Source organism: Somniosus microcephalus, chromosome 10 (assembly GCF_052327205.1).
Source record: "Somniosus microcephalus isolate GS21.2 chromosome 10, FLI_Smic_1.0, whole genome shotgun sequence".
NCBI lineage: Eukaryota > Metazoa > Chordata > Chondrichthyes > Squaliformes > Somniosidae > Somniosus > Somniosus microcephalus.
The window spans coordinates 51,049,193-51,193,371 of record NC_140996.1 but is presented as its reverse complement, the minus strand read 5'-3'; the positions used below and the strand labels follow the sequence as shown (position 1 = coordinate 51,193,371).

Below are 144,179 nucleotides of genomic sequence, written 5' to 3'. Positions count from 1 at the left end.
CCCCCCTCCACAACACAAACACCCCCATAAAAACAAAAAATGCCTTCATCTTCGGCCTTACCAAAATAAGCCCCCCCCAGAACACAAACACCCCCATATAAAAAAAACCGCTATCACCACACTCTACTGGGTGTGCCGAGAGGGCGAGTCCTTATGCAGGCTTCTCCGGCCCCTGCCCGACCTGCTGCTCCGCCTCAACCTGGGCCCTGTGGGTGTGGCAAGGCTGGGGGAAGGCTCATGAGGGCCACAATGCGTGACGGCAGATGCCCTTGGGGGTCGGCCTAGACGAGGCCCGGCCCGGGAGGGGCCGGCTGCTGACTGCTGCAGCTGTGGCTGGCCAGCATCAGTCTCAGCAGCAGCTCGTCGCACCTTGGCTGGGGGAGTGGCAGTGTCGGCTGCACCAATGGGGGCAAGCTGGCTGATGCCAGGCGCGCGCTGTTCGCCAGAGACACTGGCACTCGGCTGGGCTGGCAGTGCAGCAAGCGCAGCAATCTGGTGGAGGCCAGACCGCTGTGCTGCAGCAGGGCGGCGGGTGCCCTGGCGATGCTTCCACGCTACAGCGAGTGTGGCAGAAGTGAGTGCCCGAACTGCCCTGGTATGTGCCCGCATCAGATCTGCCAGTGTCTGGATGGCACCACTCATGGACTCGCGACTCGCGTCCTGCGCTGCCGCGAGTTGCTGGACACCCCTGTCCTGCGCTGCCGCGAGTTGCTGGACACCCCTGTCCTGCGCTGCCACGAGTTGCTGGACACCCCTGTCGTGTGCTGCCGCGAGTTGCTCGACCCCCCTGGCCTGTGATTCCCCGAAAGCGACCACACTATGAGCCAGGGACTCAGTGGCCTGAGGCAACTGTCCCACAACCCCCATGAACTCCTTGTGGCGCCGCTCCGACGCTGCGGACATCTCATCAAGGAGGCGCACCTCCTGGGCGAGGACCGTCTCCGAACTGGAGGGCGGACTCTCCCTCTGGGGAGAAGGCCGCCGAGCTGCCCGACCCTTCCCGCGTGCCTCGACCCCACAGGGCCCAGGAACTGCCCTCCCCTGCAACACTTCCCCCCTCTGGGGAGAAGGCCGCCGTGCTGCCCGACCCTTCCCGCGTGCCTCGACCCCACTGGGCCCAGGAGCTACACCCCCCTGCAACACTTCCCCCTGCCTCTCCTCCAGGCCAGACGTCTCCCCTCCATTGCCATCCCCTGGCGTGGATGAGGGTTCCCCCGATGTGCCACCTTCCTCCTGGTCCTCGTCGTCCTCCTCCTCCAAGGGCCTGGCACTCTGAGCTTCAGGGACCACCTCCTCCTCACCAGCTGAAAGCAGGAAGGCACAAGAGTAGCTTTAGAGTGAGGACAGGGCGTCAGCGAGGGAGGCATGAGTGGTGGCATTATGCGCATTGGTCGGACAGTGGGAAAGGATGTAGATCTGAAGCGCAAGGGCAACGAGAGAGGTCCAACCTGTCATGTCCTTACCAGTGGGTCCCAGTACAGGGTCCGCATCTCCAATGGCAACAGGGCCAGTCACCCGGCCACGCATGAGTCGAGCCACGCTCTCCTCCAGCTCACTGAGCGCCTGGTACTGGGGACGGCCTCCCCCGGTGGCAGACTGGCTCCTCAAATTCTGCGCCAGCTTGGCCTGCAAGAGAAAGGACGGCCTCTAAGTACAGTGTGGTGCCCTGTTGCTGTGTGCACTGCCTCCCATGGTCGAATAGCTTGGCCAGTGTGGTGCCCTGTTGCTGTGTGCACTGCCTCCCATGGTCGAATAGCTTGGCCAGTGTGGTGCCCTGTTGCTGTGTGCACTGCCTCCCATGGTCGAATAACTTGGCCAGTGTGGTGCCCTGTTGCTGTGTGCACTGCCTCCCATGGTCGAATAGCTTGGCCAGTGTGTTAAGTGCAGAAAGTGCTATTGATGATCATGCCAGTGCCATAGCTGCGGGAGGAGGGCTGCCCATTAGGCCTTTGAGGTCCCTTTGCCCATAATATGAGGTGCACATGCAAGGATGAGGAGGACACTGGAAAGGGTACTCACCTTCACCATCCGAGTGATGTCGTTGTACTTCTTGCGGCATTGGTCCGCACTCCTGGGGACATCGCTGGTGGATGACACCCTGTGGGCGATTTTCTTCCAGGCTCTCCTGTACTGCCTCCTGGGAGCCTTCTTGCCACTGTCCGGGCACAAGATCTCTCTTTTCTTTTCCACACCATTAACCAGCACCCTCAAAGCATGCTCTGAGAAGCGCTGCGCTCGTTCACGGGCCTTCTCCATGGCTTCAGGCGCTATTTGGGTCCACCAGCAGTGTTGAGGCCTAGCTGCAGGGCTCCACTATGCAGGGCGTGGCAGCAGTCAAAGTCGACCCTTCCCCCTTTAAGAGCTGGCCGGCGTCAGGGTGTCTGCTGTCAATCAAAACATGACCGCACCTGCGCTGCGCCCGGCCTCAGCGTTATCAGTCCGCATCGCCGGCTTAGCGCCTGAAGATAGCCGTGCAACGCCAGTTTCAGCGCTCGCCCAAACTCTTGGCCAAATCTACTGAATTTCGGCGAAGTGGCCTACACTTTCCGGCGGGCGCTAACTTTAGCGACCGCCCGACTTTAGCGCCCCAAAAGTGGCCAGACTGAATTTCTAGGCCCCATTCTTTTACATATCTTGCATTTGCACTAACTTTATTATGGAAGTTTTCAGTAGGAGGTATTTTATGCTCCGATGCCTAAGAAAATCTTCCATATTAATGTCAGGAACAGAAGATTTCTCAGCATTCTGTATCAATCCCATGCAGCTGAATGGAGTACACGCAATGAAGCTTTACGCACCACTTCTATATCTTGGGTAATGGCTGCACTTGTAATTCTGCTCTTGTATGTAGAATGTAACTCTTATGCTTGCCAAGGTGGGAGATTTTAGTGTCAGAAAATAGAACATCTTTTCATTTTGGCCATTAGTTTCAGAATAAGTTACTCCCACACCTGATGTAGCCTAGTTAGGGGGTAAAATAATTATGGTGGCAAAGTACGGCTTCTATACTCTGCCCCAATGCGTTATCTCTGACCTCATAAGAGGTCAACAATCGGGGCAACAATTCCATCTCCAGCAGCAATGGTTCTGTGGCCTCTCTGAATGAAATTTTCAAATTAATGCAGTCGGCCTATGCCCATGAGGATCTGGATTCAGATTGTCGAAATTTATTTCACATGTGGGTCCTTGCCAGTCAACAGACAATGAAAATGTTTATTCCATTAGACTGGGCTGGATTTGAACATTTCCCAGTAATGAATAGTGAGTGTACAATCTATCGTGCCAGGTAGTTCCGTATAGTTTGTGCTGCCCTGAATTCTCCCTTAATTTAATCTCTTTCCTAAAAGAAGCACATTCATAGGTATATTTATGTTAAGAAGCAATTTATATTCTTATCTTCCAAGATGATAAAATAGAGAAATTTCTTCCTAACACCAAAAACAATTAAATGAAAACCCCAAGATATAAATGTAACATTATTAAACACCAGGATGTTGTATTCCACACATAATATTCATATTGCCAAACTGGAGTGCCACTATACTACTTTATTGAATGTTTGCTCATTTCTGCCGACACATATCTTCCTCTATGCTTATATATGTATTCATGATGATCTGCAAATACTTTCACAAACAGACATTTATTCAGCTCCATTTTGTAGGAGTTAATCAACAAGCATTAACTATTATTAGTGGAATCTATACCACATTTCCTCCACTTCAGGAACAAAAATGTCTCCTAATCTTTGGTCTTGCTTCAGCCTTGCCAATTTTATCCTCGTATCCTATAGTCCTGTGATGATATGAGTTGTCTCCAGCTACATATTGTTATTACACTATGTAAAAAAGAAGGCAAATAGTAAATAAAAAGAATATACTCGAGCATTTCAAAGCTCCAAGCTATACCTTTCTGTGCAAGTAACTGTCCTTGCTCCAATTTTCTACCATCTGTGCTGTTATTATATGCTTATCTTCCTCACAACGGTTTAGCAATAATTCTGTTTGCAGTGGCTATCCAGAGAATGTGAGGCGATTAGCCTTTAGTCCCTGGCGATGTTGTCAGCTGTTCTCTGATACTGCTTCTAATGACTACCTCTCTGGTAATGGGAATCTGCTTCCCTGTGAAGACAAATGGAAGTCAACATTTTGTCTCTTATACTGGCACACTCAATTGAGTAGATTGTTTGGTCTAGTTGCACGCTGTCACAATAAACCCATTAGACATATTGGTGAATGTCAAAGGGACCTTGCTATAAAAGGTTAAAAAAAATAGCAGCAACTGGCAACTGCTACCAATCAGCTCTGTCAAGAAGCTTTCATATCAAATTATCTATTACAGTTCATAAATTTGTATCTGGATAAAACCTACTGTCAAATAGGTTTTGTTTGAGGAAGACAAATAAATATGACAAGTATCTTTTCAGAGCTTTAAGCAGCTACTGTGTAAATTTATGTTATCACATTTCCGTTTCCAGCCTTCAGATGTTTCATTCCCTTAAACAATAGATTTTCACCCTTATTCTATTCTGCGACTGTTAGACACCCACTGCATTAATTACCCTTAATTACTCGTGACCATATGCTGTTTTAAGCATAGTACTACATCACTGTCAGGTTGTATACAATCTGTTTAACAAATGAATATGGGTCACCATTTCTCTGCATTCCTGAAAGATGAAGTACATAAAAGAGGACATTATATTTCCAGACCTGCAAGGTTTGTACCATCAAACGTAATTCCATGTTTCTTTTCCTTTTTTGGCCATAAAATATTATTTATAGGGGAGCAACTTTCCATCCACCAGAAACATTTATTTCATCAAATAACCTGCCAATGCTATGGCCTGTAAGGTTTTCAAAATTTACAATAACATTTAATGTTCTGTCTTTTAAATGGCTGATTAAAGAAAAAAAATATCTTGAACTCATTTGAGAAATATTTTTACTAGAATAGAAATGTTAGCATTTTAGAATTAGTCAGTAATGTGGATCAGCCCCTGGCAAATAATGCATAAAAATAAATTGCAAAGTTTTTGTTTTTACTAGTTAGTTCTTCCATATAATTTCCTAACTTCCTTTAATAACTAACTGGGCCTTAATATCCTGTTATTTAATATAAATTGGATATTGGAATGAGTGATAAAATGTGGCACATATATTCTGATATACAATCTGTAATATTTTCTTTTAAAATACAGAGTACGTTTGAAAATCTAATATTCTGTGCCATGGAATGGTAGGGCCTGACCTTGTACACAGTGCATTTTCACTCTCAGCTATGCCATCACCCAGAGAGGAGTCCAGGGTCCTTTCTATCAGGAAGGAGGGAATATCGGAGGGCCAGTCATTCTTATGCATCTCCCAGTAGTTAGAGTGGGAGGTTTGGATTCTGGATAAATTGTCCCTACAGCACTCCTGGCACAGATCTTCCAGTGATACAATTGATGGATGTGCATCAGGAATGTGGGTGGATGATCTTCCTACTCATTTTCCATCCATTAATTAATTTCAAATCAGCATTTACTCCCAGGTCTCTAGCTTACTTCCTTAGCCAGGAATATACATTGTAAATGGAGAGATTTCAAGGGAAGATGTGAGAATATATGCTAATGTTTGATGTTTTGTGTAATTACTGTTAAGAACTCTCAGATGATCAAAGCTCTATTGAAAGTGTCAAACTTTAACTCATATCTATAACAAAATATAACAGTTTTGATCTTTCATCTTAATAGAATGAAAAGAGCGAGATCATTTCTGCATGTGTTCATCTGTAAGTTCTGCAGTGGCCTATCAATTCCTTGAAAATATTTAGGCCCTGAAATTATGCTGTGTGTTACTAGTATATGAATACTTAGTGGAGACCTTGATCCTTTTATTTTAAATATTGCTATGTAGCAGAGAGAAATCTCAGACAAATGCTTTAAGTGTCTGTATATCACAGAAATCACAGAAACCACACAGTGCAGATAGAGGCCATTTCGGCCCATCGAGCCTGCACCGACACATATCCCACCCGATCCCCGTAATCCCTACACCACCACATATCCCACCCTATCCCCGTAACCCCACGTATTTAATCCCCTTAACACTAAGGGTCAATTTATCATAGCCAATCAACCTAACCCGCACATCTTTGGACTGTGGGAGGAAACCGGAGCACCCAGAGTAAACCCACGCAAACACGGGGAGAATGTGCAAACTCCACACAGACAGTCACCCGAGGCTGGATTCGAACCCGGGTCCCTGGCGCTGTGAGGCAACAGTGCTAACCACTATGCCACCGTGCTGCCCTATATACTAATATCTCATAGCATAATTTCAAGGCAGTAAAAAACTGTCCTTTATTTGATGGCTTTTACTTACTCTGGTGTCAGCCTTGGCTTAGTTGTCGTACTTCTGCCTCTGAGTGAGAAGGACATGGGTTCAAGGTTCAGTTCAAGACTTGAGTACAGAATCTAGGCTGACACTTCGGCCGTGACTTTGCTGGTGCTCAGAGGGCGGGTTCGGAGGCGGGGCCGATGTCAAAATCAAAAGGATTGACAGTGGATTGACCCGCCTCCATGTAAATTTCCAAAGTGTCGGGTCTGCGATTTCAGAACAGACCCAACACCAAGCGGCGGGCGAGGCATTTAAGATATGCTTGTTAAACACTTGTTAACTACTATTTTGCCAGCCTATTTCTACTTTACCTCTTTTTTTAAAAGGTTCACGCCATTCAGCGATCACATCAGGTAAGTAAGTCAGGTTCTCTGTCTCCCCTTTGCTGTGAATAGGTGACAGTTGCAAAAGTGGTATGAGATCCACCATTTCACAGCTGTTCAGTTTCCAATGTCAGAAGCTTGAGCCTTCATGACTTGGAAAACACTTCTGAGCTGTATGTAGTTTGGAAGTGTTTGGAGTAAACTCTCTATCCACTGTCACCTCCTTGGAGCAGGCTCTCTCAATATTGACAGATCGCTTCTGTCATCTCAACTTCAGCTGCCATCTATCCGGGGAGACGGCCCCCGATCTTCCCTACCCACCTTGCGTTGCTGCAGCCCACTGGGTCCTGGAGCTGGTTCCACCTCAGAGCCATCCCCCCTGATCCCCTCCAGGGAAGTACTATCCCCAGTCTGCAGATGGGCTGGCTCGCCTGAGGGTGGAATGGATGGTCCATCTTCCTCCTGCTCATCGCCTCCGGAGTCAGTGGCAGTGGCAGCTTGAGGGCCCAGCTCCCGAGCTGGTGATGCAGCATCTGAAAGCAGGGAGGTTGAAGAGTGGCTTTAGCGAAAGGACAGGGTGGCAGCAAGGGCATGAGTGCTGCAATGCTCTGACATGGGTCCAGAGTGAAAAAGCATGCTGGTGGGGGGAACAAGTGGAAGGAGAGAGTTCAAAAAGGTGATGACCTTACCATTGCTGTGCACAATGGGGTCGGCAGCTCCAGTTGTGACAGGACCACTCATCCAGCCTCCAACAATCTGGTGGACTCGTTCCTCCAGGTCCGTCAGTGTCTGCAGCTCAGGAGGGCCTCCTCCGGTACGAAGCTGCTCCCTCCGGTTCCTGGCCAGCTTGGCCTGCAGGAGAAAGGACGGGAAGTGATGAAACATGCTGGCCTGAGCTGACATCACATGCCCCCCATGGTAGAATAGCCCTTACATTATGCATTGAGCTGACATCACATGCCCCCCATGGTAGAATAGCCCTTACATTATGCATTGAGCTGAATGTACGTGTGTGTTTCCAGAAAGGGTCATGGGTGCTGGCTGACAGATGGCCACTGGGGCTTCGCGCACCCTCTGGCCATAATGGGGGGCATGTGATGTCAGCTCATAATGCAGATGGAGGGATGAAGAAGATTGCGAAAAAGGCACGCACCCTAATGACCCGAGTGAGGTCGTTGAACTTCTTTCTGCATTGCACAGGAGTCTTGGGCACCATGCTGCTTGAGGTGACTCTTTGACAAACTTCCCTCCAAGCCCTGCGGTACTCGCTCTGATGAGGCCTCCTGCCATTGTCGGGGTACAGCACAGCTCGCCGGCGCTCCACTTCGCCAACCAAAGCATCCAATGCCCCATCGGTAAAACGCTCCGCTCTCTGCCTCACCCTCTCCATATGTTCAAAGTTTGGAACGCCACATAAAGCACAGCTCCGATTTTGAGGCATACAAGGCGCAGAGTGTGGCTGCTGATCCTAATTGACCCGCCCCTTTAAGAGCTGGCCAGCGCCAGTATGTCTCGGGGTAACCGATTATTGACAGCACCTGCGCTGCGCCCGGCCGCCGACATATTGAGTAGCGCAGCCGGTTTAGCGCCTTAAGACCCCCGTGCAGCACCTGAATCAACACCACAATCACCTTTAGGGGCGCAGCAACCCAATATCGCTCGAGGTGGCGATAAGTTGCACCTGGCGATAAAATTTGCGCAGCGCCAATTCTAGCACCCCAAGCGGGGCTATACCCAATTTCTCCCCCATGGTCCCTTTAAGCAAATCGGCTGATGATGCGTCATCAAATGATGTCATCTGACCTGCTTCCTATTAAATGGCCGCGAACCTTGCAGGGCAGGCTTAACAAGCCCCATCAACAGAAAATCACTTGGAGAGTGCGGGATCCAGTCGGCAGCAGGCTGGGATCGCGACAACGACCCCGGTGCCCCGGACACACCTCGGTTGGAGAATTCGCGGCCTTCATTGCAATAATGAGGGAATGACAGATTGCTGGAGGTGTTTGATTTCAGATGAGATGTTAAATCAAGGCCTGCTCTCTCAGCTGGACATAAAAGAAACCATGACATTATTTGAAGAAGAGCAGAGGATTTCTCCCAACCTATGTTTACCCCTGAACATCAGCTCCAAAAAACAGGTTAACTGGTCATTCTTCTCATTGCTGTTTGTGGGTCCTTGCCATCTGCAAATTTGCTGGTTCATTCGCCTACAAAACAAGGGCGACTACAATACACAAGTAATTCATTAGCTGTAAAGCACTTTCAGATGTCAAGAAAGGCCTGATATAAATGTGTTTCTCCTTACAATATCTTCAGTTGTTTGTAATCCAGCTATACAGGCAGTATAAATTTAACCCACAATTTATTTTTTTCTGACAGTCCTTCGCACTCTCTTACTCTCTCACTTGTAACATAGACATTACATTTGTTTATACTGCCAGATACATATCACAACATGTAGAATCTTACAGCCTTAGCTAAGTTTAAAATGCATGACGCAAGAATAAATACTTTTGGAATTTGGAAAATCATAATGCAGTCAAGCAGAGTCAGCATGAAAGGGAAATCATTTTTAACAAAATTGCTGGAGTTCTTTGAGGTGGAAACGAGCAGGGTGGACAAAGGTGAACCAGTGGATGTGGTGTATTTAGATTTCCAGAAGGCATTGGATAAGGTGCCACATAAAAGGTTACTGCATAAGATAAGAGCTCACTTAATTGAGGGTAATATATTAGCATGGATAGAGAATTGGCTAACTAACAGAAAGCAGAGAGACAGGATAAATGGGTCATTTTCTGGTTGACAAATGGTAACTGGTGGGGTGCCACAGGGATTGGTGCTGGGGCCTCAACTATTTACAATCTATATTAATGACTTGGATGATGGGACCGAGTGTAATGTAGCCAAGTTTGCAGATGATACAAAGATGGGTGGGAAAGCAAGCTGTGCAGAGGACTCAAAGAACCTGCAAAGGGATATTGACAGGTTAAGTGAGTGGGCAAACATTTGGCAGATGGAGTATAATGTGGGAAAGTGCGAGGTTATATACTTTGGCAGGAAAAATAAAAAAGCAAATTATTATTTAAATGGCGAGAGATTACAAAATGCTACAGTTCAGAGGGACCTGGGGGTCCTTGTGCACGAAACACAAAAAGTTAGCATGCAAGTACAGCAAGTAATCAAAAAGGCAAATGGAATGTTAGCCTTTATTTCAAAGGGATTGGGGTATAGAAGCAGGGAAGTCCTGCTACAACTGTACAGGTTATTGGTGAGACCACTCCTTGAGTACTGCGTACAGTTTTGGTCTCCTTATTTAAGGAATGATATATTTGCATTGGAGGCAGTTCAGAGACGATTCACTAGGTTAATTCCAGAGATGAGGAGGTTGACTTATGAGGAAAGGTTGAGCAGGCTGGGCCTATACTCATTGGAATTTAGAAGAATGAGAGGTGATCTTATTGAAACATATAAGATACTGAGGGGACTCGACAGGGTAGATGTAGAGAGGATGTTTCTACTCATGGGGAATCTAGAACTTGGGGGCTCAGTTTTAGAATAAAGGGTTGCCCTTTCAGAACTGAGATGAGGAGGAATTTCTTCTCTCAGAGGGTCGTAAATCTGTGGTATTCTCTGCCCCAGAGAGCTGTGGAGGCCGGGTCATTAAATACATTTAAGGTGGAGATAGACAAATTTTTGCAAGATAAGGGAGTGAAGGGTTACGGGGAGCTGGCAGAGAAGTGGCTTTGAGCCCAAGATCATCCATGATCTTATTGAATGGCGGAGCAGGCTTGAGGGGCAAAGTGGCCTATTCCTGCTCCTATTTCTTATGTTCTTAGATTGCCTCTTCTCACAAAATGCATTGCCTTGTGTTGTGCTAAAAGGCAGTTCATGTCTTCACATGGTTGGACTTGCACAAGCAGATAGTTTGTTCAACAAAAATGTCTCTTCTCTTTGATATGATCTGGTCTTGGCTTCTATGATGAATCTCAATCCCTCAGCTCTGCTCTTTTTGGTCTTCATTGCTCAGTACTAATCTTCTGTGCTCAATCTCTCAGTTTCTTAGCCTTAACTTATATTTCATCACTAATTTACATCACTCAGCCACATTTCATCATTTCTGTTTTGTTATCGATATTATTTAACTCACTTAATAAATCAAATAGCCGACCCCAACCTGCCTCCAACCTGTCTACTTTCACCTTTTACTCAGGCGGGACTGGGGGCGGGCAGCCACCCTGCTGCCAGGAGGCAGGTTGACATTTTAAACATGATAATGAGAACTGGAGCCTCTGCTTTAAACTGCTGTGCAGGTTTTACTTCAGGCGGCCGGGGTTCCCGGGGCGCAGGATTCCTGGTAGCTGTAGCTGTTGTGTATGTACCTTTAAGAGAATAACTGGTCTCAGCCTGCAGTACCGGCAGTGACCACCCCTGTATAAAAGGCGCTAGTGAGCCTCTGTTGTTTTCAGTTTCACTATTGACTTCCACCAGTAAAGACTTGTTTTGTTCAACTCCTGCTGTCCGTGTTTCAATCATTCACGGACGTAATACTGGCGACGAGCAGATACGAACCTACCTACAGTCTGCACCACCTCCTGGGTTCCATTCCTACAGCGAAGTGAGCAGAGGTCGAGGCCAGAAAGAAAAGAAAGTAAGAGGCAGTAGAAACGGGCATCGACCGTGGGCATCCGCCCCTGTGTTTGCGGAGTTGAAGATTGCTGGAGAAGCTGTCGGAAGCGGGGCCTGGTTCCTGTCGACGGTGCTTCAGCTAATCGGGCTGGTGGCAGGTAGTGCACTGATCCTTCCTGGGCTGCGGCGGTCGCGAACTCGAGCGGATGGTTTGCAACGGGGCCGAGCAGCGTTGTCGGGAAGAAGAGAGAGAGAGGGTGGAGCACACAGGGCGTGGCCGGTGCTGCGAAGCCGGACTGCGTATAGACCCGCGAAGAAGGAGGCAAGAGTCCCACAGGGTTGTTCCACGACGGGAAAATAATAATTAAAAAAAATATATTAAACGCGCAAGAAACCGCGAGGAGCTGCAGGTTGCAACGGGAACCGCGGAAAGCAATGCTAACAAAAGCGGGGAAGAAGGCAAAGCGCGGGAGGCGCCATCTTAATCAGCGGGGAAGAAGGCAAAGCGCGGGAGGTGCCATTTTGTTAAATCGGGGAAGAAGGCAAAGTGCGGGAGGCGCCATTTTAGATTTGCAAGGTGCCGAAGACTGGCTGTATCACTGCTTTTGATAATACAATAGAGGACTGGACCACGTATGTGGAAAGAGTCGAAGTATATTTCGAGGCAAACAAAATAGCGGAGGAGAAAAAGGCATCGATATTGCTAAACTTAATGGGTGCTTGAACGTACGGCCTATTGCGGGACCTGATTACTCCAGCCAAACAGAAGGCAAAAAGTTTTAACGAAATTGTTGCTGTCCTACAGGAACACCTAAGCCCTGCACCGCTGTTGATAGCAGAAAGATTTAAATTCCACAGGAGAACTCAGCATAAAGATGAGAGCAATGCTGAGTATCTTATGGAACTACGCAAGCTATCAAAGCACTGCCAGTTCGGAGCAGGACTGGCAGATTCCCTACGGGACAAATTTGTCTGTGGACTCCTGAGTGAAGGAACACAGAACAAGTTACTCTCAGAGAAAGAGCTGACGCTAGATAAGGCTTTCAGCATGGCAGTATCGTATGAAGCAGCAGCCAGGGGAGCTGCAGAAATTCAACAAAAACCACAGGAATACGACACCCACGAAATGACACGGGGATTTGCAAAATGTTATCGCTGCGGCAGAACTAACCATGACCAGAAGGACTGCTGGTCCAAAGACAAAATATGCAGGCAATGCGGGAAGATGGGACACATTGCACGAGTTTGCAGGTCTGGGAAGAAGACCAGCGACAACAAAAAGGCTACTAAGGAACCGTACAAGAAAGTACAAAAGATGACGGACAGTAGTTCCGAAGACCAGATGAGCGATAGTGAATCCGGGAACAGGAGACTAAGCTGTCTCAAACTTCACAATGTAATCGCAAAAGAGGATCACCGAACCATTTGGGTCACCCTCACGATAGCAGGGTCCCAAGTTAAAATGGAATTGGATACAGGATCAGCGCTAACCGTCATGAATCGACAAGACTACGAGCGGCTATTTTCACACATACCCTTGAGAGAGACATCCATCGTCTTGACGACGTATACGGGGCAAAAAGTATACCCCAGAGGAAAAATAAGGGTGCCTGTCGAAAACAATGGCAAGAAAATACGGAAATTGTATCTCTACATACTGCCAAATGGTGGACCACCGTTATTGGGACGGGAATGGATCAGGAAGATAAACTTAGATTGCACTCCATTCATGCAATGATGGTGGAAGGTAAAAAAGATGAAGACGTCACTCCTGGCCGATTGTCAACAATCTTAGCTAACGCCAAAGAGGTATTTCAACAAGAACTGGGCACGCTTAAAGGCGTAACCGCCTCGATAAAAATAGAAGAGAATGCAGTTCCCAAGTTTTTCAAAGCAAGACCGGTACCATATGCAATTCGCCCAGCCGTCGAGGCAGAGCTGGAGAATCTGGAGAAGGCAGGCATGTTGTCTAAGGTCGACTGGAGCGAGTGGGCGACACCCATCATTCCTGTCATGAAGAAAACGTTAAGCAATAAGTCCGGGGAGCCAAGGAAGATTCGCATCATTGGGGATTTCAAGGTGACGGTGAACCCAATCCTTCACACAGTACAATATCCTCTTCCAAGGATAGAAGACATCTTTGCCTCACTGTCTGGAGGGAAGCGTTTTACAAAAATTGACCTAGCACAAGCATATTTGCAGATGGAGGTTGAAGAGTCCTCTAGGAAGTATCTCATGATAAACACTCACAAAGGTCTTTACCAGTATCATCGATTGGTATTCGGTGTAGCATCGGCTCCGGCGATATGGCAAAGAGCGATGGAACAAGTCCTGCAAGGGATTCCGGGGACTCAATGTTACTTGGACGACATCCTTGTGACAGGTGAAGATGACAGTGAACACCTTAACAACCTAGAACAGGTGCTCACTAGACTATGGGAACATGGGCTGCGAGCCAACCGCCCCAAGTGCAAATTTTTTAAGAAAGAGATATCGTATTGTGGCCACGTGATTGATGAAGAGGGGTTACATAAGTCCCCTGACAAAATTGAAGCAGTTGTTAAGGCCCCAGCGCCTGAAAATGTGTCGCAACTGAGGTCATTCCTCGGATTGGTGAATTACTACCATAAGTTTTTGCTGAATTTGTCGAAAATTCTGCACCCACTGAACGCCCTGCTACGAACGGGGGTAGCATGGAAATGGAGCGATGATTGTAAGCGGGCCTTTCAGAAGAGTAAGGACTTAATCACTTCAAGGGAAGTATTGGCTCACTATAACCCAGCACTGCCGATCAGACTGGCGTGTGATGCGTCTCCCTATGGCATTGGGGCGGCACTGTCACATAAATTCCTTGATGGTTTAGAGAGGCCGATAGCTTTTGCATCACGCTCGTTAACTTCTGCCGAGCGTAACTACGCCCAGATTGACAGAGAGGCCCTCAGCCTAGTGTGGGGGGTGAAGAAGTTCAATCACTGCCTGCACGGTCAAAAATTTACTCTACTAACCGATCATCAACCTCTTGTCTCCATTTTCAACCCTCAGAAGGGCGTACCGATAATGACAGCACAACAGCTGCAGAGGTGGTCCCTTTTCCTAGGGGCACACCCATATGACATCGAGTACAAAGGAACTAAACAACATGGAAATGCTGATGGATTGTCACGCCTACCATTGCCGACGGTGGAAGAAGAAGACCTTGCAATGGATCCAATGGAGTTATTCCACTCGACCATAGTCAAATGTCTCCCTGTGACGAATGCAAACATAGAAAAGGAAACACGGAATGACCCGACACTATCACGGGTCTATGATTTAACGGTGAAGGGATGGCCAGCACATGGCGAACCACTGCTGCCAGCATTCTCGCCGAGAAGAGAACAGCTGTCAGTGTGCAGAGGAACCTTGATGTGTGGATCCAGAGTGGTAATTCCACCTAAGTTGATGGATAGAGTGCTCAATGAGCTTCATGAGGGTCATCTGGGTGGGGAAAAATGAAGAACTTAGCCAGAACGTTTGTGTGGTGGCCGGGAATCGATAGAGAAATCGAAGAGATGACCAAGAGCTGTGCAGGATGCCAGAAGGACCAAAACGCCCCACCACAAGCTCGTCTGCATCCATGGGAGTGGCCCTCATCTCCATGGCAAAGGGTGCACATTGATTTTGCTGGTCCCTTCATGGACTCGATGTTTTTAATTGCAGTGGATGCACATTCAAAGTGGCCAGAGGTAATAAAAATGTCCTCAACCACCACGGGAAAAACTGTCACAGTTTTACGAACCATATTCGCCAGGAATGGGCTGCCTGAACAGATTTGCTCTGACAATGGACCACAGTTTGTGTATGAAGAGTTCCGGAGGTTCTTAAAGAACAATGGTGTTAAGCATTACACGTCTGCCCCATATCATCCAGCCACTAATGGATTGGCCGAGAGGTTTGTCCAAACATTCAAGAAGGTTATCAAGGCAATGTGTAATGAAGATATACCCCTACAACACAAGATGGACAACTTCTTGTTTGCCTACCGGAATGCGACACATGCGGTTACCAACCAAACTCCAGCCATGATGTTCTTCAATCGAAGACTACGATGCTGCTTGGATTTGGTTAAGCCAAACGTCAGAGGAGATGTGGAGAACAGGCAGTTTCAGAATATGAATGAAAGTGTAAGATTCGAAATTTTCAGCAATAATCATGCAAGAAAACAGGATAAAATGAGACAGTTTATTGACCAAAGTAAGCTTGCACAGAAAAACCTTTGATAAAAGGGCATACAAAATGGCCGCCGGGCCTCGTGATCAGTTTTCTGGACCATTTGATTTCTGTTACTGCAAGCCAGACAGGCTTGTGGATTGAAGACAGTAAGCCCGCGAAAGCCAGTATCGGGAAACCAAAACTCAGGGAAACAGCATACATATTCAATGGATTCTAAGTACAGGATGGGGCCCATCAAGATATGGGCGGACAATGCATGAACACTTATACCCATTTAATGTACAAAGGAGAAACCGTTTAACAGCCATCAAGGGAAATCTCCAGACCGATCAATATGCGAACCGAGTCACGGTGACAATGTAAAAGACATTAAAAGACATTATCGGCCAGGAAGGCCAGTTAAGTTATCACCGGCTCCCGTTACAAGACAAAGCGCCCCTGCAGGGATTTCTGCCTGCCAAAATTAATACAAAGACAGGACTATGATTTGGCGGGAGATAAGACTGTCCCAAAAGGGTATAACTATGGATTTTGAAAAGTCCATCAGCGCCTCTTCTACCTCGGTAGCTTCGGAATCGATCAAGACGCTTCTTCTTTTTAAAGACGCTTCGGATGGACAATTTCGGTGAAAAGCCAACGTGGTCGGTGTTCAGCCAGACAAGGCTCGGCCACGACGGGAAGACGACGAGGGTGGCCCGGGTGCTGTTGTCGGGAGATCATCGACGACCCAGGCCGAAGGAGAAGACACCCTCAGGAAAACCGACGATCCAGGCTGGAGAGAAAGGACATTCCGGGCCTGACACTTCCGTGCCTCAACATCCCATCGGGTTGTTGTTCTGTTCCATGAACCCAAATCGACAACAGACCTAGTGGATCTCAACCTTGACGAGCGCTCATCGAGGCTGTGTCTACCCCGCCGCCTCGAGAGAGAGAGAGAGAATATCGACTGCGACAGAAGTTTCCAGATCCACGTGACGACGGAAAGCTGAGCCAAAAAGGCTGCGAACCCCTTTTTTTCGCGATTTTGAGAGTGGTGAGCATGATCCCGAGTTCCTCAGGTCGAAACTTAGTTTAGGTGTAGGGGAGGGAGTTAAGGGTAATCGTAATGTTTTTTCCCTTTTACGATGTGCCGTGTGTTCCCCATTTCCATAGAGTCAAGTTCATAAATTTGTGCATGATTGTAGTTACTTTAATCTGTGCCTATGACATGTATTTTGTAATGCTTCAAACTTTTTAAAAATAAAAGCATCCATTTCGTGCTATTCAACCTGGTCTATTGAGTCCTTTCTCTGCACTACAGTTCTCTGCATCTAAGTCCAAGGTCTAGAACCGTAGGGGAGAGTGGGTCGAACCACTCAAGGGTAATTATTGCACAACGCCTGGCAGGAGACCAGAACGAGCAAGAGAAACCACCTACAGAAGGCCGACCAGGAGTTTTAAGATAGGTCAACCAGTTTTGGCCCGGGACCGCACTGAGAAATGGCAGCCAGGAACGATTTGTACACGGCAAGGACCTCTCATGTATACCGTGGACATTGGGGAGAGCATTGTAAGACGCCATGCTGACCAGATTCTAGAGTCACTGGAAAACGTCAACTCCACACCACGATCTGATACACCTGGTAATGAAATCGACGTTCCAATTGCAGCTACCGCAGAACCGGTAATATTGGAAGCAGATGAACCAAACAACGACATTGATCCCGACTCAACATTGCCAGAAGAGCCTGATACCTCAAAGACTGAACTTATAATTGCTTAAACTTAACCAATGTATCTAGCAACCGTAATTGTGATTGTAATTAGTTATCATTTGGTTGTTAAATTAATGTTATGTACTGTTTATCTAAAAGGGGAGGAATTTTTGTGTATGTACCTTTAAGACAATAACTGGTCTCAGACTGCAGTACCGGTAGTGACCACCCCTGTATAAAAGGCGCTAGTGAGCCTCTGTTGTTTCCAGTTTCACTATTGACTTCCACCAGTAAAGACTTGTTTTGTTCAACTCCTGCTGTTCGTGTTTCAATCATTCATGGACGTAATAGTAGCGAGGCGGGAACAGCCTCACGGAGCACTTCTTGTTGACCGAAGGAGCAGGAGTGCTTCCTCCCTGCCCCCCAAGCTCACCCACCAGCAGCCCACCCCACACCCCTCCAGGGTCGGACCCCCCTCCCGGGGATCGATCTCAGCCCCCACCCGAGGTCAGAAATCAGCCCGCCCCCGCCGCCCCCCCAGGAATAGCAACTCAGCCCTGAGGTCGGGGATCAGAACCTCCCACCAAGGATCGCGACTATGGGTGGGTGGGAAACGGGAAAATCCCGGCCAATTAATCTTACAGCATAGAAAGAGGCCATTCGGTCCATTGTATCTGTGCCGGCTATTTCAAAGAGTTATCCAATTAGTCCCACTCTCCTGCTCTTTCCCCATAGCCCTGCTTTCAATTATATAGCCAATTCCCTTTTGAAAGTTACGATTGAATTTGCTTCCACCAGCCTTTCAGGCAGTGCCTTCCAGATCATAACAACTCGCTTTGTAAAAAAGTTGATCTTCATCTCTCCTGTGGTTTCTAATCCTTAAACCTGTGGCCTTTGGTTAATGACCCACCCACCAGTGGAAACAGCTTTTCCTTATTCACTCTATCAAAATCCCTCATCATTTTGAACACCTCCATTAAATCTCCCCTCTGCTCTAAGGTGAACAATCCCAGGTTCTCTATCGCTTCACATAACTGGTCCGTTTCTCCTCCCTCCACGAGCCAGCACAATCCTTCAACACTAGGGTTATATATTAAACCTTACCCAACTCACTTGGAATTTTCGGACTATTCAAAAAAACATTGCCCAATATGGCAATTGGGCCATACTATGTATTTTTTGCACTTGTACAGACCTCTAACATAGATTGCAGTTTATTTTTTATTAAAAGGTACTGTTTAACTTAAGTTATCTTCCTGCCCACCTTTCCTGTGCACTGCCAAAAACTAAAGCAGCCTTAAAAATGACAACTTTGCAATTATCGATAAATAAATCGCCCGGAATTTAATAGAACATTTTGGCATTACTACAGTGTAACAGCGGTATTACATTATTCTTTCCCGAGGAAGCTTGCGTGTAATTGAATCACTTCGCTTTTAGGTTGAAACACCACTGCGTGTAAATTTCCTCGATCATTTGCAAGATATGTCCATGGAAGTCCTCAATTACATAGCTCCACCCCCAGCGCAAATGACCAGCTCACGTGGGTTTCCTGCATTTATGCCCATTCCAGGTGCGGGCCTAGATTTAGGGCCAAAAATGTAGGCACAGCCTAGCTCAAAGTGCCCTGATATCGGTGTAACTGAGATTTCTGGATTTTGGTAGCGATTTTCTTTCTGCTTCTTTTTTGATGTTTTCTTACTGAGACCTGCACTCTACTTGGTGCACAATTTTTTTTTCCGACCCCTGTCCTTACCCCTACATGTTCAGAAGGACTAAAGACCTATACCTTCCAAGTGGGCATACCACAGTTGTGCATAATAATGGGAGAGGTAGAGGGGCCATGATAGGAGACAGCAGCCCACTTGCTATTACCTTTATTCGTGGCACTATTTTTGCAATTGTTTTACACTGGCTTTTAAGTTCCAGCCTAGGCAAACAAGCTCCATTGGAAATTTGTGGCTAACTGTCTATTTTATAATTAGATTATGATTCAGATGGCTTATACTGAAAAAAAAACAAAAATCCATTCTATGCATACTCCATATTCAGGCTGGATTTTTTGCATTTGCCAAGGGAAGACTGTTTTGAGTTTGCAGTGGTGGACAGTTGTCCTACGCATACCAAATTGTGTGCATAGTTTGCATATACATGTGCTATCAAGGAACCCTGCTATAGTTATGTTCACATGCTACATATTGTTCATTCTCCACATCATTTAGTAAAGTAATGTAAGCTTGGCAATGACTGTGAGCAATAAGATCATATGAGTGCTTAATGCTTAGGCCGCAATTTTCTCAGTGGAGGTGGGTTGGAGGCGACTTTGACGTTCGGTGGGTTCTGGTCCCGCTGCCGCTTTCAGGCGCCCAGGAATTAAGACTTTCCCTTAAGTGACCTGATTAATGTCTCCGTGCGCGATACCCGGCCCAATTAGTGGGTTCGGGTCTGCAGCTGGTTTCTGCTGACATCTATCAGCCAGCTGTATTTAAGGGGCCCATGCAGTATTGTTTCTCATCCATCCTTTCCTGCTGCTTCTCATTATACCACTTGTGAAAATGACTGCTACAAGAGCCAAGGCCTCTCACCGATTTGATGATGACCCCCTCCATGCTCTTGTGGATGGAGTGCGAGGGCACCAAGAGGTTCTGTGCCCCTCAACCGGACGGAGGAAGCCTCCACAGCAAAGCAAAGCAGCCTGGCTGCAAATTGTTGAGGAGGTGAGCTCCAGGTCTTTGTGTGGTCGCACCTGGGTTCCGTGCAGGAAAACGTTTAATGACCTGCTACACTCAGTAAAAGTGAGTATAACATCACACGTACCTTCAATCTGCTCCCCATCTCCTCTCATCACCAGCACTCTGCATTGTCAACCTACTCCTGCACGTCCCACTTTACCCTTACATCCCTTGCACCCTTAACCATCCCTCTCTCTCTATGTACAGAATCTCTTCACTATTCTACTATGCACCCCTCACACTCGCTATCACTGTTATGCAATGACAACAACTAACAATGCACAGGAAGGGCCCTTGGTATTGGCACCTCACTGCATCTTTGTCTCCCTCTAAGCATCTATGCTATGGATTCTCTGCACTCACTCCAACATTCTCACTCAAACTCCACTTGTGTCCCTCATTTTAGGAAAAGAGAGCCCACAATAAGAGGGAGAGGGCCAGTACAGGAGGAGGGCCACCTTCCATTGCCCAGTTGACCACCGCTGTGGAAGCTGATCTGGATATCATAGGAGGTGCTGAGGATCTGGAAGTGGGGGATGGTCAGGTGGGTGCAGTAGAGCAAGCTGGTGACAGAATAGATTTGCAGCCCTCTCATTTACATTGCATGTGTGACTGATATGGCATCTGATGTTCATACAGTTTGAGTTATGATCATCTGTACAAATCGACGTGCCTGCTACGTTAATATCACATGTCTAACTCATCCCTTTACTCCCCCCAGGACCATCGAGAGCCCTCCCCACCACTGTCCAGGAGGAAGAGCCGGAAGACTCCTCTGAGGAAGCAACAACCTCTGAGGGTGCAGTGTCAGCAGAATTGAGTGCACCCAGCACCAGCGCAGACACTCACACCTCGGCGGGACATTCGGGACATAGAGTAGTGTTGTCACCTGGTGTATCACAGTGCACAAGTAAGCATCAGCAAATGGTGAAGACAGGGACAGCAGTGTAGAGTCCTCATCGGAGGCCGCAGGGCGCTCCTAGCTCTGCTCAGCTGCATGTGGACCCTGTGCCTCTGGGGCCGTCCAGGAAGAGAGCGGTGCTGGAACTCCAGGAACAAGTGCAGGAGTCTCTGGCAGATTTTGCATCCAGGGTAACTGCGAGTGTGGAGAGAATGGAGGAGTCCATCTCTAACATGAACTCTGCCTTTGTGGAGGCAGTGGCGCATGAACGTTCCGCCATGGAGAGGGTGGCATCCGCCATGGAGGACATAATTCGGCAGACTAACGAAAACATGGTCACTCTTCAAAATAGATTGTCTGCTCTGGAGGAGAGATGGACATCTATTTGAGGAGAGACACCAAAGGTTCATGGACGTCCTTGTTATGAGGACTGTCAGTACAGAGACAGGTCCTCATGGCCCCCCTGACGTGCAACAAGGTGCTCTCCAGCTACTTGCTAGCACTGAAGTGCGGTTGACCCATGAGAGGGATATTGGTGGCAGGCAATAAGGAACTGTGGGCTCGTCTCCAAGCGCTTACACTCCCATGCCACTGCGGAGTGCTTGGTCAGAGCCCCACCAGATTCCTCACCCAAATGAGATGGCCGTCTCAGTCCCTGCACAGCCACAGGAGGAGCAGACTGTTGCCGAGCCCTCCCAGGCTCGCAAACCCAGAGGACACCCGCCAAAGGTGTCGAAGCAGGAGCAGCATGAAAGTGATCAAGGTGCCTCCACATCTGCTGCAGCCATAGGGGAAGCACCACATAGAAGCATGCGTAAGAGAAAGTTAACACACAAATAGTCACAAGGGAAGTCACTTGGGTGTTTTGATGTAATACTTGTTTAAGATAATGATCGGCATTTCAATTGTAATAAACAAATGCGATGGCAAACATTCAAAGAGTTGGCCTATGTGTGCCCAGAAATGGAAGTGTCACAAGTGAGGTGTCAGGGCGCCTTTCATCTGTATTGATGTTGATGAGAGTGAAAGGAACACACAGTTTATTGTACATTGTGTGTGGTGTGTTCATGTGTTTGCTTCATCAACTTAAGCGAATCTGGCACGGATTAGTGAATCCCTTGCATCACGGGCAGCAATGTGCTCGCGTGCTGGTGGGACTGGCACATCTGCCTCCGCAAGGTCTTCCTCCTCCTCTCCTCTGAGGAGGAGGGGGCTGTGCGCTGAGCCATTTGTTCCTCAGGCTGCTGTGTGATGTTGTGCAGTACACAGCAGACCACGATAATTCTGGAGACCCTGTCTGCTGAGTACTGTAGGGCTCCACCTGATCTGTCGAGACATCTGAATCGCATTTTGAGCAAGCAGATGGTTTGCTCGATGATGGCTCTGGTGGAAATGTGGCTCTCATTGCAGTGCTCCTCAGCTTTGTTTGATGGCCCCCTTAATGGCGTCATTAGCCATGTCTTCAGGGGATAGCCCTTGTCTCCAAGTAGCCATCGGAAAGTTGGGTTGGCGGATTTAAGAGCTGAGGCACAGTAGACCGACACAGGATGAAGAAGTCATAGCAACTGCCAGGGAGCTTGGTGCAAACATGCATAATATTCTTCCTGTGGTTACACACCAGCCGAACGTTAAGGGACTGGAAGTCCTTGCAGTTGACAAATACAGCTGGGTTGTGATGGGGTGCCCTAATGGCAACATGTGTGCAGTCTACGACGCCCTGCACACTTGGTAACCCTGCCATATTTGCAAAGCCAAACACACGCACGGTTACACTTGCTTGATCCATGGAGAAGTGGATGTAATTGTGCACCTTTGCAAAGAGGGCATCGGTAACCTGCATGATGCAAGTGTGTGCGGCCGACTGGGAGATGCCGCTGATGTGTGCAGATGATCCCTGGAAGGAAGCTGTGAGGAGGATGTCGTGAAACTCCAGTACGATTTGGAAAGGTTGGGTGATTGGGCAGAAACATGGCAAATGCACTATAATGTGGATAAATGTGTGGCAAAAACAGGAAGGCAGATTATTATTTGAATGGCAATAGATTGGGAGAAGGGGAAGTGCAAAGATACCTGGGTGCCCTTATGCACCAGTCGCTGAAAGTAAGCATGCAGGTGCAGCAGGCGGTTAAGAAGGCTAGTGGTATGTTGGCCTTCGTAGCAAGAGGGTTCGAGTACAGGAACAAGGATGTCTTGCTACAGTTGTACAGGGCCTTGGTGAGACCACACCTTGAGTATTGTGTGCAGTTTTGGTCACCTTACCTGAGGAAGGACTTTCTTGCCATGGAGGGAGTGCAGCGAAGATTCACCAGGCTGATACCTGGGATGGCAGGAATGATGTATGAGGAGAGATTGTGTCATTTGGGCTAATACTCACTGGAGTTTAGAAGATTGAGAGGGGATCTCATCGAAACCTATAAAATTCTGTCAGGTCTGGACAGACTAGATGCAGGAAGGATGTTTCTGATGGCCGGGGAGTCCAGAACCAGGGGTCATAGTCTAAGGATAAGGGGTAAGCCATTTAGGACTGAAATGAGGAGGAATTTCTTCACCCAGAGAGTGGTGAACCTGTGGAATTCTCTGCCACAGAGGGCGGTGGAGGCCAGTTCATTAAATATATTCAAGAAAGAGTTGGCTATATTTCTTGAGGCTAAAGGGATCAAGGGATATGGGGAGAAGGCAGGGACAGGGTACTGAATTTGGATGATCAGCCATGATCTCATTGAATGGCGGAGCAGGCTCAAAGGGCCGAATGGCCTACTCCTGCTCCTATCTTCTATGTTTCTATGTTTCTATGACCCTGAAGCAAAGAAATTGAGGCAGTGGTGAATTTGACAGCCACTGGTAAAGGGTGTCCAAACATTCCTCAGGGCTCCAGGTGTTACTGCAGCATTGCGCAGATGTCAGCGACTACCTCTCGTGAAAGTCTCACTTGGCACTGCTGCTCAGTCATGTTGAGGAAGCGCATCCTCGGCCTGTAAACCCTGTGTTGGGGGTATCTCCTGCGGCGAGGTGCAGCCCTACGCTGATGCCCTCTGCCCTGTCCAGCATCAGGTGGGTGAGGAGGAGGTTGGCAGTCCTCTTGTTGCTGCTGCTGTTGTGCCTGGTCCTGCTGCTGCCGCGGCTGCTCTTCCTCCAAATCTGAGGACCAGGATGAGAGGGTATAAATGGTTCCCATGCTGCTGGTATATATCTCAGTTGAGGACTAGAAATTAAAAGTGCTCAGGCAATGTGGGGAGAGGGTTTTCCAAGGAGGTCACAGTGCATATAAATCTCAGCCTCACCACTTATAAGCTCAGTAGACCTGCAAAAAGTGTTCCAACACCTGAAAAAACAAAGTTCTGTCATCTGTAAGTCAGCCATGTTAGAGCTCCGCTTTTATGCTGGAGCTGCAGCTGTCAAGAAGTCTGGCACTTGCTGAACCCGGCACAATCAGCTGGCGTGTTTTGCGAACAGCGTGGAACATGCTGAACATGTAATAAAATGGCAAGATCCTGCAAAAATCGGATTATCTAGGCAGTTAACAAGCTGTTAACTTCCTTAAGTGCTTCTCCCGCTGCTTGATATTTGATCGGGACTCCCAGAGCTGGCACTTGGCAAAGTTGCATGGAGGCGGAATGATGGCGGGGTCGGAACCCACCGTCAATCAAAAAGATTTTAACCTCTGACCCGCCTCCAAACCCGCCCTCTGGGCGCCGGCAAAATCGCGGTCGTAGTATCAAAGTCTCTTCTGTGCTATTTTAACAGAGATTTTAACCCATTGAATAACATTACAAAAATACAATAAATAATTGACATAAAATAACATTTCTTAGTCATTTTCAGGCTATCTTTTCTGTCATGCAGAGATTTTTTAAAAATAGTAATTTTTTAAAATGTGAATATATGGTGCAATTTTGCTGTAAAAGTATTTATATAATTGATATACCTATCAATTCGTCCAATGAAAAGCGACGAGTTAAGAAAGTAACTATAGGTTTTTATTGACTAAATAACAGAGCCCACCCTTGTGGGTGATCGGATCCAAGAAGGAGGAATACCAGCCAGTCGACCACCTTTATACCCGGGCAGGTAGGTGGAGCCATGGGCGGAGTCGGCAGTGGTCAGCCCAGGTATAGCAGCGTGACAAGAGGCGACCTCGTACAGTGATACAACAATGTGAACAGTGATAACTATAGGGAAACGATCTAACAGTGATAACTATAGTGTAACGATAGTAAACGGTAAAAGTGGTTTACCACATTCACCCCTTGTTTAGATTTGAGTCCGGCGGGGTGAAGTGTACTACCAGTTCTGGTATGTCAGTCTGTCCGGAGGCCTCGTAAGCCTGTCTGATCGTCGCAGCGGCGGTGTTGCGTTCTCCGGTGTTAATGCTGGCGTCTGCGAGGTAGGCGAAGGCTCTTGGGGTTCCGGCGTACCATCTACCTGGGCTGGAATTGGGGGGGTGGTGGGGGGGGTAGCGGTGGTGTCTCCGGAGTGCCCGAGGGTGCGAGGTCTCGTAAGGAGACTGTGTCCTCCCGCCCGTCTGGGTATGCCACGTAGGCGTACTGGGGGTTGGCGTGCAGGAGGTTCACCCTCTCGACCAGGGGTTCCGTTTTATGGGCCCTCACGTGCTTTCGCAGCAAGACAGGCCCCGGAGAGGTCAGCCAGGTTGGTAGCGTGGTTCCCGTAGTCGACTTCCTGGGGAAAACAAACATTCGTTCATGGGGGGTGGCGTTAATGGCAGTGCAAAGTAGTGACCGGGTGGAATGCAGCGCCGCCGGGAGGACCTCCTGCCAGCGAGAGGTTGGGAGGCCCTTAGACTTTAAGGCTAAGAGGACGGCCTTCCATACCGTCGCGTTCTCTCTTTCCACCTGGCCGTTCCCTCGGGGGTTGTAGCTGGTGGTCTGCTTGCAGCAATACCTCTCGCTAGTAGGAACTGACGGAGTTCCTCGCTCATGAAGGAGGAGCCCCGGTCACTATGTATATAGTTTGGGAACCCGAACAAGGCAAAGAGGTCGTTCAGGCATTTAACGACCGTGGTGCTGGTCATGTCTGGGCAGGGGAAGGCAAAGGGGAAACGGGAGTACTCATCAACAATGTTGAGGAAGTACACATTACGGTCAGAGGACGGGAGGGGCCCCTTAAAATCGATGCTCAAGCGCTCGAAGGGGCGGGTGGCCTTGATCAGGCTTTCTCTGTCCTGCCTAAAGAAGTGCGGTTTGCACTCGGCACAGGTCTGGCAGTTCCTGGTCATGGTCCTGACCTCCTCGATGGAGTAGGTCAGGTTGCGGGCCTTAATGAAGTGGTAAAGCCTGGTGACCCCGGGGTGGCAGAGGTCGTTGTGGAGGGTCTGAAGTCTATCAATTTGCGCGTTGGCGCATGTAATTCGCGATAGAGCGTCAGGGGGTTCGTTCAGCTTACCAGGCCGGTACAAGATATCATAATCGTAGGTGGATAGCTCGATTCTCCACCTCAAGATCTTGTCGTTCTTGATTTTACCCCTCAGCTTGTTATTAAACATAAAAGCGACCGAACGCTGGTCGGTGAGGAGGGTAAATCGCTTGCCTGCGAGGTAATGCCTCCAGCGGCGTACCGCCTCCACAATCGCCTGGGCCTCCTTCTCGACCGAAGAGTGTCGGATCTCAGGGCCCTGGAGGGTCCTTGAGAAGAAGGCCACCGGTCTCCCCTCCTGGTTGAGGGTAGCGGCTAGGGCGAAGTCGGATGCATCGCTCTCCACTTGGAAGGGGATGGACTCATCCACTGCGTGCATAGTGGCCTTAGCAATGTCTCCCCTGATGAGGGAGAAGGCCGCGCGCGCTTCTTCCGTAAGGGGGAAGAAGGTGGACTTCATGAGGGGTCTGGCTTTGTCCGCATAATTCGGCACCCATTGGGCATAGTAGGCGAAGAGCCCCAGGGTTCTCTTCAGCGCCTTTGGACAGTGGGGAAGGGGTAGCTCCATGAGGGGACGCATTCTTTCGGGATCGGGGCCGATGATTCCGTTCTCTACTACGCAGCCGAGGATGGCAAGGCGCGAGGTGTTAAACACACATTTCTCCTTATTGTAGGTGAGGTTCAGCCGTTGGGCCGTACGGAGGAATCTTTCCAGGTTAGCGTCATGGTCTTGCCGGTCGCGGCCGCAGATGGTGACGTTATCTAGATAGGGGAACGTGGCTTGCAGCCCGTTCTGGTCAACCATCCGGTCCATCTCCCTTTGGAAGACCGAAACCCCGTTGGTGACGCCGAAGGGGACCCTAAGGAAGTGGTAGAGGCGGCCATTCGCCTCGAAGGCGGTATACTGGCGGTTCTCGGGGCGGATAGGGAGTTGGTGGTAGGCCGACTTAAGGTCGATGGTAGAGAATACCCGGTATTGAGCAATCTGATTGACCATATCAGATATGCGGGGAAGGGGGTATGCGTCCAGCTGGGTGTACCGGTTTATGGTTTGGCTGTAGTCGATGACCAGGCAGTTTTTATTGCCGGTCTTAACGACTACAACCTGGGCACGCCAGGGGCTGCTGCTCCCCTCGATGATGCCCTCCTTCAGGAGACGCTGCACCTCAGAGCTAATGAAAGCTCTGTCCCCGGCGCTGTACCGCCTGCTCTTGGTAGCGACGGGTTTGCAGTCGGGGGTGAGGTTAGCGAACAGGGAAGGTGGCGGGACCTTGAGGGTGGATAGGCCGCAGGTGTTACGCGGTGGGCGATTTAAAGGCTGCTGGTTGTCGACTGTGAGCGGGGGGAGGGGTCCACCGTATGCTAGAGTGACGCTTTGGAGGTGGGATTGAAAATCCAGCCCGAGTAGGACGGCAGCGCATAGCTGTGGCAGGACGAGGAGTTTAAAGTTTTTATACTCCGTGCCCTTAACCGACAGGGTCACAACACAGTAGCCACTGATGTCTGTGGCGTGGGACCTCGATGCCATCGAGATCCGGTTGCACGTTGGCTGGACAGTGAGGGAGTAGTGGCTCACCGTGTCTGGATGTATGAAGCTCTCCGTGCTTCCGCTGTCGAACAGGCAGGTCGTGGCGTGGCCGTCTACTTTGATGTCCATCATTGACTTGGACAGCTGATGCGGGCGAGCTTGGTCCAGTGTGACGGAGGCTAGTGTGTGGCTGAGCGGGTCGCTGTAGTCTGTAGGTGAAGCGGTCGTCAGGTCTGGAGGTAAGGTGGCGGTCGAGCGTGGTGGGTAAAATGGAGGCGCCCACGAGGTGGGGCAAAATGGCGGAGAAGATGGCTGCCCCCACAACCCACATGAGGCACTGCTGGCGTCGGTTGCCTGGATCAAAGATGGCCGCCCCCATTGCTCATCTGTGGCCTTGATAGAAGATGGCCGCCCCCACAGTTCGCATGAGGCACTGCTGGCCTCTGCTGCTCTCCCTCTGCAGGCCTTCGCGAAGTGGCCTTTCTTCAGGCAGCTGGAGCATGTCGCGTTTTTGGCTGGGCAGCGCGACCTCGGGTGTTTCGCCTGCCCACAGAAGAAGCAGCCGGCGGCCCGGTCGCGGGGGTCCGAAGTCGCAGCCGGTACCGGGGGAGGCGGTCCCGATCGGGTCCGGGACACCGACGCTGAGGTAGGTCCCGGGGGCGGCGCTACGAGGGGTATTGCGGTCGGGGTCGGGCCCGAGTCCCAGAGTCGCGAACTGTACCTGGAATACACCTCGAGGTCCCGCTGGGTCACTTCTAGGGAGTAGGCCAAGGCTGCAGCTGTGTTCAGGTCGAGGTCCTTTGATTCCAGCAGTCTCTGCCGTGAGTAGTCGGACCGAAGGCCTTTCACGAAGGCATCGCGGATGTTATCTTCAGTGTTTTCTGCAGCCGATACTGCTTTAAAGTCACAGTCCCTGCCGAGTGTTCGTAGCGCCCGTAAAAATTCAGCTACAGACTCTCCTGGCTGTTGCGGGCGGGATCTTAGGAGGTGTCTGGCATACATGGAATTTACCGGGCTCCGGTACTGTTGTTTCAGTAGGTTGATAGCGGCCTCGTAAGTAGCAATGTCCTGGATGAGTGCGTATACTTTAGGGCTCGCTTGGGCGGTCAGAACTCTTAGTTTGGATCTCTGAGGGACGCCGGATTCTTCCAGGTAGGATTCGAAGCAGCACAGCCAGTGTTTGAAGTCGAGGGCTGCGTTTGTTACTTATGGGTTTAGATCCAGGTACGGTGGTTTGAGGGCTCGCAGCCAAGCCGGCTGCTGTGGCTGTTGTAGCTGGGCGTCTGGCTGGTCGTTTGGCTGCTCCGTTGACTGGTTGTTTGGCTGCTCAAGTGACGACATTTTAAAATTTAGTCAATAAAATTGATATACCTATCAATTCGTCCAATGAAAAGCGACGAGTTAAGAAAGTAACTGTAGGTTTTTATTGACTAAATAACAGAGCCCACCCTCGTGGGTGATCGGATCCAAGAAGGAGGAATACCAGCCAGTCGACCACCTTTATACCCGAGCAGGTAGGTGGAGCCATGGGCGGAGTCGACAGTGGTCAGCCCAGGTATAGCAGCGTGACAAGAGGCGACCTCGTACAGTGATACAACAATGTGAACAGTGATAAATATAGGGAAACGATCTAACAGTGATAACTATAGTGTAACGATAGTAAACGGTAAAAGTGTTTACCACAATAATAAGCTAAGGATTTTTGACATTTGAAAATTTGGATTTGATTTAGATTTAATTCCCTTGCTTCAACTGTTGATCTGAATTGTGGAGGTTAGTAGCTGACATTGTAAAATCAATTCTCATCAATTCTTCAGTGAGCCCACACTAAGGTTATGTGAAAAAATCTGTTAAAAGAGTCATATGAGGAGTATATAGGCTGGACAAATACATATTTATGTTCTTACCAGTTTAAAACATAAAAATGACAGGCTAGGAGAGGGAATGCAAAACACCTTTTTTCCCCAATTACATATGGCATTTCCTTTTTTTATCAATTCATTTAAGTCTTTTATGTGATTACCTTTGAGGCCCTAAAGTTCTGGCATTTGCAAAGCTGAAGACTATTCTTGACAACTACAAAGCATTGCACAGTTCTCTCTAGATTGCTACAATACATGAACAAATCTACTCCCTGTACTCCCACTACTGCACTGCAGGCCCTCTATCCCTGATCTCCGGTACCAGAGAACACAGACAAAAAGCCACAATTAATCTGTCGGAGAATCAGATTATGCAACAGCATGGAGTAAATACCTGCTGCTCGATCACCAGGTAGGAATGATTTAAGATATATATTATACATTTTGAGATATCATTCAACTTCCACTGCCGTTTACTGAACAGTATTGAATGCAAGATACAGAACTTGCTGGCTTGCCTGCACAAATTGAGCTCTGAGCTCGTGCCTGTTTGTGCAATTCCAGTTAAAACAATGGTTTAAAGGAAATGAGCTGCTGCCGATCCTAGCTCAGATCCAAATAGCCAATTAAACTCACTAGTATTACTCAGAACACTTGGGAGTTTGTCATTTGGTTTGCCAGTCAGCACTGGTTATCAAACAACTTTTGGAACAAATTGAGATTCACTTCAGAAGAAATATTTATTTTTAAATTTTACCCTGTGCAAATTTCATTCCCGATCACTTTATCATCACAATCTTCATACTTGGCTTCAATGTACTCTGCAGAATTACTGTCGCAAATCTTACCACTGCCGATTTTCACACAATCATGCTAGTTATCAGACATGCACTCAGTGGAAATATTAATACTTGTTGTTGAAGTGAGAAAACATTATGGATTTTAAAGGGTTAAAATTTGATCGGTTACCCTGACAAATACTAATCACTGCAGACTTATCGTCTGCTTTTTAGATTTGATTTTCAAAAATATTGATATTGCCACACAAAGTGCTCTATTATGCAAATACTGGTGTGCTACAAATATGTGATTTGTCTATCAGGACTAGAACTGAATGCTTCAAACAGTTACATACATTTTTAAATGCTATGGTGTAAGCATGCAGGTCTATAAATCTCGATCGATCTTTAAGTGGTATGATGTTGGCTTGCCAAAATAAAAGCCCATAAAGCAACAGTTATTAATCTCTACCCCATAAAATGACAATGATGAATAATCAGAGAATTTTAAGGTAATTGCAAATGGTGAAACAGTGAATAGATTTCTGATGTGAAATGCCTGGCATTATAAAACTCATAGTAATAATAAAATGAATGCAGAATATAAAAGGTCAATTTAAATTTGTATTAACTTTAAAACTTATTCTATTATAAAAATGAAAGGAGGATAGGGACATGATGAAGAATCACTTGAATTAATAAACACATTGGCTACTTTGGAAAAGCAAAGATCTTGATGTCATTCTAATGTTACTGGCTTATTTAAGGGCAATAAATGTTAATTTAATGTTTAACAAGAGATAACATCTTGAAAATTAACAAGGGAGGCCAACATTTATAGCATTTTATTAAGGAAAGCAATGGTGGAAGGAAGGACAGATGCAACTTTTATTTTTACCAGATATTTATCAGAAAGATGTGTAAAATGGTACCAAATCAGCAGACATGCACTGCCCCTGAGTCAAACCAATAGTAATAGATTCTGCGTGAGAATGTGCAAAAGCATTTTTCAATTGAATGTTATCCTGCAGATAATGAGAGGAGTGCAGTGCAATTTCCTGTTTTAGTTTCTGAGATACCTTTCTGGCATGTATAAACAATCTCTGATTCAGTAAAAATCAGCAGTGAGATGGACAAATACTGACTTGTCCTTTCCTAGGCCAGATACGAAATCTGTTCATTTTCTCTAATCAGAACATCACAACATCTATGTATTTTAATATTATTTTTAACAAGACTATCTAACTCCAAAAGTAAAAGTATTGTGGAGACAGATTCGCATATAGGGCTGTTAGCTTAAGAAAAATTACATCTGTGAACTAAAGAGCAGTAAAGGGTAGAAATACGGGTGCAAACATTTTTGGGCATTCCATTCCCTACGCCTGAAGAGTGAGGCTGGAGTTGCCCCCGATATTGGGCGACAGGCTTCATTTTCATCAAGCTGTCAAAGAGTCAATGAAGATCAGGCTGCTGCTAGTGTCACAGAGGCCCTCAGTTAAATGTAGCTGTGGGAAAGCAATGGAGGTGGGGAGTGGGCGGAGGAGAAAGAGTGGGAGAGGGATACCGATAGTCGGGTCAGGGGTAATGGAGGCCGGTGGTGGGGGGGTTAACAGAGGTCTGTGAGGGAGATTGGAAGTCAGGTCAGGGGGAGCGGCAGCGATCCGGGGCAGGGGTTGGAGGAGTGCGGTGGGTGAGGGGAGCATTCTTTAAATGTGGGGCCAGGAGTAGCACTCCAGACCACATACAGGTCAGTATATTTGAAGAACTCACCTTGTTGGTAACGGGCAGTCTGAAAGAATGGTTTTCCTGAGTGCAGCCGGCACTGGCATCAGCTGCCTCAGGGAAAGCCAATCTTACAGTGGTGGGCCTCAAACATGCATTAGGCTCCTTATTTGCAATGGATAAAAGTCTGTTTCAGGTGCAGGCACGGCACAACCATTTTTGTCCTTTATGCCCAATATGTTGGTCGGTGCACCTCCAATCAGAAATGTGCACAGGCTCGCTGCCCGCCATGTTGGGGGCTTAGTAGCGCCTGCAAAATGGACAATGCATGGGCAAATTTATAGGCCTTAATTTTTATTCATCCATAAAGTTTCCTACAATGCATATGGTGCTATTCAAGCATGATCAGGCGAGGGCAACTATTCAAGAGATGTTGATAAATGTATTGAATCAAGCCTGAATTTAGGCTTTCCTCCTATTTATACCCCATGTTGGCCTATTTTATCAAATAGAAGCATGATATTTGTAATGTATGTAGCTTTAAGAGAGGAACTATCTTTTACAGCCCCTGTATACTGCAGTACCAGTAGTGACCACACCTGTATATAACACCGTGTAGTAATTTGTACAGTTAGTTCCAGCATACCCTCTGTTCAGTAAAAAGCTGTTATTACCGTTCTCCTGCAGTCCGTGTGTTATTTATACATGGACACTACAGTGGCGACGAGCAGGTTCAAACTCACCTGCAGTACTGCATCACCTCACGGGGATCCATCCCTGAAAAGAAGCTTCTTGGAGGCCGAAGCCAGAGCAACGGGCGTCGACCGCGGGCAACTGCCCAGTGATCCATCAGAGTTCAGAGAATCGCAGGGGAGGTTGTGGAGAGCTGGGCTTGGTTCTCCAGTCAAAGTGTTCCAGCAAATCAGGCTGGTAGCAGGTAGTGCGCTGACCCTTCCCGGACTGCGGCAGGCTAGAGCTCGATCGAGCGGCTCTGTAAGGGGGCCGAGCAGCGTCGTCGGGAAGAAAAAGAGAGAGGGTGGAGCGCACAGGGCGCGGCCGGTGCTCAAGAGCCGGGCAGCGTGAAAGAAAATAAAAAAGGGGGAAGGAAAAGAGATGCGCAGTGGACAGCGTCGAAGAAGAATAAAACTAAGAAAATTAATTAACAAAAGAGAGACGCGCAGAAAGCCGCCGGGCGCCGCCATTACTATTTAGAATGCTAGGAGCAGCATTGGCAGCAGCGGGGGAAGAAGGAAAAGCGCGGGAGGCGCCATTTTAATCCATTGGAGAAGAAGGAAAAGCGCGGGAGGCACCATTTTAATCCATTGGGGAAGAAGGAAAAGCGCGGGAGGTGCCATTTTAAACCACCCAAGATGCCGAAGAGTGGCAGCATCACTGCTTTCGACAACGAAATAGAAGACTGCACCACGTATGTGGAAAGAATTGAAGTGTACTGCAAGGCAAATGAGGTGGCCGATGAAAAGAAGGCGTCGGTATTACTGAATTTGATGGGCGCGAGAACGTACGGCCTGTTGCGGAATTTAATTACCCCAGCTAAACCAATGGAGAAAAGCTTTGAAGAGATTGTCAATATCTTACAGGAACACCTAAACCCTACACCGCAGCTGATAGCAGAAAGATTCAAGTTCCATAAAAGAAACCAGCACAAAGACGAAAGTAATGCTGACTATCTTACGGAACTACGCAAGTTATCGAAACACTGCCAGTTCGGAGTAGGACTGGCAGATACCTTAAGGGATAAGTTTCTCTGTGGGCTCCAGAGTGAAGGAACCCAGAAATGACTACTTTCGGTAAAGGACCTTACGCTAGAAAAGGCTTTCAGTGTTGCAGTATCCTACGAAGCAGCAGCACGGGGAGCTGCGGAAATACAACAGAAACTGCAAGAATATCGCACCAATGAAATGGCATATGGAGCAGAAAAGTGCTATCGCTGCGGCAGAACAACCCATGACCAGAAGGATTGCTGGTTTAAGGACAAAGTATGCAGGCAATGTGGAAAAGTGGGACAAATAGCACGAGTCTGCAGGTCGGGAAAGAAAACCAACACTAAAAGAACTACTAAGGAAAAGTACAAGAAAGTACAAAAGATGACGGACAGTAGTTCAGAAGATCAGAAGTGATAATGACTCCGGGAGCAGGAGACTAAGTTGTCTAAAGTTACACAACGTGATCGCAAAGGAGGGTCATTGAACCATTTGAGTCACCCTCATGATAGCAGGGTCCCAAGTAAAGATGGAATTGGACACAGGATCAGCCCTAACAGTCATGAATCGACAAGACTACGAGCGGCTATTCTCACACATACCCTTGAAGGACACGTCCATTGTCTTGAAGACATATACGGGGCAAAAAAACTACCCCAGAGGAAAAATAAGGGTGCCCGTTAAATACAACGGCAAGGAAAAACAGAAACTGTATCTATATATACTACAAGATGGAGGACCACGATTATTGGGACGTGAATGGATCCAAAAAATACAATTGGATTGGCATTCCATTCAGGCGCTAACTGTGGCTGACAAAAAGGATGACGACGTCACACCTGGTCGACTGTCAAAAATTCTAACTGACGCGAAAGAGGTGTTCCAGCAACGATTTGGGACTCTAAAAGGAGTAACGGCAATGATATAAATTGAAGATAACACAAACCCAAAATTTTTTAAGGCCAGACCTGTACCGTATTTGATCCGCCCAGCCATCGAAGCAGAGCTGGAGAGTCTGGAGCGTTCGGTTGTGCTGTCCAAGGTGGACTGGAGCGAGTGGGCCACACCCATCGTTCCTGTAATGAAGAAATCATTGAGCAGCATGCCTGGGGAGCCGAAGAAGGTTCGCATCTGTGGGGACTTCAAGGTAACTGTGAACCCAGTCCTGCACACAGTACACTATCCACTTCCGCAGATAGAAGATATTTTCGCCTCACTATCTGGAGGGAAATGCTTCACGAAGATTGATCTGGCCCAAGCGTATCTACAAATGGAGGTAGAAGAAGCATCTAGAAAATACCTCACGATAAACACTCACAAAGGTCTTTACCAGTACAACCGACAGGTATTCGGGGTAGCATCAGCTCTGGCTATTTGGCAGAGGGCGATGGAACAAGTCCTGCAAGGGATCCCGGGGACCCAGTGTTATCTGGACGACATCCTGGTTACGGGCGAAAATGACAGTGAACACCTTGCCAACCTGGAGCAGGTGCTCACTAGATTACAAGAATATGGGCTACGAGCCAACCGCCCCAAATGCGAGTTTTTCAGGAAACAAATCTCGTATTGTGGCCACGTGATTGATGAAGAGGGGTTACATAAGTCCCCAGACAAGATTGAGGCAGTAGTCAAGGCTCCAGCACCAGAAAATGTGTCGCAACTGAGGTCGTTCCTCGGGTTGGTGAACTACTACCATAAGTTCTTGCCAAATTTGTGTCCAATTCTGCACCCACTGAACGCCCTGCTGCAAACTGGAGTAGCATGGAAATGGAGTGATGAGTGTAAGCGTGCCTTTCAGAAATGTAAATGCCTAATCACTTCAAAAGAAGTATTGGCCCACTACAATCCAACACTACCGAATCGGTTGGCATGTGATGCCTCTCCCTATGGCATTGGAGCGGTGCTGTCACACAAATTCCTTGACGGTTCAGAGAGGCCAATAGCCTTTGCGTCACGCTCGTTAACCTCAGCCGAACGTAACTACGCCCAGTTTGACAGGGAGGCCCTCCGCCTGGTGTGGGGGGTGAAGAAGTTCAATCCCTATCTGCATGGGCAGAAATTCACCTTACTGACTGATCACCAGCCTCTTGTCTCCATTTTTAACCCAAAGATGGGCGTTCCGGTGATGACGGCGCAACGGCTGCAAAGATGGTCCCTTTTTCTAGGGGCACATCAATACGAAATAGAGTATAAGGGCACGAAAAAGCATGGAAATTCTGATGGGCTGTCGCGCCTGCCGCTGCCTATGGTGGAGGAAGCACCTGCAGTGGACCCTGTTGAGATATTCCATTCGACCACAGTCGAATGTCTACCTGTTACAAACTCAAGTATAGAGAAGGAAACCCGAAATGACCCGACACTCTCTCTGGCCTATGATTTGATGGTGAAGGGATGGCCAGCACATGGCGACTCACTGTTGCCAGCATTCTCGCCAAGGAGAGAACAGCTGTCAGTGTGCCGGGGGACCTTGATGTGTGGATCTCGAGTGGTAATTCCACCCAAGTTGAGAGATAGAGTGCTCAATGAGCTTCATGAGGGTCATCTGGGAGGGGTAAAAATGAAAAGCCTAGCCATGGCGTTTGTGTGGTGCCCGGGAATCGATAAAGAAATCGAGGAAATGACCAAGAGCTGCACAGGATGCCAGAAAGTCCAAAACGCTCCACCACAGGCCCCGCTACACCCATGGCAGTGGCCCTCATCTCCATGGCAACGGGTACACATTGAGCTTGCTGGTCCATTTATGGACTCAATGTTTTTATTTGCCATGGATGCACATTCAAAATGGCCAGAGGTCATCAAAATGTCCTCCACCACCACGGAGAAAACTATTGCAGTCCTACGGACCATCTTCGCCAGGAATGGCTTGCCAGAACAGATTTGCTCTGACAATGGACCACAGTTTGTGTCCGAGGATTTCCGGAGGTTTTTGAGGAATAATGGGATAAAGCATTACACATCCGCCCCATATCATCCAGCCACAAATGGATTGGCTGAGAGGTTTGTTCAAACCTTTAAAAAAGCAATAAAAGCGATGTATAACGACAACATACCACTGCAACACAAGATGGATAATTTCTTGTTTGCTTACATGCAGTCACCAACCAAGCTCCAGGCATGATGTTCTTTAACCGAAGGTTACGATGTCGCCTGGATTTGCTCAAACCAAACATAAGACGAGATGTTGAGAATAAGCAATTCCAGCACATCAATGAGAAGCCAACCAGGAGCTTCAAGATAGGGCAACCAGTCTTGGCCCGCGACTATCGAACAGAAAAATGGCAGCCAGGAATGTTATGCACACGGCAGGGACCACTAATGTACACAGTGGACGTTGGAGAGAGCATCGTGAGACGCCATGCTGACCAGATTCTAGAGTCACAGGAACAAGTCAAACCCATGACACGATCATACGCACCTGGTGATGAACCCAAAGTACAGATTGCGTCTACCTCAGAATCAGTGGTATTGGAAGCTGACGAACCAACCAATGACAATGAGCCAGAATCGACTCCGCCGCAAGAACAGGATACTCGAGAAAGGCGCTATCCAGACAGGATCAGGAAGCCTCCTCAAAGACTGAATTTTTAAATGATTACTTTCAGCTGATGTATATAGTACAAAGAAAATTGTAATTGTAATTAGTTATTATTTAATTGTTAAATGAATGTTATGTACTGTTTATCTAAAAGGGGAGGAATTGTAATGTATGTACCTTTAACAGAGGAACTATCTTTTACAGCCCCTGTATACTGCAGTACCAGTAGTGACCACACCTGTATATAACACCTTGTAGTAATTTGTACAGTTAGTTCCAGCATACCCTCTGTTCAGTAAACACCTGTTATTAGCGTTCTCCTGCAGTCCATGTGTTATTTATACACAGACACTACAATATTAACATTAGAATGCATGTATGTAATTTCTTCACCCAGAGAGTGGTGAACCTGTGGAATTCTCTACCACAGAGGACGGTGGAGGCCAGTTCATTAAATATATTCAAGGAGGAGTTGGATATATTTCTTGAGGCTAAAGGGATCAAGGGATATGGGGAGAAGGCAGGGACAGGGTACTGAATTTGAATGATCAGCCATGATCTCATTGAATGGTGGAGCAGGCTCGAAGGGCCGAATGGCCTACTCCTGCTCCTATCTTCTATGTTTCTATGTTTCAAACAAAGTGTGGTGAATAAGGTTGGTGAGCTACAAGCACAATTAGCCATATGGCAATATAATGTTGTGACAATAACGGAAACATGGCTTCAAAGCAGTGAGGACTGGACACTTAATGTTCAAGGGTATATGGGGTTCAGAAAAGATAGGGAAGGAAAAAAGGGAGGTGGGGTGGCTGTGCTGATTAAGGAAGACATTGTAATGTTGGAAATGGAGGAAGTTCTTGAGGGGACAAGGACAGAATCCATTTGATTATAGTTGAGGAGCAAAAAGGTATGATCATGCTATTTGGGGTATTCTACAGGCCTCCAAATAGTGAGAGGGAGGTAGAGGAGCAAATCTGCAGGGAAATCACAGAGATATGCAAGAGCTATAAAGTGGTGATATTAGGGGACTTCAATTACTAAAACATTGATTGGGATATGTAGGGGGCCATCTTTTACCTGGTTTACGGTAATTTACCTCCCTTTACCTGGTTTACGGTAATTTACCTGGTCAGGCAGCCTTTTTGTTTCACAGACTGTGACCAATACCAATCAGCGGTTTCGAATCGCTAAACCCACCCTTCCAGTTCTGACTGGAACTTATAATTAATGATATATTAAAAACGGACAAGTGATCTGGATGTAAGAAAGTCAAACTTTATTAACTAAATAAACTACACCACACGATCAATGTAATTACGGTAAAATTACTTAGATAGGGGAGGAAACACGGGCATAACGAGGGAAAATGACTAAAATCACAATTTTAATGAAATCCCCACTTTACTCCCACCCCTTAAGCCTATCCTGAGGGCCAGAAAAATATATGCTCATCACTTGCAATGCTGGCTCCGTGCCCTACGAGATCTTCACTGTCCCGAAGTAAAGGAAACACCCCAGTGTTTTAAAAGTAAACTGCTGGTGTTTTTACTTCTTCAGACAGGCTTCCACGCTGTAGAGAGAGGCACACAGAGGCAAGCCAGAGAGAGAGAGATGCTTCTCAGAAGCTATCTTTATATATCCCAATTTTGTGGCCGAGATGTTCTCGCCCAAATCCAAGTTCATCTGGCTAAAACAAAAGGGATCCAACTGCCCTATTGTCTGGGATGGGTTTTGAATAAAGCTTGGAGTGGTTTGAATGTGTCTTCATTCTGGGGTCGAAATGTTCCCGCCCATATCCGGAGTTTTCTGGGCTAACAAAAGGGATACAACTGCCCCATTGTCGAGTAATGGGTGATTCAAACACTTTCATTCTTAAACTGTTCCTTTTCTTAGTCTAAGTGACTTTTTCAAAAGTCTGTGCTGAGCCTTCGAACCACCTCCATTCACCCTGATGGGTTTTGAATGGAGTTGTATCACTATGTAAACAGAAACCCATTGTGGTCACTGAAACAGCAGTCTCAAGTGGTTTAATCCCTTATGTCAACAAGGTAGCAGTTTCCTGTAAACAAACATCGATTGTCTCTGGAGGGAGGGGAAACTCCCTTTTGATTGACAGAATTTGACTGTCATGGCTTCACAGACACAGAAAGCAGATTCCAGTCCCTTTCTCCTTGGCCATCCTTTGTGACGGCCATTTTATCCCTGGGCAAATTGCCAAACTCAAGAGTGCATTTTTTAAATAAAATGTACTGTCTTAAGGTGTGCGATTTTTTTACAAAGTTCTTTGATTCCGGTGTTGTCCAAGTGCTGCCTAGCTTGATGCAGCCCTTTTTTTCTCTTGGTTCTGGGTATGTTTAAAAACATTGTCCAACCCAGAGACAATTTAAATCACACAAAGTCTTCGCCCACGATGTGGATTAATATTTCCTGATCTTCGGGGGCTGAGGGGATTTGCGAACCCCTACATTCCATCCTTTGGATACTTCCAACTTGCTTGTAGTATCCACTTGTAGAAAGTGAGCAAAATTTTCTGACCCCTACAAACAACCATCCCCTGTATTTACCTATAGCTACCTGTCACTGATCCCCCGACCCGTCTATTCCCCTCAAATCCGAGAAAGACCGTGGCACAGTAGGCATCTACAGATACATCAATTACACAATGTTACAACAAGGGGTCTCATACCCCTGCACCACTTGTTACATTATAACATATTACAAAATGTTGCAATCTTGGTTACACAATGTAATCAAAATGGTCCCAAGCTCGGAGAGGGTCCTACGCCTCTGCACCACTTGGAACTGTAAAACAAAATACAAAATCTCCACTAAACATTTGAAACAAAATGCTGAAATAAACCCCGATCATCACGTGCCAATGATGGGTTGCGAAATTCGAGTGGGTATTGCTCCTCCCACCCGGGCAGTAAATGTTCGTGGTCTTAAACTTTTAAAACATAGAGAATGGACCTTTACAGAACAGTCTGATCCACCCGCCCCAAGCCGTTCCTTTGTCCCTTTGTGGAGGTGGGGTGCCCCTCATGTTTCACAGACCGAGACCGGAGAGTATGGGATCGCGACTCCCAGTCCCTCCCCCCTCCCATCTACCCTCGACTGGCTGGAGAAAATGATGGGTGCCTGTGCGGCGGCTCTCACTGGCCCCACACTCAAACTTGGATCCCAGATCCGGCCACCCACACATCCTCCCCAGCCACACTTACACTCTAACCTTGCCCGTGGGCCCCCGGGTGAGTTCCTCCCTTCCACGAACGCACCCACGTGACTCTTGGGTCTCCTCCCTCCCCTTTACAATCTTTCCCGAGCCATCACCACTCACTCCCGGGGAACGCATCCCTATCTGACAAGGTGCCCGCGCTTCCCCACCATGACTCCTCAATAGCGAGGTCTCCTGCAAGTGAAATTCCGTCAGGATAGTGCTGGGTTGGGGTCGTGTTCCACCCAGCTGGGGCCATCTCTTCCGCGTAGGATGAGTAGGCAGGTTCCTCCAGACCCTGTCTGGATTCTCCCGAAGGTCGCTGCGGGGTCTCCTCCTGGATTTGTCCAGTGGTGAGGTGATCACCAACATTCTGTATCCATATCTTCATTCGATGCCCAGCTCGGGCTGGGCGAACATGGCTGCTCCTTTGTCCACTCTCCTGCAAAAAACTTAAAAGGACATGCAGCCTGGTCTCTCACTGACCGGCTGCCTTAGGTGGAGACATGGTCGGGTCCCTCGACCTCGGACCAAAATACAAGCATTTGGATCACTTATAAACTTAAACTTTAAACTTCTAGTTACATTCTAAACTTACAATTTAAACACCCTAACAGTAAGCTGTACAATGTAACTTAACACAAAGCTATAATACAAATGCCGCCCGTCTCCGGGCAGCCAGGCTAATCTCTGGTGTCACTGTCGCAGATTACTGCTGCCTGCAGCGAAGCTGGACTGATTCCAGCTTCTGGTCCCTCGCAGCTTATGCTGCTGATTGGGGACCTCTGCCCTTTGGCTTCTCCCTGTTTGGGGAGACCGCCCTACTCCACTGTAAAGTGGGTGACCATGCTTTCTTGGGCTGGGGCACCCAAAGAAACCTTCTGAGGGGCGTCTCTGTGGAGGGGAACGTTGGCTGATGGACCCTGAGCCTGGGTCACAGCACTAGCTGGCTGGGAAGCTTCTCCCCCTGATGCAAACAGCCCGCACTGTATAATATGCCTGGCAGCCTGCCGGTACTCTGGGTTTGTCTCCTTTTCCCTACCCACTCCTGTACTGGGGGCAGGTATTCCCTCACCACCCGCTGCTGGTAGCTGAAAATCTTCCTCACCAGGTCCAAAACCTGGTACCAGCTCCTTCCCTATGTCCCGTGCAACAGGGATTGCTATCCCTGCCTCCCCAGGGTCCCAGACCATAGGGGGAACCACTCTAGAAGTGGGCTCGGAAGCTTGTCCCTTTAAACAGGCGACTGCGCCTGCGTGAACCCCCTCCCCGGAGTCCCACGGCAGAGGCTGTGAAACCTCTGTATTCAAACAGGCGACTGCGTCTGCGCAGGAAAACTGAAGAGGAGCCGCTGTGGTCCCGCAGGGAACTGCGCCTGCGCATTCAATTTTGCTGAAAAGGGTAGGAAGAACCGCTGGGTCTTCCAAGCAGGCTACTGTGCCTGCGCATATTGACTGTGAAGCATGGACCTTTAAACGGCCGACTGCGCCTGCACCCGTGGCCTCATAGAGAAAAGGAGTTTCTGGGGGTTCCAAGTCCGTGACTGCACCTGCGCAAACCCGGTGTTGGGAAACCTCTCTCCTCAGGCACGTGACTGCGCCTGCGCGGGAAAACCAAAGAAGAGCCGCCGTTGTCCCGCAGGCAACTGCGCCTCTGCGAACAATCTCTTCAAAGGGCTGGGGCATGGGCTGGGGAACTGCACCTGTGTGAACAGGCCATTCAAAAGACTAGGGAATTCCTGTCTCCAGACCAGCGACTACGCAAACGCGGGCAGTCTCTTCTGTGAATGAAATGGCAGCAGCCTGCAGATTTCTACTCTCAGGCTGCTGTTTCTCTGCTTCTGAGCCAAATAACTGGTTCAAATTTAAACTTTGGCCAAAACTTAGGTCCCACTGGGGCGGGGAAGTGTCCCAATTGGTGGGTCGGACAACTTTTCCCTTGCTACAAGCCACAGCGCCTGTCTTTACAGCCTGTGAACTTGAACTTATATGGTCAGATTTATACAATTTACATTGGTTGGCGTGGAACCACTTTGTGCACCGGGGTAGTTTTACTGCATAGACCATGGGGTTGGCCCTATCAACTATACTATAGGGTCCCATGTAGAGTGGCTCTAAACTTCCCACCCAGGCAAAATTTCTTACCATCACTAGGTCTCCTATCTCCCACTGGTGGCTCCTGCTAGGCTCGAGCAGCAGCCGGTTATTCCGATGCTGCTTCCCCATGCTGTCTACTGCCTGCCCATAAATTCATTTGAGGTGTTCTAGGAGGGTTCGGGTGAACTTATCCCGGTTTATTTCCAGCAGTTGTCCTTCAGTGAGGACTGGGGCAAGGACATGAGTGGGGGTCCTCATAACTCTGCCGGTCATGAGCTCATGTGGTGAATGCCCTGTACTCTTGGGCTTGCTGGCCTGGATCCCCATGAGGATCAGAGGTAGGGTCTCCGCCCATTTTTGGGGCAACCCCATGACCTCTTTCCAGAGTCTTTCTTTAAGGGTATGGTTCATACGCACCACAATCCCTGTGGGCCGTGGGTTGTAAGCTACGTGCCACTTCCCTTGAATACCAAGCAGCCTGAGGGTGTTCTGCATGACTTGGCCAGTGAAGTGGCTTCCCTGGTTGGACTCCACGAACTGGGGCAGTCCCCACTGTGAGAACACGTCCTTCACCAAGATCTTTGCAGTCCCCATTGCTGTGGCCATCCTGCAGGGGAAGGCTTCCACCCACTTGGAAAACACATCCACCAGGACGAGGCAGTATTTGTAGCCTCCCTGGGTGGTGGGCAAGGGCCCTATGTAGTCGATCTGGATCAACTGACATGGTCCCTCCACCCTCCTAATGTGTCCCATGGGCACCTTCCTTTTGTGGGGATTGGGATTATTTGCTGCACACACAAGATAGCTAGCACAGAACTCGCGAACATCATCCCGGAGTCCTGGCCACCATCCTGCTTTCTCCACCCATTGCCAGGTGGTCTCAGGCCTGGGGTGTCCCGCTCCTGGCCCCTCATGGGCCAGCTGAAGGAACTCCCTCCGGAGTTGCTGGGGTACAGCCACTGTTCCCCCCTGAACAGCATGCCTTCCTTTATGGAGAGGGGGGCTACGCTATAGGGGTCCTCTATCTTTTTGCCCTCCATCACTGCGCTAATTACAACTTTCAGGACTGGGTCCTGGGCTTGGACCATCTTGAGGTCCGGGGCCAACACTATTCCTGATTTTCCCTGTGTCCCATCCCTGCCTGTAATCGCTGCCATGGGCCCAGGCTCATACGGGTCCCAGAAAGTGCCGGTGTGTGCGCCCTCCTTGGCCAGCATATCGGCTTGCTGGTTGCCCTGGCTGTGGGATTCTGTGAAGGAATGGGCCTTCACCTTATGGATGAAAACTGCACCTTCCTCCCCCACAGCTGCCAGGATTTTCTCCAGCAGGGGCTTTACTTTCAAGGGCTTCCCGTCGGCGGAGGTATACCCACGATGGGATCAGATGGCCAGGTACTCTGTACACGAGTTGCAAGTGAACATGCTGTCAGAGCAAATCGTATACGGGGTAGGGAAGGTGTCAGGGTGTGTAACCACATACATCACCGCAGACAGTTCAGCCTGCTGGGCACTCATGGTGTTAGGGAGCTTGATTGCCAAGGCAATGTCTGCCGTTGGGTCAAAGATCCCGCAACCCGTGAGTCGTACCCCAGCGGATACCATGCTGGAACCGTCTATATAGATCTCATGGCCTGTGGGATGTATCCCGGCCCGTAAACCTATGTTCACCTCCCATACCCCTTCTATGGAACACTGACGGGCTGTTCCAGGATATACCATATTGGCCGCAAGCTTTGGCTCGCAAAGGCCCTTTATCTTCAGATCCATCTGTGAGAGGAGAAGGGTCCAGCATGCAATGCGGATGCTGCTGACTGTCCCATCTTTAATCCTCCCATCCAAAAGCATCTGAGTGGGTGTGTGGTGTGTGAGGAGGGTGATGGGAGAGGTGCCTGTGAAAGTTAAAGATCTTTTCACAGCCCAATGTGTGGTCAAAAGGTGCCGTTCACAGTTGGAGTAGCTCCTCTCCACATCTGTGAGGACTCTGGAGGAGTAGACCATGGGTCTCAGTCTACTGTGCCACTCTTGGAGCAGCACAGCACTCAGACTATCCCCGCTGGCTGCTACCTCCAAGAAGAAATCCTTTTTCCCATCTATCGCTCCTAGGGCTGGTGCAGTCTGCAGGTCTCCCTTTAACTTAACAAATGCCGCCTGGCATCCCTCATCCCACTATCTCTGGCCTCATTCAACTCTCTTATGAGGCGTTCTACCTCCGCCTGGCATTTTACTAACTCGGACTCCCAATTCTTGGCCTCTGTAACCTCCTCCCACACCCTCATCTCACCCTTCTTAACCCAGCCACCTATACCATAATAAGTCAGCTTATATGCTGCCGCTAACTTCTGCAGGGCTACCCACAGACTGAAAGCAAGAAAAGCAAGAGGTGATGCTTTCTCCAGATCCAGACCACTTATCATATCAAAAACTGCCTCCAGTCCTGCCGCGGTCGCCAATTTGTAGGGGGGCATCTTTTACCTGGTTTATGGTAATTTACCTGGTCAGGCAGCCTTTTTGTTTTGCAGTCTGAGACCAATACCAATCAGCGGTTTTGAATCGCTAAACCCACCCTTCCAGTTCTGACTGGAGGAACTTATAATTAATGATATATTAAAAACCGACAAGTGATCTGGATGTAAGAAAGTCAAACTTTATTAACTAAATAAGCTACACCACACGATCAAAGTAATCACGGTAAAATTGCTTAGCTAGGGGAGGAAAAATGGTCATAATGAGGGAAAATGACTAAAATCACAATTTTAATGAAATCCCCACTTTACTCCCACCCCTTAAGCCTATCCTGACTTGCCTTGTGGAAGGCCAGAAAAATATATGCTCACCACTTGCAATGCTAGCTCCGTGCCCTACAAGATCTTCACTGTCCCGAAGTAAAGAAAACACCCCAGTGTTTTAAAAGTAAACTGCTGGTGTTTTTACTTCTTCAGACAGACTACCATGCTGTAGAGAGAGGCACACGGAGGCAAGCCAGAGAGAGAGAGATGCTTCTCAGAAGCTATCTTTATATACCCCAATTTTGGGGCCGAGATGTTCCTGCCCAAATCCAAGTTCATCTGGCTAAAACAAAAGGGATACAACTGCCCTATTGTCTGGGATGGGTTTCAAATAAAGCTTGGAGTGGTTTGAATGTGTCTTCATTCTGGGGCCGAAATGTTCCTGCCCACATCCAGAGTTTTCTGGGCTAACAAAAAGGATACAACTGCCCCATTGTCGAGTAATGGGTGATACAAACTCATTCATTCTTAAACTGTTCCTTTTCTTAGTCTAAGTGTATTTTTCAAAAGTCTGTGCTGAGCCTTTGAACCATCTCCATTCACCCTGATGGGTTTTGAATGGAGTTGTATCACTATGTAAACAGAAACCCATTGTGGCCACTGAAACAGCAGGTAGCAGTTTCCTGTAAACAAACATCGATTGTCTCTGGAGGGAGGGGAAACTCCTTTTTGATTGACAGAATTTGACTGTCATGGCTTCACAGACACAGAAAGCAGATTCCAGCCCCTTTCTCCTTGGCCATCCTTTGTGACGGCCATTTTATCCCTGGGCAAATTACCAAACTCAAGAGTGCATTTTTTAAATAAAATGTACTGTCTTAAGGTGTGCGATTTTTTTACAAAGTTCTTTGATTCCGGTGCTGTCCAAGTGCTGCCTAGCTTGATGCAGCTCTTTTTGCTCTCGGTTCTGGGTATGTTTAAAAACATTGTCCAACCCAGAGACAATTTAAATCACGCAAAGTCTTCATCCACGATGTGGATTAATATTTCCCAATCTTCGGGGGCTGAGGGGATTTGCGAACCCCTACAGATAATGCTTGGGTAAAGGGAAAGGAGGGAAGGAACTTCTGAAATGTGTTCAGGAGAATTTCCTTGACCAGTATGTTCTTGGCCGAACTAGGAAGGAGGCATTGCTGAATCTGGTGCTGGGGAATGAGGTGGGCCAGGTCAGCCAGGTGTCTGTGGGAGAACACTTGGGTATGAGTGATCATCGTATCATAAGATTGAGATTAGCAATGGAGAGGACCAAGGCACAATCTAGTGTGGAACTTCTAAACTGGAATAGGGCTAACTTCAATGGGATGCGAAAGGATCTAGCCAGGGTAAATGGAACCAAAGACTGACAATAAAAACTGTAACAGAACAATGGGTGATCTTTAAGGAGGGGTTGTTCCAAGTACAGGCTAAGTAGATTCCAACAAGAGGGAAGGATGAGGGAACCAAAGCAAGGGCTCATTGGATGATGAAAGAGATGGAGAAGATGTTGAAACAAAAAAGGAGGATGTATGATGAATGTCAATATTCAAGGGAGAATCAGACCAAATACAATAAGTTGAGAGGGCAAGTGAAGATGAAAATAAAATTGGCAAAGAGAGAATATGAGAGTAGAATGGTGGCTAACGTAAAAGGGAACGCAAAAATCTTCTACCGGCATATAAACAGTAAGCGGGTAGTAAGAGGCAGGGTGGGGCCTATTAGGGACAAAGAAGGTGCTATATGCTTAGAGGCGCAGGGCAAGGCTAGAATACTCAATGAGTACTTTGTATCAGTGTTTGCAAAGGAGGTGGATGCTGACAAAATATCGGTAGAAGTGGAAAAGATAGAAGCAATGGAAAGGGTGAAAATTGATAGACAGGATGTACTAGAAAGGCTGGGTATGCTTAGAGTGGATAAGATAAGTCACTTGGTCCAGATGGCTTGCATCCCAGGTTGCTAAGGGAATTGGGGGAGGAGATAATGAAAGGGCTTGTCATAATTTTCCAATCTTCCCTAGATGCGAGGGAGGTGCCTGAGGATTGGAAAGTGGCAAATGTAACACCATTGTTCAAGAAAGGGTTAAGGACAATCCCAGTAATTATAGGCTGGTCAGTTTAACATCAGTGGTGGGTAAAGTTTTAGAAACAATAATCCAGGAAAAAATTAACGGGCACTTGGAGAGGTTTAAGCTAATTAAGGAGAGCCAACATGGATTTGTAAAAGGCAGATCATGTTTGACTAATCTAATTGAATTTTTTGATGAAGTTACAGAGAAGATTGATGAAGGGAATGCAATGGAAGTTGTCAACATGTATTTTAGGAAGGCGGGTTAACAAAATTGAGGCTCATGGAATAGGTGGGTCATATGGCAGCTTGGATAAGGAATTGGCTTAAGGACAGGAAACAATGGGTTGTGGTAAATGGCTGTTTTTCAGACTGGAGGATGGTAGACAGTAGTGTTCCCCAAGGGTCAGTGCTGGGGTCACTGCTTTTTCTGACATATATAAATGACCTGGATATTGGAATACAGAGTAGAATTTCTAAATTTGCCGATGACACCAAACTTGGGGTGTGGCAAACAGTGAGGATGATACCAATCGACTGCAACAGGACATAGAAACATAGAAGATAGGAGCAGGAGTAGGCCATTCGGCCCCTCGAGCCTGCACCGCCACTTAATGAGATCATGGCTGATCATCCAAATTCAGTACCCTGTCCCTGCTTTCTCCCCATATCCCTTGATTCCTTTAGCTTTAAGAAATATATCTAACTCCTTCTTGAATATGTTTAATTAATTGGCCTCCACTGCCTTCAGTGGTAGAGAATTCCACAGGTTCACCACTCTCTGGTTGAAGAAATTCCTCCTCATCTCAGTCCTAAATGGCTTACCCCTTATCCTTAGACTGTGACCCCTGGTTCTGGACTCCCCTGCCATCGGGAGCATCCTTCCTGCATCTAGTCTGTCTAGTCCTGTTAGAATTTTATATGTTTCAATGAGATCCCCTCTCATTATTCTAAACTCCAGCGAATAAAAGCACAATTGACCCAATCTCCCCTCATACATCATTCCTGCCATCCCACGTATCAGTCTGGTGAATCTTCACTGCACTCCCTCCATGGCAAGAACATCCTTCCTCAGATAAGGACATAGAAAGGCGAGCAGAATGGGCAGACAAGTGGCAGATGGAATTTAATACAGAGAAGTGTGAGGTGATGCATTTTGGCAGAAAGAACAGGGAGAGGCAATATACACTTAATGCCACAGTTTTAAAGAATGTGCAGGGATAGAGGGACCTGGGGGTTAATGTGCATAGGTCCCTGAAGCTTGTGGGACATATTGGGAGAATGGTTAGCAATGCATATGGGATCTTGGGCTTCATAAATAGAGACATTGGGTACAAAAGTAGAGAAGTTATGCTGAACAGTTATAAAGCGGTGGTTAGGCCACAACTGGAGTATTGCGTCCAGTTCTGGTCACCACACTTTAGGAAGAATGTGAAGGCACTTGAGAGAGTGCAGAGGAGATTTACAAGAATGATTCCGGTGATGGGGGATCTTAGCTACAAGGACAGGTTGGAGAAGCTGGATTTGTTTTCATTAGAGCAAAGGAGGTTGAGAGGTGTACAAGATTATGACGGGTTTCGATAGGCTTGATGGCGAAAGGCTGTTCCCACTAGTTGATGGTACAAGGACTAGGGGACACAGATTTAAGGTTTTAAGCAAGAGATACGGGGTGGGGGGGGAGTGAGGAAAATCTTTTTTATGCAGCGAGTGGTGAGGACCTGGAACTCGCTGCCGACGGAAGTGGTGGAAGCGGAGACACTCAAAGTTTTCAAGGGGCGACTGCATAGGCTTGAGGGAAATAAACTTGCAATGCTACAGGGATTGAGCGGGGGAATGGAACTGACTGGATTGTTCTGCAGAGAGCCAACGCAGAGTCAATGGCCCGAATGGCCTCCTTCTGTGTCGTTATATCTCTATGGGCTAAAAATTGAGTAGCGCACCATTTCGCTACTATTAGCGCCCCGGAAAAATTAGCGCCCCCACACCGGAAATTGAGTGGTTGCACCCCAAGAGGGAAGCGGGGCGCTATTGGAAGCACCCCGCATCCTTCTTGGGGCGCTGCGAGTCAATATCACGGCGCTACGTGCCGCAGCGCCATTCGCTGTGGCTCATCGTGTCGCTGTATTGCAGGTCTTCCTCCCCTTCTTAAAGGGGAGGGGCCTTGCGCAGCACGACCAGGGGCCCAGCTGGGCCCCTGGGGATCAGGAGTGCCGGCAAAAGAGACTGGCATTCAAGAGAGGTGCCGGGCTCTTGGAGCGCAGCTGGCATTCCGCAGGGAGGGTCCATTCAGGAGGCCGGAGATGGGAGCGCAGGCAGGTGCCGGCAGGCGGCCAGCAAAAGAAATGGCCACCCCGCACCTCACCCTTAAATTGCACCTCCCCGGCCATAGGTAGGCCCCCCTGACCCCATCGGACATAGCATCCAGCGGTAAGTCAGTGGGCGCTCCCAAAGATCACGGCTGGGGTACGAGCGGGGCACTGCACACGGCGATGGTGTCTTCGCCGGCGGCACAGTGACTCGGGGCGCTACCGATTAGCGCCGCCGCTAACCTCTCGCTGAATTTCGCGGGAGACGTGTGCGGCGCTGCGCCCGGGCGCTAGTTGCTTTGCACGCTGTTGGCACCCTCTTACGGTGCTAACGGGAGGTGCAAAGCAACCCAATTTTTCCCTCTATGACTCTATTACTTCTTTTCTGCAAAATCTTGCTCAATTACCCAAGTATCAAGGGTACAACATTACAAGCCAGATACCAATTATTTCCACTTGAACATTACAAATAAAACCATTTAAACCCTGTTGGAGTTTGTAAGAGCTGCAACAAGATAAAGATAATTGATGTTAGCAGCACTTGCCCTACTAGGTTGCCGACAAGATTACTCATTGAGAAGCTGGAGTGCTTTAGTGCTTGTTTCAATGATGTGACATTTCAAACAATGTAAAAACACAGTGTGCGAAGTCAATACTTTTGTAATATGATACTTTCTTATAAGAATTTCTTGTGGAAAAATCTACAGTGTTGTAGGTCTACGTTTCAGGTCGATGAACCTTTGTCAGAACTGGAAAAAGCTGGAGGTGGAACAGGTTTTTAAGCAAGTGCAGGGTCAGGGAAAGGGGGGAGGGGAGGAAAGAACAAAAGGGAAGGTCTGTGATAGGATGGAAGGCAGGAAAGATTATGCGATAAAAAGTGATGATGGTGCAAGGCAAAAGGAGATGGTAATGGGACAAGTTAAGAAACAAACGATGGCTCCAGATGAAGTGTAAACGGCGCTGGCATAATGAAAGACAGTTGCCTTCCATCCTATCACAGACCTTCCCTTTTGTTCTTTCCTCCCCTCCCCCCTCTCCCTGCCCCTACACTTGTTTAAAAACCTGTTCCATCTCTAGCTTTTTCCAGTTCTGGCCAAGGGTCGTGGACCTGAAACGTTAACTCTGATTCTCCCTCCACAGATGCTGCCTGACCTGCTGAGTATTTCCAGCATTTTCTGTTTTTATTTTGGATTTCCAGCATCCGCAGTATTTTGCTTTTGTGTTGTAGGTCTATGTGGCCGATTTTTAATTTGGCAAAAGTGGCATGATCAGGATGTGTAAAGGCCTCAAATGGGTTCAGTAGAATTACCACTATACTGTACTTTGGTATGTGTTACAGGGGCCTAGCATTGTGTTGCTGAAACTTCCACCTCTTTCAGGCAGCGTAAGATTCGCAAAATTTTCATTAAATAATCACGTAGAAAAGTAGGGTTAATAAAACAGCTTTATTGACCAAAAGAAGCTTTTACAGAGAAACCTTTGATAAAAGGGCACACTAAATGGCCGCCAGACCTCGTGACCAGCTTCTGGGACCATTTGAATTTCTGTTACTGCAAGCCAGACAGTCTTGTGGATTGAGGACATTAAAAGCCCGCGAAAACCAGTTTCGGGAAGCCGAAACTCATGGAACTGAGCATACATATTGATTAGATTATAAGTACAGGACAGATTTGGGTGGCAGGATGAGACCCATCAAGAAATGGGCGGACAATTGAACGAACGCTTTAACCCATTACACTGTACAAAGAGAAGCCGTTTAACAGCCATCCAGGGCAATCTCCAGACCGATCAATATACAAACCAAGTTACGGTAACAAAGCAAAGACATTATCGGCCCAGGAAGGCCAGTTCAGCTATCACCGACTCCCGTTATGAAGACAAAACACCCCTGCAGAGAGTTCTGCCCGCCAAAATTATTACAAAGACAGGACTATGATTTGGCGGGAGATAAGAATGTCCCAAAAAAGTATAACTGTGGATTGAGTAAAGTCCATCAGTGAGTTCTCCATCGGTACGCTTCGGGACAGACTCCATCGGAACCAAGCAGCACTTCAGTTCGGAACGTGGTCGGTGTTCGGCCAGGCAAGGCCCGGCCACGACGAGAGGATGACGAGAAGAGTTCGGCTTGGAAGCCAGCTCGGCCAGGCAAGGCCCGGCCACGACGGGAAGACGACGAGGGAGGCCCGGGTACTTTTGTCGGGAGATCATCGACGACCCAGGCCGGAGAAGAAGACCCTCAGGGCCCAGGTACTCAAATCAGAAGGACAATTATGACTGTATAAAGAGTCATCGGGAGATCATCGACGACCCAGGCCGGAGAAGAAGACACCCAGGGCCTGGCACCCCAGTTCGTCAACATCACATCGGCGAGTGCTCATCGCAGGAGAACCAAGAGGAAAACAAGCTGCGCCAGAAGCTTCCAAACCCACGTGACGACGGAAAGCTGTGTCGAAAGGCTGCAAAGCCTTTTTCGCAATTCTTAAAGTGGTGAGCATGATCGCGAGTCCCTCAAATCGAAACTTAGTTAGGTTATAGGGGAGGGGGTTAAGGGTAATTGTAATGTGTTACCCCTTTCACGATGTGCCGTGTGTTCCCCATTTCTATAGAGTTAAGTTTATAGATGTGTGCATGCTTGTAGTTGCTTTAATCTGTGCATATGACATGTATTTTATGATGCTGCAAACTGTTCAATAAAGGCATCCATTTCGTGCTATTCGACCTGGTCTATTGAGTTTTTGTGCACTACAGCTCCCTGCACCTAAGTCCAAGGTCTAGAACTGTAGGGGCGAGTGGGTTGAACCACTCATGGGTTATTATTGCAAGAAGCCTGGCAGGAGACCAAAGCAAGCAAGAGAAACCCCCTACAGAGATGGCGACCGCGGCAGGACCTTGGCAGCAGGAATGTAGGGCTAGATTTTCAGTCGCTTGCGCCAGCAGTTAGCGCCTTAAGAGAAGTGTTTTTCGGGCGCTATGCGTGTAGCGCCCGGGCGCAGCGCAGTTTGCGCCCCGCCCCAAATTAAGTTGCCCGTTAGCGCCGGCGCAAAGTTTAGCGCCCGCCCGGATGCGCGCGCAGAAAATGACGTCACATCCTCGTGCAACGCCCTTTGTGCGCCCCGATTCCAAACTTCAGTCGGACTGCCCCATTGTGCGGCTGGCGGCCGGAGCGTTTGGAAAAAGGAACGCAACACAACCAGCGCGGGCCCCGGGGGGCGCAAATTAAAGGGGACGTACTCTCCAGTATAAAGGCCAGCCTTTTTTCAGAAAACGCTCTTGTGCAACGCATTTCTGGAGACACAACAAGGAGGATAGCTAACTGGTTTCAAGCAGCAAGAGCCAGGTATTTTTGGACTCAGGCCAGAGCGCTGCAAGTGGCCTTTTGGAAATTAGAGTGTTTGCCAGGATTTGATGGGGGTTGCATGGGGTGCCAACGCGGAGCTGCAGCTCCATGTCCATAGGGCTCGCAGACGCATTGTGAGAGGGGCAGCCCTGGCTAGAGGCAGAGGGGGCTACAGGCGTCGGCCACGTAGGCCTTACCCAGTCAGGCTATACCGCCAGCAGCGCTCCTACCTAAACATGCGTGCCGTGCGATGTGTTAAAAGGCTCCGATTCCGAAAGGAGGTGATTGCAGAGATCTGCCACCTGCTTCGCCGAGATCTGCAGCCAAAGCTCAGGTGCAGGACGTCTCTGTCGGTGGAAGTGAAGGTGACGGTGGCATTGAACTTCTATGCCACCGGCTCCTTCCAATACGCTGCTGGGGACATAGCAAACATCTCCCAGTACGGCGCGCATCGCTGCATCCGCCAGGTGACCGAAGCACTGTTCAGAAGGAGAAGCCAATTCATCTCCTTCCCCATGGCCCTGGAGAGCCAGCATCAGGGCGCATTGGGATTTTCCAGACTCGGGGAATTCCCCTTGGTGCAGGGCGCCATTGACTGTACGCATGTGGCTTTGCGGGCCCCTCTGGAGCATGGCGAGCAGTATCACAACAGGAAGGGCTACCATTCTCTGAATGTGCAGCTGGTCTGTGACCACAAGCAGCGCATCATGGCAGTCAATGCCAGCTTCCCAGGCAGCAGCCACGATGCCTTTATCCTGCGGCAGAGTACTGTGCATGACATGTTCCAGGCACAGCCTCCCCCAAGAGGATGGCTACTCGGGGACAAAGGCTATCCTTTGTGCACCTGGCTCATGACCCCGCTCCGCGCGCCCAGGACCGCTGCTGAAGAGGCCTACAATGAGAGCCATCAAACCACCCGCAACATCATCGAGCTAACTATTGGGGTCCTCAAGCAGTGGCTCTGCTGCCTTGATCGCTCCGGAGGAGCTCTCCAGTATTCGCTGGACCGGGTCTCCCAATTTGTGGTGGTTTGCTGCATGCTACACAACCTGGCTATCCGCAGGACTCAGGCACTGCCACCTGACGTTGGACCAGCACCTCAGGAGGAGGAGCAGGAGGAGCATGAGGAGGAGGAGGAGGAGGAGCAGGAGTACGTTCCCAGGAGGGAGCGACCAGGGCCAAGGGCCGCACGACGCCACCTTATTACACGGTACTTCTAAGCCCCCTGTCAGGGAATGGCCAGGGGCCATGAGGGAAGATGAATGCAGCCGCTCCGCAAGCCCTCAGCCGGCGAAGCCAACAAACACTAAGAAGAACAACCATGGAGACTGCATGAATAAAGATAATTTTTTATTACACAAAAATGAAAAGCCCTTCCCACATGAATCCCCAAAAACAATAAACAGGCCCCACAAAAAGCCCAACAAACGACTCACTCCCACAAACTGGGGAGGAGTCACTCCACCTTTCTTCAAACCGGGCCTCAACGTCGGCCTAACGCAAAAAATAAGCCCTCCAACAACACAACCATGGGCAAAATAAAGATGGCCACCGCCATATAAAAGGAAAGCTGCCCACACCCTCTACTGAGTGGCCCGCGAGGGCGAGACCTTGCCCAGCCTTTTGCCTCCCCTGCCCGGCCTGCTGCTACTTCGCAAGCTCTGCCCAGTGGCTGCTGCGAGGCTGGGGGAAGGTGCCTGAGGCTCAGATGCCCTTCCGCCAGGTGCCGCTGGGGGGCGACCTACACGGCGTTTGGGCCTCGAGGGGCCGTCTGCTGAGTGGCGCACCTGAGCCTGGCCACCATCAGCTGCAGCCGCTTGCCCTTGACGCCCCAGTGGGGGAATGGCGGCGACGGATGGCGCAATGTGGGCCAGCTGGCGTGTGGGATGCGCTGGCTGGTGCTGTGGCGCGGTGGCACTCGGCCGGGCCCGCACGGCAGGATCCGCAACAATCAGCCAAGGGGCGGCTTGCTGGGATGGTCCAGCGCGGCGGCTGCCCTGGCGATGCCTGCCTGAGACAGCGCGTGTGGCAGCAGTGAGTGCCCCTGTGGTCCTGGTGTGCGCGCACATCACAGCCGCCAGGGTCTTGACGGCATCAGTCAGCATGCGGCCACTCGCGGCAGTTGCTGCCCCGAACTCGCGCACACTGGTCGCCAGCGACTCGATGGCCTCAGGCATGCGCCCCACCATGCTCATGAGCTCCGTGTGGCGCCGGTCCGAATCCTCGGCCATCTTATCCAGCTTCCGCACCTCCTCCGAGGTGAAGGTGTCCGGACTGAAGTCGCGACTCTCCCGCTGGGGAGGAGGGGGCCGAACTAGGGAGTTAGGACTGGTGGCATTCAGCGCATTGGTGGGACAGTGGCAAAGGAGGTAGCTCGGATGGGCCAGTGCGACGCGAGAGGGCCAAAAGGCGAGGTCCTTACCATTGCCGGGCAGTGGAGGGTCGGATACTCCGCACGCTGTGGGGACAATCACACGGGCTCCCATGAGCACACACACGCGCTCCTCCAGCCGAGTGAGCTTCTGCAGCTTGGCGCGGCCACCCCTGGCATGCGCCTGGCGATTAACCGCTACTTTAGCCTGCAAGAGAAAGGACGGGCTGTAAGTGCGCAGTGAAGCCCTGATGTAGTGTGCACTGCCACCCATGGTGGAATAGCGTGGACAGAGTGAAGCCCTGATGTAGTGTGCACTGCCTCCCATGGTGGAACAGCTTGGACAGAGTGAAGCCCTGATGTAGTGTGCACTGCCTCCCATGGTGGAATAGCTTGAACAGAGTGAAGCCCTGATGTAGTTTGCACTGCCTCCCATGGTGGAATAGCGTGGACAGAGTGAAGCCCTGATGTAGTGTGCACTGACTCCCATGGTGGAATAGTGTGGACAGAGTGAAGCCCTGATGTAGTGTGCACTGCCTCCCATGGTGGAATAGCTTGGACAGAGTGAAGCCCTGATGTAGTGTGCACTGCCTCCCATGGTGGAATAGCTTGGACAGAGTGAAGCCCTGATGTAGTGTGCACTGCCTCCCATGGTGGAATAGCTTGGACAAAGTGTAGAGTGCCGAATGGCCATGTGATGCTCATGACTGTCCCAATGCTGCTGGCTGAGGGCTGGCCAATAGGACTTTCAGCTCCCTTTGCCCATCATGTCAGGTGTACATGCAAGAATGAGGAGGAGACTGGAAAGGCTACTCACCTTCACAATCCTGGTCAGATCGTTGTATTTTTTACGACATTGTTTGTGGGTCCTGGGGGCATCGCCGGTGAACGTCACCCTCTGAGCGATCTGCTTCCAGGCTTTGGTGTAGTCGTGGTGGGTTGGATTCCTCCCACTCTCTGGGAACAAGATCTTGCGCCTCACCTCCAGAGCTGTGACCATTATGTCCAGATCACCCTCTGAGAAGCGCAGGGCACGCTGACGGGCCTTCTCTGGCGTTGCCATGACTCCCTGGGGCTGAGCAGCAGTGTTGAGGCCTCTTTGCAAGGCTGCAGTGTGCAGGGCGTGGCAGCAGACCAATTCGTCCCTTCCCCCTTTAAGAGCTGGTCGGCGCCACGGGGTCTGCTGTCAGTCCAAAAATGACCGCACCCGCGCTGCACCCCACCTGGGCGCTATCCCTCTGGACCGCCGGCTTAGCGCCTAAAGATAGGAGTGGAACGCCTCTTTTAGCGCTCCACCAATCTCTTAGGGTGAAGCCACTGAATTTCCGGCAACGGGGCACTACTTTGGGGCGGGCGCTAACTTCGGGCGGGCGCTAAGGTTAGCGCCCCAAAACTGTCTATACTGAAAATCTAGCCCGTAGTGTTTTAGATCAAGATCTGAATAAACGAAATGTGATGGATGGGAGAATAGCGGATTATGTTTTTGGGAAGGTAAACCTTACAAAACAGTGGATATCCGACCTATTAAGAGATAGGCGCCCGCTGGACGCAGCCATCAAGTGGACAGAAAGCAAAGAGCACAAAAGATCTGTAGAAAAGGCGGTCTGGCTGATGTGCTACAAGAAACAAGTCCAGCTTTTGGACCAAGTCGTTGTAGCACAGACAGCCCAGATCAAAGGGTTACTAACAGAAGTAGAGGAAAAGGTTGCGGGAGGAAAGAGACTGATTGCACCGCTCAATGCGCTGAATCAGGAACGCCACTCCGTAACCACTCGCCATGAGACCAAGATAGATTACTTGGAGTGTCAGGTCACTGAGGCCAAGACCAGTGAAGGAAGAATAAGAGACAGGTGTGTCCGCCTAGCTCAGCAGGTAAAGGCACAAGAGGAGAGTATTCTGGGAGCTAGAGCAGCGTACAAGATGGCCATCGAGAATAGGTCTGAGAACGCCGACCATAGCGCTTGCCAAAGGGAGCTAGAGGACCTGAGAACGGCCCTAGCGAAGGCAAATGGCTTGGTGTGTCTCATAAACCCACCAGCGAGCCATCTACAGTTAGCCAGGGAATCCAAAAGACCGATTCCGCGAGAGGCAGTTAGGGTACCAACCACCGAGCCCTCGGCACCTCCCAGCTATAATGAGTCTTGGGTTGAGGGGGAGGAAACGGTGATGTTAGTCGAAGAGATTCCTGAGGTAGAGCAACCCCAGGTAGCAGGGTCGAAGCCGGCACCGATGTGTCCCGCTCGACACCGGAGGCTCGGTCCGGACGAAGATAATGGCGATGACGGACCCCTCGTGAATCAGATCGAAATGCCCCACAGTGCACAACAGCTAAGGGCAATGATAAGCCACATCCCAAAACTCTCCGAGTCAGGAGATCCCTCCGTCCATTTTAGGGACGTGGAGCAGACCGCAGCCGTGAATGACTGCGACGGGAGAGAGCAGTCCAGAATGCTGCTGTTCTCCCTGGACAGCTCGATCCTCCAGTGTCTCTCTGACGAGAGCAAGAGAGGGCACAGGGAGTATGAGGTTTTACGGGATGAGGTCATGGAGGTTATGGGGGAAAATGACGGAAGTCCGTTCCTCCGATTGGATAGGATGGTACAGCTAGAGGGAGAGCCCCCACGGGTTTTCGCCAGAAGGTTGTGGCCAGTGTATCGGCGCAACTGCCCGGGCGGGCCGGCCCGAGGCGGGATGGACGCTGGTCAAAGGGCTCATTGGCTCCGGTGCCTGGTCACCAATTGCTTGCCACAGGTAAGGGAGCAGGCCAAAACATGGTTTGACCCCAATAACCCCCGCACCACGGAGGAGATAGTACTTGATCAGCTCACGATAGGTTACAGGAACAGCAGGAGTAAGGAAGTGCCTCCCCCGAAGGGAAAGGTGCATGAGGTGAGGCCTGCAGCTCCTGTTAAAAAGGAATGGCATCAGGAGGGGAATCGCCCTCCCCAAGCCAAGAATAGTTGTTATGGGTGTGGGAAGGAAGGTCACTGTAAAAATCCCTGGAAGGATTTAAAGGGAAAAGCTCCCTCAGCCCCAGCCCAAACGCCCGTCCGGGAGAAAGGAGCCGATGTGTCGATCCATCCCGATGCGATCGAGTCAGTTTTAGAGGCAATGCGGTCTCTAATGACCTCGCAGGGGAAGGTGGCAGTCGCCAACGGCCCTGTTAATCCCCCAGCCCCAACTGCAGCTCCCCAATGACTAAAGCCCGCACAGCCCGTCTACCTGTGTCCGCTCCAGTATGACGCGTGGCGAAGACCCCTTGTGGAGATGGAGGTAGAGAAGGAAAAGGGTAGTTACCTGTTGGATACGGGGGCATCATGTACCGTGATCCACACAGCTAAGCCTTTTGCCTCACCTCTGTCTACCCAGGCTCCATTCTCAGTAGCGGGTTTCACAGGCAAAGAACAGGCTGGCGCGTTCTCCATCCCGCTCTCCATTCATTTGGGAGCACTCCACACCACACGTGTATCCTGATGAAGTGGAACGAGGGGGGTGGTAAAGGCATCCTCGGGTCTGATTTCTTGGTGGAACACGGGATCCTCGTGGACCTTAGAAATCACTGTCTCTGGGGAGCCAAGAAAGGGTTAGGCAAGGTAGTCATGATCCCAGAGAAGGGAGAAAAGGGGACCCTGTGCACCATGAAGCCGTCAGGAGGTTACGACCTCAAGCTTATGGTTGCGGACATCCCAACGGACTTGCAAGCGTTTGTGTCGGACAATCTGACCACATTTGTGACCCACAAGCACGACTGTGGGAGGGTCACCGGGTTTGAGGTCAGCGTAGATGGGGACCCCATGATCCAACCCCAAAAGCAGTATAACTTCCCCAAGGAAGCAGAACCCGACATGGAGACAGCAATATCTTCATTGGTGCAGCAGGGCGTGTTGAGACCGATAGCCACTCACGTGAACTCCCCATTATGGCCGGTAAGGAAGCCGGACAATTCATGGAGGGCCACGGTGGACTACAGAGTCCTCAACAGTAACATCCCAGCCTGCGCGCCCATGGTAGCAGCAGTTGCCGACCTAATAGGGAGTATTCCAGCATCTGCGACCACTTTCACGGTGCTGGATATCTCGAACGGTTTTTGGTCCATTCCGTTGCGGCGGGAGGATCAGTACAAGTTTGCCTTTACTTTCAAAGGGCAACAGTACACTTGCAACTGCTTGCCACAGGGTTTTCACAACAGCCCCAGCATTTTCCATCAGTGCATGGCAGGAAGTTTAAAGGAATTTAGCCAGCCCAATCAGATAGTGCAGTATGTGGACGACTTGCTCCTGTTCACGGATTCAAGGGAGGAGCACGGCCCACTATTAGCCGAATTATTGGAGCTACTGGAAAGGAAGTGTTTTAAAGTAAACCCAAAGAAAGCACAGATCGGCCAGCAGGAGGTGAAATTCCTGGGTCTGACCATCCGCGCTGGGGAAAGAGCCATAGATAAGTCTAGGCGGGAATCGGTGCAAGATTTGCCGATTCCCAACACAGTAACGGATGTGAGGTCCTTTTTGGGACTGACCGGGTACTGCAGAGACTTCATCGAGGACTATGCAGCCACAGCAGCCCCGCTACTCTGACTCTTACACAAGGGAGTCGAGTGGTCTTGGGACGAGGGTTGTCAGGCAGCATTCGAGAAGTTGAAAAGGGACCTGCAGACCGCGCCAGCCCTAGGGGCCATAGATGGGGGAGAGGAGTTTTTCCTGGAAGTAGCCGCCAGTGGAGACAGCCTGAGTGCCGTGCTGCTCCAGGCGTGACACAGCAAGCTGAGGCCGGTGGTCTACTCCTCCAGGGTGCTTACGGATGTGGAGAGGAGTTTTTCCAATTGCGAACGGCATCTCCTGGCCACGCATTGGGCTGTGAACAGATCAGCGATCTTCACAGGAACCTCTCCCATCACTCTCCTCACCCACCACACACCCACAAAGATGCTTCTGGATGGAAGGATTAAGGATGGGACCGTAAGCAGCACTCGGATTGCGCGTTGGACCCTCCTCCTTTCCCAGATGGATCTCAAGGTTAAAGGTCTTTGCGAGCCGAAGCTCGCGGCCAACATGGTATATCCCAGAACAGCCCATCGGTGTTCCGTCGAAGGGGTATGGGAGGTCAACATAGGTTTACGGGCTGGGATACACCCCACAGGCCGCGAGATCTACGTAGACAGTTCCAGCACGGTATCTGCTGGCGAACGACTCACAGGGTGTGGAGTTTATGACCCCACGGCAAACATTGCCCTTGCGATTAGGCTCCCCAGCACTATGAGCGCACAGCAGGCTGAACTGTCCGCGGTGGCGTACGTGGTTACCCACCCCGAGATCTTCCCAACCCCATACACGATTTGCTCGGACAGCATGTTCACATGCAATTCGTGTACGGAATACCTGGCCATTTGGTCTCGGCGCGGATATACCTCCGCGGACGGACGACCTTTAACAGTTAAGCCCTTGCTGGAAAAGATCCTGGCAGCAGTGGGGGAGGAAGGGGAGGTGTTCATCCACAAGGTGAAGGGTCATTCCACCACAGAACCCCGCAGTCAGGGTAACCAGCAGGCGGATGTGCTAGCCAGGGAGGGTGCCCGCAACGGCACTTTCTGGGACCCCTATGGACCCGGACCCGTGGCAGCGATCCGAGGCAGGGAGGGGACGCCAGGGAACACAGGGGTGACACCGCCCCTAGACCTAAAGACCGTCCAAACCCTGGATCCCGCCCTGAAAACAGTCCTCAATGCTATTGCTGAGGGCAAGCAGGTAGAGGGTCCGTACAGTACGGCAGCCCTCTCCATCAAGGAAGGGATGTTGTTCCGGGAGGAACAGTGGGTTGTGCCGCAGCAGCACCGGAGGGAATTCCTTCAACTGGCCCATGAGGGTCCAGGGGCAGGACACCCCGGGCCTGAAGTTACCTGGCAACGGGTAGAGCAGGCGGGATGGTAGCCGGGACTTCGAGACGATGTCCGCGAGTTCTGTGCAAGCTGTCTTGTGTGCGCTGCAAACAACCCAGACCCCCAGAAAAGGAAGGTGCCCATGGGGCACATCAGGAGGGTAGAGGGACCATGGCAGTCGATACAGGTCAACTACATAGGGCCCCTGCCCACCGCCCAGGGAGGCTATAAGTACTGCCTGGTCCTGGTGGATGTGTTTACCAAGTGAGTAGAAGCCTTCCCGTGTAGAACAGCTACGGCGCTGGGTACTGCCAAGATCTTGGTCCGGGAAGTGTTCTCACGGTGGGGGCTCCCCCGGTTTGTTGAGTCCGACCGAGGGAGTCATTTCACCGGCCAAGTGATGCAGAACACCCTCATGCTCTTGGGCACTGAAGGGAAGTGGCACGTAGCGCACAATCCCCAGTCATCCAGGATTGTTGAACGCATGAACCGGACCCTCAAGGAAAAGCTGAGGAAAGAGGCAATGGGCTCGCCCCAGAACTGGGCGGAGATCCTGCCTCTAGTCCTCATGGGGATCCGGGCCAGCCAGTCCAAAAGTACGGGGTACTCCCCGCACGAGTTAATGACTGGGAGAATCACGCGAACACCCACCCATGTACAAGCCCCGGTGCTCACTGAGGGCCAGCTCCAAGAGGTGAATCGGGACAAGTTCGTCCAAACCCTTTTGGAGCGCCTGAAACAGGTTTATGAGCAAGCGGCTGGGAACATGGGGAGACAGCATCAGGGCAATCGACTGTTGCTGGAACCCCGTAAGAAGCAAGAGTGGGAAGTCGGAGACCAGGTCATGGTTAGGAACTATGCCCGAGTAGGGAGTCTAGAACCAGTGTACATGGGGCCCTACAGCATTGTAGACAAGGTCAGCCCCATGGTGTATGCAGTGAAGGTGCCCCAACGTACTATATGGTTTCACATTAACCAGTGTAAACTGTTTAAGCCGGGTGCACAAGGGCCAACAACAGGGGCCAGGTCTGAGGACAGAAATCCTCAGCCTGAGATAGGGTCACAGACCACACAGGCTGGAACTGTAGCCTGCGTGAGGGGAGGAGTCATCCCATCGGAGTGGGAGGTCTCCCCGTTAGTTTGGGATTCGGACGAGGAAGAGCCCGAACAGCTCGACCCCGCCCCTGAACCGATCACGGAGGAGGAGGAGTCGGAGGACGAAGGTCTCGCCCCCGACTCGAGCTTAGGGGAGGTAGGGATTGGGTGCGGAGACTCACCACCTGTGCGGACAGGTGGGGTGGAGTCGGATGCCACGGATCCCAGCCCCAGGGGGGCGGAGCCTGAGGGAAGGGAGCCGGAGCCGGCAGCTGTGGTGGGACCACAGGCTGCGACGGTGAAGCTCCCGATCCCCGGTCCGTTAGCCCTGGGAGCCTCGCCCAAGGCGCCCCCTCGTAGGTCGGGATATATGTCTGCATGTGGGGTTCGAAGTACGTTTGCCCCAAAGGCATATCCATCTTTTTCCAGAGGCAGTGGCAGGATGAAGGGAAAGGGATGAGGTGGGACATCAGCACCCGGGCGTGCGGAGTCCCATTCTCCCCAATTCCGGTAAACGCCACTGAACTCATCACCCGCCCACGCAAGCCCCTGCCCACAATTCCGGTAGCACTAGCCCAGAAGGAAGGGTGCCCCACCACCACAAAGGGACCCGGGAATGGTTTAGTATTGGTACCCACCGGTCAGATGCTGTACCAAGGGGTACACTACGCGGTGGCCTCAGTGATTTTAAACCTCACTGAGGTACGATTGCCGGAGTGGTGTCCCAAGGAAACGGAGCAATTGTACCAGGTCCTGTTAACCAGGATGTTCAGACAATTTTATGAATTTGACTTTGCCGACATCGACAAAGCCAAATTATACACCACACCACAGGAAGTTTTGGATCGGGTAGGGAGGCAAAGAAGGGGTACTGTAAATGACATCTTCACTGCTTTTAGTACCGGGACATCTGTTGTCAACGCTCTAGACAACATGGAGCTGCAGACACAGGTTAATGGTCTAAAGGCCCAGTTAAGGAACATACTGACAAACGAAAATAAGGTAGTGGGTTCTGAGCTACATGAGGACCAGGCCATGACACTACACTTAAATGAAATAATCGCTGAGCTGGAGAAACACGCTAGAACGGTAAATGCACTCATTAGGGAGGATCGGAATGCGTCCGATCAGGCTGCACAGTACGAGGCTTGTGTGCTATATAGGGCGTGGTTACTGGGCGAGGGCCGCAGAAATCTGGAGGATTTAAAACAGGGTTTGGTCCCGTCCTGGATCAGCAATAAGCACTTGCAAGCGCTCCACCCTTTTGAGAACGCATTAAGTCCGTGCCAGCTCAGACTAGCTGCAGAGGCGTACCCAGTCCCAGTGGACTGCGGACGCTCGAATCACACTATCATGGGAGTAGTGGTGAGGATGCCGGTGTTGGGTCCCACAGCTAAACCCGCCCCGGTATACAGGGTGGAGAACATTGGAGTCATTCAGGGGGGTGCGCACATTCGTTACGCAGTGGTCCCGCCTTATGTCATCAGATGGGAGCGTACGATGACAGGCACCGACCTCTCGGAGTGTCGAAGCCGGGGAGCACACATCATCCTGTGTCCCCAGCACTTGAATGCCTTTTTAAAACCACAATGCGGGTTCAGAGCCGCTAGCGCGAAGCCGGTAAATTGCACCATGGAGGCAATGGCAAAAGACCATGTGCCCCCGCAGGTGGCATATATCGGAGGTGGAACATACTGTGTTACCACTGCAGCACCTCACTACCATCACGGACAGCACGGGTGGTGTCCGGTCAGTGACAGCAGTTTCTGTTTCAAACCCACGGCTGAAGTTCAAGTGGCACAACAGCGAATTGTCCCCATTCCTGTACCTTCCACTGTTCACCTAACTGTAAAAGAGGATTTCACAGATTTGCAGCGATTCATTGCGCATTTTGGTTATGTCATTCCCCCCTCCCCGAACACCTCACCAAGATTTTAAAAGCCGTAATAGTCTCACAGAAGCATTTTTACACACTAAAGCAGAAGACATTGGAGATAGGGAAAGACATATTAGACATAGTCACCCCACCATGGTGGGACCTGTTCACTAATATAGAGATCCCGCCCTGGATTAGAATAGCATCCCACATCCTAGCAGTGTGTCAGGTTTTGATTGTAATATATTTACTGTTCGTGCATTGCAAGAGAGGCAAACGCCTCCAGAGGCACGAGAACACAGGAGAATGGAGAGAACGCTATGTACGAGTGGGTGAAGTGACCCCCGCTTAGGCTGCTATGTATTAAAGGTTAAAGCGTCCCTCCACTCTTGGTTTTGGTTACTATATGATTTAAGTGTATGAATACTGTTGTGTTGTAACCGTTGATCGGTTTTCTATTTTTGATTAACGAAATGTATATGCAGGTGGGGTAAGGGGTATCGGCCCCTTCACATCTGAAAGATGAATGTGTTAAAGTTTGAGGTAGTACCGCCTATGGTTGTCCAACTGTACACAATGTAATTTTTCAGAAATGGGAACTGCATGTGTTGTGGGGGTCATAGATAGTTAATTAACAGGAATGTTTGGATGTGGGGAATCAGGGAAAATTTGCTCACCAAGGGTTATTGATACTTTAAGCAAGCTATCATTATCACAGGAGGGACTGTAAGATTCGCAAAATTTTCATTAAATAATCACGTAGAAAAGTAGGGTTAATAAAACAGCTTTATTGACCAAAAGAAGCTTTTACAGAGAAACCTTTGATAAAAGGGCACACTAAATGGCCGCCAGACCTCATGACCAGCTTCTGGGACCATTTGAATTTCTGTTACTGCAAGCCAGACAGGCTTGTGGATTGAGGACATTAAAAGCCTGCGAAAACCAGTTTCGGGAAGCCAAAACTCATGGAACTGAGTATACATATTGATTAGATTATAAGTACAGGACAGATTTGGGTGACAGGATGAGACCCATCAAGAAATGGGCGGACAATTGAACGAACGCTTTAACCCATTACACTGTACAAAGAGAAGCCGTTTAACAGCCATCCAGGGCAATCTCCAGACCGATCAATATACAAACCAAGTTACGGTAACAAAGCAAAGACATTATCGGCCCAGGAAGGCCAGTTCAGCTATCACCGACTCCCGTTATGAAGACAAAACACCCCTGCAGAGAGTTCTGCCCACCAAAATTATTACAAAGACAGGATTATGATTTGGCGGGAGATAAGAATGTCCCAAAAAAGTATAACTGTGGATTGAGTAAAGTCCATCAGTGAGTTCTCCATCGGTACGCTTCGGGACAGACTCCATCGGAACCAAGCAGCACTTCGGTTCGGAACGTGGTCGGTGTTCGGCCAGGCAAGGCCCGGCCACGACGAGAAGACGACGAGAAGAGTTCAGCTTGGAAGCCAGCTCGGCCAGGCAAGGCCCGGCCACGACAGGAAGACGACGAGGGAGGCCCGGGTACTTTTGTCGGGAGATCATCGACGACCCAGGCCGGAGAAGAAGACCCTCAGGGCCCAGGTACTCAAATCAGAAGGAAAATTATGACTGTATAAAGAGTCATCGGGAGATCATCGACAACCCAGGCCGGAGAAGAAGACACCCAGGGCCTGGCACCCCAGTTCGTCAACATCACATCGGCGAGTGCTCATCGCAGGAGAACCAAGAGGAAAACAAGCTGCGCCAGAAGCTTCCAAACCCACGTGACGACGGAAAGCTGTGTCGAAAGGCTGCAAAGCCTTTTTTGCAATTCTTAAAGTGGTGAGCATGATCCCGAGTCCCTCAAATCGAAACTTAGTTAGGTTATAGGGGAGGGGGTTAAGGGTAATTGTAATGTGTTACCCCTTTCACGATGTGCTGTGTGTTCCCCATTTCTATAGAGTTAAGTTTATAGATGTGTGCATGCTTGTAGTTGCTTTAATCTGTGCATATGACATGTATTTTATGATGCTGCAAACTGTTCAATAAAGGCATCCATTTCGTGCTGTTCGACCTGGTCTATTGAGTTTTTCTGCACTACAGCTCCCTGCACCTAAGTCCAAGGTCTAGAACCGTAGGGGCGAGTGGGTCGAACCACTCACGGGTAATTATTGCAAGAAGCCTGGCAGGAGACCAGAGCAAGCAAGAGAAACCCCCTACAGCAGTAGCCCTTTTTAATAGGCAAATAGGTGTGTAATGATGTGCATTTTAGCAAAGAACTGGTCAGAGTATGTGCAATGCACTCTATGAGCACTTTTACTGATGGCACCACCAAAGAGGCTCCAAAAACAAAAGTATTCAATTATTTTTGAGGGGCCAAGTGCAGCAAGAATTCCCCTCCAGGCTCCACAAAAACAATGCCGCCCTCCGTGACCACGAATTCCCTTGGGACCTACCTTGTAGCCAGCTCGATTCCGATAAGGTGCATCCATTTGGGACGGGTAGATCTCTGGTTCTATTTAAATGGCCTCAGCCTCGTCGCTGCCAGAATAGGCGGACGGACGACATGCTTTGATTTTTCAGCTGCCCAAAGTTCCAAATCTGCCCTATATGTTATCACAGCACAATTAAAGAGGTGTTGAATTGACGAGATTCACATTCACTCTCTCCTTGATAGCAAAGAAATAATACATCTGTGAATAACTCAGTTGAGCTTGTTTGCCAGATAAACTAAGTAAGCTCATACATTGATTAGCAAATATCTGTCATGGTTCAGAAAGATGCAGAGATGAAACTTGTACCACAACTGCCTAGCCTTTGGCCCTTCATTCGCCACAATACGTCTGCAGCTGTTGATCTGCGTAACCGCTCCCACATGTCTACCTATGATGCCCTTGTTTCCAACAGAACCTTTACTCTCATAGAGTCATAGAGTCATAGAGTTATACAGCACAGAAAGAGGCCCTTCGGCCCATCGTGTCTGCGCCGACCATCAATCCCTGTCCAGTCTAATCCCATTTTCCAGCATTTGGTCCATAGCCTTGTATGCAATGGCATTTCAAGTGCTCATCCAAATGCTTCTTGAATGTTATGAGGGTTCCTGCCTCTACCACCCTTTCAGGCAGTGAGTTCCAGATTCCAACCACCCTCTGGGTGAAAAAGTTCCTCCTCAAATCCCCTCTAAATCTCCTGCCCCTTACCCTGAATCTATGCCCCCTTGTTATTGACCCCCCTACTAAGGGGAAAAGTTCCTCTTTATCTACCCTATCTATGCCCCTCATCATTTTGTACACATCAATCAGGTCCCCCCTCAGCCTTCTTTGCTCCAAGGAAAACAACCCCAGCCTGTTTAGTCTTTCTTCATAGCTGAGGCGCTCCATCCCAGGTAACATCCTGGTGAATCTTCTCTGCACCCTCTCCAAAGCAATCACATCCTTCCTATAGTGAGGCGACCAGAACTGCACACAGTACTCCAGCTGTGGCCTCACCAGCGTTTTGTACAGCTCCATCATAACCTCCCTGCTCTTATATTCTATACCTCAGCTAATGAAGGCAAGTATCCCATATGCCTTTTTAACCATCTTATCTACCTGTTCCGCTGCCTTCAGGGATCGATGTACATGTACACCAAGGTCCCTCTGACCCTCTGTACTTCCTAGGGTCCTACCACTCGTTGTGTATTCCCTTGCCTTATTTGTCCGTCCAAAATGCATCACCTCGCACTTTTCAGGGTTAAATTCCATTTGCCACTTTTCCGCCCATCTGACCAATCCGTTTATATCGTCCTGTAGCCTGAGGCTTTCCTCCTCGCAATTTACTACCCCACCAATTTTCGTGTCATCTGCGAACTTACTGATCATACCTTTTACATTCTCATCCAAACCATTTATGTAGATCACAAACAGCAAGGGTCCCAGCACCGATCCCTGAGGTACCCCACTGGACACAGGCTTCCAGTCACAAAAGCAACCTTCGACCATCACCCTCTGCCTCCTGCCACTCAGCCAGTTTAGGATCCAACGCGCCAAGGCACCCTGGATCCCATGGGCTCTTACCTTCTTGACCAGCCTCCTATGCGGGATTTTGTCAAAAGCTTTACTGAAATCCATATAAACCACATCCACAGCATTTCCCTCATCCACACACCTAGTCACCCCCTCGAAAAATTCAATCAGATTGGTCAGACATGATTTACCCTTGACAAAGCCATGCTGACTATCCCCGATTAATCCTTGCCTCTCCAAGTGGAGACTAATTTTGTCCCTCAGAATTTTTTCCAATAATTTCCCTACCACAGATGTTAGGCTCACTGGCCTGTAATTCCCTGGTTTATCCCTGCTACCCTTCTTGAATAATGGTTCTACGTTAGCTGTTCTCCAGTCCTCTGGTACATCCCCTGTGGCCAGAGAGGTTCTGAAAATTTGTGTCAGAGCCCCTGCAATCTCCTCTTTTGCCTCACACAACAGCCTGGGATACATCTCGTCCGGGCCTGGGGATTTATCCACTTTTTGGCCTGCTAAAACCGCTAGTACCTCCTCCCTCTCGATGCTAATATGTTCAAGTATGTCACAGTCCCCTTGCCCAATTTCTATGTCTACATCGTCTTTCTCCATAGTGAACACAGATGCAAAAAATTCATTCAAAACCCCGCCTACATCATCTGGCTCTACACACAGATTGCCACTTTGGTCCCTAATGGGCCCTACCCTTTCCCTGGTTATCCTCTTGCCCTTAATATACTTATAAAACATCTTAGGATTTTCCTTTATTTTGCTCGCCAGTGTTATTTCATGGCCCCTCCTCGCCCTCCTAATTTCTTTTTTAAGTATGCCCCTGCACTTTTTATACTCCTCTAGGGCTTCCTCCTTCTTTAGTCTTTTGTAACTGCCAAAAGCCCCCCTTTTTTTCCTAATGCATTTTTGTATATTCCTTGTCATCCAAGGTTCCCTTTGCTTGTTGGTCCCACCCTTGACCTTTACAGGAACATGTTGGCGTTGTACTCTCTCTATTTCCCTTCTGAAAGTCTCCCACTGCTTTGATGTGGATTTTCCTATAAGTAGCTGCTCCCAGTCCACTTTGGCCAGATCCTGCCTTATCATATCAAAATCGGCCTTCCCCCAATTTAGAACCCTTATTTCCGGGCCGTCTTTGTCTTTTTCCATGACCACTTTAAATCTCACCGAATTATGGTCACTGTCGCCAAAATGCTCTCCTACTGACACTTCCACCACTTGCCCGGCTACATTCCCTAGAATTAGGTCCAGTACCGCACCCTCTCTTGTAGGACTTTCTACATGTTGACTCAAAAAGCTCTCCTGGATGCACTTTAAGAATTCTGCACCCTCTAAGCCTTTCACACTCTGACTATCCCAATTAATATTGGGGAAGTTGAAATCCCCCACTATTATTACCCTGTTATTTTCGCACTTCTCTGAGATTTGCCTACATATCTGTTCCTCTATCTCCCCTGACTGTTTGGGGGCCTATAGTACACTCCCAGCAAAGTGCTTGCCCCCTTTTTGTTTTTCAGTTCTACCCATATGGCCTCATTAGAGGAACCCGCTAATATATCATCCCTCCTTACAGCAGTAATTGATTCCTTAATTAATATTGCAACACCCCCTCCCCTTTTACATCCCCTCTGTCTCGCCTGAAGATTCTATACCCCGGAATATTTAGCTGCCAGTCCTGACCCTCCCTCAACCTGTCTCCGTGATAGCAACAATATCGTACTCCCATGTGCTCAACAACAACTTCAGTTCATCCACCTTATTTGCAAGACTCCTTGCATTAAAATAAATGCCTTCCAGCCTTGCCATATTCCCTTTTGCCTTCACATATTTGCTCTGCCTTCCCAGCTGACTTGTTTTTTCCTCCATATTTGGCTGTAAATCACCCCCTACTATAGTTCCACTCTGTATCCCATCCCCCTGCCAAGTTAGTTTAAGCCCCCCCCAGCAGTGCTAGCAAACCTCCCCGCAAGGATATTGGTCCCCCTCTGGTTCAGGTGTAAACCGTCCGACTTGTACAAGTCCCACCTTTCCCAGAAGCAGATCCAGTGATCCAGGAAACTAAAGCCCTCCCTCCTGCACCATCCCTTTAGCCACGCATTCATCTGTTCTACCTTTCTATTCCTATACTCACTAGCACGTGGCACCGGGAGTAATCCAGAGATTACAACCTTTGAGGTCCTGCTCTTTAATCTTCCACCTAGCTCCCTAAATTCTTGCTGCAGGACCTCATCCCTCTTTTTACCTATGTCGTTGGTACCAATGTGGACCACGACCTCTGGCTGTTCACCCTCCCCCTCCAGAATGCCCTGCAGCCGCTCAGTGACATCCTTGACCCTGGCACCAGGGAGGCAACAAACCATCCTGGATTCACGTCTACGGCCACAGAAACGCCTATCTGTTCCCCTTACTATAGAATCCCCTACCACTATTGCTCTCCCACTCTTTTTCCTCCCTTCCTGGGCAGCAGGAGCACGCCCAGTGCCAGGAAGTTGGCTGCTGCTGCCTTCCCCTGGTGAGTCATCCCCCTCAACAGTATCCAAATTGGTATACCTGTTTGAGAGGGGAATGGTCACAGGGGTCTCCTGCACTACCTGCCTGCTTCTATTGTTCCGCCTGGTGGTCACCCATTTCCTTTATTCCTGTGCAGCCCTTACCTGCGGTGTGACCAACTCACTAAACGTGTTATCCACGACCCTCTCAGCATCGTGAATGCTCCACAACCCATCCACCCGCAGCTCCAGCGCCTCAATGCGGTCTGCTAGTAGCCGCAGCTGGATGCATTTCCGGCACACCTGGTCATCAGGGGCGCCGGCAGTGTCCCTGAAATCCCACATAGAGCAAGAGGAGCATAACATGGGTCTGGGCTCTCCTGGCATGACTTACCCTTTAATTAATTTAAATTAATTCACTATCACCAATTAAAGATATCTCTAAGGCGCTTGTATGGTCTACCAACAGTCCCTGCTACACCAGAAAAGACCCTAGTGACTATAAACTACAGAGTTAAAGTTTAAAAAAGAGAAATACTCACCAACCAATCACTTACCTGCTCCCTGGTGACGTCACACTCTGATTACTTTTTACCTCTCTCCCCGCTGCTGAGTTGGTGTGCCTCACTGCTCCCTGGAACTGGTCGGACCTCGGTGCTCGCGCCGGTTTTTATACCGGGCTCCTCCTCGCCTCACTGCTCCCTGGAACTGGTCGGGCCTCGCTGCTCGCGCCAGTTTTTATACCGGGCTCCTCCTCGCCTCACTGCTCCCTGGAACTGGTCGGGCCTCGCTGCTCGCGCCAGTTTTTATACCAGGCTCCTCCTCGCCTCACTGCTCCCTGGAACTGGTCGGACCTCGGTGCTCGCGCTGGTTTTTATACCGGGCTCCTCCTCGCCTCCCTGCTCCCTGGAACTGGTCGGGCCTCGCTGCTCGCGCCGGTTTTTATACCGGGCTCCTCCTCGCCTCACTCTCTCCCATTTTGGTTGATCCCCCTAGTATGGCCCCATGTCTTTGCTCCCTCTTGTCCATGGCACAGACATGAGTTTATCTGGTGCATTATTGGCTTGCAGGGAACATAAAAACTGACTATAAAAGCTTTTTTAGATATGTGAAGAGAAAAAGATTGGTGAAGTCAAGCGTAGGTCCCTTGCAGTCAGAATCAGGGGAATTTATAATGGGGAACAAAGAAATGGCTGACCAACTAAATACATATTTTGGTTCTGTCTTCACAAAGGAGGACACAAATAACCTCCCAGAGATGCTGGGGAACATAGGGTCTGATGAAAGGGAGGAACTGAAAGAAATCAACATTTGTAGGGAAATGGTGTTAGGGAAATTGATGGGATTGAAGGCCCATAAATCCCCAGGGACTGATAATCTACATCCTAGGGTACTTAAGGAAGTGACCCTAGAAATAATAGATGCATTGCTGATCATCTTCCAACATTCAATGCAATCTGGAACAGTACCCATGGATTGGAGGGTAGCTAATGTTACCCCACTATTCAAAAAAGGCAGTAGAGAGAAAATGGGGAATTACAGACCGGTAAGCCTGACATCGGTAGTCGGGAAAATGCTAGAGTCCATTATAAAAGATGTAATAGCAGAGCACTTGGAAAACAGTGACAGGATCGGACAAAGTCAACATGGATTCACAAAAGGTAAATCATGCTTGACTAATCTACTGGAATTTTTTGAGGATGTAACTGGTAAAATAGATAAGGGAGAACCAGTGGATGTGATGTATCTGGACTTTCAGAAGGCCTTCAATAAGGTCCCGCATAAGAGATTAGCGTGTAAAGTTAAGGCACATGGGATTGGGGGCAAGGTATTGACTTGGATAGAGAACTGGTTGGCAGACAGAAAGCAAAGAGTTGGAATAAACGAGTCCTTTTCTGAGTGGCAGGCAGTGACTAGTGGTCCTTGGACCCCAGCTATTCACAATATATATTAATGATCTAGACAAGGGAACTAGATGTAATATCTCCAAGTTTGCAGATGCCACAAAGCTGGGTGGGCGTGTGTGCTGTGAGGAGGATGTCGAGAAACTCCAGGATGATTTGGACATGTTGGGTGATTGGGCAGAAGCATGGCTGATGCAATATAACGTGGATAAATGTGAGGTTGTCCACTTTGGTGGCATAAACAGGAAGGCAGATTATTATCTAAATGGCAATAGATTGGGAGAAGGGGAAGTGCAACGAGACCTGGGTGTCCTTGTGCACCAGTCACTGAAGGTAAGCATGCAGGTGCAGCAGGCGGTTAAGAAGGCAAATGGTATGTTGGCCTTCGTAGCGAGAGGGTTTGAGTACAGGAACAAGGCTGTCTTGCTGCAGTTGTACAGGGCCTTGGTGAGACCACACCTTGAGTATTGTGTGCAGTTTTGGTCGCCTTATCTGAGGAAGGATGTTCTTGCCATGGAAGGAGTTCAGCGAAGATTCACCAGGCTGATACCTGGGGTGATAGGAATGACGTATGAGGAGAGATTGGGTCGATTGGGCTTGTACTCGCTGGAGTTTAGAAGAATGAGAGGTGATCTCATTGAAACTTATAAAATTCTGACAGGACTGGACAGACTAGATGCAGGAAGGATGTTCCTGATGGTCGGAGAGTCAAGAACCAAGGGACACAGTCTAAGGCTAAAGGGTAGGCCATTTAGGACAGAAATGAGGATGAATTTCTTCACCCAGAGAGTGGTGAACCTGTGGAACTCTCTACCACAGAAGGCGGTGGAGGCCAGTTCATTAAATACATTCAAGAAGGAGTTGGATATATTTCTTAAGTCTAAAGGGATCAAGGAGTATGGGGAGAAAGCAGGGACCAGGTACTGAATTTGGTCAATCAGCCATGATCGCATTGAATGGCGGAGCAGGCTCGAGGGGCCGAATGGCCTACTCCTGCTCCTATCTTCTTCTATGTTAGCCTGCAATCATGAGCTCGGGTTGGAAAACATCAAGTGATATTGGGTCGTACTATCTGTAATTTCCTCCAGTATTACAACCTCACCCTAATCTCTCCGTTGCTTTGACTCTGGTCTTTTTTGCATTCTCCATCCCCTCTAAATGAAGGGGGATTGCTTTCTAAGCCCCACGCTCTGAAATTTCATCCCTAATCCACTCCTCGTCTCCACCTCCCTCTCCTCCTTTAACGCCCTCTTTGACCAAGCTTTTAGTTACCAGCCCTAATATCACCTTCTTTGCCTCAATGTCGATTTTTGTCTGATCACGCCTGTGAAGCCCCTTGGGAATTTTTCTTTGTTAATGGTGCTATATAACGGCACTGTTGTTCTTACATGATACTGTAACTGAAGGACGATGTGGCCAAAACTTGGTAGGATTCAAATTGTTCATGTGAACATTTGAAAAGATTCTAATCCAAGAAAAATCTTTGGGACGTTCCTCTTTATCTCACTAAGACAATCAAGCTTGCTCTAGGAGGTTGCGGATGCTCAAGAGTCATAACAATCCCAACTAACTAACAACTTGCCCCAATAACTGAGATTGACCTCTTCTCGCAGAAGCTTGTGAATTTGTGAAGGACTGTAGTGATTTTAAACTAACCATGTCTTGGTAGATTTTTCCAGATGACATTCGGGGAAACTTTAAACCTCAAGGATGGGTGGGTTGGGTCAGTTGGGAAGTAAAAATTTTAAAAATCTATAACCCAACCCTGACACTTTGGTTTTAATGGATGCAGGTCGAGGGGACAGGTGACCAATCAGTTCTCAGGAGGCAGGCCAGTCAGTAAAAGCTCTTAAGGAGGCTGCGTACCTCCATTATAATGGGGTTTTAAATTTTTTCCTGATGGAGGCTGGGTTTTCTGAGGCTTGGGAAACCCGGCTGGTAAAAGGGATTGGGAAAGGGCAGATCCATGAGGTAGGTGCATTTAGAGCACTGCTGGTGGTTGAAGAGGAGCAGAAGTGTTTCCTCCAGGATCAACAAGCTAATCTTTTTACACAACCTTCAATCGGACTCCTCCCATCCTCTGTGATCACTGACTACAGCCCCAGGATCTCCAGCGCACTCCACCCCCATCTCCAACTCACCCACGTCCCATCTCTGACACCCCCACCCCCAATCTACCAACCCCCAATCTCCAACTTCCCACCCCCTAACTCTAACTACTCCAACCCTCAATTTGTGTCACCACTCAGCTCCCAATCTATGACACCTCCACTCCCGCAATCTCCAACTATACCCTCTGCCCCCTTCTCCTACTTACCTGGCATCAGTTCAGGCAACTAGCCGATCAATCAAACTGGCTATTGGACGGGAAACCTACTGGAAAAATTTAAAAGACATCATGCAGTTAATTACAGCAAGGTGGCCAGGAAACCTGTACTTCTGTGTTTCCGTCTGGAAATCCTTCCCCTCTGCTCTCTTCATGAACTCAAGTCACTATCAGGGCCAATGATTCTGCAAAACAAAATACTTCCTGGCAATGTTCCCCCTAACCTTTTTTTGGATATGCGGCCCCTTTACAGTTTCGCGCATGTGCATAATTTAACATTGGAAAAGGTCGGTCCTGGGCTGCACGACCACACCAATGCTCAGCTTAAAGGGAGCATTGCTTCCTGGCATCTAACCTAAATCTTTGCCTATGGATGTTGTTAAGTCCGGAAATGATTGAGACACGGACCAGCAGGAGTGAAAACAAACAAGTCTTTACTGGTGGAAGTCAATAGCGAAACTAACAAACAGAGGCTCTCTAGCGCCTTTTATACAGGGGTGGTCACTGCCGGTACTGCAGTCTGAGACCAGTTATTCTCTTAAAGGTACATACACAACAATTCCTCCCCTTTTAGATAAACAGTACATAACATTCATTGAACAACTAAATGATAACTAATTACAATCACAATTACGGTTGCTAGATACATTGGTTAAGTTTAAGCAATTATAAGTTCAGTATTTGAGGAGGCTTCCTGATTCTGTCTGGATAATGTCTCTTTGGGGTATCAGGTTCTTCTGGCAATGTTGAGTCGAGATCAATGTCGTTGTTTGGTTCATCTGCTTCCAATATCACCGATTCTGCGGTAGCTGCAATTGGTACGTCGATTTCATTGCCAGGTGTATCAGATCTTGGTGTGGAGTTGGCGTTTTCCAGTGACTCTAGAATCTGGTCAGCATGGCGTCTTACAATGCTCTCTCCAATGTCCATGGTATACATGAGAGGTCCTTGCCGTGTACAAATCGTTCCTGGCTGCCATTTCTCAGTGCGGTAGTCCCGGGCCAAAACTGGTTGACCTATCTTAAAACTCCTGGTCGGCCTTTCATTCATATTCTGAAACTGCCTGTTCTCCACATCTCTTCGGACGTTTGGCTTAACCAAATCCAAGCGGCATCGTAGTCTTCGATTGAAGAACATAATGGCTGGGGTTTGGTTGGTAACGGCATGTGTCGCTCCGGTAGGCAAACAAGAAGTTGTCCACCTTGTGTTGTAGGGGCATATCTTCATTACACATTGCCTTGATAGCCTTCTTGAATGTTTGGACAAACCTCTCGGCTAATCCATTAGTGGCTGGATGATATGGGGCAGATGTGTAATGCTTAACGCCATTGTTCTTTAAGAACCTCCGGAACTCTTCAGACACAAACTGTGGTCCATTGTCAGAGCAAATCTGTTCAGGTAGCCCATTCCTGGCGAATATGGTTCGCAAAACTTTGATAGTTTTTTCCGTGGTGGTTGAGGACATTTTTATTACCTCTGGCCACTTTGAATGTGCATCCACCGCAATTAAAAACATCGAGTCCATGAAGGGACCAGCAAAATCAATGTGCACCCTTTCCGATGGAGATGAGGGCCACTCCCATGGATGCAGAGGAGCTTGTGGAGGGGCGTTTTGGACCTTCTGGCATCCTGCACAGCTCTTGGTCATCTCTTCGATTTCTCTATCGATTTCCGGCCACCACACAAACGCTCTGGCTAAGTTCTTCATTTTTACCCCACCCAGATGACCCTCATGAAGCTCATTGAGCACTCTATCCGTCAACTTAGGTGGAATTACTACTCTGGATCCACACATCAAGGTTCCTCTGCACACTGACAGCTGCTCTCTTCTCGGCGAGAATGCTGGCAGCAGTGGTTCGCCATGTGCTGGCCATCCCTTCACCGTCAAATCATAGACCCGTGATAGTGTCGGGTCATTCCGTGTTTCCTTTTCTATGTTTGCATTCGTCACAGGGAGACATTCGACTATGGTCGAGTGGAATAACTCCATTGGATCCACTGCAAGGTCTTCTTCTTCCACCATCGGCAACGGTAGGCATGACAATCCATCAGCATTTCCATGCTGTTTGGTTCCTTTGTACTCGATGTCATATTGGTGTGCCCCTAGGAAAAGGGACCATCTCTGCAGCCGTTGTGCCGTCATTATCGGTACGCCCTGCTGAGGGTTGAAAATGGAGACAAGAGGTTGATGATCGGATAGTAGAGTAAATTTTTGACCGTGTAGATAGTGATTGAACTTCTTCACCCCCCACACTAGGCTGAGGGCCTCTCTGTCAATCTGGGCGTAGTTATGCTCGGCAGAAGTTAACGCGCGTGACGCAAAAGCTATCGGCCTCTCTAAACCATCATGGAATTTATGTGACAGTACCGCCCCAATGCCGTAGGGAGACACATCACACGCCAGCCTGATTGGCAGTGCTGGGTTGTAGTGAGCCAATACTTCCTTTGAAGTGATTAAGTCCTTACTCTTCTGAAAAGCACGCTTACAATCATCGTTCCATTTCCATGCTACCCCCGTTCGTAGCAGGGCATTCAGTGGGTGCAGAATTGTCGACAAATTCGGCAAAAACTTATGATAGTAATTCACCAATCCGAGGAATGACCTCAGTTGCGACACATTTTCAGGCGCTGGGGCCTTAACAACTGCTTCAATTTTGTCAGGGGACTTATGTAACCCCTCTTCATCAATCACGTGGCCACAATATGATATCTGTTTCTTAAAAAATTCGCACTTGGGGCGGTTGGCTCGCAGCCCATGTTCCCGTAGTCTAGTGAGCACCTGTTCTAGGTTGTTAAGGTGTTCACTGTCATCTTCACCTGTTACAAGGATGTCGTCCAAGTAACACTGAGTCCCCGGAATCCCTTGCAGGACTTGTTCCATCGCTCTTTGCCATATCGCCGGAGCCGATGCTACTCCGAATACCAATCGATGATACTGGTAAAGACCTTTGTGAGTGTTTATCGTGAGATACTTCCTAGAGGACTCTTCAACCTCCATCTGCAAATATGCTTGTGCTAGGTCAATTTTTGTAAAACGCTTCCCTCCAGACAGTGAGGCGAAGATTCTATCCTTGGAAGAGGATATTGTACTGTGTGAAGGACAGGGTTCACCGTCACCTTGAAATCCCCACAGATGCGAATCTTCCTTGGCTCTCCGGACTTATTGCTTACCGTTTTCTTCATGACAGGAACGATGGGTGTTGCCCACTCGCTCCAGTCGACCTTAGACAACACGCCCGCCTTCTCCAGATTCTCCAGCTCTGCGTCGACGGCTGGGCGAATTGCATATGGTACCGGTCTTGCTTTGAAAAACTTGGGAACTGCATTCTCTTCTATTTTTATCGAGGCGGTTACGCCTTTAACCGTGCCCAGTTCTTGTTGATATACCTCTTTGGCGTTAGCTAAGATTGTTGACAATCATCCAGGAGTGACGTCTTCATCTTTTTTACCGTCCACCGTCATTGCATGAATGGAATGCCAATCTAAGTTTATCTTCCTGATCCATTCCCATCCCAATAACGGTGGTCCACCATTTGGCAGTATGTATAGATAAAATTTCCGAATTTTCTTGCCATTGTATTCGACAGGCACCCTTATTTTTCCTCTGAGGTATACTTTTTGCCCCGTATACGTCGTCAAGACGATGGATGTCTCTCTCAAGGGTATGTGTGAAAATAGCCGCTCGTAGTCTCGCCGATTCATGACGGTTAGCGCTGATCCTGTATCCAATTCCATTTTAACTTGGGACCCTGCTATCGTGAGGGTGACCCAAATGGTTCGGTGATCCTCTTTTGCGATTACATTGTGAAGTTTGAGACAGCTCCGTCATCTTTTGTACTTTCTTGTACGGTTCCTTAGTAGCCTTTTTGTTGTCGCTGGTCTTCTTCCCAGACATGCAAACTCGTGCAATGTGTCCAATCTTCCCGCTTTGTCTGCATATTTTGTCTTTGGACCAGCAGTCCTTCTGGTCATGGTTAGTTCTGCCGCAGCGATAACATTTTGCAAATCCCCGTGTCATTTCGTGGGTGCCGTATTCCTGTGGCTTTTTTGAATTTCTGCAGCTCCCCTGGCTGCTGCTTCATACGATACTGCCATGCTGAAAGCCTTATCTAGCTTCAGCTCTTTTTCTGAGAGTAACTTCTTCTGTGTTCCTTCACTCAGGAGTCCACAGACAAATTTGTTCCGTAGGGTATCTGCCAGTCCTGCTCTGAACTGGCAGTGCTTTGATAGCTTGCGTAGTTCCGTAAGATACTCAGCATTGCTCTCATCTTTGTGCTGAGTTCTCCTGTGGAATTTAAATCTTTCTGCTATCAACAGCGGTGCAGGGTTTAAGTGTTCCTGTAGAACAGCAACAATTTTGTTAAAACCCTTCGCCTTCGGTTTGGCTGGAGTAATCAGGTCCCGCAATAGGCCGTACGTTTTAGTGCCCATTAAGTTTAGCAATATTGATGCCTTTTTCCCCTCCGCTATTTCGTTTGCCTCGAAATATACCTCGACTCTTTCCACATACGTGGTCCAGTCCTCTAATGTATTATCAAAAGCAGTGATACAGCCAGTCTTTGGCATCTTGCAAATCTAAAATGGCGCCTCCCGCGCTTTGCCTTCTTCCCCGATTTAACAAAATGGCACCTCCCGCGCTTTGCCTTCTTCCCCGCTGTTGTTAGCGCTGTTTTCCACGGTTTCTTGCACGTTAAATATTGATTCTTTTTCTTTTATTATTTTCCCGTCGTGGAGCGGACCCTCTGGGACACTTCCCTCCCTCTTCTTAGGTCCGAACGCTGCCCGGCTTTGAAGCACCGGCCGCGCCCTGTGTGCTCCACCCTCTCTCTCTCTCTTTGCTTCCCGACTCGCTGCCCGGCCCCGTTGAAAAGCCATCAGATTGAGCTTCAGCCCGCCGCAGCCCAGGAAGGATCAGAGCACTACCTGCCACCAGCCCGATTAGCTGGGAAACCACAGACCGAGGAACCCAGCCTGGCTCTGGACAGTCTCTCCTGCAAGATTTCAAACCGATGATTGACGGTTGACGCCCATTTCCCGAGTTCCTTTGGACTTTACTTTTTTTTCTTCTGGCTCCGACCTTCAACAACGTCGTCTGAGGTGCTGCCGAGTTGCAGGTAAGTTCGTTTCTTACTCGTCACCAGTGTTAAGTCCGTGAATGATTGAGACACGGACCAGCAGGAGTGAAAACAAACAAGTCTTTACTGGTGGAAGTCAATAGCGAAACTAACAAACAGGCTCTCTAGCGCCTTTTATACAGGGGTGGTCACTGCCGGTACTGCAGTCTGAGACCAGTTATTCTCTTAAAGGTACATACACAACAGATGTTATAGGCTCAAGTCCTACCACCCCTATCTGGAACAAACTAATATACCAAATTCCATCACCATTTAAAAAATTTTCATCATATCCCCTCGAAACCAATGTTTCTCTAAGTAATAAATCCTAATTCTTTGAACCTGTCATAAGAACAGGGATAGAATGATTGAGCACTTCAACAAATATGAGCTGATCAGAGAGAGCTAGCAGCATGGCTTTGTAACGGTAAGTCTGTCAGCAAAATTAGTTCAGGAGATTACTAATAAGGTAGACAAGGGATATTATCTATATGAATTTCCAGAAGGCATTCGATAAGGTTCTGCTTTAAATATTAGAAAAAATGAGAAAGGAATTGGAGGGAGCTTTTTGACTTGGGTTGGAAATTGTTGGGAGGTAGGAGGTAGAGTGTGGGAATAAAGAGTATGAATGCAGATTGGCAGGATGTGATAAGTGGTGTTCCCCAGGGATCTGTTTTGGAGTCTCAACCTTTCATTGTATTGGTTAGTGATTTGGATGAAGGAATAGAGTTGTATATCCAAGTTGGCAAATTACACCAAATTGGTGTCAGTAAGCAGTGTAGATGTCAGCAGAACATTGCAAAGGGACTTAGGCAGATTAATTGAGTGGGCAAAATATGGTAGATGGAGTTCAATGTGGGGAAGTGAGAGGTCATCCACTTTGGACCTAAAAAAGATAAATCCGAGTGGTTTCTAAATGGTGAGAAGTTAGGTTCTGTAGAGGAAAAAATCAATGTAGGAGTCCAAGTACACAAATCATATAAAGCTAATAGACAGATAAACAAACCGTCAAAAAAACTAATGGATTGTTGGCCTTTATCACATGGGGGCTGGAATACAAAGGCGAGGACATCATACTTCAGTTGTACTGAGCCTTGGTCAGACCCCATCTAGCGTACTGTGTCCAGTTTTGAGCACTGGACCTCAGGAAAGATATATTGGCTTGGAGTGGGTGCCGCGCAGAGTCACCAGAATGATACCGAGACTTAGAGGGTTAAATTATGAGGAAACGTTACATAAACTTGGTTTGTAATCCGTTGAGTATAAAAGACTGAGGGCTGATCTGATTGAGGTGCTCAAAATGTTAAAAGGATTTGTTAGATCCGTGATTCTGAGAGTATGATGTTTTATAATAACCACACGGATGCTGTAACTTAACAATCAACAGGTATTTACTGGAGTAGGGTAGTCTCAAGACTCGGGTACAGAGGCATGCTCAAGGCTTATATACAGGTGTGGTCACTGCCGGTACTACGGTATACAGGAGCTGTAAAAGTAGTTCTCTCTTAAAGGTACATACACTACAATTCCTCCCCTTTTAGATTAGTAGTACCCATAATATTCAAATAACAATTAACACTTTAACATGTACATTAAACAACAATAGTCCATTTATAGATTCTGTCTTTGGGGCGGCTTCCTGATCCTTTCGGGATAGCGCCTTTCCTGAGGTTCTTGTTCTTGGTGCGGAGGCGATTCTGGCCCCTTTTCATCGGTTAGTTCATCGGGTTCCACTGCTACTGGTTCGGAGGTAGATGCTACCGGTATGTCAGGTTCATCCCCAGGTACGCGAGACATGGGGTTGACTCGTTCCTGTGACGCTAAGATCTGATCAACGTGGCATCTCACAATGTTCTCCCCGACATCCACTGTGTACATTAATGGCCCCTGCCTTGTGCATATCGTTCCGGGTTGCCATTTCTCTGTTCGGTAGTCACGGGCCAAGACTGGTTGTCCTACATTGAAGCTCCTTGTCGGCATCTCATTGATGTGCTGGAATTGTTTATCCTCAACATTTCTTCGCACATTTGGTCTGAGCAAGTCCAGATGAGATATCAACCTTCGGTTAAAGAACATCATGGCCGGGGTCTGGTTGGTAACTGCATGTGTCGCGTTTCGGTAGGCTAATAAGAAATTGTCCACTTTATGCTGTAGTGGAATTTCATCGTCGCACATGGCCATTATCGCCTTCTTAAAGGTTTGTACGAACCTCTCAGCCAATCCATTTGTGGCTGGATGATACCGAGCGGATGTGTAATGCCTTACCCCATTTCTTCTCATAAATTTTCGAAACTCGTCGGACACAAACTGTGGTCCATTATCAGAGCAAATCTGCTCTGGCAAGCCGTTCCTGGCAAATATGGTCCGTAGGACTGCAATCGTTTTCTCTGTAGTGGTTGAGGACATTTTTATCACCTCAGGCCATTTCGAATGAGCATCCACTGCTATTAAGAACATTGAGTCCATGAATGGACCAGCAAAATCAATATGCACCCGTTGCCATGGAGAGGAGGGCCACCCCCATGGGTGTAGAGGGGCATGTGGTGGTGCATTTTGGACCATCTGGCATCCTGAGCAGCTCTTGGTTAGGTCTTCGATTTGTTGATCGATTCCCAGCCACCACACATAAGCCCTAGCAAGGCTTTTCATTTTCACTCCCCTCAGATGGCCTTCATGAAGCTCATTTTGCACTCTCTCCCTTAACTTGGGTGGAATCACCACTCTGGATCCACACATGACTGCCCCTGGCATACTGACAGCTGTTCTCTTCTGGCTGAGAATGCTGGCAACAGTGAGTCGCCATGTGTTGGCCATCCCCTCACCGTCAAATCATATACCCGAGACAGCGTCGGATCATTGCGGATCTCCTTCTCTATATCCGCGTTCGTTACTGGCAATCGTTCAATTATTGATGAATGAAATATCTCGATAGGGTCCACTGCTGGTGCTTCCTCCACAGTAGGCAGTGGCAGGCGCAATAGCCCATCAGCGCTTCCGTGCTGTTTCATGCCTTTATATTCTATTTCATATTGATTCACCCCTAGAAACAGGGACCATCTTTGTAACCATTGTGGAGTCATCACTGGAACGCCCTTCTTAGGATTAAAGATGGAGACAAATGGTTGGTGGTCAGTCAGCAAGGTGAACTTCTGCCCATGGAGATAGTGGTTGAATTTTTTTACCCCCCACACTAGGCTGAGGGCCTCCCTGTCAATCTGGGTGTAGTTGAGCTCGGCTGAGGTTAGTGACCGAGACGCAAAGGCTACTGGCCTCTCCAACCCGTCTGGGAATTTGTGCGACAGCACCGCTCCAATACCATAGGGTTATGCATCACATGCTAAATGAATTGATAGTGCTGGGTTGAAATGAGCCAACACCTCTTTTGATGTGATCAATTCTTTACACTTCTGGAAAGCTCGTCTACGTTCATCATTCCACTTCCATGGTACCCCTGTTTGCAGTAGGGTGTTCAGTGGGTGTAATACCATGGACAGATTTGTTAAGAACTTATGGTAGTAGTTTACCAGCCCGAGGAACGACCTCAGTTGTGACACATTTTCCGGTGCTGGAGCCTTGGCTACTGCCTCTATCTTTTCAGGGGACTTACGTAACCCCTCTTCATCGATGACATGGCCACAATATGAGATCTGCTTCTGGAAAAACTCGCACTTGTGGCGATTAGCTCATAGCCCATATTCCTTTAATCTGGTGAGCACCTTCTCCAAGTTGGCGAGGTGATCACTGTCATTTTCACCCGTGACCAGGATGTCGTCCAAATAACACTGGGTCCCTGGAATCCCTTGCAGGACTTGATCCATCGCCCTTTGCCAAATAGCCGGAGCTGATGCTATCCCAAACACCAGCCGGTTGTATTGATAGAGACCTTTATGAGTGTTAATCGTAAGGTATTGTTTCGAGGCTTCTTCTACCTCCATTTGCAAGTACGCCTGGTCTAGATAAATTTTGGTGAAGCGTTTACCTCCAGATAGCGAGGCGAAAATATCCTCAATTCGTGGAAGCGGATATTGTACCGTATGAAGGATTGGGTTCACTGGCACCTTAAAATCCCCACAGATGCGGACCTTCTTTGGTTCCCCAGGCGTATTACTCAACGACCTCTTCATTGCAGGAATGATGGGTGTAGCCCACTCGCTCCAGTCTACTTTGGACAGTAGTCCTGAATGTTCCAACCCTTCCAGCTCTGCTTCGACAGCTGGTCTGATCGCATAAGGCACCGGTCTGGCCTTAAGAAACTTTGGGCTTGCATTTTCCTCTATTTTAATTGTTGCTGTTATGCCTTTTAGTGTTCCGAGTCCCTCCTGGAACACTTCTTTTGCGTCAGTTAGCATTTTTGACAGTCGTCCAGGTGTGACGTCGTCATCCTTTTTGGCCTCAACCTTCAGTGCCCGTATGGAATGCCAATCTAATTGTATCTTCCGGATCCATTCACGTCCTAGCAGTGGTGGTCCTCCATCTGGCAATACATATATGTCCATTTTAGGTATTTCCTGGCCTTTATATATCACTTTCACCCTTATTTTTCCTTTGGGGTAGACTTTTTGCCCCATGTACATCTTCAAGACAATCTCTGTAGCTTTCAAGGGTATATGTGAAAATAGCCGCTTGTAGTCCATTTGATTTATGACTGTTAGGGTTGATCCTGTGTCCAATTCCATTTTCACTTGGACTCCGTCTATCTTGAGTGTAACCCAGATAGTCTGATGATCCTCCATTTTGGTTATCTTATGTAGTTTCAGACAACCCAGCTCCTTGCTTCCGGAGTCTGTGTCACTTTTCTGTTCATCTGAACTACTGTCCATCACCTTGTGTACCTTTTCGTACTTCTCCTGTGGAGATTTCTTACTGTTGGTTTTCTTCCCAAACCTGCAGACTCTTGCTATATGTCCTGCTTTTCCACACTGTCTGCACACTTGGTCCTTGAACCAACAATCCTTCTGGTCATGTGTTGTTCTGCCGCCGCGATAGCACTTCCCTGTTCCATAGGACATTTCATTGGTGCCATATTCTTGCGGTCTCCATTGTATCTCTGCAGCGCCCCGTGCGGCTGCTTCGTGTGATACTGCCATACTGAAAGTCTTGTCCAGCGTAAGATCCTTTTCTGATAGAAGCCGTTTCTGGGTTCCTGCACTTTGCAGCCCACACACAAACCTGTCCCTTAACGTATCTGCTAGTCCCACTCCAAACTGGCAGTGTTTCGATAGCTTGCACAGTTCCATTAAGTGCTCAGCATTGCTTTCGTCTTTGTGTTGGTTCCTTTTATGGAACTTAAATCGTTCTGCTATCAGCAGCGGTGTGGGGTTTAAGTGGTCCTGTAGGATTTCTACTATGCTTTCGAAATTCTTGTTCACAGGCTTCTCTGGGATTATTAGGTTTCGTAGTAAGCCATAAGTTTTTGCACCCATAGAATTTAACAAAACCAGTGCTTTCCTAGCATCTGGCACTGCATTCGCCCTGCAGTACACCTCAATACGTTCCACATATGTCGCCCAATCTTCGACTTCATTGTCGAACGTAGAGATACTGCCACTCTTCGGCATCCCTGGGTGTGATTTAACTGTCAAATATGGCGTCTCCCGCGTTTCCCCTTCTTCTCTGCTGGCACAAATTGGTGTCTCCCGCACTTTCCTTCCTTCCCGCGCTCGCCCTTCTTCTCCGCTGTGGCTTCTAAAAATGGCATCTCCCGCGCTCTCCCTTCTTCTCCCCAGGGACACTGTTCAGCCCTTGAGCCCTGGCTGTGCTCTGCGTGTTTTTTTTTTTTCTTTCTCTGCGCCTTTCCCGTTTCCGCCGCTTGGTCCTGAACCCGGCAGTTGCTTTACCCTCTCTCTCTCCATTTTGTTTTTCCTCGACGCTGCTCAGTTTTCAACCTCCAGCTCCGCCCTGTGCGCTTCACCCTCCATCTTACCCCATCGACGCTGCTCGGCTTTTTCTCTGCCGTCGGTCGGCTCCAGCCGCCGCTGGCCAGGAAGGGTCTGCGCTGTACCTGTCGTCAGTCTGTTGCTGATCATCATGGTTGGGGAACCAAGCCCGGCTCTCCACAGCCTCCCCTGCGATGTTCACTCTCTGCCGGATGACTGGGCGGTTGCTCATGGTCGACGCCCATGCTTCTGGCCTTGACTTTCTTCCACCGCCCTCCGGAGCGAATCCTCGAAGGGAAATGTAGAGTTGCAGGTAGATTCGAATCGACACTCGTCGCCGCTGTTAAATCCGTGATTCTGAGAGTATGAGGTTTTTCAATAACCACACAGATGCTGTAACTTAACAATCAACAGGTATTTACTGGAGTAGGGTAGTCTCAAGACTGGGGTACAGAGGCATGCTCAAGGCTTATATACAGGTGTGGTCACTGCCGGTACTACAGTATACAAGAGCTTTAAAAGTAGTTCTCTCTTAAAGGTACATACACTACAGGATTTGTTAGGGAAGATACAGAGAAACTATTTCCTCTGGAGTGGATAACAAGAATGAAGGGATAAAATCCTAAAATTAGAGCTAAGCTAATGAGGAGGGAAATCAGGAAGCACTTTTTCACACAAAGGGTAGTAGAAATTTGGAATTCTCTTCTCCAAAAGGTTGTGGATGCTGGGACATTTGGATTGATAGATTTTTGTTAGGTAAGTGTATGAAGGATCATGGAAATGGAGTTGAGATACAGATCAGCCATGATCTAATTGAATGGCGGAGCAGGCTCGAGGGATTGAAAAACTTAAACATGTTCCTATGTTTCTAACATGAAAACGTATGAAAAAGACTAGAAAAGACCACCTAATTCATAAAATTTGTTGCATCCCACATGGTGCAACGTGCTTATGCCTTTAAATCACTGCAGCCACACAATGGCCCCGATTTTCTGCCAGCTGTCGGGCGGGTTTTCAGGTGGCCGGGGGCCAAAAATCACTGAAATAGGCGGTCGCGACCACCCCCCCCCCGCCTGATTCCCCAACCCATCCGACTTTCGGACCGCCGTTTCTCCCTGAGCCGATTCAGTCCCGCCCGCCGCTGGTGGGACTGGCCGTCGGGACCCTAATCAACAATTATTGGCATGTTTAATGACATTTTAAGGGGCCCTTGCTATTTTCAAGGGTTCCCCACGCTAAACACGCCTGCGGGGAACCCCGCTGATGAAACATGGCGTGAAGCTTGCCGGCTTGCTTGCTCTCAGCTGTAGGTCATTCAGGAAAGCTGCGATTTAATCGGAGAGCATTTGTTTGTTGAAGGACCTTGTTGCTGCAGGCTTGGGGCTACTTCTTCAAGGCTTAGGCACAAAGGTTGGAGCCTCACACACTTCTTCAATGCGATCTCCTGGGAAGCCCCTCTCGCCATCCTCACTCAGCGCTTCCTCAGCGGAGGCATCTACCAGAAGCATGGGACGCCTTTTTTTCCTTCCCTTCGTGCCATTAAAGGATCTTCAGCAGCAGAGGCGGCAGCAGCAGAACCAGGAACAGCAGGATCAGCAACAGGCGCACCAGGCTGCTGCTCACTCACCTGAAGCTGCACAGGCCAGAAGGGGCCAGCGCTTGGAAGTGGCTTGAGAGCACCTTGCTGCGCTTTAGGGGGCCATGGGGACCCGTCTCTGCACTGGCAGTCCTACTCAGAAGGACTTCCATGAAGGTCTGGTTTCTCTGTTCAATAGATGGCCTTCGCTCCTCAAGAGATGTCATTCTCTTATGAGCACTCACCATGTTTTCCCTACCCTGGTGACTTATCTCCTCCATGGAAGTTGCCAGCCTTTCCATGGTGATGTGTTCATGCGCCAAGACTCCACAAAGGCTCTGCTCATGGTCGCTATGGACTCCTCCATTCGCTCCACACTCACAGCGACCCTGGAGACAAAGCCTGCCAGAGACTCCTGCATCTGTGCATGGAGATCCATCACCTCTTCTCTTGCGGATGGACCCAGAGGCAGAGGGTCGACATGCAGCACAGCTGAGCTGAGCTGGCAGAGTCCTGTGCCCTCCGACGAGGACTCTCCACTGCTGTCCCTGTTTCCAGAATCTGCTGAGGCTCACTTGTGTGCTGTGAAACACCAGGTGACAGCACTACTCTATGTCCCGAAGGTCCCCCCGAGGTGTGAGTGTCTGCGCTGGTGCTGGGTGCGCTTACTCTGAGGAGTCTGGCTGCACAGCCTCTTCCTCCTCCACAGTGGGGACGGGAGCTCTGGATGGTCCTGTGGGGGAGTACAGGAAGGAGTTAGAGATGTGATGCCAAGGTTACATGCACATTCGAGTTGACATCTGCTGACACCTGCATCCATGCAGCCTTGGTCTCAGTGGGAGGCCTCTTCCTGCCTGACCTAGGGAAGAGGACCTCCCTGTGGGCCCTAACCCCATCCAATAATGCCTGCAGTGAAGCTTCGTCGAATTTGGAGGCAGCTCGGGGTCTGGCACTGGCCACAGCTGCTGCAGGCTCCTCTGCCATCCTGTATGGTTCATTTGGAAGCCAACAGAGGAGGCAATGCTTGCTGTGGACCTTGAAAGCACCACGAATAATGACATCATACTGTGGGGCTTCCTGACTGGAAATGGACAATTAGCAAGGCTGCCCACATGCTGGAAATTAATTGGCCACTTGAGGGAAAATTGCGTCCAGCTGGCTGATCCATTTTTTTGTGGGTCAGAAACCCCACATTCGGGGAATCAGATGATTTCCCACACAATCCACAAAATCGGGCCCTATATCTTGTGAGAAAAAAACAGAGAACAAAAACTTGGGGCCAGTTTAGGGACAACATTATTTTGGAACATTCCTCTCTCACCCCAGTAGACAATTAAGCAAGCTGAAGAAATCTGTCGGGACTGGTACCACTATCCCCATCAACCCACCTACCTTCTAGAACTCAAGAGTTTAATTTGCCTGAAAACAGCCAAACCAACACAAAAGATTGAGGCCTAGAAATTCGGTGGGCTGCGCCACCAGTTAGCGCCTAAAGAGGGCACTCAGTGGCTTTAGCGCCACTGGCCACGCCTCCCACGATATTTAGCTGGGGCGCTAATGGCGGCGTTAGCCTGTTGCGCTGCGCCGCCAGCAATGACGTCATCGGTGTGTGCAGCGCCCCGCTACCACCCCGATCTCGATATTCGGTAGCGCCCGCCTCTGTAGCGCCGTTTGCAAATCGCGCCCGGTTCACGGGGCCTACCTGTGGCGGCAGTGGCGCAATTTAAGGTGGAGGTGCGGGGCGGCCATTTTTTTTGGCGGCCGCCTGCCAGCACCTCCGTCCCCAGCCTCCTGATCTCCCCCCGCGGCAGTGCCGGCTGTTTTCCGAGAGCCCGGCACTTCTCCTCGGTGAAGGGCTCTTTTGCTGGCACTCGCGATCTCCGATCGCGCTGGTGCTGGCCCCTCCCCCTAAAGAATGGGAGGAAGGCCTGCAGTACCACAGCGCGCCATGCCGCAGCGTCATGTTGCGCTGCGATATTCAGTTTCAGCGCCCTAAGAGGGACGCGGAGCGCCTCGGGTCTCGCCCCGTGTCCCTCTTGGGGTGGTCAAGCTAAATTTCCGGCGGTCGCAACTGCTCCGATCGCTGCGCTAATTCCGGCGCCCAGGTGAGCTGGCGCCCCGTTTGCGGCTCCACCGAATTTCTCCCCCTGAGGCATTTTCAGTGCAAGTTACGTCCAGTGTAAATTGAATTTCTGTGATATTTAAAGTGGTTTTAAAAAATATCGTGCTGGAATCCGGCTCCACCCACAAATCCGCCCCCTTATCAAATTAATGAACTTTTTTTTTTATTCGTTCATGGTGTGTGGGCGTCGCTGGCAAGGCCAGCATTTATTGCCCATCCCTAGTTGCCCTTGAGAAGGTGCTGGTGAACCGCCTTCTTGAACTGCTGCAGTCCGTGTGGTGAAGGTACTCCCACAGTGCTGTTAGGGAAGGAGTTCCAGGATTTTGACCCAGCGATGATGAAGGATCAGCAATATACTTCTAAGTCAGGATGGTGTGTGACTTGGAGGGGAACTTGGAGGAGGTGGTGTTCCCATGCGCCTGCTGCCCTTGTCCTTCTAGGTGGTAGAGCTCACGGGTTTCCGCTAATTGCGCCCATTTGTGCACCTTCGAGGAGGTCTTAAAATAAATCTTTTCTTTTTATGCACAAGGGCACTAAGAGTCACCTTTTAAAAGTTTGTAAATATTAAAAAATATTTACTAACTAAAAAACTAGTAAATGGTTCTGTAAAGTTTTTAAAAGTCATTTTCAGATATTTAAAATCATGTTACTCACAGGTGGTGGACTAGATACTGATTTAAACTGTGTATTTTTTGTGGTAAACCCATTCTCAGCAAACATTTTTGCTTCTGTTATGATCTGCAGCCTGCACTTGAAACCCCCACAGACTCTTCATTTCGCAGGAGTCAAGCGTCCTTCTGTTGAAGGGCCCAACAATATGCCGAGCAGGAAAGTAAGGCTTGAGGCAAATAAAGCATGCTCCTCTCTCATTTCCATTGCAATGCTGGGCCTTTACTTACTCCAGATGCAGGCCCAGTTATCTCATTTTGGGAAGTCCTAGGAAATCCTGAGATAGTGAACTGAGGACAGAGATCCGATATAATGGTCTCTGCCCTTTTTTCTTCTCTACACTATCTTGGAAATCAGCACTCCCCAGGCACAACAAATAGGACAATCCACCCGAATAATGTCAGCGTGATTACACCAGAACCTTATACAGCCTAATGGTAGTAGTCTTCATTTTGTATTCAATTGTTGTAATAATGCAAACTAAAACCCTATTTGCTTTCACAGAATCACAGAATCACAGGATCACAGAAACCCCACAGTGCAGATAGAGGCCATTTCGGCCCATCGAGCCTGCACCGACACATATCCCACCCGATCCCCGTAACCCCTACATCAACACATATCCCACCCTATCCCCGTAACCCCACATATTTAATCCCCCTAACACTAAGGGTCAATTTATCATAGCCAATCAACCTAACCCGCACATCTTTGGACTGTGGGAGGAAACCGGAGCACCCGGAGGAAACCCACGCAAACACGGGGAGAATGTGCAAACTCCACACAGACAGTCACCCGAGGCCGGATTCGAACCCGGGTCCCTGGCGCTGTGAGGCAACAGTGCTAACCACTATGCCACCATGCTGCAATGTAGCAATTTAATACTGCTCGTGCACTTTTACTGAATGATCAGCTATTACCCACAGGTCTCTTGCCTGATCTGTTTCCTTTTACAGGTATGCTTGCATGGATAGCAACATGCCTGGGGTTTCTTAACTGCACATTAAATGACATCTGCCATACACTGGCCCATTCACCCATCTTGTCTCAATCAACCAGCAGTCTATTGATTTGTTCTGAATTACTAACGTTCATGTGCATTTTTATTTCATCCGTGAATTTGAGAATGTTTCATTTCAAGCTCTCCTCTAGATAGTAACAGTTTCAGGCAGGACCTTTGGTCCACCTACCCACAGTATTCCCTTGGTGCACTTCTAAGAACCCTAAAACCTATTTGTTGACAACACCCTGTCTAGGTCCTTCTTGATGTCCTTTACGGTTTCTTATTCCATCACTCTTACCGATAATTTGTTCCACATACTTGCTACCCTTTTAGTAAAAATGTTGCTCCTACATTTCCTATTTTCTTTTATTGTCCTTAATTTGTAAATCTGATCCCTTGTGCTTATGTTCTGTACATAGCAAGATGCTTACTTGGATTCAGTTTGTCCACACCTTTCATAATCTTAAATTATTTATTCAAATGATGAACAGCAATGAATGCAGTATAGAGCCCCGAGGAACTCTGCTCATAAACAGGCCCCAATTAGATCCACTCCCATTAATAACAATCCTCTGTGTACGTGACTTGAACCAGTTACAATCCAGGGTAAAAACTGTCCTATAGTCCCATGAAATCTATTTGTTTCGAATAGTCACCTATGCAACACTTTTTGGAAGTCAAAGTATACAACATCTACCCGACTATGTTGATCCACCATTTTGGTCGGTTATTCAAAGAACTCAGTCAAGTTAATTAAGGAGGACTTACATTTCCTACATTTCACTGGTATAAACTGCCAAACTCTCAAAATAATCATATCTCACATCTCGTATAATGCTTTCCCTCCGTGTGTCCCTATTACAGTTAAATTCTCTTTCAATGCAGCTAAAGGTGCACATCAATTATCAATAACTAGAAACAGAGGGTAACTTTAACTTAACACACCTGACGGAAAACTGATGGGATCAGATCTGCTGCCAGTTTCACACCATGTCCGATTAAAACAGACAGCCGATCCGATCCTATCAGTTTCCCACCAGATAGGTTAGGTTAAAATTACCCTCATGGCCTTCACTTGCATCCTAAAAGTGGATTAAGATCTATTTTTTGGAACAATAGATTAAATGCCCTGTTTTCAAAGATATTAATGAACCCAGATCAACATGGTGGATGCGCACTACTTAGCAGCAGATGGATTTGTTTATTACAGATTCAATAGCAAGAAAATAAAGCTGGCTGATCCCTATGCACTTCTAATAATGCTCCTTCCACACTTCACAAGCAGCTAAATTACTGAAGAAATTCCTGTTTTATTCACATGTGAAGTATGTTAAACTTATAGTAACACTTCTATGTTAATGTCGAAATCCTGATTTGCCCATAATGCTCAATCTTCCCCAAAAGGACGTCCCGGCCTAAATGATATTTTGCTCTCCAAGTTTAGAGGTACCCTTCTGCATGCAGCAACAATCACTTGACTTCTCAATCACAGAAAATTCACTGGACTCAGTGCTGCAGGTTATAGTTGTTTAAGGTTTTATAAACTTCCAAGCTAAATCACAAGTGCTTACTATTAAACAAGTAATGAAGTAGGTGACCTCAGGAGATAGATTACATAGCAAGATTAAATATTGTAAGGCTATAGGAGATCATTTTTTCAACTTAAATCAGATCAAACTGCACCTTGAACTGATTATAAAATCAGAAGAACAGTTCATTCTATTTTAATGGTGTTTCAGTACTTTTAGTTTTCATTTGTTTAATGGCTTCACATTCATTTATAACTGAGCAACACTAAAAGCACAAGTATGAGAAACAAGACTGAGAGAACCACAACACTTTGTAGTTGTGATGAAAAGTCTATTTGGTATTTTCTGAAATATAGTTACCTCACTAATATGTGTCAATTAATATGACCTGATGTATTGAAAGCTGTTTCCCAGGAAAAGAAAACCTTTACAACATTAAAAATATTGCTCAAAAGTGCCTATAAAATCATAGTGTGGAAATGTGAAACAAAATGCTATCATCATTGACATGAATCTTGCCATTCATGTGGAAATGACTTATGAACTAATACTGGGCGGCCTGCTGGTGGTGCTGTCCAGGGAGAGTATAAATACTCGGGCATGGGCCCAGCTTGCTCAGGACATTCTTTAACAGGAACTAGTGAAGGACACAACTAGATCTCCATGTTGAAAAACAGTTGATTAAAGCCTTGTTTAATACTCAGACCAAGTGCCTAGTAGTTTTCTTACGTCAGTCATTTTACAAGCAATCCCAATAAACCAATACTGATGACAAATCATATATCGGATCATCATATTATAAAAAATGTGTTGATAGGGATTTTTAAAAATTTGTTCATAGCTCGTGAATGTGGGCGTCGCTTCCAAGGCCAGCATTTATTGTACATCCCTAATTGCCCTTGAGAAGGTGGTGGTGAAACAACTGAATGGCTTGCTAGGCCATTTCAGAGTCAACTACATTGCTGTGGGTCTGGAGTCACATACAGGCCAGACCAGGTAAGGATGGCAGATTTCCTTCCCTAAAGGACATTAGTGAAACAGATGGGTTTTTATGACAATACTGTAACTTCATGATCACCATTACTGATACCAGCTTTACTTTTCCAGATTAACTGAATTTAAAATCCCCGACTGCAGTGGTGGAATTTGAACTCACGTCTCCTGGATCATTAGTCCAGGCCTCTGAATTACTAGTCCAAGTAACATAACCACTATTCTACCGTTCACTATTTTTGTTTCTACATCGATCTGTATAATTTATAATTTCCCATAGATCTAGTATTTTACTTTTCAATTTTGCATTGTGTACCTGAAACATTAAATAAATAGCAGCATCTCAAAAAGAATAATTCAAATAAAAAATACAATTTAATATGGATACAGAATGGATAACAAACATTTTCAACAGTGAGTATATTTTCAATTTAGAAAAAATTAAAAACTTCTTCCCTGTTGTGTGATTCTATGGCCCCGATATTTACTGGGGCGGGTTCCGTGAGCATGGGGAGGGCGGGGGGTGTGGGTGGGGGGGGGGGGAAGGAGCTTTAACTCCACAGTGTGGGTCTTTTCTTTCTATAATGTTCCTTGCCCGGAAGCCAGCCTGTTTGACAGGCTTGGCTCCCTGTCGGGCGAGGAATGCTCTGGAGGATGCCGCAGCACCAAGCCCAGGTAGGGAGCCTGCAGCTGCGTTAGTGATAGTGGGGGAGGGTGGGGTTCTGGATCTTGGGGACGAGGTGATCCCCAATCCCCCGGAGGGGGGAAGTTGGATCGGGGGGCATCCCTTATCCTGGGAGAGTCCGATCCCTGATCCCGGGGGTCCAATCTGGGGGAGTTTCGATGATGGACAGGGAAGCTTTTAAGCTTGGTGGGCCCAAAGGAAGCACTCCTGCTCCTCTTGGCCCACAAGCAATGCTGTAAAGGCACTTACCTTTTCCCCTCAGCCTTCTTCACCCCCTTTCAGCTGCCGGGTTAAATCTGGAAGACAGGTTAAATATGAGGCACACAGCCTCATTATAATGGGGGAGAAATTCCCCTCCTTTGCGCCTCCCGTGGAGGGCGCTAATGGGGCACAAAGGCCTTTTCGCCCAGCCTCGCCCTGACCCCGCCTCCTGCCAAATTGGGCAGGAGGTTAACGGCGGTGTTACCGGGTTACGCCCCGTTCTCCTGTGCCTGGAGATCATGATGTCATCTCCGGGCGCATCGCCCTTGTAACACACCGGGACAAAAACTCCCCTTCGCCCGCTGCAGCAGTGCCGGGCAATGGCAGTGACTGCTACAGGGGATGCGAGCAGGGCAGCCGGCCACCAGCGGAGCGCCATTTAAAGCTGAGGTGGCCGGCCGCCTTGAAAAAAATGTTGGATTTTTAAAAACTTGTTTTTTGCGCCTCCGGACGCGGGGTCCGTGCTGCGATCGGTCAGCCCGGCACGCTGCTTGAGTGCCCGGCTGATCGCACGGCACCCCCGCTCCCCTGTGGTCCAGGCAAGTTTTAAAAAAAGCTGCAGATTTTGCAGCATGGGACCCTTCACTTTAATTCAGGGACGAGACTGTTGTGTATTGTGAATGTTGTATTTGAATTGTTCCACATAGCTTACCATAGTTGTGATGTGCAATGTACTATGGGAAATAGAGTGCATTAAGTGAGAGATTCTTCTGAAAGTAAAGATGGCTGTTTACTGAACTCTGTCTCCTGTGTACTCTTTTAATTGTTATACAAGCAAGGTTATTAACCTCTTGAGATATAACAAAAGTGGCGACGAGGACGTCTGAACTTACGTGGACTTGAGGAAGGGGAGGAAAAGCAGTGAGTAAATCGGGAAGGACATTTATACAACTGTGAAACGATCTGTGAATTGAAGCACTAAATAACTGATAGTTATTTTAGTTGAGTTCAACATTGGAAGGATCCTTAGTGAATGATAATTAGGAGCCTGAGAGAAGGAAAATGGCTGGAATTATCGGTAACATTGAACCGTTTGATGAGAATTTCGAACAATGCAGCTCATACACAGAACGATTTGAATACTTCACACAAGCAAATGACATTGGAGGGAACAAAGTAGTACCTACATTGTTAAGTGTGATGGGACCAAAGACTTTCAATCTTTTGTGTACTTTAGTGCATCCAGATAAACCAGGGACTAAACAATATAGCGAAATTGTGGAGATACTAAAAGGGCATTTTTCACCCAAACCCTTAGTTATAGCTGAGAGGTTTAGGTTCCACAGGCGCAACCAGGAAGAAGGAGAAACAGTGACCATGTTTGTAGCTGCACTAAAAAGACTATCAGAGCACTGTGAGTTTAATGACGTACTAAATGATACTATAAGAGACAGGCTAGTGTGTGGTATGAGAACTGAAGCCATACAGAAGAGACTATTAACGGAGAGTAATCTGACTCTACAAAAGGCCATTGAAATCAGTATTTCCATGGAATTGGCAGCTAAGGAAGCTCAACAGTTGGGTGCAACAGAAAAAGTGCACAAAGTAAGAACAGAGAGCCAAGGGCCATGCTTCCATTGTGGCAAAACGGGGCATCTTGCGTCTGCATGTTGGTGTGTGGACATGGATTGCCACAGCTGTGGTAAAAAGGGACATATTCAGCGCGCATGCAGAAATAAAAAGGACACAGAGAAAACGTCAAAGAAGGAAGGAAGAAAAAAAACATTCAGACAAAAGATAAAGAAGCATGTCCGCTCTGTGGAACAGGACAAAACAGAGGCAAGTGACACTTCAGAGGAGGAACTATCACTGAACGTGCTGACTGTAGCTGGGGATTTGCATGGCTACTGGGTCGCACCCTTGCTAGAGGGGCCGCCTGTGCAAATGCAGATCGATACCGGGGCAGCAGTATCTCTGATGCCAGAGACAGTCTACAAAAAGACATTAAAGCACCTTCCACTTCAGCCAGTTAACCTAGCGTTAAAGACATATACCGATGAAAGAGTAACTGTGAGAGGTATCATTGAGTTCACAGTTCAGTTGAATGGACAAACTAGGAAGTTACCACTCTACGTAGTTAAAGGAGACTACCCCTCCCTGCTGGGACGTTCGTGGATGGAGAGAATAAAATTAGACTGGTCATCAGTCTATATGATGTCACACAATGATCCAGGCTTATCCGCCATCTTAAAGAAACATGCAGAAGTCTTTAATGGAGAACTGGGTAGCATGAAAGATATTACTGTGAAGCTTCGTATTAAGCAGGATAGCAAACCCAAGTTCATGAAGGCATAACCCGTACCTTATGCCATCAGACCAAAAGTCGAGGCTGACTTAGAAGCCCTAGTTGAAAGCGGAGTACTAGAACCAGTCAGCATGAGTGAATGGGCAACGCCCATCGTACCAGTGCTCAAGAAAGGGGGTGGAGTTAGGATATGTGGAGATTTTAAAGTAACTGTTAACCCTGTATTGTCAGTGGAGCAATATCCGCTTCCCCATATTGATGATTTGTTTATGGGACTTGCTGGGGGCCAGAAGTTTAGCACAATCGACCTCTGTCAAGCCTACCTGCAAATGCATGTGGATGAACAGTCACGAGAAATGCTGACTATTGTGATGCACAAGGGCCTGTTTAGGTATCGTCGACTTCCTTTCGGAATTATATCAGCTCCAGCGCTTTTCCAACGTGCTATGGACCAGATCCTTAGTGGATTGCCTGGAGTCCCGTGCTACTTAGATGATATCTTAGTTACTGGGTGTGATGCCCAAGACCATCTGCGTAACTTGGACGCAACGCTACAGAGACTGAGGGATTATGGACTCAGAGTTCACAGGGATAAATGCGATTTTTTTCAGGCATCAGTTGAGTACCTCGGTCATGTGATCGATGCCACAGGCCTTCACAAGGCACCATCCAAGATCAAGGCAATCGTGGATGCCCCAGCACCTGAAAATATCAGCCAGCTGTGCTCTTTTCTAAGGTTACTGAACTACTATGGACGGTTCATACCGAACCTAGCCTCAATGCTGAGGCCGCTGCATTGGTTGCTATGTAAAGACAAGAAGTGGGAATGGAGTAACAAGTGCCAGGAGGCGTTCATGACAGCAAAGGACACGCTTCTGAAGTCAGAGGTTTTGACACATTTTAACCCTTCATTACCAATACAGTTAGCTTGCGATGCATCATCATATGGTGTGGGAGTGGTCGTTTTTCATATCATGCCAAACGGAGAAGAGAAGCCGATAGCATTCGCATCTAGGACTTTGAACAGAGCTGAAACTAACTACGTCCAAATAGAACGAGAAGCACTGTGCATCGTTTTTGGCGTTCGCAATTTTCACCAATATTTGTACGGGAGACAGTTCACCCTACTAACAGATCACCGACCTCCCACGACCATCTTCGGGCCACATACAGGTATTCCGTCACTTGCTGTGAGCAGAATACCAAGGTGGGCGCTGCTGTTGTCTGCACACACATTTGACATTAGATATCGCAAGTCTGACCTGCACAGCAATGCCGATGGTCTTTCCAGGTTGCTGCTGCCTGTCACCAAGCATGGACATCTGCTATTTTAGGCAGGTGGAAAACGTGCCTGTTACTTCGACACAGGTCCGACAAAACACCAGAAACGACCCAGTGTTGTCTGCAGTGCTGGACATTATCGTCAGGGGTAAGTTTGACAGCAATGACCCAAGCCTGAAACCATATCTGTTAAGGAGAAACGAACTGTCGGTGCAGTCTGGATGTTTGCTGTGGGGGAGGAGAATGGTTATTCCCCCATCACTACGGAAACCAGTGTTACAGCAATTACACTCCAGACACTGCGGAATGGTTCGTATGAAAGAAATAGCGAGGAGCTACTTCTGGTGGCCGGGTATGGATGGACAGATTGAGGACAAAGCTAAAACCTGTTCCTCATGTCAGAGAGTTCGTAATGTGCCACAGCTTGCACCTCTTCACCCCTGGGACTTTCCGGAGGAAGCATGGCACCGCATTCATGTAGACTTTGCAGGTCCATTCAAGGAGAGAATGTTCCTGGTGGCTGTTGACGCGCACAGTAAGTGGCCAGAGGTTGTTATAATGAGGTCCACCACTGCTGAGAAGACCATCGAGAAGTTAGGTGAGGTGTTCAGCCAATTTGAATCTCCGATGCAACTTGTCTCAGACAACCCACAGTGGGTGTCACAAGAAATGGCTACATTCCTGCAGGTGAATGGCGTACAACATATCAGGGCTGCACCATACCACCCTGTGACCAATGGTGTAGCTGAGAGGTTTGTTCAGACCATGAAACACCCTCTAAAGGCATCGCAAGGCCAGGGAATGCTTCATCAGCGCCTGAATAGTTTCCTGTTGAGTTACAGGAACACACCACATGCGACCACAAAAGCATCACCTGCCACTCTACTGCTCAAAAGAGAGCTACGAACCAACTTCAACCTGCTGAAACCACCAAAGGTGAAAGACGTGGTACAGTATCAGCAGGACAAGCAGATCGAACGACGTGAAAAACGCTCCAAAGACAGAGTCTTCAGTCCAGGTGAACATATGTTGGCACGGAACTACAGTGGTGGACCTAAGTGGGTTCCTGCTACTGTCATTGCACAGACTGGTCCAGTATCCTACACTGTACAGACACCCAAGGACATTATCTGGAAGAGACACACCGATCAGCTTCTACGAAGTGCAGCAACACCCACTGAACCACCAACAGCAGTTTATCTGCCATTGGGTGACGCTGTGGGTCATTCGCCTTCTACACCGAGAGGCTCACCTTCTGAGGAAGCAGCCGCTTCTGCCCCTATCTCTGCAGCAAGGGAGACCTGTATACAGGCACCCCAGCCGCCTAAACCTGTGGTGACATCACCTGTGAGAGACAATGAACTAGAGAGCCAGGTTGACCACCGGTATCCTACCAGAGAGCGGCGGGTCCCTATACGTATGAACTTATAGTTCAGAGACTTACCCTTTATCTGGGGCAGAATAATCCCCATGGGTATAACAGGTTATTGTGTTTTAAAAATTTTGTGTTTCTATTGGGACATCTAATGTAAGAGGGGAGGAGATGTTGTGTATTTTGAATATTGTATTTGAATTGTTCCACATAGCTTACCGTAGTTGTGATGTGCAATGCACTATGGGAAATAGAGTTCATTAAGTGAGAGATTCTTCTGGAAGTAAAGATGGCTGTTAACTGAACTCTGTCTTCTGTACTCTTTTAATTGTTACACAAGCAAGGTTATTAACCTCTTGAGATATAACAGAGCCCCTGCAATGCAGCAGCACTATGCATCCCCAGTACATGGTGCTGCTGAGCCCTGCGGCCCAGGTCATGGCCTTCCCCCCATCTTGCACTCCAAGAAGGAAGGGGAATGCTTGATTTAGTGCGCTACTTCCCTCTTGGAGCAAAAAATGGGAACTTCAGAGAGGCTGGAAGAGGTTAGCGCGGCGCTAACTTTTCCAGCTTGTCTGATTAAGCGCCTCAAACGGGGCTCGAGGGGAATTTCTAGCCCAATATTTAAATGGCCCGCACCCCCCCCCTCCTGTCTTGCCTCCGTTAAAATCGGATGTGTTGGAGGCAGGATGGGGTCGGGTTGCAAATTAAAAAAATTCTAACATCCCACCTGACCTCAACCCACCCATTTTTTGTGGTTAAAATTAAGATATACTATCTGGCCAGATGTAAATCTAGATGTTCTGACTGGGTCCACCCAATTAACAGGTCCAAATCAGGCCAACACGGCCAGAAAATTGGCCTAGTCCTGTCATGTCGAGTCTACATCCGCTTTGTGTCACATGTAATTTCCGTAGGGTGGGAATCATTAGTTGTGGAAGTGACCATATCAAACCGGGTGGGAACTTTCTTGAAATATACATTTGGGGGCAGCAACATCCTGCACTCTGGTATGCAGGATGTTAGTTCCCAGTGATGCCTACGTGACATGGACATTCAGTTTTGCTATGGAATTAGCTGGAAGCAGTAATCAATTTAAACATCACTGTAAGTAAATTAAATCAACAGTTTTAAAGCCAATTCTTAGCCATCTTTCCTCTGTTTCCTTTTTCCCTGCTGGCATTTAATTTACATGAATCTTTGTGCTAATTGTTCAGGTTTTTCTTTTACTTTTTTTGCCCCCAGTACCATTATCCCACGAATAGGTTTTCAACTGGGAATATCTCTATTTGATTGGATTGGAAGAATAAGGGAGAACCAATAGCGGAACGCCAGGCAGATCAGACTGTACAAGAGCTGCTCTATACCTTTCCACTGGTACCTACCCAGCTGCACCTGTAAACAAAGGTGAATCTATCACATTTTAGCAGATAATTAGTGCAGGCAAGGGCTCGTATTTGCAAAGGTAACTGAGATAGTGGACTCAGTGGCACCACCAGAATATGTGAATGCGTCACTCTCCAAGACATTGGGTGCTTCCTCACCCAAACACACTGGCCTAGAAATTCAGCTTGTTTTTCTGGTGCTAAATGGCCTTATAGCCTTTCAATATGGTGGGCAGGAGAGGAATGCTCATTATGAGATGGAAGTGCGCTGCCCGCCACGTAGCTGCATTGGCATCAGGAGCGCCCATCCAGATCCAGCAGAGCATGTTATTTACATTAGGGTCCTGTGCTCCTTGCAGTCTCTGTTTTCGATATTGATATGCCCCAGCGCATTGCTAGCCATGTGCTAATCATGCACAGCAACACGTGGCGCTAACCAGCAGGAAGGAGCATTCACCAGTGATATTTAAAGGGATCATGCAGCACTTACAGGTTGCTGGTTTGTCATTTCAGGCTGCTGGTTAACTTCTGGATGTTTCTTGGTGTGTTTCATCACTCTGGAAAGTTCACTTTGTGGAACGAGAGCAAGATTTTGCTGTTATTGCACTGTTGTTGACTGCCTCAGAGATAGTTTGGCTGCAGTCATGGGCCGTTTGGTAGGCCTGCCTTGGGGTTGGAGGATGACGTGAGTAGCAAGGAAAATAGCAGAGAACATGAGCAGCTACTACAAGAGGAAGGAGGAGGAGGGCACTGCGCAGGAGGCCACATCCACAGCAGATGTAAAGGGAACACTTTTCCTACATTAGCTTTACTCAGGAGCAATGCCTGAGATGATTATGCTTGATTAAGGAGTCTATCACCGAGCTATGTCACCTGCTGCAACCATAACCCAACCCTTGCACCAAAGCATGTACAACACTGCCTGTGGCTGTCAAGGTGATCGTGGCCCTCAACTTTTATGCCACCAGCTCTTTTAAGGCTGCAGCAGGTGACATCAGTGACACGTCACAGTTCATAGTACACCACTGCATCACGGAGGTCACTGAGGCTTGCTACACCAAGAGGATCACTTACATCTCCTTCCCTATGGACAGAGCATCGTGCAGCTCTGTGCCCGGTGTCCTGGCAGCAGTCATGACAATTTCATCCTGTGCTAGTCCTCTGTGCCAGCTTTATTCCAACCAGGCCGTAAAATTAAAGGCTGGCTACTGGGCAACAAGGGCTACCCCCTCTGGAGATGGCTCATGACTCCTGTCAATAACCCATGCACAGCTGCATAACAAGCCTACAATGAGAGCCATGCCACCACCAGACATGTACCCGAACAGTTCATCGATATGTTCAAGCAAGACTTCTGCTGCCTGGATGTTCTGGAGGAGGTTTGTAGTACACTCCTGAGCATCCAGATTTGTCAATAACCTTCGATGTGCAACCAGAGTACACTCCCCTTTAAGAGATGCTGGCTGCCTTTAAGTGACATCAGAAACATCTGATATACAACCCGCCCGATAGGCATGCAGCCAATGAGCAACGTGGATAGTGCCGGCTGCATGCCTGCATGATTGAATTGATCAGGCAGCACGAATATTGCATGTTGCTTTAGTCTACGTTATCAGGTGGATGCAGTGCGCGTCCTGTCTCCTGGACGCTGGTTTCCGGGTGCAATCGGCTTTCTAGGCCAGAAAACTATGCTTTCAGTGGTACTGCATGAAAGAAGCCATGCTGGGGCAATCAGCAGCTAGCATAACTTGATCAGCCACATCCATGAAGATGCCACCAATTATATCTGTAGGAATGGTTGCAGCTACATGGAGATGATCATGGCCCAGAAATTCGGGTCGGGGGCTTCCCGCGGGTGCAAGCCCCCGACCTGCACTTACCTTGCGCGCCGGTAGTTGAGCTCTGGGCTCCCGTGGAATTCCGCTCCGGGGCCTGGCCCAGTTGCCGGCGCGCTGTGCTTGCATGTTCCGGGGCGTAGTTAGTGCGATGCGTCCCCTGGGATCACGTGAGCCATGGGCAGCCAATCGGAGGAGGGAAAAGCCCATTCATAAGATTGACAGGAAGACCTGTCTAAACTTATGAATACTCCGGCCCCAAAATAGTAGTAAACCTTCAAATAAATTTTAAAAAAGCATCACACTTTTTAAATAAACTATAAATTACATTAAATAACTATTTTAAACAATAATTTAAATTTTTGAAAAAAATAATTTTATAAAAAAACGGGGCTAAAAATAAACTTACCTTGCTTTAAAGTATTTAAAACTAATAAACCTGTGGAAAAAATGTTTTAATTTTAATTAATTGACCACTTACCTTTTAAAATGCAGGCCTTATGCCTAGTTTTTACATTTCTAAAATCTAAAGACTTACCCTTACGGAAAGACCTGTAAAAAAAACGTAAGTTCAAAGCGCACGTGCAGACTCCCGCGCGCACACGTTCAACCTCTGAACCCCTTCGTTCAGAGGAACGGAAGTGCCGGTTTCCCGCGCATGCGCAGTGCATGCAAGAAACCGGCACTTCCATCGGGTCCACGCATGAGTACCCTGTACGTACTCACGTGTTGGGACCCGATTTTCTGGGCCATTGTCTTCATATGATCTGGGTCAGCAGAGAATGCTGACTGCAGAGCTGGGTTATCTGTGCTAAGACATTTACAGCTAACATGCAACATAGAGCTGGTGCAGTCAATAGAAGAAAAAGAGAAAGAACGTGCCGATGTCCCAAAATGTTTCACAGCCAATTACTTTTGAAGTGTAGTTACTGTTATGTAGCCAAATATGGAAGCCAACTGGCACACAGTAAGGACCCAGAAAGAGCAAATCAATGAATGATCAGGTAATCTGCCTTTGGTAGTGCTCCTTGAAAGATAAATGTTGACCCGAACACTAGCAGAACCCCCTGCTCTTCTGTGAATGTTATTATAGGATTCTTTTATGACCTTCTGAACAGGCAGATGGGATCTTTGTTTGACATGTTAACCAAAAGACGATTTAAGAACTCCAGTTACAGTAATGGTCAGCTGAGGCCTTTACCCTACCTCTACTTCTTTCTAGGTATGCTGCAATGCTGACCTATTGGAATGATGCCATCCCACACTCCATGCAACTAACTCTTTTAGCAACCTTCAATCATGGGGTCAGGTGCTGGGCTGCACTATTTGCCTGCAGATTCATGGCTACACCTAGGTTTTCTTGCCCTTCATTTTTGCCTGTCACTTCTTAGTTCCCTCCCCCTTCAGCTTTGGCAAAACGTCATCGAATGTTGCAGCACACAAGAAGGCTATTGAGCTCACTATGCCTGTCACGGCTCTCTGAAAGAGCTATCCACTTAGTTCCATTACCTAATGGTTCCATATACCCTTTTAATATTTTCTTTTTCAAATATTTATCTACTTCTCTTTAAAAACTGGTATAGATTTTGTTTCCAGCACCTCATTCCATCTAGTAGAGCATTCCATATCTTAACAACTGTGTTAAAAACATCCGCGCCTCTCCCTTTGTTCTTTTAGTCTTAAATTTATACCTTCACGTCCCTAATAAGTGGAATTATTTTTTTTCCTGTAAAACCTTCTTAGAATGATTGACATTTTTGTCATGTTGCTTCATAACCGTCATTGTTCTCGTTATAAAAGCTCTGTTTTCTTTAGTTTCTCCTCATAACTAAACTCTTCCTGCCCTGGTATTACCGTGGGAAATCTCTGAAGCACCATCACCATGGCCTACAAATCTTTTAAAATTACGATCGACAAAAATGGCCGCAATATTTGAGCCGCAACCTAACCAATGAATTATATAAGCTTAGCATTACTTTGTTTTTGTACTCTAGGATCCCATATTTTTAAAAAAATATATATTTATCAACTTGAAATCAATAAAATGGAAATTGGACAAGTTCGACAGTGGGCGAACACCCAGGTGTCCAAGTTGAAAATTGTTTCCAATTAAAGTTAAAGTGACAGAGTAAGGTCTCCAAAATTCGGAAAGCCTTTGGAAAGGACTAAAAAGGCCTTTCAACCTATTAGCAATCTTTAAAAAGAATAAAAGAGTAGACACTCAAGGGATCAGATACCCAAATCTTTAAAAATGAGAGCGTAACTTGATAATCTATTTAAAAAAACATATTGGGTCCTGGTTTATAAATAAAGTACAAAACTACCAATCTTTGACAACTCAACAGAATTGTTCAAATTTTTGTCAAGAAAATCAAAATTCTTAACATTAACTTCCAATTGCCAAACTGAGCTAATTAATGAAAGGCTTACTGTTTACAGTCTTTGCTGCAAAACATCAAAAGCTTAACATTTTAACGAACTTTTAGCTCAGAGCTTTTTTTTTAAACATGTGTGAAAACACTTGCTTCAAAACACTGCCCTTTAATGTAATTTATTTTACAAAGTCTTTCTGTGGCAAAAATGGTCAAAAAATCCCAGCATATGAATCCTACATCACCTCTGCTTGGACCCCCTGTAAATTCACTATTACAGCTGCTAACGTAAGTTCACTGGACAAAAGTATCAGCTGTTAGGTTCTTGTCCCTCCAGCAAGCATTTCTTCTGATCCATTGAAAAATATCTTTAGTAATGTCTATGAACTTATTTCTACCTTCTCTTCCATTGTGATAATACAGTTACTAGCTCTCCTTTGGAGCAAGTTGACCGCTTGCAAGGAAAATAAAAGTGGACTGTAAAAGCTTGTACAAGTGTGTGAAAAGGAAAAGATTAGTGAAGACAAATGTAGGTCCCTTACAGTCAGGAACGGGAGAATTTATAATGGGGAACAAGGAAGTGGGGGAGCAATTAAACAAATACTTTGCTTCTGTCTGCATGGAAGAGGACACAAATAACTTCCCAGAAATGCTAGGGAACCAAGGGTCTAGTGGGAAGAAGGAATTAAAGGAAAATAGTATTAGTAAAAAAATAGTGCTGGAGAAATTAATGAGACTGAAAGCTGATAAATCCCCAGGGCCTGATAATCTGCATCCCAGAGTACTAAAAGAGGTAGCCATGGAAATAATGGATGCACTGGTCGGCATCTTCCAAAATTCTATAGATTATGGAACAGTTCCTGCAGATTGAGGGTGGCAAATGTAACCCCACTATTTAAAAAAAGAGGGAGAGAGAAAACAGGGCACTACAGACCAGTTAGCCTAATATCAGTAGTAGGGAAAATGCTAGTGTCTATTATGAAGGCTTTGATAACAGGACACTTAGAAAATATCAACGGGATTAGACAAAGTCAACATGGATTTATGAAAGGGAAATTGTGTTTGACAAACCTACTAGAGCTTGTTGAGGATGTAACTGGTAGAATAGATAAGGGAGAACCAATGGATGTAGGGTATTTGGATTTTCAGAAGTCCTTTGATAAAGTAAATTAAAGCACATGGGATTGGGGGTAATATACTGGCATGGCTTGAAAATTGGTTAACAGACAGGAAACAGAGAGTAGGAATAAATGGGTCTTTTTTCGGGTGGCAGGCGGTGTGATTATTGGGGTACTGCAGGGATCAGTGCTTGGGCTCCAGCTATTCACAATGGGCCAGAAATTCCAGAACGGGGCTTGCAGCGCGTGCAAGCCCCGTATTTGCACTTACCCCGCGCTCCTGCCGATCAGCTCCAGGGACGCCTGCACTTGCAGAAACTGAAAGAAGAATCCCGGGCAGCGTATGACGTCACGCCGCCCAGGAGTGCAGCCAGCGCGGAGCCAGGAGCGTGCAGTGTAAGTGAGACACGCCCCTTGAGGTCTCAGTTTCACTGGACACGCCCCCAATGTTTCTGTCAAGCTGCTTTGCTTTTTTACATGCAAAGCAGCAGTTTAAATAGGTTTTTGGAAGTTTTTTGAAGATTTTGGTAACTTTTATAAACTTTTTAAAATGTTTACATTATTTTGAGTAATCTGAAGTAGTTTTAAAGAGAATTAAAGCAATTTAAAGACTTTTAAAAGCCCTAAAAGAATTTTTTTAATTCCATTTATTTATTTAGTAATGTCGTCATCATACGTGTCTTCACACTGTTCCCTTTGGGGAACTGTATGAAGTGGTGGAAGGATTTATGGCCGTGATTAATGCTCATTCCGTGACCGTAACCATCTTTGAACCAGCCATTAGGGCGGTTAGTCCTATGGCGGGAGGGTTTTACGGGCTCCCACAAGCTATACAAGGAGGGGGGGCCACCCACACCCACGGACGCAAATATCCCACTGGATGTCAACCCAGAATTTAGAGCCGGAGCTCCGACTCCACTTGCCGGGACTGTCTGGAGCGGGGTTCGAAACCCTACCCTGATCTGGCCCAGCGGCGGGGATCCTACCACTATGACAAAGGCCCAATTCGATTAGCAACGTGAAATGGCAGCATAGGGCTCCAGTCAAGGGGAGGGAAAAGGCGCAGGAAACGTATGGGTGTCACCTTTTGTGCGGAGTGGGCCTTTTGCGTAGCAGTAAGCATCCCCGCCGCTGGGCCAGAAGGAGTAGGGTTTTGAACCCCACTCCAGACAGTCCCGGCAAGTGGAGTCGGAGCTCCAACTTTAAATTCTGGGTGGACATCCAGCGGGATACTTGCATCCGTGGGTGTTGGTGGCCCCCCCCCTCCCTCAGATGGGTTGTGGGAGCCCGTAAAACCCTCCCGCCATAGCACTAACCACCCTAATGGCTGGTTCAAAGATGGTTACGGTCACGGAATGAGCGTTAATCACAGCCATAAATCCTTCCACCACTTCATACAGTTCCCCAAAGGGAACAGTGTGAGGATACGTCCGATGATGACCTCTTGCGCAATGCACCTCCTTGGACCCTCAGTCGCAGATGCGAGGGGGCAAGTTGTGCAATTGTTAAATTTTTTATTTTATTGACATGTAAAATGTTGGCCCAATAATTCCCTTCCAAATGCGCTAGTACGGTCGGGGTACTTACGCATCTGGCCGGATGAAATGCCGGTTTTCAGCATGCACAGTGCATGTGGGGAAAACCGGCATTTCCTGTCCTCTGAACGAAGGGGTTCAGAGGCAGAACGCGTGCGACTGCACAGGCAGCGCGTGCGCAGTATAATTCGCCGCTTTCATTAATGCTTTCAGTGAGGTCCAGTCATTACAACTTACACATGAAAAAAGCATGGGTACAGTTGCTACAGAGGCTGCGGAGGAAGATATTTCTTATCGTGGAGCTTCTGAAAGTATGTATGTCTGTATATATTCCTTTGCGTGTTATGTATATATTCCTTTACTTATGTGTATGAATGTATTATTTAATTATGACTTTCAGAGAAAATAACTTATTGGAAAATCATAATTAAAAACATACATTCATACACATTAGTAAAGGAATATAAAACATACATACATATACGTAAAGGAATATATGTGGACATACATACATAACTCATTCTCACATTCCATTCACACAGCCACAATTGCTCCTTCTACCTACCGTTCTGAAAACCCTTTAAAAAAAAAAATTTAAACTTTTAAACTTACTTAAAATTTCTTAAAATAACTTCCCTCCCTTTCCCAAACAAAAATATTGCATTTCAAAAGCTCCACGATAAAATATATCTTCCTCCGCAGCCAATGAACAACTTTACACTTGCTTTTTTCAAGTGTAACTTCTAAGGACTTAACCTCACGGATTTCATGAATGAAATCCACGAAGTTCACTGCGCAAGCGCTGCCTGTGCAGTCGCACGCGCTCGAGGTCTGGAAATGCCGGCGTTCCCCGCATGCGCTGTTCATGCTGAACGCCGGCATTTCCAACAGCCAGAAGCGTGAGTAAGCCGACCGTACTCACACTTCTGGCCTGGAATTTCTGGCCCATGATATATCAATGAGTTGGATAAGGAACCAAATGTAATATTTCCAAGTTTGCTGCTGACATGAAACTAGGTGGAATTGTGAGTTGTGAGGAGGATGCAAAGAGGCTTCAACTTGATTTAGACAAGTTGAGTGAGTGGTCAAATACATGGCAAATGCAGTATAATGTGGAAAATATGAAGTTATCCACTTCGGTAGGAAAAACAGAAAGGTAGAGTATTATTTAAATGGTGATAGATTGGGAAATGCTGATGTACAAAGGGACCTGGGTGTCCTTGTACACCAGTCACTGAAAGCAAACATGCAGGTGCAGCAAGCAGTTAGGAAGGCAAATAGTATGTTGGCCTTCATTGCAAGAAGATGTGAGTACAGGAGCAAGGATGTCTTACTACAGTTATACAGGGCCTTGGTGAGACCACACCTGGAGTACTATGTGCAGTTTTGGTCTCCTTACCTAAAAAAGGATACACTTGCCATAGTGAGAGTGCAGCAAATGTTCACCAGACTGATTCCTGGCAGGACTGTCGTATGAGGAGAGACTAGGTTGACTAGGCCTGTATTCACTCGAATTTAGAAGAATGAGAGGGGGTCTCATTGAAACGTATAAAATTCTGACAGGGCTAGACAGACTGGATGCAGGGAGGATGTTTCCCCTGGCTGGGAAGTCTAGAATGAGGGGTCACAGTCTCAGGATACGGGTTAGGACATTTAGGACTGAGATGAGGAGAAATTTCTTCACCCAGAGGGTGGTAAACCTGTGGAATTCTCTACCACAGAAGGCTGTGGAGGCCAAGTCACTGAATATATTTAAGAAGGAGATAGATAGATTTCTAGACACAAAAGGCTTCAAGGGGTATGGGGAGCTAACAGGAATATGGTATTGAGATAGGGGATCAGCCATTTTCATACTGAATGGCAGAGCAGGCTCGAAGGGCCAAATGTCCTAATCCTGCTCCTATTTTTCTATGTTTCTATGTTTTAAGACTGCTTTTCTTCTATTTTTGCCATTGCTCATTGTATCCTCTTGACTGTTCCTGATTTTTTGTTTCCAATAAGACTTGTAAAATAAGGCTTCTAAACATACTCTATCCTGTACAATGCTTCGATCTCTTACATAGAAACATAGACGATAGGAGCAGGAGTAGGCCATTTGGCCCTTCGAGCCTGCTCCGCCATTCAATGAGATCATGGCTGATCATCCAAATTCAGTACCCTGTCCCTGCCTTCTCCCCATATCCCTTGATCCCTTTAGCCTCAAGAAATATATCCAACTCTTTCTTGAATATATTTAATGAACTGGCCTCCGCTGCCCTCTGTGGCAGAGAATTCCACAGGTTCACCACTCTCTGGGTGAAGAAGTTCCTCCTCATTTCAGTCCTAAATGGCTTACCCCTTATCCTTAGACTATGACCCCTGGTTCTGGACTCCCCGGCCATCCGAAACATCCTTCCTGCATCTAGTCTGTCCAGACCTGACAGAATTTTATAGGTTTCGATGAGATCCCCTCTCAATCTTCTAAACTCCAGTGAGTATAAGCCCAATCGACACAATCTCTCCTCATACGTCATTCCTGCCATCCCAGGTATCAGCCTGGTGAATCTTCGCTGCACTCCCTCCATGGCAAGAACGTCCTTCCTCAGGTAAGGTGACCAAAACTGCACACAATACTCAAGGTGCGGTCTCACCAAGGCCCTGTACAACTGTAGCAAGACATCCTTGTTCCTGTACTCGAACCCTCTTGCTACGAAGGCCAGCATACCATTTGCCTTCTTAACCGCCTGCTGCACCTGCATGCTTACCTTCAGCGACTGGTGCACAATAACACCCAGGTCTCTTTGCACTTCCCCTTCTCCCAATCTATTGCCATTCAAATAATAATCAAATTATACTTCCATTCCACCTATCCTTCTCATGGAAATTTGCTCATATTCATCCTATCCATAAGAAAGATGCTCTTTCTTGCCATTCCTGGGACTACCTAAAGTTCTGTTGGCTGCTGTTAACTCTGTAATTGTCCATCACCATAACAGTTCTGGCTTAATCCATGATCACCGGTATGTTGTTCGCTGTCCACCTATGTGACATACCTAAGGACCTCTGCTGTTGAGCACTTTGATGAATCATCTGTCATTATCTTATACATGCCAAAACCTTTGACCAAGTCTGGTACTGTTCACTTCTAAACAGGTTACCATTGTACGAACTTGCACCAAATTTATGTTCATGGCTATTATGTTTCCTCTTAATTCATTCCCATGGGGGTTCTCCCAATCCCCTACAGTAATGTTGGTGGGATATCAGGAGAAACTCATGTAAAACTCTACCCGTCTATCTATTCTGCAGTTGATATCTCAAACTCTGGATCTTTTCCTATTAATGCAGGGGTTTCCTAGACCTCTATTCTTTCTCCCATTCTATATCTTCTTCCTATCAATTACCTTCTACATTCATCATTCAACCCTATGCACTCTTTTGCTGTTGATTTTTCTCTACATTCATCTATGGTTCCCCAATTGCATGTCTTTAGTTAACAAAATCACTAGTCTGTTGAGAGTGAAATTGTTGAATCAGTGCATTATAACCTTCTTTGTGCCATTCAGTGTTGTTTCTTTTGATCTTCAAATAACTCTCACAAGTGTAACCAATGGTTACCATCTCTTACACTTGATGACGTCACTCAGTTTGTCTTCACCTTACAACATTGACTTCCACAACTCTTCTATTCTGAAAACTGCCTCAGTTTGGCTTCCCCTTTGATGCCAAACAATTCTCTTTTTCCTTCAAAAATGCAATTCACTATAAGCTCAAATTCATCCGTGAGCTGAATAATGCTCCCATACATGGGCAGGCTATTTTAAATCCTTCACTCCTGGACAGGATACAAGGAATAGTTTATCATCGGACAGACAGTCTCTTTCTCACTATTAGCCCCCAAGCTCCGCTCTCTGAATGAATACTATGGTGTGTGCACCTTTGAACTTTTCTCTATTGGGGTTATTTTCTGGCTACATGCTGGTAGAGAACATCTCCTGCCACTAGAACAGCACAGGCAATGCAGATTTCAGAAACCAGGCCTTTCAAACTAAGGGCAGTATAGCAGCTGAAAATATGATGTCCTATACACGTTTCCTCCTTCCTACATTCTCATTCTATCGAAATTAAGGTATCTACTTAAATTCATTTTTTCTTCAGACCTCAAGCCTGTCAAATACTTTGCCTCCTTCTGCCTTTCCTTTCTCTTCCACCCTTAGGGCTTTTAAAACTCATCCTTTGTGTCATCTAATTAACACTTCCTGATTTACCTCATCTCTTTTACTCTCTTCATCATTGGGCCAGTCTTGCTATGTTTCCTTAGCCCTTCACCTCAGTTTCATTAGAGTAAAAAAAGAACATGGGGAACATGATGAACTAAAAATGAATAATTTGTTCTTTGCAAGAGTAAAATCTATGCCTATTTTATGTACATTATCACAATCTATATTTCTACTCATCTTATGGGTAATTGCATTTGTTTCTTTTCTGGTCTCCCTACCACTGATGAAAGGTAAATGATCTGACAGTTGGAATGTTCTGAGGGGATGGTGGACGGATTGGTGGACCAATGTCCTTTTGTTATTTTGTCCCTGGGTCAAGCAGTTTTCACCGTAGCCATAATCTGGGCTGACATTGCTTCTGAGTGTATCAAAGTATTTCTTTCACAATTGGCTGTCTCCAATCTGTTCAGTCTTGCATCCACTATAGCATGCGGTGAGGGGAGGAGGGCTATAATATTATATGCATGGGCTTCAATATTGCCCTGAGTTTGAAAGGAAGCCTATCAAGCTCTGAAACTATAGCTCTCTAGCCCCAATTTTAACTTGTGGTGCGATTTGGGGATGTGGGAACCGAAGCTGGTGGTGATCCATCTGGACTCCAAGGGTGTTGCCTGAATGATTTCTGGTGTAGTGTTTGGTATAATGACAATCTGGAACCTTCATGCTTCAAGCTCTTTTAGGGTGAGAACACAGGAGTAGATATTATGTGAATATTTTAAGTTGGTAAAAATCACAGAATTGTTCATTTGTTAAAGTTGTGAAGCAGATAACATGATAACAAAACAAGTTCGAATACCAATATTATGGTTATTGCAGACTCACCAAAGTGACTAGCAGAGGTGACCACTGCTCTTTAAGATATATATTAATATATCAACTTGGATGTAGGATCCATCATGTCAAAGTTTGCAGATGAGACAAAGCTTGGAAATGTAGCAAACAGTGTGGAGTATAGTAGCAGGGATATTCATGGGATTTGGGCATCGCTGGCAAATCCAGCATTTATTGCCCATCCCTAATTGCCCTTGAGTAATTGGTGGTGAGCCACCTTCTTGAAACGCTGCAGTCGATGAGGTGAAGGTACTCCCACAGTGCTGTTAGGGAGGGAGTTCCAGGATTTTGTCCCAGTGACGATGAAGGAACAGCGATATATTTCCAAGTCAGGGTGGTGTGTGTCTTGTAGGGGAACTTGGAGGTGGTGGTGTTCCCATGTGCCTGCTGCCCTTGTCCTTCTAGGTGGGAGAGGTTGCGGGTTTGGGAGGTGCTGTCGAAGAATGAAATGGGCAGAAACACAAATGATAACATTTAATGCAGAGAAGTGTGAAGCGATGCATTTTGGAAGGAAAAATGCTGAGAGGCAATATAAACTAAATGATACAATTTTAAAGGAGGTGCAGGAACAGAGATACCTGGGGATTCACATGTTCAAATCTTTGAAGATGGCAAGATAAGTCAATGGCCCAGTAATTCCTGTCACAACGCGTGAGTACGGACGGGGTACTCACGCGTGTGCCAGGAGGAATTGCCGGTTTTCAGCATGCACAGCGCATGCGCTGAAAACCGGCATTTCCTGTCCTCTGACCCAAGGGGTTAAGAGGCTGAACGCATGCGCGGTATTGGGCAGCGTGTGCGACTTGGATTTCCTGTATTTTTACAGATTTGCGCGTGTGTAAAGGGCTCCGGTTTTTACGCATTGAAAAACCACACGTAAGTACTTAGTTTTACAGGTAAGTGGTCTTTTAGTACAATTTAGAATTTTTTTTCCACAGGTTTATTATTTTTAAAGAATCTACAGTAAGGTAAGTTTAGTTTTAGACCCTATTTTTTAAAAATGTATTTTTTTCAAAAATTTGATTAATTGTTTAAAATAGTTTTTTTAAAGTTATTCATAGTTAATTTAATTATTGGGATGCTTTTTAAAAGTTTATTTAAAGTTTAAGTAGCGTTTTGGGGTGCCGTACTTTTCATGAGTTTGACAGTCTTTACTATCAAACTTATGAATGAAGTTTCCCCTCCCCTGATTGGCTGAACAGTGCTCACCTGATCCCAGCCGGCACATCGCACTAACTACGCCGTTGGGTCAGGTTAGCACAGCGCGCCGACATCAGAACCGGGCCACTGACAGGAAATCCACTGCGGGCCAGGTTTCAGATGTCGGCGCGCAGGGTAAGTGCACATCGGGGGCTTGCACGCGCGGCAAGCCCCCGACATCAAGTTCTGGGCCAATAAGTCTGTTAAAAAAGCATATGGGATCCTTGGCTTTATAAATAGAGTCAGAGGTCATGAAATTCAGTTTGTTTGCAACGGCCGCTAAGGCCTGTTTGGAAGAAAAAATGGTGAATGCCCCACTTCCACCCACTTCCGGCGGAACGCAGCGGGCGCCATTTTGGGCAGGTCGGCAGCACTGCCGTTGCCTGCGTTCACTCTAGATATGGAGATGAGCCAGATCATGGCGTCAATCAGCATGCAATGCTGAATTGACACACAATCTAGTACTTTGGATGTCCCCACTGCTTTTAATGCCCTCTCCAAAGCATACATGGCAGAACGTGCCTGCAGCAGCAAGATGGACCCCCTACCAGCACTTCTCAAAGGAACACACGCAACTTTCAGTTAAATTTAGATTTTTGCTTTTCTACTGGTTTATTTACATTTACTTGGAGAAGTAGCTTGGTGCAATACATTTAAAAAGTTGTTCAAGTGTGAAGGGATTGCAGGGAGTGCTGCTGGACGTTTACAAGGCATTGGCTCTTAAAGGAATGCCTCTGAGAACACCACTTTCTCCCAGTACTGGGGTCTCTAGTTGCAGTCCCCCTTGGGCTGCAGCATGTAGGGATGGTGTGGGGTGGCACATGCGCCCAGTCAGTTATGCCTCTAACTGTTAATTAGCGGTTCAAATCGCTCCCACGCCCCTGGGTTCTGGACACCGGACTTAGGTACAAGGCGGCGATAGAGGAAAGACTCGAGTAGACAGGCAGTTGGATGTAAGCAAAAACCAAGATTTTTATTGAAGAGGAAATTAACACAATCTTATGAAAAAGTTACTGGTATAAACTTTTACAGGCAAAATACAAAAATAACTATAAACTTATACAGGGAATGGGGAACACACAGCACATCGAGGGAAAACAACTACCTTAACAATCCCCTTATCCTTATCCCACCCCCTATACCTAACTAGATTAAGCTATGAGGGGCCAGAATTTATGCTCACCAATCAAAAGGGGTCTGCTGAACTCAAAACAGCGGCGGGGTTCGGGTTTCGCTCTTTTTGCTCTCTGGAGCCTGCCATCGCCACGTGGTCTCCGGGTGCTGCAAGGGCGTTGTCCAGGTTCGAGTACCCCAAAGTTAAAGTCTCTGCTTGGGTACTTTACCTTGCAAGGATGACGGTTCCTCTTCCTCGGCCGACAGTTTGAGTTTATATGAAGATAGTCGCAGGTCAGCTGAGACTGAAGGCCCAATGATTTGAAGCCTGTCTTCAGTCGTCTTCCTCAGTTCGTCTCCTCCGTTCGTCTCCTTAGTTGTCTTCCTCAGTTCGTCTTGCCTCCTCGCCTCGTCGCGTCCCACCTCGCCTGGCCTGGATTGTCCGTGTCCGCCAGATGTAGTGCCTGGGCGATTCCAGATGGAGTGGGGAAAGGCACGGGCAGAGGCCAGGGGGTAAGCGCCGGACGGGGAAAAAGCAGCAGCCACGAGGGCGAGGAGCAAGGAGCGGCCAGAGAGAAGAGAAGAGCAGAGAGCGATTGCTACACGGGGCCTTCAATTATACTCCTTTCGAAAACCCTTAACTGCGTGCCAAATCAGGTCAGTTCTTTGTCTTTATCATGGCGGGCTATTTTAAATAATGGTAGCAATCTATACTAACTGTTTTTAGATGGTCAGTAATCACTTCTACCGGCCCAATAATTAACTTGTTTTGTTATGAATGCACCTTGATGGGCCTGTCCAGCCTCGATGGCTTCCTTAATCTGTTGCCGATTATTTATGCAAACTGCTTGATGGCCTTAACTATAGGCCTAACTGGATTTTGATTTGTCTCCAATTTGATCTGATACATAATTCAAAGTCCTGTCTGGTTTTGAAAATGCAAAGTCTCTCTTCACATAAACTGCAGCTTTGGTTTCGATTTCTCCACAAGCTGCCTGCGTCGCAGAGTCCAAGTTTTAAAATCTCACAGGCTTTCTGCCACGAGGTGCGGACGCCATCTTGGGTACACTTTTTCATTAAAATGTCCATGCAGGGCTCCTTTTCTTATTAATAACCTTTGGAGAAATGCAGAAATTTTGCGAATCTTACACTCCCCTCTGTGATACTAAAACTTGCTTGAAGTATCATACTTTTACAAAGTGAGCAAAAATTTCTGACCCTCCATAGTCAACCTTCCCCTGTAATTACCTATCTAAATATACCCAAGACACATGCACTTCCCATTCCGTGAAAATGTAGTGTGCATACAGAGAGTAATTCTACAGACTTTACACACATCCAAGCACGGAAGGGTCCAACACCCCTGCACTACTTGGTACACATACATCTTTATTAACCGCGTCGCAAAAAAACCCAGAAAAACCTTTATTAAAAATAACAAAACACAAAATAAAATCTTTATTCACAATACAAGGAAAAAGACTTAAACGGGCGTATCTCCCTCCACCTTGACATAATGTTCCTTCCAGATCTCCTGGTTATGGAATTCTAACAACTGACCTTTTTCCTTACATTGAATGCAAACTAGATACAACACTATCCCTAACTGACAAACCATGAGAATGTGGGAAGCCAGTCTGATCCACGAAGGGACCTCTATGTTATTGAAAATGTCCCACTAGGGTGGAATCACAATATTCACAGTAGAGTCCCTATCTCTACTGTTTTCTGTTCGAGAGTGTAAAAATGTTTCTGCGAAACTGTAACGGCTTTGAGTATTTTGGTAAGGTGCTCAGGGAGAGGGGGAATTTCGTAGCCAATGTGGGCTACATACTTTTGCAAATCCGTAAAATTCTCCTTCACAGTGAGGTGAACAGTGGAGGGATCAGGAATGGGGACAATTCGCTCCTGGACCACTTGAACTTCTGTCTCGGGTTTAAAACAGAAGCGGCTTTCATTGACCGGACACCAGCTATGCTGTCCAAGCTGGTAGTGGGACGCGCCGGTGGTGACACAATATGTCCCACCTCCTATATATGCTACCTGCGGGGGAACATGGCCTCGTGCCATTGCCTCCATGGTACAATTTATAGATTTCGCGCCAGCAGCTCTGAATCCACACTGCGGTTTTGAATAGGCATTCAAGTGCTGGGGACACAGGATTATTAATGCTCCCCAGCTCCGGCATCCTTAGAGGTCAGTACCTCTTTATGACTTAAGGCGGGACTGCTGTGAAACGAACGTGTGCACCTCCCTGAATGACTCCAATGTTCTCCAACCTGTATACCGGTGCGGGTCGGGCTGTCCTACCCATGACCGGCATCCTAACTGCTACTCCCATGATTGTGTGGTTGGACCGTCCACAATCCATGGGGACTGGGTAGGCTTCGAAGGCTAGCTGTAGTTGGCACGGGCTTAATGCATTCTCAAAAGGGTCGAGGGCTGCGCGGTGCTTGTTGCTAATCCAGGAGGGGACTAAACCCTGTTTTAACTTCTCGAGATTACTGCGGCCCTCACCCAGTAACCATGCCCCATATCGCACGCACACCTCATTCTGCGCAGCCTGGTCAGAAGCATTTCTGTCCTACCTTATGAGAGCATTTACCGTTTTTGCGTGCTTTTCCAACTCCGCTATGATTTCCTTTAAATGGACCGTCATGGCCTGGACCTCATGCGACTCCGAGCCCACTAACTTGTTCTCATCCAGTAATATCTTCTTTAACACTGTTTTAAAACCGTTTATCTGGGTCTGCAGCTCTATGTCATCTAAACTGTTGATGATAGAGGACCCAGTATTAAATGCAGTAAAAACATCATTCCATACTCCCCTTCTTTGTCTCCCTGCATTACCCAAAAACTCTCGGTGTGTGGTGTAGAGTTTGGTTTTGTCCGCGTGGGCGAAATCGAACTCGTAAAACTTCGTGAACATGTGCTTTAATAGGGCCTGGTATAACTGCTCTGTTTCTTTGGGGCACCACTCCGGTAAATGTACCTCGGTGAGATTTAAAATCACGGAGGCTACCGCGTAGTGTACCTCCTGGTACAGCATCTGATCGGTGGGGACTAGTACCAACCCATTCCCTGGTCCCTTGGTGGTGGTGGGGCAACCTTCCCTGGGTAACCTCGCCGCCAGCACCATGGGCGGGGGCTTATGGGGGCAGGTTACCAGCTCAGTGGCGTTGACTGGGATCGGGGTGTATGGGACCCCATACGCCTTCAGGCTGGTATCCCACTTCATCCCCTCCCCGGCGTCTTGCCACTGCCGGTGGAAAACAATGGATATGCCTACGGGGCAGACCATCTCTGACCCCCACATACAGATATAAATCCTTTGGTCCGGTTCCCACCAGTTGTCCCAACACACACTTAATCCTCCATGTGTCCCTGTAATCGTCCGGTGGGTGTTGTTCCCCAACCATTCGCACTCGACTTCGGGGTTCCTCATATCTTTGCTCAGCTTCCTGAGCCACCACCATCTGTCCAGTAGAATGTGTCCTTTACACGTCAAACATATTTGCTTTCCAACGGTGACGCTGACCCTCATGCTAACGACTCGTACCCTGGGGCACAGGATGGAGGCTTCCCCGTACGTGAATCCGGTTTGGCTGGAGTACTGAGACCAATTGGACCCCAGCCATCCTGGCCACCTTCCCTCGTGGAAGTAGACGGCGGTCTCCTCCGCATCCCGTTCACCGCTCCCATCGATCGCCGTGGGCGCCTTGTCTCCCGAGCACCTGTAGATGTGGGAGTCCTGGATGTCACCCCGTCTTTCGACGCTCATCCCAATCAGGGCAAATAGGATCACGATCCCCTTCATCCTGAAAGTCTTTCTGCAAAAGATACAAAAACATGCAGCCAGGTCCACAAGAGATTCTCTGGCTTGGTGAAGCATGGTCGGGTCCCGCGACCTCGAACCCATATATACACTTTCTTAGCAGATTGCTCACTTAAAACTACCCATCACCTTATTTAACTTTAACTAAAACACCCAAGCCTAAGTTAAATAATTAAACTTAACAACGAACACTAACCAAAACTTAAACTAAACTATATACATCTGCCGCCCGTCTCCGGGCTGCCAGGCTAATCCCTGGTCGGACTGCGGCTCGCCGCTACCCCCGGCGTGACTGCACCGTCCTTCCCTGTTGATCCCTCGCAGCCAGTGGCTGCTGGCTGAAGACCTCTGTCCTTGGACTCTTCTCTAGCTCAAGGGGCGGCCCTTGGTAACTGGAGGGCTGATGACCATGGCTTTCTCAGCTGGGGCGTCCGTGGGGACCTTCTGGGGGCCTTGACGGGTGGGGCTTCCTTGACCGCTGGGCCTTTAACCCGAACCGCTGCTCCCTCAGGCTTGACCCCTCCCGAACCTGGGCTGAGGGCAGGTATCTTGCGTGTATCCGCCCCCAGGTCCCATGGCTGGGTCCAGGGCGGGGTGTTTGACCTCAGGTCCCTCCCTCCCTATACCTGGGTTAGGGGCGGGGTTTCCACCCTCGGGTCCCTGCCCCTCATCTGGATCCCAGAAGAGTGGGGGAGTGTCCCAATCGATGGGCGGGATGGCCCCTCCCTTTAAGCAAGCCACAGCACCTGCCTGTGCAGTCTATGAACTCGCTCCTGCTGCAGGCTGAGGATCTTTATCCTCAGACCTTTTCCCAACTGGCTGTTTTCCCCTTTCAGGTGTAAACAGCTTACATTGGTTCATATGAAAACATTTTGTACGCCGGGGCATCTTCACGGTGTACACCATGGGGCTGGCTTTATCTACAATACTGTAGGGCCCCATGTACAATGGCTCCAAACTCGCTACTTGGGCATAGTTTCTTACAATGACCTGATTTCCTACCTCCCACTCATGGTGCTTTCTCGGTTCGAGCAGCAATCGGTTACTCCGATGCTGCCTTCCCATGTTCCCAGCTGTCTGCTCATGGACCTGCTTCAGGTGCTCAAAGAGGTTTTGGGTGAACCTGTCCCAGTTGACCTCTCTGAGCTGACCCTCAGTGAGCACTGGGGCTAGTACATAGGTGGGGGTCCGCATAACCCTGCCAGTCATTAACTCGTATGGGGAATACCCCGTGCTTTTAGACTGGCTGGCCCGGATCCCCATCAAAACCAACGGTAGGACCTCAGCCCACTTATGGGGCGAGTCCACCGTCTCCTTTCTTAACCTTTCCTTTAGGGTCTGATCCATACATTCCACAATCCCAGATGACTGCGGCTTGTGGGCCACGTGCCATTTTCCTTCAATGCATACCAGCATAAAAGTGTTCTGCATCACCTGTCCGGTGAAGTGACTCCCTTGGTCGGACTCCACAAACTGTGGTAGTCCCCACCGCGAGAACACTTCCCGGACCAGGATCCTGGCAGTACCCAGAGCTGTGGCTGCTCTGCAGGGAAAAGCCTCTACCCACTTGGTAAACACGTCCACCAGGACTAGGCAGTGCTTAGAGCCTCCCTGGGCGGTGGGCAGGGGCCCGATGTAGTCGACTTGTATCGACTGCCATGGTCCCTCTACCCTCCTGACATGTCCCACAGGGACCTTCCTTTTGTGAGGGTCGGGGTTATTCGCAGCGCACACAAGACAGCTGGCTTACACAGAACTCGCGGACATCGTCCCTGAGTCCTGGCCACCATCCCGCCTGTTAAACCCGCTTCCAGGTGGTCTCAGGCCCGGGGTGTCCCGCTCCTGGACCCTCAAGGGCCAGTTGAAGGAATTCCTTCTGGTGCTGCTGCGGCACAACCCACTGTTCCCCCCAAAACAGCATACCCTCTTTAACGGAGAGAGTCGCTGTGCCGTATGGACCTTCCATTCCCTTTCCCTCAGCAACTGCGCTGAGGACTGCTTTTAGGACGGGGTCTTGGGCTTGGACCATCTTAAGGTCCGGGGCTAATGCTACCCCTACACTCCCTTGGGTCCCGTCCCTACCTCTGACCGCCGCCATGGGTCTGGACCCAAATGGGTCCCAGAAAGTGCCTGTGCGGGCACCCTCCTTGGCGAGCAAGCCAGCCTGCTGGTTGCCTTGGCCGCGGGGTTCTGTGGAGGAATGGGCCTTCACCTTGTGAATGATAACCTCCCCTTCCTCCCCCACTGCTGCCAGGAACTTTTCCAGCAAGGGCTTTACTGTGAGGGGTCTCCCGTCGGTGGAGGTGTATCAGAAGGCCTACCAGAAGGCCAGGTACTCCGTACATGAATTGCATGTGAATATGCTGTCCGAGCAAATTGTGTAGGGGGTAGGGAAGATTTCGGGGTGTGTAACAACGTACACCACCGCGAACAGTTCAGCCTGCTGGGCACTCATGGTGCTGGGGAGCTTAATCGCCAGGGCAATGTTTGCCGCTGGGTCGTAAACTCCACACCCCGTGAGACGCTCACCAGCAGATACCGTGCTGGAACCATCTACATAGATCTCGCGGCCTGTGGGATGTATCCCGCCCGTAAACCTATGTTTACTTCCCAAACCCCTTCAATGGAACACCGGTGGGCTGTTCCAGGATATACCATTGTTGGCTGCGAGCTTTGGCTCACAGAGACCCTTCACCTTCAGATCCATCTGTGAGAGGAGCAAGGTCCAGCGAGCAATGCGGGCACTGCTCACTGTTCCATCCTTGATCTTCCCATCCAGAAACATCTGGGTGGGTGTGTGATGGGTGAGGAGGCTGATGGGAGAGGTGCCTGTGAAGATCAATGATCTTTTCACTGCCCAATGTGTGGCCAAAAGGTGCCGCTCACAGTTGGAATAGCTCCTTTCCACATCAGTGAGTATCCTGGAGGAGTAGACCACTGGCCGCAGCCGGCCGTGCCACTCTTGGAGCAGCACAGCACTCAGGCTGTCCCCACTGGCTGCTACGTCCAGGAAAAACTCTTTCCCCCATCTATGGCCCCTAGCGCTGGCGCGGTCTGCAAGTCTTGTTGAGCCTGAGAAATGCTGCCTGGCAATCCTCATCCCAAAGCCAATCCACTCCGTTGTGTAGGAGTCGGAGCAGAGGGGCTGCGGTGGCCGCATAGTCCTCAATGAAATCTCTACAGTACTCGGTTAGCCCCAGAAACTGACCTCAAACCTGTTACTGTGTTAGGGACCGGTAGTTCTTGTACCACCTCCCTCCCAGTCTTATCTATGGCCCTTTCTCCAGCGCGCACGGTCAGACCGAGGAATTTCACCTCCTGCTGGCCGATCTGCGCTTTCTTGGGATTTACTTTGAAACCCTTCTGCCCTAACAGCTCCAGCAGTTCGGCCAATAGCGGGCCATGCTCCTCTTTTGAATCAGTGAACAGGAGCAGGTCATCCACATATTGGACCAACTGTCTGGGCTGGCTGAAATCCTTCAAACTGTCGGCCATGACCTGATGAAAAATGCTGGGGCTGTTGTGGAAGCCCTGAGGCAAACAGTTCCATGTGTACTGTTGCCCTTTAAACGTAAAGGCAAACTTGTACTGAACCTCTCTCCTTACAGGGATGGACCAAAACACATTTGAAATATCCAGCACCGTGAAAGTGGTCGCGGATGCTGGAATACTCCCGATAAGGTCGGCAACTGCTGCTACTGTGGGCGTGCAGGCTGGGATGTTACTATTGAGCACTCGATAGTCCACCGTGGCCCTCCAGGAATTGTCCGGCTTTCTGACCGGTCATAAAGGAGAATTCATGTGGGCAGCTATCGGTCTCAGAACTTCCTGCTGCACTAACGAGGACATTGCTGCTTCCATGTCCGGTTCTGCTTCCTGTCAAGTTATACTGTTTCTGAGGTCGGGCCATGGGGTCCCCGTCTATACTGACCTCAAACCCTGTGACCCTCCTGCAGTCGTGCTTGTGAGTGGCAAATGTGGCCAGGTGGGCCTGCACAAATGCCTGGAACTCTGGTGGGGCGTTGCTGACCAAGTGCCCGAGGTTGTAATCCTCTTTGGGCTTCATGGTGCAGAGGGCCCCCTTCCCTTCCTTTCCCTGGATTACTACGATCTCTCCATTCTTTACTTTATCTGCCCCGCAAAGGCAGTGCTTCCTCATATGCACTAGGAACCCATGGCCTATGATAAAGTCGGCTCCCAGGACCCCTCTTCCACCCTGCATGCCCCATTTCATCAGGACACAGGTCCACTTGGAGCGGAGCGGTCCTAACCGAATGGCGAGTGGGATGGAAAACGAGCCAGCCTGTTCCCTACCCGTGAACCCCGATAGACTGTATGGGACCCCGCTGGAGAGAGGTGAGGTGGTGGGATTAGCTGAGTAGACCACGGTGCATGATGCCCCCGTGTCTAACAGATAGGTCCTCATCAACTTCTCCACCTCCATCTCAAAAAGGGGTCTTTTCCACTCATCATATCGGAGAGAACACAGATAAACAGGCTGCGCTGGCTCTAGTCACGGCTGTGGGTTGAATGGGGCTGATGGGGTGAGAGCACCGGTGACGGCTGCTACTCTCCCCTGACCAGTCAGCAAGGACCTCATAGTGTCCAAAAGTGACTCGACCTCTGCGGAAGGGGTCCCTGCCCCCGCCTTTTGGGCTGGGGCTGTGGGATGCTTTCCCTTGTTATCTTTCCAAGGATTTTTGCACTCCTTCTGCCAGTGACCATCCTTCCCACACCCGTAACAATTGTTCTTTGTGTTGGGGGGTTGCTCCCTTCCTGGTGCCACTCTTTCCTACCCGGTCCGGGTTTTACCTCATGCACCTTTCCCTTGGGTGGGTGTGCATCGGCTTCCCTACCGTTTTTGTAAGCCAGAGTGAGCTGCCTAATTACCGTAAGTTCGGTGGTCTGTGGATTTTTGGGACCAAACCAGGTTTCTGCCTTGGCCTAGACCTGTGGCAAGCTGTTCGCCACCAGGCAACGGAGCCAATGCGTCAGGGAATCCCCATTCAGGAACGCCCGGCCCGGCATCCCCGGACAGGCCCTCCAGTACACCGGCCACAGCCGGTCCGCAAAAGCCTGCGGGGTTTCCCCTGAGAGCTGGATCATCTTCTGCACATGGGAGAAAGGACTTCCCTCATCCATCCCCATGGCCTCCAGAACCGCATCTCTAAGCTCCTTGTACCCGCTCTGCCCCCTTTTGCATTCGTCAGAGAGGGATTGGAGGAGACTATACTCCAGGGAGTATAGCAGCATTTTGGTCTCCTCCGCAATCGTTGACGCTGGCCGTTTGCTCTACTTCCCTGAAGTGGATCGAGGGGTCTCCCTTTTCAGAGAGCCTCGGGAGATGGTTGATCATAGCCCTAAGCTGTTGGGTGTTAAAGGGTAATACGAATTGGTTTTGGAAGGGCCCCTCAATGTCGCCATTGGCGGGTGGGCCGAACCTCCGATGCTGTGCTGGGCACATCGGTCCCGGCTCCGACCTCTCTGGCGGGGCTTGCTCTACCTCCGGCTCTACCTCTGGCTCAACTCTGGGCTCCACCCCGGGTTCCGCCCCCCCTTGCTGCCAAACCTCGCTGAAACTTGGCACTACGGGTGGTGGTCATGAGGTCTCCTTTCTCTCAACCGGGTCGTCCCTAGACACTACCGGTGATGTTGGAACTGTCCTCCCCTCGTTCCCCATAAAATCTGTCTGGCCTGCCTTTGGGCTTATGAGGCATCCCATGCCTTTTGCCTTCTGGAGGGCCCGGCTCAGATTTTCTATCCTCTCTTTACAGGGGCCGTGGTCTACCTCCTCAAACCCCTGTTCGCTCGCTGGCTTATACGCTGCCTTTACCTCCTGTACTTTCGCTTGCTGTTCCCTAATCTGCCTTGCCAAGCGGGTGTTCTTCTCCTGCAAACTTAACTCATTTCCCTTGGCCTCCGTGACTTGGCACCGTAGGTATTCCAACTGGGCCTTGTGTTCTCCCACTAAATGCACTCTCTCCTGATTCAGAGCCTGCAAAGCTACTAATAACTTCTCCCCTGCAAGAGCCTTATCCTGGATCTCCAGGGCTGACTCCCTTAACTCGACTGCCTGTGCTGCAACGAGCCAGTCCAAAAGCTGGACCTGCATTTTAAAACACATCAGCCAAACTGCCTTCTCTAAGGACTTCTTGTGTTCCTTTCCCTCTGTCGACTTAACTGCTGCATCTACCAGACGCCCAGTCTTTAACAGAGTGGTGATCCACTTCTTAGTGATATTCACCTTGCTAAACACGTAATCAGAAATCCTTTCCTCCATCATGGTTCGCTCGTCCGAACCACTGTCTACTGCATTGCAACCTTGTTGCCGGTGTCCTGCCGTGTTCGTCATTTCGGTACGGGGTGATGTGAGGTGGCGCGTGCGCCCAGTCAGTTATGCCTCTGACTGTTTATGAGCGGTTCGAATCGCTCCCAAGCCCCTGGGTTCTAGACACCGGACTTAGGTACAAGGCGGCGATACAGAAAAGACTCGAGTAGACAGGTGGTTGGATGTAAGCAAAAACCAAGATTTTTATTGAAGAGGAAATTAACACAATCTTATGAAAAAGTTACTAGTATACACTTTTACAGGCAAAATACAAAAATAGCTATACTTATACAGGGAATGGGGAACACACGGCACATCGAGGGAAAACAACTATCTTAACAATCCCCTTATCCTTATCCCACCCCCTATACCTAACTAGATTAAACTATGAGGGGCCAGAATTCATGCTCACCAATCAAAACTGGTCTGCTGAACTCAAAACAGCGGTGGGGTTCGGGGTTCGCACTTGGTGCTCTCTGGAGCCTGCCGTCATCACGTGGCCTCCGGGTGCAGCAAGGGCGTTGTCTAGGTTCAAGTACCCCAAAGTTAAAGTCCCTGCTTGGGTACTTTACCTTGCAGGGATGACGGTTCCTCTTCCTCGGCCGACAGTTTGAGTTTATATGAAGATAGTCGCAGGTCAGCTGAGACTGAAGGCCCGATGATTCGAAGCCTATCTTCAGTTGTCTTCCTCAGGTCGTCTCCTCCGTTCGTCTCCTCAGTTGTCTTCCTCAGTTTGTCTTGCCTCCTCGCCTCGTCGCGTCCCGCCTCGCCTGGCCTGGATTGCCCGTGTCCGCCAGATGTAGTGCCTGGGCGATTCCAGATGGAGTGGGGAAAGGCACTGGCAGAGGCCAGGGGGTAAGCGCGGGACGGGGAAAGAGCAGCAGCCATGAGGGCGAGGAGCAAGGAGAGGCCAGAGAGAAGAGAAGAGCAGAGAGCGATTGCTACCCGGGGCCTTCAATTATGGTCCTTTCAAAAACCCTTATCTGCGTGCAAAATCAGGTTAGTTCTTTGTCTTAATCTTGGCGGGCTATTTTAAATAAAGCTAGCAATCTATACTAACTGTTTTTAGATGGCCGGTAATTGCATCTACCGGCCCAATAATTAACTTGTTTTGTTATGAATGCACCTTGATGGGCCTGTCCAGCCTCGATGGCTTCCTTAATCTGTTGCCGATTATTTATGCAAACTGCTTGATGGCCTTAACTATAGGCCAAACTGGATTTTGATTTGTCTCCAATTTGATCTAATACATAATTCAAAGTACTGTCTGGTTTTCAAAATGCAAAGTCTCTCTTCACAGAAAATGCAGCTTTGGTTTCAATTTCTCCACAAGCTGTCTGCATCGCAGAGTCCAAGTTTTAAAATCTCACAGGCTTTCTGCCACGAGGCGCGGATGCCATTTTGGGTACCCTTTTTCATTAAAATGTCCATGCAGGGTCCCTTTTCTTATTAATAACCTTAGGGGAAATGTAAACATTTTGCGAATCTTACAAGCATGACATGGCAATAGAGCAGAGGCAGCAAAGATGAAAAGCTGCTTACAGAGGGAGGAGGAGGAGGATGAGGAGGAGGAGTAAGAGGAAGAAGCAGAAGAGGAAGAAGAGCAAAAAACAGAAGAAGAGGAAGCAGACGAGGAGGAAGCGGAAGGAAGGTGTCAACCCAGACAGCCCCTTTCTGGCTGGTATATCCGGAATCGAACCATCCGCCTGTGGTACCAGTGACCACAACCTCAATTCCCCTTTCAACATTACTCCCACACCTTACCTTTCCTCTGTTACTGATCATCACGGTGTTCTCTTGGCCACAATGCTGAAATAAAAGCCATCTCAAAGCAAAATTTTCCAATCTTGCTTGCGCCTTTGCCTATCCTAGTGCTCTTACACAGTGCTACCCCAGTGGCTGCTGGATGGCTGATGACTTTCAGTCGGGGAAACTACAGATGGCCTTGGAGGACGACCTTGGAGCTGGTCGCTGGGAGTGTAAAATCAAGTGATTGTGTTTCTTCTTTTTCACTTTCCTCTCCCTCTTCTGGTTGACTCAGTGGCTGGGTAAGCTGGATTTCTTGGGTGTCTGAAATGAGGAAGGCAAAAGGGTAGATTTGAGGTGAGGGGAGGGGGTAAAGCAAGAGGTGCATGCTTTCACTATGTGCAGCTTGTAAATCAGAAGATATTGTGGGATGAGGGGGAAGTGGGATGTGAATGAGGACACTGGCATCTTGTACACTTTCAGCCCTGCCACTGGCCAAGGGCTCAGCCATGCCCCTGCCAAGAATGGCCAGCACCGTCACCTCCAAGGGGGTGAGGTGAAGCTACGAATATGAGTTGTGCCTCATGTTTGGTAGAGATTGTTGCTAGGTGAGTGATAGGGTGTCGTGCATTGAGCAGTGTGTGAGGCTAGTGGTGCAGTTGGTAGGAGATGGCTTTTGAAGATGCATTCACTGACCTTTACCATTCGTCTGAGGTCCTGAAACTTCTTTGGGCACTGGAGCCAGGTCCTGGGGGCGACACTGCTGGTAGTAACTGCCTCAGCGACCTGGTCCCGCATCCTTCTTTCTGGAGGGCCTCCTAAGGAAAGAAAGAAAGAAGGAAAGAAATAAAAAAAGGAACGTTAGTATATATAGCATTCCAAAGTGCTTCAGAGTCAATGAAGTATGCTTTTGAAGCGTAGTCACTATTGTTATGTTGTTACAGACAATTTGCAAGATCCTACAAGCAGCAATGACATAAATAACAAGATAATCTGTTTTAGTGATGTTTGTTGAGGGATACAAGAATATAACAAATAGGAGCAGGTGTAGGCTATTTGGCCATTCGAGCCTGCTCAATAAGATATTGGCCCAGAAATTCGGGTCCCAACGCATGAGTACGGACGGAGTACTCACGCGTGGACCCGATGGAAGTGCCGGTTTCTTGCATGCACTACGCATGCGCGGGAAACCGGCATTTCCGATCCTCTGAACCAAGGAGTTCAGAGGTCGAACGCGTGCGTGCAGGAGTCTGCTCGTGTGCATTGAACTTCCTTTTTTTTTACAGGTTTGCCCGTGCGTGAAGGCCTCTACTTTTTGCACATCTAAAAACCAGGCGTAAGGACTTCATTTTAAAAGGTAAGTGGTCAATTAATTAAAATTAGAACATTTTTTCCACAGGTTTATTATTTTTAAATACTTTACAGTAAGGTAAGTGTATTTTTAGCCCCGATTTTTATAAAATTATTTTTTTCAAAGATTTAACTTATTGTTTAAAATAGTTATTTAATGTTATTTATAGTTGATTTAAATAGTGTGATTTTTGTTCAAATTTATTTTAAGGTTAAGTACTGTTTTGGGCGCCCGGAGTTTTCATGAGTTTGACAGTTCTTTCTGTCAAACTCATGAATGGACTTTTCCCCCCTCCGATTGGTTGCCCAGTGCTCACGTGATCCCAGCCGATGCATCGCACTAAGTACACCGCTGGATCATGCAAGCACAGCGTGCCGGGAGCTGGACCGGGCCACAGAGAGGAAATCCACGCAGGCCCAGGCCTCAACTGCCGGCGCGTTGGTAAGTGTAGGTCGGGGGCTTGCACCCGCAGGAAGCCCCCGCCATGAATTTCTGGGCCATTGTCTAGGAGACTTGGCAAGGATGTACCAGACTGCAATGCTCCCACGACACAACCCAGGTCATAGCTGCCCTGTTTTGACCTGATGCAAACGCCATTAAATTCAATACAAGAGTCCAGCAGCAACATTTGGATATCAGGCTTTTAATGAAGCTGGTAGCAATCCCAAGATATAGGTAGGGTTTTGTTGACTGTATCTTTCGTCAAGCATGGCACTTTTTGCAGATAATCCATCAGCTTCTTTGGCTATAAGACCATGTTGGGTGATTGGCTCTCACATGTGCTGTACAGCTAAGGAAATACTTTTTTTCAGTGTAGTGACTGTTGCAATGTAGGGAAATGCAGCAGCCAATTTGTGCACAGCAATTGTAATGAGATAAATGACCAGATAATCTATTTTACTGTGTTGGTTAAGGGATAAATGTTGGCCAGGACTCCAAGAGAGCTGGCTGCTCTTCTTTGAATAGTGCCACGGGATCTTTTACATTCCTGAGAGGGTGGACAACTTTAATGTCTTATCCAAAAGATGGCACCTCCAATATTGCAGCATTTTCTCAGTCCTGGTCTGAAGTTTCAAGCCAGCAGCAAGCAGAATGGGATGTTCCATTGTGTGATTCTTCCAACATGTGGTCATTTTCAAGATAAGCAATTCATGCACTCTTTTCATTGCCATGTAAAAATATTGAGTAGCTGAAGGGTCATTGCCTTACTTTCAATTACAATGGCAACAGCATCGAAGATGGAATTGTTCAGAGAAACCTATAATACCAATGCTGGCAACAAACTCAGCAAAACAGTATTGCTGTGCTAAATCCATCCTGAAATGATAAATCACCATGGCTATTCAATTTTGATGCTGGTTACAGAGCTGGAGGTGGAGTATGGGAAACACACTTTATATTGCTTTGTCACTTAAAGGTCGAAGAAGCACGAAGGATTCAATGAGCCTGTTAAGAAGATGAATTTGAAAAGCTTTGCTATCCGGAGACAAAGCCGTCAAAGAAAAACTGGTGCAATGTCATCTGTAACCAAATGCGACTGTGATCTTTTTGCATGACTAGTGTAATAACATGGTCCCAATAGCTTGACTTAGACCAGCTATTCTGCTATGCACTTGCCAATACATTAGTTACAATTGTGACAACAGATGGATCATTGTGTAAGTCTAAAGGCCTTCCATTAAATGCACTGGAAATGTGGATGCATAGAAACCCTGACCATCTGAGCGAAAAGCCTTACCTTTCATCTCATATCTCTGATCTAAGCTTCAATGGGTATTGCTTTGTCAATGAGAAGTACAATGATTATAATAACATTGCCATTGTCCCACCCTAATGTCCAAAGTTTCTTGGTTTGCAGTTGCTCTAGGCATCCATCCATCTGGCTAAAACTAATCTATATGACAAGCTCTAACAAAACCTTTCTAATAGCTGGCTGCAATTCACCTCAGAGATCTGCCAGCTTTTTTCTCAGAACTGACACTTAGTTCATGGATCACTGGATACTGTGCTGCAGCCGCCATGAAGTCTGAACTAGTTATCGTATTGGCTTTGCAATATCTAGTGGATCAAGTGTTAAAAAAAAACCTATCTTGGCAGATTTACAGTTAGCATGATTAGATGATGATGTTTATACCATGGAATTTGGTAGTGCTATGGCAAGAGCCCAAGTCAGATTTAGGAGACGTTCAGGCTGGAGGAGCTAAAGTTAAAGGAGTATCAAAATGCACAGGGAAGTGAATTTCTTTGGGCATATAAATGATCAATGACTGAAAGCAATTACTGTAAAGACTGATAAGGCCTACTCCTGATAATTTAAAGTAGTTTTTTGTGCTAAAGAAATTCAATTATCCAACATTTTGGATTAAGCAATGTAAATAACACAGCAAATTGGGATTTAGTGCTAAAAATTCTTGAATGATCACATAACTTGAATTAAGCAATTTTGAGATTGTGCTGTTTGAGAGTGGCTTACGCTAAGACTAGCTTAAGCTATTGATTAGTATAACAAGAACAGCTCTCAGGTGATGTTAGCTCTAGTTTGTGAGGGCAATTTACAATTAAGCATAGCTACTGATTTTTCCAACTAAGGGCCTAAAAATTTGATCTTGTCTGAAAAGATTGTGGACTGGCACGCGGGGTCATGCAGGCAGCGCTCCCTGCATTGTTCATTGGCTGCACGCTTCTTCGAGCGGTGGGGAATTGGGCATCTCTGATGCCAGTGGGAAGAAGTGGCAGAGGAAGTGAAAGCTAGGAAATTGGCTCCAATGACTCACTACTCACAATACACACAATACTCCCCTCACCATTTCCCTACACTCTCCTACAATCTCTACACCACACCTCTCCACCTCCTCCTCCTCATACACACTCAGCACGATTGTAACCCACAATTTCCCACATTGCACATCTTACACACTGCATACATAACAGGCATATTCTCTAACACCTCACAAAACTGTCACTAACAGACTTCCTTCTTTCTTGTGGAGAAGTTTGTACACAACTTTAGACCGGAGTCTGCCTCCAGAGGAGGTTGAGCCCACCTGCGCTTCCTTTCCCCCGTGGAAGAAATCACAATGCAGAGGATGTAAATGCAGACTTTGAGGGCCCAGGCTACCGAAGAAGGCTGATGGGCATCTACCAGGAAATGCTAGGCGCACTGGGCAACTTGCCAGTGTGCTTGCATGCAGTGGCTCAGAAATTGGCGGAGTTCAGCTCCAACTTGTGTCGGGCCTTTGTGTAAAGCATGGAGACCATTTATTACTACATAGACGAAGTGGTCAGCTCACAATGCTGCTGTGGAAGCTCAGACAGCTGCCAATTTGGCTGGGGGGGGCAGTGTTGGCGGGGGCTTCCACAGCATCACATCAATCCTGCACTCTGTTCTCGCACAGAGCCATAGCAGCGCTGAGACACAGTTCCTGGAGTGTGGCCCTGGCTCCATGGGAGAGGCACCTGCTGTCCTTTCTCAGGAAGACAGCATGTCTGCTCTGCCATCACCCACTCTGCCAATGCCCTTGTTAGTGCCACACAGCCAGCTGGACCAGACTGCCCTGGCCTACAATGAGATAAGACAGCCTGCAGATGGGCCCTCATGGCCCTGAGTTGCTCAAGGTCACCCATCACAGACATCTAAAGTGTCGTCAATGGAAGCTCAGCAACCTTTCACCTCCCAAACTTTACCAATGGGGAAACACATCATAGGAACATGTAAATGAGTATGGAAGACATGCATTAAGGTATTGTACAAGGGAGATTCATAATTATTTCTGTTAACTATTGGATACAGATAGAATTGAATTGTTAGATAATTTAACTTTTGTTCTGGATATGGTGTTTGACGTAATAAAACTCACTACGCACTTGGTTTGAGTATAAAGCAAGGCTTTAATCGACTTGTTTCAAAACATGGAGGTCTAGTTGTACTTCACTAGTTCCTGTTTACAAAATGTCCTGGGTAAGCTGGGCCCACGCCCGAGTATTTATATTCCCTGGATGGCGCCAGCAGCTGGCCGTCCAGTGTTATTTCATGAGTCTTTCTTCATGGATCATAAGATTCATAACATTCTTCCTTCCTAAAAATTTGGAAGTCCGATGACTTCCTTTTAGCAGATTAGCCGGACCACGAATAGCCGCAGTCTTTTAGCTCTTCACTTGTGGCTGGAAGGCAAGTCCCCCCGGAACGTGTCTGGGTCCCTGGGTCGCTAGATCCGTACTGGTAGGCTGACAGGACCCGTGTCGCCTTGATCGACCTGAGGGAGATTGGGGAGATCGTGACTCCGGGTGCGGGTCCCCACAGGCGCAGAGCTGGCTTCATTTTGTTTGGTAGCCAGGGATTGACTGGCGTCCTGGCTTCGGGTGGCCATCCCATGGGGAGCAATCGGCTCCCTGAGTTGACCGGTGGAGAAGCGGGCAGATCTCTTGATGTCCCAGGTAGGGCGTCATCTTCAAAGGAGCGCAGAGTGTTGGCATCGTTACCATGGGACCTTCTACCATTTGTGTCCGTGGGACCAGTTGGACAGGGAGCCAGATCTCTGAGTGAAACGGTGGACTCCCGGCCATCAGGGTACCGCACGTGCGCGTGAGTGGGATTAATGTCGCTTAACTCCACCTCGTCAACGAGGGGATCGTTTTGGAAGATCGGACAAATCTTCGGAGCAGCACGGGGCCGGGAGCTGCCAACCATGATGGTAGGGACATCCCATGTGTGGAGCGATGCTGGAACCTGAAGATTCGCACGTGAGGCGTGACGTTGGTGGATGTGGAAAGAAGAGACCTGATGGAATGCAACACGTCAGGGAGCACAGTTTCCCACTGCTGGTCTGGTAGGTTGCGTGACCTCAGTGCAAGACGAACAGCGTTCCAAATGATAGCGTTGTATCTCTCAACCTGTCCGTTACTGATGGGATGATACAGTGTCGTTTTACTTGTGGCGATTCCCTGTTGGGAAAGATAACTTTGGAGTTTGCTTGACATGAAGGAGGGACCCCGATCAGAGTGGATGAAATTGGCCGTACCACAAAGGGAAAAGACGTGATCGAGGCATTTGATCACCATGGAAGTAAGCATATTGGGACAGGGGAAAGCAAAGGGAAAGTGTGAATATTCGTCTACCATAGTAAGTAAGTAGGTGTTTCGCATTGAGTAAGGCAATGGCCCTTTAAAGTCAATGCTGAGTCGCTGCCTGGGCTGCATAGCGTGTATGAGCGAGCCATCCAATGGACGGAAGAATTGCAGTTTTAATTCCACACAAATTCTACAGGAGGAGCATGTTCTTTTCACATCTTCCGTAGAAAGTGGGAGATTTTTAGATCTCAAAAAGTGCAGCATACGGGTAACGCCAGGATGGCATAGGTCAGTGTGAAGATCCGCAAGAGTCGAAGTTGACATAGAAGAGCAGAATGCCTGCGTGAGAGTATCTGGGGCCACATTCTCTTTGCCGGGTCGATAATGTATGGTGTATCCAAAGGCAGCCAATTCCATCCTCCAGATTTATATTTTGTTATTCTTGATCTTAGTGCATTTCCGGTTATCCAGCATAAAGGCCACGGAGCGCTGATCTGTTATAAGTGTGAAATGGCGACGAGCAAGAAAATGACTCCATTGACGTACAGCTTCGATGATGGCCATAGCCTCCTTCTCGACAGGAGGATAATGGAGCTCGCTACCCTGCAAAGTTCTGGACAGAAATGCAATGGGTCGACCACCTTGATTCAAGGTAGCCGAGATCGCCACCTCCGATGCATCGCACTCGACCACGAAAGGGAGATTTTCTTCAATGGAACGAAGCATGGCTTTTTCCAATTGTCGCTTGAGTAGGTTGAAAGCTGAAATAGCTGTTGCCTCCAACGGAAATGACGTTGTGTGCAGCAGGGGCTGGATCTTGTCGGAGAAGTGGGGTATCCACTTCACATAATAGGCGAACCTGCCGAGTGCCTGATGAAGATACCCAAGATTCGTAGGGGGAGGGAGCTCCTGAAGTGGACAAAGTCACTCCAGGTACGGTTTGATGACACCGTTGCCCACTCAGTAGCCAAGGATGTTGACTGATAGTACTGATTTCACAGATTTGGACTCATTTAATGTAAAGTTGCGATGACGGAGAACGTCAAAAAATTTCTGGAGGTTGGTGTCATGCTCCTTTTGGTCATGACCAGCAATGGTGATATTATCCAGATATGGAAAAGTCTCTGTTGAGTTCTCCTGTTTGACTAGGCTATCCATTGCCCGTTGAAAGACGGCCACCCCATTGGTGACCCCAAGTGGAAGGCGACAAAACTGGTAAAGCCGACCATTGGCCTCAAAGGCCGTATACTTTTTGTCTGTGTCCTTTAACGGTACTTGATGGTATGCGCTCTTTAAATCAAAAGTTGAAAATACCTTGTAGTTGGCAAGGTTATTGACCATGTCATCGACGCATGGTAGTGGATAGGCATCCAGGTAGGTATACTGGTTAATAGTTTGCGAGTAATCGATGCAAAGACATTTCTTGTGTTGCTTCAGAGGATTTTTAATAACGATGACTTGAGTCCACCAGGGAGATGAACATGGCTCAATGATACCATCAGCTAGAAGACGAGAGATTTCTGCCTCGATAAAGAATCGATCATTTTGGCTGAAACGTTGTGATTTAGTGACTATGGGCTTACATCGGGGGGAAAGATTAGTAAACAAGGAGGGCTCGTCGAGCGAAGCTGCCAAAAGCGCACAAAACGGTACTTTGGAAATAGTAAGCTCCGGCTTTGACCCTCCAAACTCGAAAGTGAGTCTTTTGTGTTGTTTCTGGAAATCCTGTCCCAGGAGCACATCACGGCATAGGTTTTTGAGCACCCCGAGCCGGGTGGAGAAATAAGTGCGGCCATTGAGAATAAGGTCGACAAGACAAAAGCTGGAAGAGTTGGTGGTCAGTGTCATCAGAGCGATTGCAATTTCCCTGTCCGAGGGATAAATATGCAGTTTTAACTTACTGACAGCCCGCTTACTAATGAAGCTGTCAGAGCAAATGAGTCGATTAGTGCACTCAGAATGTGTCCATTTACCGAAACCTTCGTGGCTGCATGGGACAGACTTTGGGGAAAAACAGCTGTGATGGGAGGAGGGGCAATTTTACCCTTGACAGCTGTAACCTTAGTAGTGGTTCTTAGGGGAGGAGCAGTTTCATAGATAACAGCTGCAAAACTAACAGGAGCTCTCGACCAGTATTCCTTAGAAAAGGGGCCTTTCTTACTAACAGATGCTTTTGACTGGCTTACCTTAGAAAAGTGACCTTTCTTGCTGCAATGATTGCAGGTTGCATTATGAGCAGGACAAAATTTCCTATAATGGAACGCACCTCTACAGAAGAAACACTTCCTTCCAGATTGTCAAGATGCCGCTAGGGCAGGGTCGTCATCAGTGAAGGCTTCTAGGGTAGGGTTGTCATCCACTAGGTTAGAGTCATCGTCAGTGAGGGCTTCCACCCAAGACCTATCGAAGGAGTCATTAAAAGTGATAGCAGTAGCCCGTGCATGAGGTAAAAGATAGGTATCTGCATTCCTCTTTGCTAAGTCCAGGGAACACGCCTGGTCATAGGCAGCCTGTAACTCGCGGGTTTTGTTCTCTATCAGACGCTGGCGTATGAAGGGAGACGTAATTCCATTAATAAAGGAATCGCGAATTAGCTCCTTCTGGTACTGCTCAGCTGTGACAGCTTTAAGGTTACAATCCTTGCTGAGCCTGTAAAGCTTTTGAAGGAATTCATCACGTGATTGCCCGGGTTGTTGTCGAGTTGTGGCCAGTAGATGCCGAGCAAAAATTTCATTTGAGGCCTTAACATATAATCGCTGTAATATTAGGATAGCTGAGTCATAGTCTACAGTCTTTGATATAATCAAACACATGAGGAGATACATAAATGGCAAGTATCTCTAATTTATCAGGAACATTCTCACCACACACTCTGAGAAAGTTGCTGAAGGTACGATACCATGTTTCTATACCTTAGAATTTATAGTTGAATTTGGGTCCAGGTCAAGATGGGCGGGCCTGAGTAGTTTGTCCAAGATGGATTGATTTCTATGCCGGAGTTCCCTTCTGCAGTTGAAGTCGTAGCTGGCTGTTCCCGAAATCACTCAGAATGTGGAGTCGATATCAAGTTGATTATATTGACGTAATAGAACTCACAACGCACTTGGTTTGAGTATAAAGCAAGGCTTTAATCAACTTGTTTCAAAACATGGAGGTCTAGTTAACTTTCACTAGTTCCTGTTTACAAAATGTCCTGGGTAAGCTGGGCCCATGCCTGAGTATTTACACTCCTTGGACGGCGCCACCAGCTGGCCGTCCAGTGTTATTTCATGAGTCTTTCTTCATGGATCATAAGATTCATAATAGTGTTGGTACAAATATTTGTAGTAAAGTGAGGGCAAGATGGGGGAAAAATTCAGTTGGTTTGCACCTCCCATTATCACCTTAAGAGGGTGCTAATGGGGCGCAAAGTAACTAGCGCCCGGGCGCGGCAATATCTGCACCGCTCGTGAAATTGACCGGACATTTTGCGGCGGCGTTAAACAATAGCACCCCGATCTCCTGCGCACGCAGATCTTGATGTTATTCGAGTGTGCAACGCCCCTGTGGCACCCCAGAATGGAAATTGAGTGGCGCACCCATCATTTCCGCCTGGTGCAAACAACGACCGGTAGACCGGAATGCTTCCCAGTCACTGTGGGGCTGGGGGGGCGCTACTTAAAGGGAGCTTCTTCCTGACTTTTTCTGTGCTAGACATTTTTGCCCCACTTGTTCTGAGAGAGAGAGAGATTCTGAGAGAGAGAAAGAGAGACTTCTGCATTGAGTCAATGCTGTGTGAAGCAGTTTTGGCTACTGAGCATAACTTTGCTGGTACTTTGGTTTTTGACCATCATAACTTTGATTGCCAAGCTACTATGGGGGCTGCACTAATTGGGGGCGTCATCCTGCGCCAGCAGAATCAGAGGCCACAGAGACACAGAGAGAGAGTGGCAATCATGGCCAGACGGAGGAGGGCCAACAGGCTTCTGCACAGGAGCCCTTACCCTGCCAGGGTATTTCGCCAACAATTCTCCTACACTAATATGTCTGAGGTGTGTATCGATTTGTATTGTGGGTTCAATGATGAAACATTAATGAAAGAGAATGTCTTTTAATCTAAAGTATTACAACTCAGTTAACAGCATTTCAGGAGACACCATCTTAGGGATCCATCTAGAACGAAAGTGAAACTAAACTGCTTGTCTCTCACATGCCCTCTGCTGGTCAGGCATAAGTAATCAATCAGGCAAACATGCTGGTAAGGCATCATAATCAAACAGGCAAATACCATCACTATTTGCTGATATCATTACATCTCCCTTTCTTAAAACAAAAGTATTTTACTTTTAACTAACAACATGTTTTCTTTGTATTAATCTGCATTTTAACTGTAACACTTAATGAACTTACATTATCATTATCATGATCAAGGTTTTTTAACCTTGCTTTGTGTGTTCACATGAAATATGTAAATACACTAGAACTTGAAGAAAGAATCAGATAACATTACTTCCTTCTATAACAAGAGTCCTTAAATTTGCTCAATGAGTCTCTCAGGAGGCTTCACGTGTCTTGAGGATTTTCTGATTGATTGTCCTTGAATCTGAGTTGTTGCCTCCGATGATGATTTCTCAGCTGTGTGATTAGGTTGTTCAACAGTATCAGTCTTTTGACCTGCTGTGTGATCAGGTTGTTCAACAGTATCAGTCATTTGACCTGCTGTGGCTGGTCCCCTGAGAAGATCTCGACGATTTCTTCGCAGAACAGCACCCTCATCTGTGAATGGTGTATGATCTTGGTTGAACTTCACTCAGGACAGTTCCCTTCTGAGTCCATATGTTTGTTTTGTCTTTGAACCTTACTTGGTCACCAGTGTGGAGTTCAGGTAGGTTTTGTGTTCCTCTGCCCTAGTAGTACTTTTGCTTTTCTTTCTGTTGTTCTTTGAACTTCCTCACTTTCTCCCCCTCTTTTGTTTTCAGGAGGTTCTCCGGGATGGGTAGGTTTGACCTTAGCCGACGTCCCATCAGGAGTTGGGCTGGTGACATACCACACTCGAGTGGCATTGTGCGGTATACAAGCTTGCTTTGGTAGAAGTCAGTTTCACTGTCTTTTGCCTTGTACATCAGTCTTTTCACTGTCTGGACCGATTTTTCCACTAGTCCATTGGACTGTGGAAAGTGAGGACTTGACGTTGTGTGGACAAAGTCCCACTCTTTGGCAAAGTGTCGGAAACTTGCATTGTAAAACTGGGGTCCGTTGTCTGTGAAGACCTCGCTTGCCACGCCATGTCTGGAGCATATGGCTTTCATACATGTTATCACAACATCTGCAGTGGTGGTGTACAGTCTACAAACCTCTGGATACAGGGAGTAATAGTCTGTGACTACAAGCTGGTCCTTCCCTTGACATACGAATAGGTCAGCGCCTACCTTCTGGTAAGGTCTGTCTGGCGCTGGGTGTGGCTTTAGTGGTTCTACCGGATTGCTTGCTCGATATTTCAGGCATATTGTGCAGTTTGACACCTCATTTGTCACATCTTGGTTGATTCGTGGCCAGTACATCACCTCTCGTGCTCTTTTCTTACACTTTTCGATTCCCAGATGTCCTCCATGGATCCTTTTTAGCATCTCTTTTCTCAGACTCTTTGGGATAACTATTTTACTTCCTTTGTAGATGATGTCTTCGACCACTGATAGTTTCGCCCTGCAGTCCCAGTACTCTGCCATGTCAGGTGAGCAGTCTTGCTTCATGTTGGGCCATCCATCCAAGATGCTTTTCCTCAGTCGTCTCATTGTTTCATCTTTGTTTGTCTCAGTCTTTATGAGCTCCATTTTTGCATCTGCTATGGGCAGTGCACTTGTGATCATGTCCACGTAGGCGTTCACTTTTTCATCCATTTTGGTGTTTGCGGGCTCACTTGGGTCAACAGCTCTGGACAACGTGTTTGCTGTGTACATCAGCTTACCCAGTGTGTACGCAACATTCAGTGTATAGCGTTGCAGCCTGATCATCATGCTTTGTATTCTAAGCGGACAGCTATTTAGTGGCTTTTGGAACAATGCAATCAAGGGCTTATGGTCAGTCTCTACACTGATTGCTTGTCCTGCCGCAAACTGGTGAAATCTTTCGCAGGCGTATGTGATGCTGAGCAGCTCCTTTTCTATTTGAGCATACTGCGTCTCCGCGTCTGTCATTGAGCACGATGCATATGCAATAGGTTGCCAGTAGTCATATTTTTGCAGAAGAACGGCACCGAGCCCACTCTGTGATGCATCTGATGATATCTTGATGGGTCTCGCTGGGTCATAAAACCTCAGAACTGGTTCCTCTGTGAGCAGTTTCTTTAGATCGCTCCATGACTTCTCATGCTCATGATTCCATTCCCATTCTATGTTCTTTTCAGTTAGTCGTCTCAGTGGCGCCATCTTTTCTGAGAAGTTGGATATGAATTTACCCATGTAGTTGATCATTCCATTAAACCTCTGCACATCCTTTTTGCATTGTGGCTTTGGCATATTCTCAATGGCGGACACCTTTCTGGGATCTGGTCTGATGCCCTCACTGCTAAGGATATCCCCCACGAATGTCAGTTCTGTCACCCCGAGCTGGCATTTCTCTCTATTCAGCTTCAGGTTTGCTTTCCTTGTTGCTTCCAGCACTTTTTTCAGTCTCTTGTCATGCTCAGTTCTCGTGGTTCCCCATACTATGATGTCATCCATTGATGTATCAACTCCCTCCAGATGCTCATAGATCATATGGATAGTTTTGTGATACACTTCAGGAGCTGAGGCAATGCCAAATGGTAACCTTAGGAATCTGTATCTGCCAAATGGACTGTTGAACATGCACAGTTTTGAACTTGCTTCATCCAGTTTCATCTGCCAAAATCCTGATGATGCATCCAACTTGCTGAAATACTTTGCATTTGCAAACTGTGACATGATTTCCTCACATGTAGGAAGCTGGAAGTGCTCTCTCTTTATTGCTCTGTTTAGATCTCTTGGATCCAGGCAAATTCTGAGCTTTCCATTCTTTTTGTCCACAACGACGAGGGCACTCACCCACTCAGTTGGCTCATCTATCTTCTGAATCATGTTCAGGCTTTCCATCCTGTCCAACTCTGCCTTCAGTTGCTTTTGAAGAGCAAACAGAACTTTTCTGCATGGATGTATGACCGTTGGCATACTTTTATCTACTCTGATCGTGTGTTCTCCTGGAATGCAGCCTAGACCCTTAAATAGGTCGTTGTACTCTTTCATGAGTTCATCATAGACTGTCTCTCCTTCGCTTTCCACAATGAGGACTCTCTTTACCAGGTTCAGTCTCTCACAGGCTTTTAAACCTAGTATGGCTTGCACATGCTTTGGCACCACGATTAATGCTAGCGTGTGCTCTGTCCTTGTGTGTTACTTTGACAATGCATCTTCCTTTCACTGGTATATCAGTACCTGAGTATCCTGTCACTTTCACTTTTATTCCATGTATCTTTGGTCTGGGTCTAATTTTCTTAAAATCAGTCTCTGATATCACATTAACTTGTGCTCCAGTATCCAATTTAAATGGAATATGTATGTCATTCACTTTTAGTGTCAACATCCAGTCTCTTTTTTCTTCTTTGTTTTCAGACACAACATCTACATTGAACTCCTCTATCTCGCTTTCATCTACTTCATGGACCTTGCTTTGTTGCGCTTGGTTCTTACAGCAACGGGCATAATGGTTGTTTTTGTTGCAACTATTGCATGTTTTACCATATGCTGGACACTTTTTTGGTGGATGCTGTGTACCGCATCGACTACATGACTTTCGGTTGCCCCTTTCATTTTTGTTCGCTGGCCACGCCTCTTTTTTCACATTGGCGCTCTTTTTGTTAAACGGTTTGTGTCCGTTCTTACTCACTGCATCCACGTAGCAGCTACTGTCACTGAACAGCTCCTTTGCCTGTGACTTCACAGTCTCTGTAGCCCTACACAGTGCTATGGCTTTTCCCAGGTCTAGATCTTGCTCTCTTAGCAGTCTTTCCCTTAGACCATTATCTGGAATACCACACACCAGTCTGTCTTTTATCAGCGAGTCTGTCAGTCCCCCAAATTCACATGTTTTGCTTTGGTTTCTCAGTTCCGTCACATACTGATCAATAGTCTCTCCCGTTTTCTGTACACATGTGAAAAATCTGTGCCTCTCAAACATCATGTTACATTTAGGTATGCAGTAGGCCTCAAACTGTTCCATTATTTTATCTAGTTTCATTTTGTCTCCATCAGCAGCGAATGTGAAGTTATTATACACGTCCAGCGCTTCATCACCCACGACATGTAAGAACACTGACGCTATCATTTTATCGCTTTTCTCGTCAGCTCCTATTGCCGCTAAATACAATTCCAAATGTTGTTTGAACCTTCTCCAATTTTCAGCCACATTACCTGTCAACTGAAGCTTCGCCGGTGGGTGTAAACCTTCCATTTTTTCACTTCGTTAGCTATTCTCCAATGGTAAGTAACGATGTTCTCTTTTGGCTTGCTAATATGTGGAGAGCTGATTTAACTTCAGATTTTTCCTCTTCATCTCTTTCAATCACTTCTGACACCATGTATCGATTTGTATTGTGGGTTCAATGACAAGCCATTTATGAAAGAGAATGTCTTTTAATCTAACGTATTACAACTCAGTTAACAGCATTTCAGGAGACACCATCTTAGGGATCCATCTAGAACGAAAGTGAAACTAAACTGCTTGTCTCTCACATGCCCTCTGCTGGTCAGGCATAAGTAATCAATCAGGCAAACATGCTGGTAAGGCATCATAATCAAATAGGCAAATACCATCACTATTTGCTGATATCATTACAAGGTGCAGTGTTTGTGAAGGCTGCGCTTCAGCAAGGAGGTGGTCACTGAGCTCTGCCATCTGCTGCAGCCAGATCTGCAGCCTCAACTGAGGAGCAGGATGTCTCTGTTGGTGGCAGTGAAGATCACAGTGGCTCTGAACTTTTTTGCCACCGGCTCATTTCAATCAGCTACTGGGGACATCGCCAATACCTCCCAGTTCGCTGTCCATTGCTGCATCCATCAGGTCGCAAACGCCCTCTATAAAAGGAGATGAGAGTACATCTCTTTCCCCACGACTCCAGCCAAGCAGCAAGAATGCGCAATGGGCTTTGAGAGGATAGCGGGCTTCCCCATGGTGCAAGGCGCAATTGACTGCATGCATGTGGCTTTGCGTGCTCCGCATGAGAATGCCGAGGATTTCCGCAACCGAAAGGTGTTCCATTCCTTAAACATGCAGTTGGTCTGTGACCACAGACAGCTGATACTCGCTGTCAATGCCTGTTATCCTGACAGCAGCCACGATGCATACATCCTGCACCAGACTACTGTGGCAGAACTTTTCCAGTCACCGCATCACCCAGGTGGTTGGCTTCTCGGGGACAAGGGTTATCCATTGTGCACCTGGCTGATGACACCGCTCCATGACCCCAACACCCCTGCTGAGCTGCAGTACAACGAGAGCCATCTCGCCACCAGGAACATCATTGAGCAGACAATCGGTGTGCTCAAGCAACGGTTCCGCTATCTGGACCACTCAGGAGGAGCCCTGCAGTACTCGCCTGAGCGAGTCTCCCTCTTCATAGTTGTGTGCTGCATGCTTCACAATCTGGCAATCCTGAGGACCCAGTCAATGCCAACAGGCCTTGGAGCACCACCAGAGGAGGAAGAGGAAGAGGATGATCATCAGCAGCACCAAGGCGGGAGGGAGGCCCACAATGTAGAAACTGCAAGGGCCGTCCATCAACGTCTGATAGCAAGCCGCTTCTAGGCCCCTGCTCAGGAAATGACTTCTGCCATTGAGAAAAACATGAATGAATCCAACCTGCAACCCTTAAGCCGGCCAAGGCAGCAATGATTCCAAAGACCAAACATGTACATTTTGAATACAAAAACTTACTTATTTTACAAACTCGGTGTGTGTCATTTCCTCATGACAAACTAATAGAAAGAAACACAAAAAAACAGTCATTAACATAACTGGTTCTCACAACCTGGAGATAATGTCCAAAACTTTTAACAAAAGTTTGACCACGAACCTCGGCCTTTAATTAAAAAATGACCAACATTTTGTCACACTTCCTACTTTTTGCCATTCGAGGGTGATCTCCTTCCCTTGCACACTTCCTCCCTTCCCACCCGACTGCTCCTCTGTAATGGGACCCCAGTGGCTGCAGCAAGGCTGGTGGAAGGCTGCTGATTGTCAGAACCGAGACTGCAGATGCCCTTCAAGGATGGCCTCTACTAGCTCGGGGCCTGGAGGGCCCGGCTGCAGACTGCACCAACTCTGCATGGGCGGCAGCAGTCTGTCCTACAGGTGGTGGCAAGTTGTGAGGTTCGCAAAATTTCTGCATTTTC

The 144,179-nt window shown here is 48.0% G+C and overlaps 1 protein-coding gene across 1 annotated transcript; it reads right to left on the bottom strand.

The window, feature by feature from the left end:
- Nucleotides 1–24,798: 24,798 nt before the first annotated feature.
- On the bottom strand, nt 24,799–102,343 carry LOC147111508 (uncharacterized). Its single transcript, XM_085999893.1, has 4 exons — nt 102,282–102,343; nt 101,698–101,776; nt 27,815–28,309; nt 24,799–25,545 (listed from the first exon to the last, which is right to left on the bottom strand). The coding sequence occupies exons 1-4, from the start codon at nt 102,341–102,343 to the stop codon at nt 25,462–25,464; spliced, it is 720 nt and encodes a 239-aa protein (XP_085856019.1). The 3' UTR covers nt 24,799–25,461.
- Between the last annotated feature and the right edge of the window lie 41,836 nt (nt 102,344–144,179).

Excerpts from the sequence above, each read along its gene's own strand:
- LOC147111508 (XM_085999893.1), bottom strand. The coding sequence starts at position 102,343 with ATGACTGCTGCCAGGACACCGGGCACAGAGCTGCACGATGCTCTGTCC. Across the intron at positions 101,777-102,281 it reads CTGTCCATAGGGAAGGAGAT|TGAACTTTCCAGAGTGATGA; the intron begins GTAAGTGATCCT and ends CGTTCCACAAAG. Across the intron at positions 28,310-101,697 it reads AAATGACAAACCAGCAACCT|GCGAAACACCCGAGGTCGCG; the intron begins GTAAGTGCTGCA and ends TTCTGTGGGCAG.